This window comes from Neurospora tetrasperma, assembly GCF_000213175.1.
Source record: "Neurospora tetrasperma FGSC 2508 unplaced genomic scaffold NEUTE1scaffold_81, whole genome shotgun sequence".
In the NCBI taxonomy this organism is placed as follows: domain Eukaryota; kingdom Fungi; phylum Ascomycota; class Sordariomycetes; order Sordariales; family Sordariaceae; genus Neurospora; species Neurospora tetrasperma.
In genome coordinates, this window is record NW_009799179.1 from 3,888,981 (window position 1) to 4,023,556 (window position 134,576).

Consider the following 134,576-nt stretch of genomic DNA (forward strand, 5'->3'; position numbering starts at 1 on the left):
ATCGGTGAACAGGTCGACGTTGGATAGGTATGGAGATTGCCTGATCTGATTATCGATGTAGGGATTGATACTAATACTCGGACTTTAGGTTCCCGTAAATTTGTGGCGGGTTGACTCGATGACGTTGAGTAGTAAGCGCCGTGCCGTGCTCACCGGACTTTGGGGAGGAAACGGTTGTTGGTCGAGGAAAGTGTCGTTTGCTCTGCTACCTGGTGGCGTCCATTGAGGTATATAGACCGTTAGATGTTGGCGTCTAAATTTCTATATAGATATAAGACAGCTTTGGTCGATATACTTGAAGGACAAAGTAAATAAGGTGCTTCAATCAAAGAAGAAACTTAGTATGTAGAGATGCCGAGGATGAAGAAGTACGGTAAGAGGTGCGTGTGGTGTTGCACAACATGGCAGAGAGACAGTCGAAGTTGCCCTATCGTTCAACGGTCTGTCTGGTGCAATCGGAGACCGGAGCTCCGCCACTCACAAAATGAGCTGAATCTGGAACGGACCAGTACAGGGGACGGCAATGGATGTTTCGGGCTTCTCGGCTTCCTTTTTAGCGTCTCGCAACACTGCTGTGACAGTGAGTTAAGCTGGAAATAATGGAGCTTGGGGGGCGGCTTGGATGGTAATTGGCAAAGCTCGCTCGTTTACGTACCCCATAAGACCCTTCATCCCTTCATCTTCTGCTTATGAAGCTCGACTGTTTTAAGATTTCAGTGATTCCAGAGTTTTGATAAGAATCCGCAATCCATGTTTGGCCGCGGTGAGCCGCCTGCATTTCCAGTCTACGATGTGTTTTTGCTGCACGCAGGGAGATGGGAATACATCAACGTCATGTCCGGTACTACGAGGTAGGGACAATTGACAGAGCAGAGACAGGGGCATGGCAACTGAGGAACAGAGAGGGGTAGCGGGCGGGCATGATGTCTGGGCTGGCTACAGGGATAGTGTAGACAGATAGCATGGAGAACGGGGCCAGGCGGGAAACGTCCATCTAGTTCCAGGCCATCCCCAAGAATACCATCCTGACCATCAATAACCCCCCTGGCAGCCCTGACCTCGAGATCTCTGGAGATCTGCACCCAAGCGTCGCCCATCCCATCTTTAAATTTCCGGATCTTCGCACGTGGGGAAATCGGGGGAAACACTTCCTCGGGCTTGGAAAGAGTGTACTGTAGCTATGATGTTCGCAAGGACTCCCATTTGGGACGTTGCAGGAACCGTCACCACATATGTGTAAGGTCGATGCTACATAGCTGCACGTCGCTGTAATAGCCCAATGATTATTGATAGTCGATACTTCTCTCTTCCCTTTCCCGTCACTAATGATCTACCGCTATCAACCAGCCAGGCTTGTTACTTCCGTCTTCGCGATATCATCACTGCAGGCTACCTTTCAGGTCCGACTAATTGGACTCATTGCACTCCAAAGTCTCATCCTGCTCTTATTCTACCCACAGTCACCGTCCCCTATGGCTAGCAGGGCCCTTGGGCGGCTCCTTGGCAGCCATCGGGTCCCTAACAAGCAACTTCACCTTGCCCTCCCCAATCTCCACCCCTTGAGAGAGGATATCAACATCATCCTTGGGCTCGTCCTTCTTCACCAAGCTGACACCATCCTGCGACAACGATTTATCCCAACTTCTCGCATCTATACCCAAAATCCCGCCCATGCTATTTCTGTCGCCCGGCACCGAAAATTCACGGTAGGCATAGCGCCACTCGTTAAGGAAAGTGCGCAACGCCTTGCCCACCTTGTCCTTGCCGTTCTTGCTGTGATGGCCGGTACCAGTAATGGCATAGATAGGTCTGCTTTCGCTCGTGTTCTCCGTCAGAATACCTGCAAGGTATTCAACTGCCTCTTCGGGGTGAAGGCCGTGCAAGTCGACGTAGATCTCGGGGCAGCTGCCATTGTTTTTGTTGCGCTCCTCATAGAGCAGTGACGCGGCTTCGCGGTGAGCTTTCCTCATCAGATCATTTTCGCTTTGCCCGCGCAAGCTCAGCGCCTTGGCCGCACGGGCATCGTTGCGGTTCCACGCCTGGGCAGCACTAGAAACCATGGTCAGTATTTGTCACCTCTGCGGCTTTGTGGGAACGTACCTCTGCAGGAATTTGTTGCGCAAGCCGCCGTGCTTAATGGCCTCCTGGCGTGCCTTGAGATACGCCTTGTTTGCCTTCTCTCCAGTCTCAAGCCAAGGAATGTGCTTGGGCGGTGGAATAGCTTGGGCAGCAGCGCTGTTCTCGCCATTCCGAATGCTAGTAGAGCTGCCATTGCGATTCAACTTACCATTGGGCCTCAAGTTGATATTGACAGGAGAGGGAGACATCTTGACAATGTCGGCGAGTGTGCTCGGGCCTGGACTAGCGATTTCCTTGCTGCTGCTGCTGCCACTACCAGTGTGGCCATGTCCGCCCCTCTTACCATGGTGCTTCTTGCTTTGCTTGGCTATGGCGGCGCCTAGCGTAGGAAATGCATCTGCATCGTCAGGAGACGGAACCGTTTGCGGAACTTCCTTTTGCTGGTGTCGACTACCAGGCCGCGATCGTGGACGATCGGGATAGCCGTAGTTGTGGTGGCCCTTAAAGCCCGGTGGCGGAGTGATCCCTACTGCGGGAGTGTTTGCTGATGCCGGGAAAACGTGCAACTGCTCAGGAGTTCCCGGCTGCAAGGACGGGAAACTATTAAAGTCCTGAACGTTTACCGTCGAATAGTGCGTCGGTGGTGTGCCCGAGCCGTCAATATGCAGCTTGTTCACCAGATGCGCCGGATCATGAGAAAATACGCAGGTATCACGAGCCAAACAGTTACCAGCAACCCAATACCTACAGTCGTCAGTCTCAGGTTCCGTGTTTTCAAGACAAGACATGACTTACTTGCAGATATGATTGCTTAAATCGTGACTAAACCGGCAATCAGAGCGCAGGCATTGCCCTGTGGACAAGTAGAACTTGCAAATCACACCCGATCTCTGCTGGTCGGCTGGAGTCGCGGGGCGTTGATCAGGCGTCATTGACTTGCCAATCACAACCACCCTGGCCTCATCATTTTGGCCAGAAAGGGAGACATCATCTTGTGCCGGGTCGTCCATGATAGAGGCAACGGTGGCACTGAGGTCATAGCCATGCATAGCAAGAGCAGCGCCAATTTCGTCGTCCGTCTTACTCGTGCCCAAGATGGACCTAAGCATGTCAAACGGACTCATATCGGCCTGCTGAGTCGATACGAATTCGGGAGCAGCCACATTCAAGCCACTCGAGCCGCCGATAGAAGAGGTCACACTGAGACGGTCATCGTCACTGACGAGCCAGTCGACATTGTCCGACTGGTAATCTCCGAACACTTCCTGTGAGGGAGGTTCATCATTGGCGGCAAACTGATAGGCGTTCAGGTTAGGACTGTGGGGGACGGGTGTAGCAAACGCAAGTCGCGGGGATGGCCTAGGCGAACCAAAGGGAGATGCCGTCGAAGACATGGCCCGACCGAAGTTTGTCGGCACATATCCGGGAGGGGCAAGCGGACTGACGCTCAAGCGAGGCGAGCTAGAAAGAGGAGTACTAGAGCCTCTCCAGGGAGCCGGCGACGGGCGTCGGAGAATGCTCTGACGTATGGACGGTGGAGATGTCGCCGTCCCGCCGCCATCTCGAAACCTCCACATGGCATCTAACACTGCATTATCAAGTGCCTGCCCGCTCAAGGTTGTCCTTTCCCTGAGAAGGTCCTGCAGCTTGTCCGTCTTCTCCTCATCGTCAAGCTCTGGATCCTCGAGGACCGGAAGACAAATGTCGTATGTCTCGTCGGACACCATGTTGGGCGCAAAGGGTATTATTGTATGTGTTTTGTTGGGTGTTGGTGTCTCCTGTAGAAGCTCCGCCGTTGAGTGACGATGCGCTCGGGTAGTGCAAAGGCCACCAGGTGCTTTGGGACAGTCGGCGGCTGTTGTATTATATGATTCGACCAGATGAGACGGATGCCGGCAGCGTCAGCCTCGGACGCAAGGGCGGGCTGGGTATGTCGGGCACCGGCGAATCGAGTGTGAAAGAGTCGAGATCGAGAATCTCTGTCGAGTAACGATATAGGGATAATCGCAAATCGGGGGTTTCGAAGTCGGTTGCAAGAGGCCAATGGATGGTTCATCAAGGAACCAAGCAAACGGTAGTGATCGAGAATCGGGCGGTATCACGGCAGCGAGAGTGAGGGCCGATTACCTCTAGTAGCATGTTGTCACCGCCTCGTCCGGACAGCGGAGGGATCACAGGGGACCTTGCTTGTGGTTGAAGTTATATAGATATCGGAGTGCCGGCTCTTCGCGAAACGGTGAGTAGTGAACGGGAAAAGCTTAAGCGCGGTGGACGAGCGTGTGGTGTAAAGATAAAATGGAAGAAGCACGTGGAAGTTGGGCAGCGTATTGTGCGATGTTGTGAGAGGCCGGAATCGGTGTGACAGACGACACACGGGCTGGCTGAGTACGAGTATAGGTAGGATGCAGGGGCGGGAACCTTGACAGCCTAGGTATCTTGGCTCATAGGTCGGTCCTAGAGGGACAAAATGTCGGGGGTACAGCTTCCAGTATTCAGATGGGAAACAGTTGGTAGGATCCAATCCTTGAAGAGAGAACAAACTGGTGATGCAGTCGCGAATAATTAAGTGGTAGAGGTGGAGGAAAGAAGCGATGTGGTGAGCAAGAGAAGGGAGTGGTAGGTAGGTAGGTAAGGTACATATGCTCGAGTACCGTAGAGGTACGTGTTGGCTGACGGTGAGTAGGGTACCTACCTAGTACATGCAGTGATCGGACTGATCTGCCCGAGCGAGTGGGAGACTGCGATGGGAAGCAGGAACCTCAAGGGCGCAACAAACTGCGTGGATGAGAGAGAACCTGGACTGAAGTCGAGACTGCGTGTTGGAACGAGGAACCTAAACAACGAGACGCATCGAGCCCAGGCAGGTGTGGATGACGGGGAGTGGATGAGGATGGGATGCACAGGGGAAGCTGCGCCGGTTGGGCAGCACCTCTCTGGTGGTGTGCTCAGCTACATAGGTCAGCACTCAACACTAACAGCACTGGAACCAGCAGCGGGTTGGGTGTTTCCGTTGTGTGTGATGCCAGCCCCAGGACGACACGCCAAATCGGCGGGGAGTCGCCCCCGGGGGAGGCCCTGGAACGCAGCAAGAGCTGCCGATGGACGCGTGGGGTCGAGCTAGGCTGTCCGTGGCCGCCTGCCCGTCGGGGTGCGCACTGGGTTGAGTGGAGACTCCCCGTTGCCGAAACATTCCAACAGCGGGGCTGTTTCTTACCGGGTACCTCTACGTATCGTGCACAGACCTAATTCAACTCGCCTAGCTTGAGAGAGCCTCTGGACCTCCTCCTGTTGCCTTTTCCCCCTTGTGCTACTGAGCTACCGTATGAGTGTATGTGGATGCTCCCCAGTCTTAGCTCCTTTAGTGATACAATGATGCCAGCACTGACTGACGGCCCGCTCAATGCTGTGTTGGCGGAAACCCCAACATGAGAATATTCTCCCATTCTGCCTGAGACAAACAGGGGCGACCATCGCTTCACTCAAGACTTGATGAAAGGGGAAACAACAAGGGGGCGAGGAAGGAAGTGGAATCCTCCCGGTCGCAATGAGGTGGCCTCGAAGGCGGCCATAACCCATCCCAAGGCTACGGTTACGGCCAGTTTCCCGTCTAGTTACGGATGCTCATTGGCAGCTTGATCGCCATACAAAGCCACAGAGATCCTTTGAAAACGGACGCATTGTTTGGATTCCTTTTTGTCGACGAATCAATGCCCATGTATCTTCTCCAGGGGCAGGTTGTCTCATGGGAAGAATACGCTTGCCCTGATGCTTAACAACCTTCACACGTATTAATACATTCGCCCGATCCCAGTGTCCTTCAACATGCTTTGCAAGTGCATGAGGAACATGGCCATCATTGATCTTGCTCGTCCCCCTTTTATGTATACGCCGTGCAAGACCGTCGCGGATGATCGCTGCGATCGTAGGGCGGATATCGGTAGGCTGTAGGATTGCCACCAAGTTTCATCACTGTTTATCCGTCCGGGGGAAATCATCAATCCTAGCTTGCCCCTGAAGATCAAATCGACCAATCGCTGGACAATGCAGTACTATATGTTGTGATGTTTCGCTAAAGGGTCTACTCGTCTGGTCTTCAGAGCCACTAGTCAGACGGTCGATTTTGAAGACCTGACAAGTACGTTTAGATGCGTACGTATATATACGCATGGCAACGTGATGTCTTCTATCTAGTGGAAAAAGAGCCATCAGATTTCCGTTTCGATCCCCGTCTATCCTTTTTAGGGGATCTCATCCTCCTCCCCCTCAATATCATCGCCAAGGCCAAAACCAAAGGAAAAACCACCGCCCTTCTTGTGCTCTGGTCCACCAGCGGTGCTGTCATGGCCAACCACTTGATCCCATCTCCTTTTCTTGTTTCCCTGTTTTTCCTCCATCTGCTTCACAGCCTCCTCTAACAGCTCAGGATACTCGACCCGCAAGCGCTCAACAAAGAGCGTGTATGGGTCCTCGACCTCTTTCTTGAACCCCGAAATCTGATCAGCCTTGTATTTTAAGAAGGAAAGCACATCCGACAGGTGTGCCTTTGGCACAAAGTTCTGAGTGAGTGCGATGCCGGGCTCAATGTTCACGACTAAATGCCACCAGCCACTGGGAACGTGGAGGATTTCGCCTGCGTGGCAAATGCCCTCTCTGCATTCGGGCAGCCTTCGGGCCTCTGCGTGGAATTCGAGGAGCCACTCGGCAATACTGAGAGGACTGGTGACTTCGCTCTGGTCTTCGGAGACATAGACGCCGGGAACCTGGGCCGATGGCGGGAACATGATCCAATACTTGGCTCCCTGAATGACCGCATTCCAGGCGCTCGTCGCGTTCGGGTCCTTGTGAAAGGTAGAGCCGCTCCGCTCAGGCCCGATTATCATCCAGCGATGCGCCGGCCGCTCAGCACCGAGTAGCTCGAAGAGGTCCTTTCCGAAGCAGTCCGGATTCCAGTAAGCGGCATCCTTGGTCTTGCCAACCTCGATCTTCATCTTTTCGACGAACTTCTTGTCGAACAAGTAAAGGGGACTTTCTTCCTGGCTGTCCATCATGTACTGATGGTATGTGGCGAAGGACCAGTCTACCGCCTCGGCTCGGAAAACCACATCTGAATACATCTCATGTAGTTTATCCATATTCCAGGATTTGAGGACGGGCCACGACTTGATACACCTGGTCAGAATAAAGGGCTTCTTGCTCCATTTCTCTGCAAACTCATCGTACGTCAGGTCGTCAAGACTAGGAATTTTGTTGGCTGGCGGGATGTTTCTCGTGTACTTGGGCAACGAGATGTGACTGCAGACAAACGGACGATGCAAGACATCAGAGAAGACGTTGCTGCAGTCGATCTTGATACGCTTGTCGGGTGAGAGGCCGAGAACAGTTGCCCTCCAAGAGCCCTGCCATTGAAAAGACGTCTTGTTCTTGAGTTCAGACCTACACCTCGGTTAACATGGATCGAGTCGATATGTTTCGGTGAAGATTTCACACCATTCTTAAGCAGAAGATGTCAGGTGTTTTGAAGCAAGTCAACAACCTACACAACTAAATACACATAAAATATTGGGGAAGATGCCCACATTCCCTTTATTATTGAAAGGGGATATCTGACAAGAAATGCCGCTTGCACTACTGACAATACGTGTGTTGGGCCAATTCTAAGGTCAGGGGTCGGATGACTCCCAGGAAAGAAGGGGGTTAAGTGCGGTTGGATCACGAAAGCAATCTGCATCAGAAATATGATCTAACTTACTCTAAGAAGATGGTTTTCCAGAGGTCATCATAGCTACATTGAGCATAGAGAAATTTGCAGGCATAGCCTAGAAGCCTCAAGGTACGCTTGTCCAGATACTCAAGGAGCTGGGCAAGCATCTCATCGGGCAAGACTTGCAGATCGCCCAAATTGACACGGGCATCGGTGCCAGTGTGGAAGTACTTGTTGCCTAGAGGCTTGATCCCAAGAGGGTGTGTGGGAACAGATGACTCGACGGCTGTTGAAGTATCATCTTCATCAGTCACTCTGTGACCCCCATTACCATTTGCCTCAAAGATGAGGGCGTCAGGCTTTTGGTGCTGATCTGTTGAGAGAAACATCGTATGAAGATTGCTGGGAGTTGCCGGTTCTGTCTGACTGTCATATGATGTTGACCTGTAACAAGGTATCCTCCAACTGTTGCAGCCAACCGCCGGATCGGAATAGGGCTACACGAGGTTGCTGCGTGCGTGTTGAGTGGAAGAGGATGGAAGCGGGCCAGCGTCCAATGGAATAATACCAATCGTGACAATGGCTAGGTAGTCTGCGCAGAGGAAGGTGTGAGCGTGTACCAAGGACACACCACTTGGTGGCTGCAAGACCTAAAAGAAAATCCGGGTGTGGCCGAGGTGAACCCCGGCGTCGGGCAGTTTAATTGATAGTGTAAGGGAGTCAATCGATGGCGAGAACAGACAGAGAAGCGGAAAAAGGATACGTGTGAGGGAAAAAGTCCTCCAAAATGTCAACAACGCGCGCATGAGCTATGAATGTTTGACCCGGGGCCCCCTGTATAGCGTCACGGTATTCATGTGCTTCCAGTGTCGCTGTCGCAGTGGCAGTCCGGAAAGGAACAAAAAAAAAAAAAAAAAAAAAAAAAAGAGAGAGAGAAAGGCAGCGGCAGCGGCGCAAGTGCCAAGACGACCCCACCACAAAAGTGCGCAAGCTCTCTGATTGGCTCGTGGTTATTGGGTTTGAAGGGTGGACGTCAAAAAAAGTTGACTGACATCCGTCCAATGCAGGCGCCGGGCACCGATATTCACAAGTCAGGTTTTAGTGCCTGAGGCACACACAAATTTCGGTCCGCCAGCAAATTGAATTTTTTATCTGTCCGCCTACACCACAGGCTCTCCTCTTTTCTGCCCACCCACTTCCAAACCCACATACAAACAGCCCCATCCCTCGACCTTTTTTTCCAGATCCTTTTCTCTCAGTACAACTGGGAGATTTTGAATCTGTCGATTTTCCAATAACTTAATATCCTCTCCAACATATCTGCAACGTGACGTTTGCGGATATTTCTTTGCTTCCCTACCCCACCAACACTCAACAGTATTTCCAGATCTAAGCAGGGCTTGGATCCGGAAATCTTTGCGAATCTACAACCGCAATCATGGCTACCGATAAGGGACTCGAGGATATCCCCGAGGGTACGTTCAGATCATCATCAACACCACCAAAGGCCATCGCTACACTCGGTCGACGGCGTCGCGCAAGTGTTCGCCGTCGCCTCGGTGCTGTGCCTCGCCCCTCTTCCCCTCACCTGCCCCTCGTCGGCGCCCACATTTTCGGCGTCACCGCCCAACTCAGCAGTCACTGACAATCCTCTCTCCCTTACAGGACAGATCGAGTCTAACTACGATGAGACCGTTGACTCGTTCGACGAGATGAACCTGAAGCCCGAGTTGCTTCGCGGTAAGAACACCATCCCCGACCGAGCGGTGTATAGAAATTCATATGCTGATGGTCGATGTTAGGTATCTACGCTTATGGTTTCGAGCGCCCCTCTGCTATCCAGCAGCGCGCCATCATGCCCGTCATCAAGGGTAAGAAAATACCGCTTCTCGACAAGATGGGTGACTTCCGCTGACTCTTCAAAGGCCACGATGTCATTGCTCAGGCTCAGTCCGGTACTGGCAAGACTGCCACTTTCTCCATCTCCGTTCTCCAGAAGATCGACCCCAGCCTCAAGGCCTGCCAGGCTCTCATCCTCGCCCCCACCCGCGAGCTTGCCCAGCAGATCCAGAAGGTTGTTGTCGCCATCGGTGACTTTATGAACATCGAGTGCCACGCCTGCATTGGTGGTACCTCCGTTCGTGATGACATGAAGGCCCTCCAGGACGGCCCCCAGGTCGTTGTTGGTACCCCCGGCCGTGTCCACGACATGATCCAGCGTCGTTTCCTCAAGACCGACAGCATGAAGATGTTCGTCCTTGATGAGGCCGACGAAATGCTTTCGGTATGTATACTTTCCAGTGCTCACAACAGGTCGGATGCAGAATGCTAACCTTTCTCCTTTCTACAGCGCGGTTTCACGGAGCAGATCTACGACATCTTCCAGCTCCTCCCCCAGAGCACCCAGGTCGTCCTTCTCTCCGCCACCATGCCCCAGGACGTCCTTGAGGTTACCACCAAGTTCATGCGCGAGCCCGTCCGCATTCTCGTCAAGAAGGACGAGCTTACCCTCGAGGGTATCAAGCAGTTCTACATTGCCGTTGAGAAGGAGGAGTGGAAGCTTGACACTCTCTCGGATCTCTACGAGACCGTCACCATCACCCAGGCTGTCATCTTCTGCAACACCCGCAGAAAGGTCGACTGGCTCACCGACAAGCTGACTGCCCGTGATTTCACCGTCTCCGCCATGCACGGTGACATGGACCAGGCTCAGCGTGATTTGATTATGAAGGAGTTCCGTTCCGGTTCTTCTCGTGTCCTGATCGCCACCGATCTCCTTGCCCGTGGTATCGACGTTCAGCAGGTTTCCCTCGTCATCAACTACGATCTCCCCGCCAACCGCGAGAACTACATCCACCGTATCGGTCGTGGTGGTCGTTTCGGTCGTAAGGGTGTTGCGATCAACTTCGTCACCGCTGACGATGTCCGCATGATGCGCGAGATCGAGCAGTTCTACAGCACCCAGATTGAGGAGATGCCCATGAACGTCGCTGATCTCATCTAAACAAAAAAAAGCAAAAAGCCTCATTGATACACGATATCCTTTTCCTTATTCTCGGCATACCCCGCAACCTTTACACATCGGCATCCACCTAGGATTTAAGAGGCGGCCTCGTGTACATGGTATTTGATAGAGAAGGAGGTTAAGGACTCTTTTCTTTCTACCGGGAATTTCGCTGGTTCAGCATCTGGTGGCAATATTTTCTTACACCACAAAAAGCGCTGGTACGGATCTAGCACGTGCGCACGCTCATTTACTTTAGAGGTGCTCGGTGCTCAAAAAAGACGGACAAAGGGACGGGCTGCTTTGTACTGAGGTTCTCTGGTCAACCTGTAACTAGTTGTCAAGGGAAGTTCTCAAAATGCGATTTAGACTGAACTTGGGGTCCTGGTGTTGTGAAGTGGGCGATGGCCTGGTGGGCTTTGTGAAGGCCGCAGCGATGACATTTGATGATCATGACGGTTTTTGTTCCCGGCAAAGCTGGATAGGCAGGAGGACGCAGCCAGGTCAGCTGCTTCTGCTTGTTAGATTGTTAGGTTCAGTAACGGTGCTTTTGTAATTACTTCTTTTAACTTCACTGCTGTCTCCAAGATGGTGTCTATCCGGTTTTTGTTACCCTTTGTGAAGCAAATGGTATAATGAGTTGTTTGTAACGTCGAACGAGCCCATATTATGATAAGAAAAGTCGAGTATGCCGGTACGACTGTCTTCACTTGGTATACGGCGACAGCAACATCACTGCCGTCCGTTGCCTCCTAGTTCCATAGACTGACTGGTCATGACTGTGAATGGAAATTAGGCCGTACCTGTTTTCACAAACCCCAAGTGTTTGTTCCTCTGTCAAACTTGCAACTGGAGTTGGATCTTGGATTAGGAACGACTCTTCAATCCCAGGCTCAGCATAGCGGTCGGGGAAGAGTGAGGGAAACACCATGCTGGAAGGCCGTTCGAAGTCGATGCAGTGTCGTCTTCAACTTGAGGTTGAAATGAGCTCCACATGTACGTAGCGGCCCTCCCCACACTAAGTCACGACGGGCGCCAGCTAGCACAGCCAAGAAACAACGTTGACTCGCCGCGGCGCCGCCTCGCAGCCTCTTCCGCTCCAACCCCAACCTCGAACCTGCAATTCATTGCAACCGCGTCCCTGTCCTTTTGCCGTCCCATCGATTTATGCCAGTCACAGGTTGGTCACATTCACCGGCCCTTCGCCTAACGACCACTTTCAAACCTCCATCATACTTGTGACTCGTGGTGCGGCTCCTTCGCCTACCTATATTTATTCTCTTATCACCGAGCCCCTGTCCGCAAACCCGATTAGTACATTCTATTGTCGCGACATCACGCAAAATGGCCGACAACTCTCTCGACCGCAGCCTTGACGAGATCCTCGCCGAGCGCAAGCCAGTATGTCATAACCATTTCCTCTTCTCCATGTTTGGCAATTGACTTGAGCTATGGGTCCTTCATGAATGAATACTGATATGGAATGCTTTGCTGCAGAATGGCCGGGGCTCAGGCTCTCGTGGTAGAGGCAATCGGGACAATGGCGCCGCCAACCGCCAGCGACGCGACAGGAATGATTACCCGCGCGATGGCGTTAGAAAGGTACGCTGCTTACAAGGAGAATTGATCTCCAGTCGTACTTGAGCCTGGAGACCTCTTCTTTTTTCCTTTCAACTTTTGTTTCAAAGTATCTATTTCAACTATTCGTTTTTTTTTTGTTTTTTTTCTCTCTTTACACCGCGATTGGAAACCTTTGCTGACGATACCTCGACCGCTCCCCCACAGGTTGAATCCTCTCCTCTTCCCCTTTAGACTTTACGCTCCGCTCTTTCTCTGTCCGGTTATCTTCAGATGTCGAACGCAGCCACTCAACCCGACTTGTGCTCGATGCCTCGAATCGCGACCGAGGAGGAAGCTGGCGTAATATTGGTTGAAATTCCCAGCTAACAGCTCCCGACTTGTTGGGCGGGACAGTCCTTCAGAGATGATGCACCAAGAAACCTCGACTCGTACGTTTACAGGCGCATCGTTATTAGAGAGGAAGGTACTGACGTGGTTTGTCCAGCGAATGGGTTCACGACAAGTTTGAAGAGAATGGTACGGTCTAGCTGAGACATTCGAAAGGGGTCCTGAAAGGCCTAGCTGACTGGTCTCTCAGACCACCGCCGTGCCCCTAGAAGAAGAAACTCTCCAGAACCCTTCAGGTAGGGGACATAGCCATGACTGCTACGCACCACGTTTGTGTATTGACATTTGAGCAGCGATGCCAGGGGATCCAAGATCCGCGTTGACAACATTCACTACGAGTTGACCCAAGAGGACCTCGAAGTAAGCATCATTACAGCCTAGGAATGTTATACACAGGTCACCATACTCACCACATACATAGGGACTCTTCTCGCGAATTGGACCCCTCGTCAAGCTCGACATGAAGTACGATCGCGCTGGTCGCTCGGAAGGAACTGCGTTCGTAACCTACGAGTCTCCTCAGGATGCCAGTCGGGCTATTCGCGAGTATGACGGAGCCAACGCTGCCGGTACGTTCACAGTGAATCTCAAAGTTGTAGATGTCAGTATATTTAACAGCATTCCAGGCCAGCCTATCCGCCTCACTCTCATGCCCAGCGGTCCCCGCCGCAACCCATTTGAAACTGCTATTAACCCTCGTCCTCTTGCCGAGCGTATCACTGTCCCCGGTGGCCGTTCCCGCTCAATCTCACCCTCGCGCCGCGACCGTGACTTGGATGAGGAAGCGGCCCGCAAAGGAATTGATAGATACCGCCCTGGTGGTTCCAGTCGTGGTCGCTCGCGCAGCCCACTTCCTCGCCGTGAGGGTGGTCGTGAGAGTGGTCGTCGTCCAGGCGCCCGCAGGGAAGGTGGACGTGGTGGACGTGGTGGAAGAGGTGGGGAGAAGCCTCAGGGTGAGCGCACTCGTAACGGACGGCCCAAGAAGACCCAGGAAGAATTGGATGCGGAGATGGAGGACTATTTTGGCGGCGGTGGTGCGAATCAAGAGAACAACGCTGCCCCCGCGGCCGAAGCCTCCAATGGGGCTGTTGCGAGCGGTCCTGCCGAAGATGACATCGATATGGGTATTGAGTGAAAAGCAGAAGGGGTTGGCGGCTGAGGTATTGAGCAGCGCAAGAGGTGGTGATGCTTTCGAGATTGGGATATGGGTTTGCGGGAGTTTGATCCAGCCCTTGTTTAGACGGGTACGGGTCTTCTCTACTCTCTTTTCCTTTGGTGCGTATTCATAGCATACATCGATCTTTCTCTAGCGCACATAATTTGGACAGCCTAGAAATACTTGTTTCACTTTTTGATGTGATAGTTGCTCTGACGCTACCCATAAGAAGACCCGAGTTTTTTTCCTGGAGGAGGATCACTTACACGTCGTTCGCTAAACCAAGATCGTGAAGCCTTCCTTCCCTGACTAGTATGAACGTCTGGAATGGATTTATAGGTAGCATGCCGAACGTCTATCAACCCCACAATTATAAATCACCCCTCATCCGTGACATTTACTCTTTATTGACTCACGCATCTTACCCTGATATTAGTCCTCTGCTGCTCCGGATCAACAACACATACATTATTTACCTTGTGAGAGTAGTACCTTGGCAATGTCCGGAAATACAGAGGCACAGGGGCAAGAGCCCCGGGCCAAGATTGGCATCATCTCGATGGGCGACATGGGCAGCGCTCTTGCCAGCCTTCTCATCGCGAATGGCTACGCCGTTGCTACAAACTGCACGGGAAGAAGGTGAGATCTCAAGATGTCTGGACGCATCATAAAAACCATCACTAACGTCAATAACTAGCCAAGACACCATTGACCGTGCCATCACCGTCGGCGCTGAGCTGCTCTCCACAGATGAAGCCCTCATCACCCAATGCGACGTGATCCTCTCTATCGTTCCGCCCGCTCAAGCCGCTGCCACAGCTGAACGCATCATCACCGCTTTCAAGCGTGTTTCGTCCGGGCCCAACCCTCGGTGCACCCCGCTCTACTTCGCCGACATGAACGCCATCTCGCCTTCCACCGTCAAATCCATTGCCGCCCAGTTCACCACCGCCGGCCTCGACCCTGACCGCGACGTTCGCTTTGTAGACGGCTGTATCCTCGGCGTCACTCCCTCTCGGAAACAGCAGACCAGCAGCACCACCGCCCTAGGCCCTTCGTCAACCGGCCCGGCGGCTCCCATCCCCGCCGCATCAACCTCAACCAAACCCGTCGCCTCCTTCCCTCAAGAAGACATCCTCCATGACCCTACCACCGGCTGGTCCTACCCTCTCCTCCCCACTTCGGGTCCCTGGTCCTTCACTGACGAGACCACCTTTCCCTACCCCTACGGCAACCACTTTGCTTCGACTCTGCACATCGAACACATGCTCTCCGACCCTGACCCAAACTCTTCTTCCGGTGCCGAAAAGCAGCAGACTACCAGCAGCAGCAGCAGCAGCAGTGAAATCGGCCAAGCCTCGGCCCTCAAAAACGTCTACGCCTCCCTCGCCAAGGGGTTTGCCGCCCTCTCCCTCCTCTCCCTCTCTACCGCCCACTCCCTTCGCATCCTCCCCTCCTTTCTCTCCTCTCTGGAACGCCTGGCCCCTTCGCGGTTGAACACCATGACGCGGTACGTTACCACGTTGCCGCCCAAGGCATACCGGTGGGTGAGGGAGATGGAGGAGATTAGCAAGACTTTTACCGACGAGGAAGTGGGATGGGACGAGGACAAGGAGGATGTGTTTAAGCATGTGGCGGGGGTGTTTAGGTTTGTGGCGGACGAGACGGTTTTGGGGCAGGAGAAGGTGGGGAAGAGAAGGAGGGGGTTGGATTTGGAGGATTTGTGTCAGGCAATGGGGGAGGGGTTAGAGGGGAGGAGGAAGAGGAGGGCAGTAGAGAAGGAAGGGGAGGCGTGTGAGAAATGATGTGGTACGGACTGTGGATGAATATTGATGATGATGATGAGAGATGATACAGAGTAGGACTAATAAAGTGGAGGATCTCTTAAAAAAAAAAAAAAAAAAAAAAAACGCGTTTAGATTTAGACATGAGATATCAGTTTGAGTCTTGCTGTTCAACAGACTTGCATTCCGACATCTGTCATCACGCGGGACTGTAATGATATTCTAAGGGCCATCATTCTGGAGGCAATTGTGTGTAATGCTCTCGTCTTGCGACTATCTAAAGAAGCCCATGTCTACCCTAATTGGCATCTGATTTTAGCACCTCCAGTAGGAGTCCTGTTACTTATACCTCTTACTCGTGCCTAAATCGCCAGTCTTCGCCTCCCCGTCGGGATTTTTCTTATCTTTTCAAACAACTTTACTTCCTCCCTCGGTTGTTCTCGTCGCTGTTGCTCATCCTCACCAGGTTCTTTCACCTTCACCACGTACAGCGGGTTGTCAATGTCCGCTCGAAGATTGAATTCCGGAACCGTAATCTTTCTCTCCGAATCGGTCTCCAAATCTTTCCACAGATCCTTTTCTTCTTGTCCATCGTTATTGATATTATTCGTGCTGTTTTCCGTCGTGCTGTTTCCCGCTGTGCTGTTTTCCGTCGCTGTCGCTGTCTTCGTCGCCGTTAACTCGCTTGGCTTCTTCAAGTCGAGCCACAAGCTCCCGTTTGCAAGCGCACCAAACTGGTACGTAAAAATCTCCACGCCGTTTGGATCCCGCCAGAGGTACTTGTACCTGTTGCTGTCCTTGTTCTCCGTGAAGTCTGGATCCCATGTAGGGGTATACTCTTCGACCGCGTCCGTGAGGCCCAAAGTCAACTTTTCTGCCGGCCTGCGAGTATTGACGACACCCTTGGACGCATCCCAAGGCAGCCGCTCGAGGTGGGCGGGCGCGACGAAGAACTGGACCCAGGAACCGGGTGAGGCGATGTCGCCCACGTTTTGCTCCCCGCGGAGGGTGCGGAGAAAACGCTCGAGGCCTTCCATGTCGTCGTCGTCTTCTTCCTCAGCTTCGTTGTTCTCGCTGTCTTTGCTGCTGCTCGTGGGGGTTTTGCGGTAATGGTCTCGATCCTGAGGGTCAAGAGAGAGGAGACCTTGTTTGGCGCCCCAGCCTCCGCCCCCGCTTACTGTTTGTTTGGACGTTTAGTAAGTATTTGTATGTACATGTACATGAGAGAACAGAGTGTGTAAACTAGAAAATGTGGAGGCCGACTTACGGATTTCCCGGAGATGACATCCGGCTACCAACAGGCCCTGAAGAGCCTTACTACACCTTCCAGCTAATCTCTTTTCGTCCGCAGTACTGGCCTGTTCGAAATCGAAAGGAGGTGGCAACTGCATTGCGAGATCCACAGGAGGCTGAAACTTTGCATATTTCTTGTACACCTCATCCGGGATGACGAGAGCCCAGACCTTGACAGCGTGGCTATCTGACGTGTGCTTAAGTGGTCTGTGACTGCTGGCTCTCATGGAAAGCAGTTTCGGAATCACATCCTCGAGCTCCTTGCTAGCCGGGGCGCTCTCGCCGTCAATCTCAACCTGCTTGAGGATGTTTCCCAGACCGCTGACGATCTTGCGTGGAGATGTGATGGGCAGGAGTTGGAACCAAAGCTCACTTGGCCAGGGCTGCTTCAAGGATGTCGTTTGGATGGTGACATGAGTCCGCCTGTTTGCCTCGACGTGTATGGGACGCAGCTTCTGCTTCTCCGGTGACCGCGCCCAAGCCGAAACCTCTAATATGTGGGGTGTCGTGCCACGTTGTTGGGCTGCGGTTGAAGTTGCATAGCTGGTGTTGGCGAGCGGCAGAGCGACTTGTACAGGCCGATTGTCATCGCGCAGGGGATTGATGCGAAACTCGAGGACGGGAGGTGGTCCAGAAGAATAGGGCATCGGCTTCTCAGCATTGGCGTTTCCCTTGGGGGCAACTTTGAGACGGCGGTACATTCGCTCGAGGAAGAGAGGGTCTGTTTCGTTCCTCATGTTGCTCCATGAGAAGTCTGAGTTGTCCCACAGGCCAGGCAAAAGATGTTCGCTCTGTCCACAGATGATACTGAACCCTTCTGAAGCCAGGGTGGCGTTGGGAGCATAGCCGGGCACTTGCCATAACGGGATCTTGTCTACTACGGCAGTGACGACGTTCAACCTGTCTTTGAGTACCTCGGAGTCCTTCAAGGGCCCCACTTCTGTGCGCGGGAAGAGTTCATTTACCGTGTTGAACAGAAATGTATGGGCGCACTGTACTTCCTGGAAGTAACGCAAGGAAGCGAGAATGACTAGGCAGTCCGCTCGAACCTCTGGTCCATGGGAGAGGATGCTTTGGTAGAAATGGCGTATAGCGGGGCTGATGAAGACACGTGGGTTTCGTGGCTGTTTCCCGAGGAGCGTGAGTTGCTAATTCCGAGCAGAGAGACATGACGATGTACTCACATTCATTCGCTTCTTGTATATTTCTCCCGGGCTACCGGAAAGAAAGTCATCCCAGGCCTCGGGGTTTATGGCGACCGAAAGACATTTGACTGTCCTTGGGAGAGCCTTTTCGGGATCGGTGATGCCGTCTACATTTCTTCTGTTGTCTCGGAAAGTGCTGTATTGGACTTGAACTTGGTGTTTGAGGTTGGGTGTGTAAGTTGTCGTCGATCCCTTCAAAGCAAGGAATGCCCGTTGAGATGACGGTGGAGAGATTCCGGGGAACAACCCGACCCTGCCCCTGGGGACGAGCCTCAACAGCATTTCGGCGTTCGTTGGCTGAGAACGTGTGCAATGACTCGCTCACCTGGACGTCCGATATTGATATGCGAAACCAGGCGACAACAAACTGAGCTCGGTTGTCGGTATGCTATCGACCCATTAGATCTCGTGTAAGCCCAGCTTCATGAGGTAAGCGTCGGAATTCCGGTCAGCTGATGCGATGAACCTCACTTCATCTCATCTCCACGGTTCCCAAAGTCAGCCGTTCGGCCGGACCTACACCGAGGTGAGCAGGGACAGGGGTCCAAGGTGAGCTCCGTGATATGCTTGGCCCGTGCACTTAACATGAGCCCTATCGACCCTCCCCCCACTCTTATCGCGGTCTGGCCAGTGACATCATTAGCGCTACCTACAATAGTGTACCTTGACGGCCACCAGCAAACCACCATAATAAGCCTATATACCGTACACAATCAACCTCGAAACAATCGAGTACCCTTTTCTCCCCAATCACTTCCTGACATCAATCAAATTACAGAAACAAAAAGTCCAATCTCACCGAGTCTGCACTACCAGACCACACAAGAACTGACCACTCCCCATCTCGAGATCAAACACAGTCGTCCACCAAAACCACAAACCCATCTGTTCAAACACTCTCAACCCCTTCCCCCCTCAAACCGCTCGAAAGCCTCCCCCCTCCCCCCAAAAAAAGAATGGCAACAAACAGCGCAGCAGGCAACGGCGCAATCCAATCCCCTGCCTTCGCTCCAACCGCCAACCCGACTTTCGCCTCTCAAGGCCAAACCCCCTCCTCGTCTTCCATCACCACCAACACCAACCAAGGAGTTCCCCTCTCATCAGAAGCCAAAGCGCAAATCTTGGGCACATCAGATGCGTCAACCGCTGGAGGAAGTGATGCCAAAGAAGAAGGAGGAGGAGGAAAAGGAGCAAGCGAACACGCCCCCGGCTCCAGCGCGCAGGAACAGGGTGTTGCTGCTGAGGAGGAGGGCTGGAATGAGGAGGTGAAGGATTTGGAGAGGAGGATGGGTAATGGACAAGGAGGGAGCGGACTGGGACGTTGAGTGAGAGACTTGGGGGATCTAGGATGACGCGGGCGGTGATGAGAGACGGAGAGGCGAAGCACAGTGGCCGAATGGGTATTGCTAGCTATGGGAATACAGAACCAGCATTGCTTGTTATGATGGGCAACAATAATGTTTTGATAGACGATGACATTGTTACCGAAGGTTAGGAATTGCAAAGACATGTTAAATCGGTTATTCTAATCGATGGACAGTTTTGATATAGTCGACAAACTAAGTGATCATGAAATACCACTTAGCTTGTGCAATTACTTCTGTGTAGGTCAAACGCCCAAATCTATATCGAACATCATCTCTACTACCAAGCCCACTTCCACCCAATCCAATCATTCCAAATACACAAACGTCCATCACTTCGTGATCGCATCACATAACAACACACTTCTTATCCCCCTTCTCCCCCCCTTCCTCCTTCTCCTTCCCTTTACCCTTCCCCTTGCCCTTCTCTCTCTTATTCTCCCTCGCTCCCGCTCTCTCTGCCCTCTCCCTGGCTGCCTGTGCCGCCTGCTCACTACTCTCAAATTTCATACCACCTGGCAGAAAGCTATGTGACGTAACATCCGTCCACGTACTCCTCGCGTCGTCATCCAAATGATCTCCATGCTTCTGCTTTTTCCCTTTTACCTTTTTCTCCTTCTTCTCCTTGACGCTCTTGGTCCGACTTCGACCACCCATCCATCCCTTCTTCTTGGCATCAGCAATGTTCTTAGCCGCGCTCCTCTCTGCTCGGCTCTGTCGTCTGTTGAGGCTCGTCGCGCGGGTGGCGCCGTTCGTGGATGTCGAGAGGGATCTAGTTGCCGTAGGGATGTCGAGACCGGGGCCGCCAGCAGCGTTCGAGTTGGCACCGTTGCTCGCAACGCTGTAGATGGTTTCAAGCCGCTCAACGGTTGGACGGTTTCCGATGACGGCTGATTGCGTCTGCGGGCGCGGATGGCGTGGAACGGGAGCCAGAAGGGGAGGGTCGCCCCGACGACCGGACGCGTGTCGACCGGGCGGGTCGAAGGCACCTGAGACACCCTGTGGTGTACTGACTATTAGGGGCACGTCTTCGACTGCTGAAGGTCGGCGGGATGCAGGCTGGGAATAGGCAGAGCGGTTGTTGAAGTCGTCACCGAGAAAGTCGGGTGGAGGGTGGAAGCCCTCCGAAAGACGCCGGGGAGCTCCCGAGCGGCTGTTCAGACGCCTCAACTGATCCTGGCTAGGGGCTGGCAGATAGTATTCGCCCCTTTCTACAGGAAGCGCCGAGTGTGGGAAGTCAGTTGGTGCTGTCACTGGGGCTTTTGGCTGATTGGATACCAAGGGCCATGTCCCAGCGTTGGAAAGCCGCCTAACTACCGGACTGCTTGCACTCTCTGTTGGCATGATAGTACCGATATGTGGTGACGGGTTGTGGGGGTATAGAGCAAATGGCAACCCTGACTGCTGTGGAGGTGCAATGTCTGTCTGCAAGAGAGATAATGGTAGGTGTGACTGTTGCGAAGATGACGCCGAGGTTGAGGCCGCTAAGTTCACCTGAAGAGAGCTCACTATTCCACTATCGCTCACGCTACGCGCCTGAATTCCGCCAGTAGATAGGTTTACCCCTGACATCTTGGGTGAATCAGGCGGAGAGACGTCGTAAATGTTCTCATCTCCCACATATCGGGAGCCGCTGGAAGATGGCCTTTGTGGTTCTTGGTACGGGATCAGGTGTGGCAAATGCGTGAGACTGCCGCCACTATGATACTGTATCAAAGACGACGACAATTGCTGTGGTAGTGAAGGAACTGGTGGAATGGTAGAGAGGGACGGTACAGGCGGGATAGAGGATCCTGTCTGTGGGACTTGTATCGCTGTGTGACTTTGAGGTACCTCCAACATCGATTTTGGCCTGCGCATTTGATCCAGGTAATCGTCTGTTTGAGCCGAGGACATGGTGGCGGGGATAACAGGCGGAATAGCATGGCGTAGGAAAGCAGGCAAGTCGCCAGGATCCTCCTTTTGGTATGGAGGTGGGGGAGGAACCCAGTTGTCCGCGTCGCTTTCATGAGGATGTTCGGCTCGGCCATCAGCACGACGATACTGAACAGGGCCACTAGCAGCAGCTTGCGGGTGTAAGCGACGATTGGCAGCAGCAGCAGTGGCAGCACGCCTGAGAGTAGGAGCCGATCGGGGGCTGGCATGGGCGTATGGTGACTCCAAGGCCTCTTGCTCTTCGATTGACGCGAATTCCTCGGTATCCTCGGTTATCAAAGGTGCTTCAATTCGGGGAATAGGAAGTGCTCCAACACGACGAGGTACGAGAGGGTCATCATCCTCCTGCAATGACGCCGAAGGCTGGCTGGCAAGTGACGAAGCAGAAGGAAGGGCTGGGACAAGAGGAACAGCTCCTGCGCTGGTAGCAGCTCGCATCAAACCGCCACGATTCCCTCTATTTTGCATAACCGTTCTCCGTCGTACAATAGCGACTTCAGCTTCGATATCTCGGTGTTCCTCCTCTAGTACCTCAGGCTCTTTGGATCCCACATCGATAACAACCTCGACAGGAGAGCCGTTCTCTAGACTGTAATCGAAGTCGATCACTGTGATCCGACCACCGTCCACAAAGTCAAATCCATCATCCTCCGTGATGGGCTTGGTGGGTGTTATTCCTCGAGCACCGATAATCATACGTTCCTTCACCGACGAATCCTCAAAGTCTCCAACCCACTTCACCATATGCACCCCTTCTAGATGGCCGATTTTGCGTCCGGCGATAAGTTTGTTGCGCAACTTGTCGAACGCTTGCCATTGGGGGACTCTGGATGGATCATTCTCCTGCGTGCGTGAGCCATTTCGAGGTGGCGGTTGACTGTTGCGGCGGTTCAGAGCACTTGGGTTCGAGGTACCTTCATTGCCCGTGCTGGACGTTTCGGGTGTTGCATCCAGGTCCTCGGGAATGCCGTAGATCCAAACGTCCTTACCTTGAAAGCCAGCCGATACGAGCTCGCCATGGTAAGAGGCTGCGGGTAGAGTACATGGTACCAGTTTCGGTTGCGAGGTAGGGTTCGGTATTGGCCCGGTGAAGTATGTTGTGCCGTTTCGTAGATCATCGATGCGCACAGCCCTGAAGATCTCGTAACTGCGGTCGTACGTGAACGTCCATCCCGCCTCCTCGTGTTTTCCATTCTGGATCAATACAGCGTGGCTGCAATCGCGACTCGTGTTGGGGAAGAGGATTGAGGTAGTCCATAACACACTAATATCGTCCTCCACCGCACAACTAACCGGGTCGTAGTAGGGCGCGGTCAGAATTACGGTGTTGGGCTGTGGCGCATGAACCGTAGTACCCAGAATCTGTGTCCCGTCGAACGAAAAGGTCAATGAATCGACCGCCTCACATTTGACGGCTCTTCTTTCGGTTGATGTTGCGTTGGGATTCAGTGAAGAGACCTCAATGCCACCCTCGTAAGCCGCTGCCAGAACTCCGCCGCATGGTGAAAGGGCAATCGCACGAGGGCTGTTGTCCAAAATCAGTGACTGGGTTCGTCTTGGAGGTGTTGACTTGAGATCGTAGATGTCGATTTGCATCTCGGTCAACAGAACTGCTAGCACAGTTCCCTCATCGTTGATACATGTGGCGGCAGGACGGCGCAAAATCTTGAACTCTCTGGTAACGGCAATGTCTCGTTGCCTAACATCAATAACATGTATCCGGGAGGAGTTGAAGGCTAGCAGGTGGTGGCCCTTTGGCGACGGGCTGAACTGGATGCCATCTCCGCCTGGCGCGGATGAAGAGCTGATCGAGTTCGATATGAGCCTGATGATGGTCTTCCTTGGACGCAAGTACGCCTCGAACAAATTCCGTTTGACCTCCTTTGCGAACAGTTTTCGAAGTCTGGGGAGATCATCATCGCTAACGGTTGGAGGCGAGGCATTGTGATGGCTCAAGGCGTAGGATGGACAGTTGGATAAGTGGTAGGCGTATAGGTGGGCCTGCTGAGCGACGCTTCTCCATTTTGCGTTGAGCAGCACCAGCGAAGCGAAGCCATTGGCATCGACAGCTTGAAGGATCCTACGATACTATCTGTGGTTAGGAACGCAAATGCGATGCACGGGAAACAGAAAGAGAAATGGCTGCGCCTAACAGAGCTAGTGAATGAGGACGCACTGCTGAATGATTTCGTCTGGTAATCGTTCAAATGCTGTCGGGCCCGAAGAGTGAAGGTGACCGGGTGTCGTAAGAGTGGGTTTCTCGATAGAGGAGCGTCTGCCCTCGTCGACGGTGACGGTTGCCATCGTACGGACGGCACTCTATGTAGGACTGGAATATAATTACGGCAGCCGAGCCGAGAGGATGTTGGGATAACGGGGAGAAAAGAGTCACTGGAAAGAAAGGACGAAGGTGTTGGACATTGATTAACTTTTAGAGATGATAATGCTGGTTCATTTTTATTTTTTTTGAAGAGTATTGTGTATTGTTGTTGTAGTGAGGAGGTAAATTATGTACACGATAAGTAATAAAAGGATCACCGGGCTGGAGATACAGTATCGAACACGGCGAAGAGACGGGAGATTGTAAAGAGAAAAGAAGGAAAGAAAGGTGAGTAAAACCACGAAATGGGATAAACATGACGGCCCCGGAAACGACGAGTCAACCGATGGCTGATGGGATGGCTCTGGTCGCACGCTGGATGGTTGCACCTGCAGTTTGTGGTTGGGGGCTGGCCCGGCCGGCCTGAATGGCGCCAATGTTCGCTAGAAACGCCAGCGCCAGAAGGAGCTAGCGGCGGCAACGGCATGGTGGCAATCAGCCGGACGGCGGGCATGAGGATCCCGACTGAGCTGGCTGGCCTCAATTTCCACTTTATGCTGTGATCGGCTCAAACTTTTCAATGAAAAGTTGTGAGATTTTGGTACTTGGGTGACAGGGGGAGTGGCAGGGGGGGAGAAGTTGTACTTCAAACTCGCAAACTTTCTACAACTTTTCTGCCAGAAGTAGGGGGGGACCTACTTCTGAGATTCAGTAAGTTTTGAGTAAAAAAGTTGTGGAAGAACCAATTAAATTCGAGGATTCTAAAGCTTGGCCAAAGTGGCCCGAGCTCGCAAAAAAGGTACTTGAATAAAAAAGTTAGAAAAGCTGGAAAGAAGGCTAGCTAAGGCGCTATCGCTAAGAACGGTAAGCCCGGGGACGTGCCCGCTCAAAGAAGGAAAGCGCTTTTGGTAAAGGATTAGGCACAGCCCTGCTAGTGCAGAATATCCTTGAACACCCTCACAACTTTTCTATGAAAAGTTTGAGCCGATCACAGCATTAGCGATTGTCTGGAGGCCACTCAGTGCCGGCTCAGAGCGCCAGAGCCAAAAGATTGGCATTTGGGTGACACCCATGAGTGGGGTGAGAGGCTTCGAGTTGCTTTCTGAAACCCTTTGATCGCCGCCAGTCTTGAAGCTCCTCTATCCCGTCTCGTTTTAGGGCTGTAGATGGCGGGGGCCGTGGAACAACCCGGCGTCTCTGAATTAGGCAACTCTATACATAGGCAGACGGGAGGTAGCGTAGCTGGTAGTAGGTAATAGGTACTGTAGTGCTTGGAGACACAAAGAAATTGAGACTCGAGCCTGGAGGCTCTGATGTCTTGAAATGATCCGAGCACAGTCAACAGAATCGATCAGGAACAATACACTTGAAAATAGGATCTCTGGCCTTGCATGACCGGGTGGTATCTGCGGCTTTTTGGAGGCCCCGGGGCGGAGCGAGCCAGCCGCGAACAAGTGGACTATGGAGGTTAGCTTCGTAAGCCGCTAACAGATCGGCCTACCTACTAGTCTCAGTCGCTCAGCCACCTCCGATGGCCTATGCGTCTCTTCAAACCCACAGGGCTAGATGGTTGTAACATCCGGGCCCCACCACCCTCACCCACCCACCAATCCGGACATTACACCATTTGGCCCTGTGGGTCTAAAACGACTGCGCCACGGGGTGGCGGGGAAGTGGATAGGGGCTGACTAAGGTTGAACGTCTATTATAAGAGACTACTACCTACTGCGTATTGCGCGCTCCATTAACATCTATCACACTTTAGCAGCTATGGTAATATCCCTCCAGACCGTTAGTTAGTTAAACGATTTTATAGTTTAATGGAGTATTGCGTAGGTTGTATTCTTCAGCTGAGCAAAGAAGTTATGCGGGTGAAACTTGTACTCAGTAATAATAATAATAGTCTTATTCCCTATACTATATAACTATAGTGCCTTATTGGTATAGGGTCCTTCTCTAGTTCTCTAGAGGGGAAAACCGTGCGGCGTTAAACGCCGCTAAATAAAAACCCCCAGCTTTATTTTGGCCGTAAATTTCTATACTGTTCCTATTTTACTTATAGCTATAACGGTTCTTACTTACCGCTATAGCGAACTAATTTCGTCTTTCCCTCTGTTATATTATTCTAATATTAGAATAATAAGGATAATAGGAATAGGACTTAAAATACTACCTTTCTTCGCCGCTTCTCCGTTTCAACCTTTACTATTCTTTCTTCTACCTTCCTCCTACTTCCCTATTTTATTTTTCTATTACTTCCCTACTTTTCTACTTTTTTACCCTATTTATAGTTACTTCCGCCCTATCCTTTTACTTCCTACCTCTTAATTCTACTTCTATTTATAATAATATAAAGACTCTTTCCTCCGTTTATATAATCTTCCCTATAATACCCCTTCCTAATTTTCTTCTTCCTTTTTCCTTATTATATTACTGCCTAAAATAGTTTCCTCCGGTTGCTACTGCCTTAACCTAATCGATTTAACTTCCGACCCGGAAGTCTCTTCCTCCGATTTATCCTTAGGCCCTACGTCTTTTCTAAGTTTCGTAGCTCTAATTTACTTAGAGCCTATAGCGTTTTTTTACTCTTTTTATAATAATTCGGACCTTATAGCGCTTTAAAATTAATATAATTATTTCTTCTATTATTCTTAATTTATATATTAACCTATTTAGTATTGTTTATAAAATCCCTTACTTCTATTATACTTTAAATTTTATTATATTTCTAAAAATTAGTTAGAGGTTTGCTTCTTCCGATAATTTCCGTAAAATAGTCGCCGGTAAGACTTATTTTATTTTAGTTATTAATAGGCTTTTTATTCTTTTTTTTTTTATCCTTCAATATTAATTAACTTCCGCCCCTAATTACCTACTTTTAAAATACAATTTATATTTTTACTATTAATAAATATATATTAAATATTTCTACTAGTTTCTATAATACCCGTAATACTATTTAGTTAGTAATTATTATTATAATATTAAATAGCCCGGCCGAATATAATTAAAAATTAGATTCCTTTATTTATATTACTAATTATTTTATTAAGTATATATATAAGCATTTAATATAAGATAGTCTATTTAATTACTTTAATAATTTTCCCTACACTTTATATTATAATATTACTAACTTTTAATAAAAGGGCTATTATAAATTAATTATAAGGGACGTTTACTATAGTTATACCCCCTCCCTTCTTAGTAATAATACTATAAACCTAATTTAAATTACTTCTAATTTTAACGATAGTATAATTATTTTTATATATATTATATCTAGTAGTAGTAGTACTACTACTCTTATTCGTATAGTCTTTAATTTTAATAGTAATAATATTCCTTTAAATAATTTTATAACTTTCGATACCTTTAGCCGCCCTATTATAAATGAGAATTAGGTCTAATAGCATTATAAAATTATTATAAATTAAGCTTGTATAATAATATTATTTAAAGATTTTTTTAAATGCAATTAAGCGTTCGTTAAATAGTATTTCGGTTTTTACTATAATTATAGTTTAAATAGTATTCGTAGTTAGTATAATCGTTTCCTCCTTATCCTTTATTTTATTATTCTAGTATTGTTAATAATTTATTCCCTTTTTAAAAATACTTTATAATTTCCTTACGCTATTCCTCTTCTAATTTAATTATTAAATAATATTCCTTTAATTTATTTAATTTTAATACTTATAATAGAATTTTTTTAGCTTTAATTTTATTATTTAAATACTTTTAAAGTTCCTCCCTCGTTAGCGGCTAATTATTAGGGTCCGATTAAAAGAAAATTTCTATATTAAAGTAATTTAAAACAATATAGGTAAAGGTCTTTTTTTCGAATTTATAGGTATAAATAAGTATTTAAATATTTGGTACTTTCTTTTGAAAGAGGAAGGCGTAGAGTTTAATAACCTCTGTCTTAATTTAGATTAGAAGGGAATTCTTCGTTTTAGTTAGTAGGTATAGTTCGTCTTTATTTTTCTTTAATATTCAATATTTTCTTCTTTCTTACTTTATATTAATTATATAATATTAAATAGCTTTGCTATTGAATTTAGGGTTAAGGTTAATAATAGTAAATTTATATTATTAATTTAATTTAATTATTATTACTACTAGGTAATAATTATAGTATAATACCTATTTTTAATTTATTATATCCTTTAATTATTCTTTTTAATTAGTACTTATTAATTCTAGGACTTATAATAGCGGTAATAGGGTCTCTAATTCCGAAGGGGGATTAATTATAATTATTAGTAATTTTTTTATTAGTACTTATATTTTAGCCTATTAAACCTTAATTATATTATTCTCTAATTTATTGGCGGGTAGCTGACTTTTAGCCTTTTGTATTTAAATATAATTAGTAATTTAAATTATAATCTTCCGAACGAACTTTATTTAGTCCGTCCGGGTAAATTTCTCTTTAAAGGTTTAGACCCTTTTATTAAAATAGAAGTCGAACGGTAGATAAAAAGTTTCTATTTTTAGGTTTTGTACTAATATAATTTTATACGCCCTAGTAATAATTTTTAAATATTTAATTTAGTATTTCGCTAATTTAATTATAATCTTTTGTAGTTTCCTATAGATTTCGGTTAGTTAGTAGAATATTAAAGCTCTATATATAATAGCGTTATAAATATATTTAATATATATTTCCTTTATTTAAATAAAGGAGTAACCTTATATTTTCGCGGCTAACTTTATAAGTACGTTTGTTTAAATTTTTATTTTTAACTTTATTACTCTTATGTAAATTTAGTAATTGAATTTATAATTTAGTTAAACCTTTAGGAATTTTATAAATTCTATTAGTTAAAGTACTATGTTTTTGAATTAGAAAGTTTCTGTCCTTAGTACTTTTATTTATATAAAATATATTAATTCCGTCTTATTTATTTCGAATTCTATACTTTTCGCCCCTACCTATTCTAAATATATTTTCTATATTACTTATAAGGTCCGGCAGTTCTCTTTAATAGTATATATTACTATAATAAAATTAGTATTATTTATAAAACCGATAATAATTATATTTAGAATTATTACTAACTTCTAATATAATAGGATAATGAAAAGAATAAATAGAATAGGGAAGAGGAGGGAGCCTTAGGGTATATTTATAATAATAGTATAAAGGCGGGATATTTTATTATTAAAAAAAAAAGGAACTTCTTCGACCGGCAATAAAGTTTGCTATTTATTTAATAATCTACGTTAAGAATTATATTTTTTACAAAATATATAGAAGCTATTTATAATTAATTCTATTAAACGCTCCTTTTAAATTGAAGAGTATAAGGGACGTTTTAATCTTAAGTTTCTAAGTTATATATATTGTATTAGTAATTACCCGGATTGTAAATTCTATTAAACGGCCTACCCGGTTGCTTATCTAACCCTCTAGTAGAAAGTTGAATTCTTTAGTTGCCTATATAAGCCTTTTAATTACTAATACTTCAAAGATTTTCCTTACGTTATTAAATAATAATATAGGCCTTTATACGCCCGCTAGCTTTTATTAGGCAATATTCTTCTTAGGCTTCTTAAAGATAATTATTTTTATATCCTTAAATTACTATAGGAAATATTTAAGTTGGAGGTTAGTAGATATTAAATATACTATAACCTATCGAAATAATTATTTATACAATTTTAAAAATTTTATTTGAATATTAATCGACGCCCGGGGCTTTATTAAGTATTATTCGGGAGAGTATATTTTGGACGTCCTCTTTAGTAATTAATTCGTTAGTAATTATTAGGTTAATACCGTTTAATAATTTAATTTAATTTAGTAAATAATTTATTAGGATATTTACTTTCGGGAAAAAGCGGTCGGTAAGGATTTCAGCCTTACTATTATAATCTCTAATTTCTATTACCTCTTCGTAGGTTTGAAGGGTTAGTAGTTTAAATGGATCTATTAGTTAGTAATTTTAAATTTAGGTTTATTGTTCTAATAATTAAAATTAATTTAGGTTTTTTAAAGTTTTTATAATACTTTTATACTATATAGCTTATTATACTTTTAAAATTATCCTCTTCTTTTTTATTATTGCTTTAATAAAATCCCTTTAATTTAATATTATTTAGTATTTAAACTATATCTAATATATCCGCTGTACTTCCTTTATAATTATTTTATAACCTAATATTTACTAATTCGCTCTCCTCCTCCGACTATTCTTCCGGTATAGGATGAATTCTTTTGTAATATTTGTAAATTCTCTGTCGAATTTAGAAAAGGTTAATTCGAAGTCTTTTATTATATTAATCCTTTCCGGGACCGAAATCCGTTTCTCTACCGCCTCCTTTACTTTTATTATATTTATAAGATTCTAATTATATCCTCTTTCTTTTTCCGCTTTCCTATTCCTTCTTCCTATTTAGATTTAAATTTCCTAAAGGTAGTAGTCCGAATTAATTTATTTATACTATTATACTCCCTAATATTTAGTTTTAATTCCGGGTAATAATTATATATAATTAATTATCCTATTTCTCTTACTTTATATTATATTTCTAAATTTTATCAATTTTTTATGGGGGGTAAATAAATTAAATTTCTAATATTATACCTACGTAAGAAGGCGGGTAGCTTTTAAATTAGTCTTATTCTCTAAATTCTAATCGGGATAGTAGATGTTAAAATCTCCAATTATAATTTAATTTCCCGCCGAGGGTTCGACTTTAAAGAATTTGAGGAGTAGTAACCCCTATTAGTATTTTAACGTTTTTTATATTAAAATAGGGGAGTAAATAGAATAAACGGTCGTTAAATCCTTTAAATTTTTAAATATTATTATAATCTAATCTTTACCGGTTTAGAAATTAAAATCCTTTAAATTTTATTTTTTATTTATATATATTACTACTTTCCCTTTCTTTAAATAATCGATCTTAAAATACCTCCCGCCCCTAAGATAGTAAATATCCTTATTTAAATTCCTACCTAATTCTTAAATTATTATAATATTATAAATCTCCTCTTACTTAAATAAAAATTTCCCTTTCTTATATAATTTCCCTATATTCTAATAGAGTATTTTTAATTAAACTATTAATTACTCTAGAATAAGGTTCCTTCTAGTCCTATAATGGAGGATAAGGGTATTACTTCCTTAGGGGGGGTTATAACTATATAAGCGCTATTACAATTATATAGTCGACTCCCCTCCGCACTTTACGAATATAAATAATATATATCTATTAAACCTTATAGGGTTAGGGGTTTTAATTAGGAAATTTAATTAATAACCTTTTTTAACTATTCTCTTTTTACACCTCCTCTAATTTATTTCTTTAGAATAGTAATAGTACGGGAGTTAAAAGGAGTATTTAATAAAATACCCTTATTTATAATTTCTATTGTTAATTTTAATACCCTTCTAATTAGGTTCTTATAGAAGGCGAACGTTTATAGCCTTTTAGCGTATATAACGGACGCTTTCGTAATAGCCTTCCGGAGAATAAAGTACCCCTTACAATTATATATAAAGTAACCCTTCTTCCTATATAATTTATAATAAATAAATAACCTATTTTTATTAGAAGGATAGTTTATTTCGCTAAAATAATCTTTTTTATATTTAATTTCACTATAATAGGCGTGAATATCTTCCTAGTAATAGAATTTCGCTATATATTCAATTCCTTAATATTTATAGTATTATTAAATATTACTCGAAATTTAAAACGGTTCATATAAATATATACTGCTATTTTAAAAGAAGAAGTTATTTTAGAGGAAGTACGCCGCTAATAAAATAACGACTTCTATTAGGAGTAGGTTTCTATTCTCTCTATCTTTTCTCTTCTATAACCGAATTTTAATAATAGTTACCTCCTTATTTTTTTCCTTTACTATACTTAATAAGGTTTCTAATATAGTATAATTATTAATACTATTCTAAAGTATACCCCGGATCAGAACGTTTATAGTACTTATAATAATAAAAGTATCCGAATTAAAGATTTCTTTAATTTATATTTAATTTTACTAGTATTAATCACGTATAGATTTATTAAATATAATTATATAATCTCCTATTATTAGTGTTTTAATAATTATATAAATTATTAAGCTAGGTTTCTTTTTATTTAAATTCGCTACTAAGGCTGTTTTTATATTTTTATTTGAATAATTTATAAATTTGGCAGCAATTATCGCTCTTTTAATTATAAATTACTATTCGAAGTTAAAAGGAATAAACTTTTTAATAATAGTAATAGGTAATTATTAGAGGGTAATATTAATTTTACTTAGGATAATTTTTACTATAATATTAATTTATTACTTCAGCGCCTTCTAAATACTTTTTTTAATTTCTTTTAAAATATCCTTCTTTAAATTATCAAAATCCTTCTTAGTAATAAATTAGTTGGTTTTAGCCTTATTAGCCTCGGGTCGTACGGACCTACTTTTTTTAATATATACCTTCGTAAATTCAAAAAGCAATTCTTAAACCTAATATTAGTCTTTAGTCGAAATAATATTATAGTCCGTAAATTTATTCGCCCTAGCAATAAACTTCTTCAATATTTTATTATTTTCTTCCGTTTTATCTAAAGTCTTCGTAGTAAGTACAGTTTCGGGGTCGTTACATACTAAAATTTCTACGAGCGGGTTATAAACGCTATTTTCAAGTTTATAAGCATTATTATCGATAGCTATCGGCAACGACGATATAACGCCGTCGCTGCGTTCGTCGTAGGACATTGTAAGGGACGTAAACGACCCTCCTAAGTCGATTGCCGTTGTTAGTTTTCGTTTTGGAGCACTCCTCGACTAGAAATCGGCGTTTCCGGTTTCGGCGTCGTTTTTAGTTTAAATGAATTAATACTTGTACTCGGTAGTCCAAGTGCTAGAGATTGATTTGTATTCCAAAGTTTTCCAAGTCCAGTTTCAGTTCGATACGTTTGATGTCCCCAAACAGCGATACGCCAAATCAAGCTATGTTTCCTTTAACCCTCACCGCCAGCTGATTTCGACTTGAGGCGGCTATGCTGTGCTCGTTGGGGCTCTTTGATGCCAAGTAGTGTTGGTTACCATGGCGGCGTAAAAGGTCAGAACCAGATCTAAAGACTTTGGTCTCCTCTAGGCCGTGTATGAGATCCTCCAGTTACGTTCTCGGTTTGGTACCTTTTTTTACTTTATTTATCCATCGGCGGTCGCGCAAGGACCTTAACCCCTTGGCTTCTGTCCCAATCAAACTTGGGTCCTCATATCTTCTCAATACGCCTTTTATTGACAAGGTGGACAGTCTGTAGAGAGTTGTTAATCTCTGGGAGTGACTTGCATTACCCTTTGCCTCCAAACTCCGGGTCACAGCCCACCCGGCAGTAGGGTACAAGCGTCCAATAACGGCCACAGTCCGCTTAAATAGCATGCATTGTGTAACGGCGTGCAAGTGCACATGTGGGAGGCGTAGATCTGAGAAAATGCGGCCATTCAGATCTGTATCTCTGACTGGGACGAAACAATAAAGAAAAGAGAGGTTCATGTGTAAGTGTGGCATCTGCATGTCCAAGCCCTGTCGTTGGCGAGATACCGAGACATGTCAGCAATTGCTTTACCGCAAAAGGGGCAAAGGGACAAGAAACAGTGAATTTCGAAAAATCACCAGCCAGCAGGTAGGTAATGTCTGGGCACTTCCCGTCGGTGAGATTCCCTCAAGGAACTTCCGGGTGGTGCCAGGTCAAGGCAATAAGGAGCAGGTGGGTATCTGGAAGTTCAGAATGCTGCTGCCTGCTTCGTTTGTCCCAATTGGTGATGGAGTTGCTGACGGTATGTCTTAGTTCCGGGGTACGGGAAGAGCCAGCCTTTTGTTAGTTTTTCGACAATTTCTAAACAGCCCTCGAGATTTGTTTTGATCGGCACATCGACATCCCGAGTCAAAGGTTGATCGAGCCTGTTTGACGGTGACGGGAACCGTGCAAACTAAAGAAGGATGTCTCGGCGAAACTTCACCCCAAGTCTTGGCATATATCAAACGAGTAAACGACAAACTTATACACCGTTACAACACTGAATTACTGGCATCCTCTCCGCACTTACTACCTACAGGGGTCTTAATTAGTACCTCCATCAATGAAAGCAAACTTGCACGTGCAGTCGCGGGTTTGCGCGTCATAACCTTTACAATTACCATACGCGGCAAACACGTGCTCCACATCATTGTGACACCCACTTTACCTTACTCACCTCTTCCCTTCTTTTCTGTTCTGCTCTCGCATGAATCGCAGCTCCATCCGACTCTTCAGCCTTCTAATTACTTCTGGAATCTCGCGATCATACCGGCCAGTCTCAACAATGTGTCCCAGTCGCCCAACGCGCAGCGCAAAGTCGCGGGCGGCAACCAAAATATCTTCCGCCACCATTGAGGAATCCAGGATCGAGGAGACTGACGCTGACGTCAAGAAGGGTACCCGAGCCAAGGGTAGTGTTAAGAAGACGGAGGTTGTCGAGGAGAAGGTTGTTGTCAAAAAAGTCGCTGCGGGGAAGCGCAAAGGAAAAGCCCAGGAGGAAGAAAACGATGACGATGCTGAAGACATTGAGAACAAGGACTCTGTCCAGGAAGAAGCGAAAAAGCCGGCTCCCAAGAAGCGTAAGACCAAGGCTTCTGAAGAGGATGCCACTCCCTTGGCAACCAGGACACCAGTTGAGTCGATGAAGAGGAAGCTTTACATTGGAGCCCACGTTAGCAGTGCTGGAGGTATGTCATCTCACCACCCACCCATCGTTTTGTTTTGTTTACTTCCCCCCCTTTCTCTCCCAACCCTCCTTAATCACCCCACTTTACTGACCACCACTCCTACTCCCTCAACTACAGGCGTCCAAAACTCCATCACCAACGCCCTGCACATCGGCGCCAACGCCTTCGCCGTCTTCCTCAAATCCCAACGTAAATGGGTATCACCGCCCCTCGACCGCTCCGCCGCCGCCGATTTCTCCCGCCTTGCCTCTCTCCATGGCTACTCCCCCTCCTTACACGTCCTCCCCCACGGCTCCTACCTCGTCAACCTCGCCCAGGTCGACAAAGCCAAAGCTGACCAAGCCTACGGCAACTTTGTCGACGACCTGCAACGCTGCGCCACATTGGGAATCAAGCTGTACAACTTCCACCCCGGTTCGACGGGCGGGGAGCCCATCGAAGAAGCGTGCGCACGTATTGCAAGCCAGTTGAATCGGGCGCATAAGGAGAAAGGGACGGGGGAGGTGGTGACAGTTATTGAGAATATGTGCGGTTCCGGCAACGTGATCGGCTCCCGCTTTGAGGATCTGAAGATGATAATTGATGGAGTGGAGGATAAGAGCCGCGTGGGCGTGTGTATTGATACGTGCCATGCCTTTGCGGCGGGACACGACTTACGCACGCCAGAGGCTTTCGAAAAAACCATGAAGCGATTTGACGAGATTGTCGGTTTGAAATATCTCAAGGCGTTTCATTTGAACGATAGCAAAGCCCCGTTTGGCTCGTGTAGAGACCTACACGCCAATATCGGTACGGGATTCCTGGGGCTGAGAGCGTTCCATAACCTGATGAACTACGAGGCGGTGCAGGGGTTGCCGATGGTGCTGGAGACGCCGATAGAGGAGAAGGGGGCGGATGGGAAGATGGTAGAGAATAAGCAGATTTGGGCGGATGAGATCAAATTGTTGGAGAGCTTGGTGGGGATGGATGCGGAGAGCGAGGAGTTTAAAAAGATGGAGGAGGAGTTGCAAAGAAGGGGGGCGAGCGAGAGGGCCAAGATCCAAGAGCAGGTGGATAAGAAAGCTGAGAAGGATGCGAAGAAGGGGGCTGGGAAGGGAAAGAAGGGGGCAGCGGCTGCGGGAGGGTCGATATCGAGTTTCTTCAAGAAAAAGGTAAAAGAGGAGAGTGAGGGGGAGGATCACGAGTAAAACTCGATGGATGACCAAAGGTATTCAAGCATAGACGGAGTGTCCGGATTATTTTGTCATGATCTATCGTATATCGACAATGAACAGACACTATTTAGCTACGGAGTTGGGGGTATGGTGCTTTGAAGCTTGTATATATAGCATTGCATAGACAGATGCCACCATAAAAGGGGGAATGGAAAAGGAATTGTACGTCCATCCTAGTAACGAAACAAAAATCCCGCCATTATGTTCAGCAATGTCCTTTGCTCCTAATAGAACCTTGATGCCTTCCTTGCCTGTCAACTCCTCGTATGTCCTAACCAGTCAACCCGGCACAATGTATAGCAAAATAAAAAAATCCACCGTCTGCGAAAATCAAACCCACGATCACTTACCCTCCCTCCCAGCAACGCAACTCTTCACCTCCTCCCCCTAGACCAAGCCTCAACCTTTCCCATCCACCCCCTCAAACCCACGCCCCTCTCACAATTCGCCTCCAACCAGCTCTCCATCCTCTCCCGAACCGTCCTCAGCCCCTTTAGGACAGGCATATTCCCCCCTTCCTCCTCATCCACATAGCTCCCGGGGTTCAGCAACAAATCAAAACAATGGCCCCAAATATCCGTTTGCCAATAGCGCTTCAGGTTCTCCGTGATCTTATACCTCTTCTCATCATTCCCACCTAGGCCACCGAACGACCTGGAGTGAAAAGTCCCGCAAGGCACCGTATCAATGTATTTCCCAAACAACAACGCGTGCACAACCCCGGCAAGACCATGGTAATCAATCTGCCACGTCCACGGCCGCCCCTCCCTCATCTCCGCACAGTCCTGCGCGGTAGGCTTCCAGTCCGCCACGAACTGGACTTCTTCTCTGAACTGCCTAAAGTCAATCCCCCTCCCGAAATCAATGAGCGTCAATCCGCGCGCAGCCCACCCGCCCGATCCGTCGGCGTGGTACTGATTAGTCGGCAAGATATCGGTCGTCGTAGGGAGGCGAAGGAGACAATTGTCGACTTTGACGTCGCCGTGCATGATGCCCACCGAGTGCAAGGCCTCGATGGCCCGGAAGAGTTCGACGGTGAAGAACATGGCTAGCTGCTCGTCCATTACGCCGGAAGACTCTGAGCGGAAGAGGTTAATCACGTCGAGCAGAGTGCCGTGCTGGAAAAAGGGGAGGAAGAGGAAGCCTTCGTCTTGGTAGAGGTGTAGCTCGAGGGCCGGGCTGAGGGAAGCGAGGGCGCGGTGGTGTAAGGAAGTGTTGGCGGCGAGGAGGCGGGTATGCGCGAGGCGCATCATGTAGAATTCCCAAGCCGTCGGGGGTTGTTCCATCTTGAGGGCTTCGCGGGGGTGACGAATTAGGTGGGCTGGAAGGTTGTTGTTCTCGTTCTTTTGTTGCCCATAACCATAACCAGTTTGAGAGGCAGTCTTGGTAGGCTTGGAATTCTCGACCAGGTAGACAGGAGCATAGGCACCGGCGCCGAGTTCCTTCTTGATGGTGTACTTGGTGCTGGGATTGCCGGGGAGCTGCAACATAATAGGATGCGGCTCGTTTAGGGAATCGCGCTTGTCGGCAGAGGTGCTCTTCCTTCCGCGCTTACTAGCCGCGGACTGGGCTTGAGCAAACTTGCGGATTTCGGCGCCCTTGCGAAACTTCTCGTGGCGGTGGTCGTGGAAGCCCTCGTACGAGGTGAGGGGAGGATAAATGTTGGCGAGGATCTTCTTGCGGATGAGCTCGTCGACGGGGTTGCACTGAAGTTCTTTGATGATAGGCCCTGGAAGCCTGGGCGCGAGAGGAGAAACTGCTCTGTGTGCCAAAGGTGATGTGGTAACTGACTTCACGGCGAGAGGGGATCTGGCCGCAGGCTGATTCTGGCCCAACTGGCTATGAAAGACTGGAATCGGCGAGAACTTCTCTTGCTGCTCCTCTTCTTCCTCGTCTTCCTCAGGGATCTCACGCAGCGGACTGCTCTCCGGCTCGAGCATATCTTCATCTTCATTTTCAGAATATTGGCCGTCCTCCTCCTCACCATCCACGGACATGTCATCCCTCATGTCGTGATGCAGGCCCGGTGCCTTAGACGGTGTCTTGGTGAGAATAGGGTGATGCATGTTTGGGTGGTGATACGTGACGTCGAGCGACGAGAACTCCGTTCTTTCCGTGATAGGCGTCATGAAAGGCAGGCGGTTATTAGCCACTTCTACCGGATCTCGATACGGCCTTCTTGTCGGGACGTAGTCTGCGGGAGGGACTGGTACGAAGATATTCCTTGTGGTAGGAGGAACTTCTTCGGGTGCGGGTGGGGGGTTTTGAGTCAAGGGACGTCCACCCTGCGTTGGGTTTTCGTCTGGAACCTCGTTGTGATTAAACTGTGAATGGGAGGTTTCAGGTTGGCCGTTTTCTTCGTCCAAAACATCCGTCATTTCATGGTCTTCGTCCCCATCACCTTGGTAATCAGGAATGTGTTTTCGCGCTGTGAAGTCGGACCACTCGCTCTTGACGTCGTCATCCTCATCTGCAACATCCGTTTCCTCGATTGCCTCTACAACTGTGGTCTCATCTCCTGCCTCACTGGTGGCAAGGTTTTTGGAGGTGTCGTCCACACCGCAAGTATAGTCATCCGAATCATAGCGATTCTCGTCGTCGCTTAAACTGGGGTTTGCTGTAGGTTTAAGCGGAGCGTTGAAGATATCGTAGATATCATCTGTTGCTGCTTTCGTGTGCAGTGTCATGGTTGGTTCTGATGACGAGCCTCTCTTCTTCATCTTTGGCCCAGAAGGAGAGTCCAGCTTGGCTTTGACTATGTTGTCCGTTAGCAAGTTTTACGTCTCGTCGGCGTGGGACGTAAGTGCATACTGATCTGTGTTTCGTTCACCTCAATCACCTTTTTCTTCTTGGCGCTCCTGCCAGCCTTGTGTTCAGGGTAGATGGGCTTCCCGTTTTCGTCCAGTTTCAAAACATCATGGTAAGCCACAATTTTCGTCGACGCCATTTCCAACGTCAGGTCTTCCATATTTTCGTCCCTCTTTGGAGTCAACATCGCATCTAGTGGTCGTTTCTTGCTCTCGTCCTCCCATACCACATCCAGCCAACCTCTTCGAGCAGCCCATATCTCTTCGAAACTCAACTCGGTACCGGGCTCGTCAGGCGTAGGGTAGATCACTCTGAGGTCCACAAATACCCTCTCCCGCTTACCCGTTACCGGGTTCACCGTCACCTGGGACTGAGAATGGTGTATTGGAATATGTGATTGAGAAAGTTGTTGCTTGTTCATCATCATAGGATTCGTAGTCTTCTTGGTCTGTACAATAACATACAAAAACGAGTGCGCCAGAACGCCGAGCGCACCACCCATCGTAAACAATTAGTCCTATTCTTGATCAACATCGGTTTAAAGGAGAGGAAAGGAGTGAGGGTGGGTTTTAAACTTACCGTATCCCTGAATACCTGCATCTTCTGTACAGGTTTCTTTCCGCCAGCTTTGAGTACCTCGCCGGCCCACGGCTTCGGTTCCATGGTATTCTCCTTCTTCCGATCGGCCAAGCTCCCAATACTATCCCATCCTTTCGAACCAGCATTTAGAGAGCCCAGGGCCGGTTGCTGGGCTGCCGCATCTGCATCCGAAAAGATTGCCAGCTTACTCTTCGGCTTCGACGGTCCCGCAGCTGCTCCTCCAACGCCCATATTCGGTCTCGGCGCTTGCGGATCCCGAGGCAACCTCTCCACGCCTGCCGCCAAGAACGGATCTGACTTAACGCCTAGCGCCTTTCTGACCACCGGCAGGACAGGGACGCTATTACTCTGATCCTCAGCACCCTCGGGAAGCGCCGCCCGTCGTTGTTCGAACTCGCCAAACTTCCTCACCAGCCTCGATACCGGCCTAGCCTCCTTCTCAATGCCCATCTTGTAAACCTCCTCGGCCTGCGCCCAGCGCCCTTCACCCTCCAGGTATGCCGCAAACTCCTCGTAGTACAGCGCCAGCTGTTCGCCGATCTGGTGTCTCGAGAGGAAGACGAACGCCTCGCGGGGTGAATCGCTGAACATGCGAATGTAGTGTAGCCACATCTTCAAGTAGCGCGCATCGTTACGGTACTGGGCGCTGCCGACGAAGGCGCGGGTGGCGCGCTCGAGCAGCAGATGCAGCTGCGACTGCGGTGTGGCTGAGGCGGACGGGTAGGCGTCGAGAGTCCAGCGGACGTAGCGGTCGTAGATGTCGAGGGGATCATCTTGCTCTTCGGGATTGAAGGCGGCTAGCTCGGCTTCATATTCAGCGCGGATGGCGTCGTTGACGGACTTAACTTCGGTAGGGTTCGGGGTCGGTGTTAGTTGAGGTGCGAGCGCTTGCCTCGAACTGCTGGCGCCATGTGAAGGAGAGAAGAGTTCTGCGAGTTTGCGGGCGGAGCGACCGCTGGGGAGGGCTTGGATGTTCTCCTTGTGAGATTCAATAATATCAAAGTTGACGGAGTCATCTTGGGGTGTCATCTTGTCTGACGTCTCTGCTGTTACGTGTAAGAAGGCGAAAGTCGCCCGCGCTCGTAAATGTTTCGATCGCTCAATGTCTGGGATGCGATAAAGTCAAAAGGTGCGGGGCCAGCAATTTGTTGTTGTTGTTTTCTTGCGTTGATAAGGTCCCGCGATCTGGAAAGTGTGTCGCTTGTTCGTTGTCGCTAACGTTGACTTTCTTTCACCAATTCATTTGGGAGACGCGATGGGGAGGGTCGTCTTTGAGTCTGTACACTACAGTATGAAGAAATGACGACCTTGGCGATCTAGACCATGCTGAATTGGGTTGAAGGGAGAGGGGCGTGTGGATTTTCTGCGCTTGTTGATTCACCCTTGGCCAAACAATCATGCAAAGTCACCATAGCAACCGCGTGGGCAGCTGGCAAGCGTTTTTGGCAGCGGCTTCTGTCTGGCGCAATGTGTGCCGGCAGGCAGGAACTTCCGACCTGCAGGGACTGAGACGGCGGGGTTCAGAAAGCCACTGCATATCGCATGCCAATGGGGCTGATGAAATGTTCAGCCACATCTCTTCTCACTGCCCCGATTTAACGGTCGCCGCAACATGGGACGGATCATCAAGATGGATCGATGATCAAGCGCACGCCATTATAGGAAACCCTTGTCCAGGATTCGGCTACTCCATCAACGTGCCCGGGAAACACGGGCGAGCGGGCCTTATTTACGGTGTTGTTGTCGTTGTTGATTTTAACTTGTTGGACAGGCGGAGCTCTTCACACAATAACCGAAAGTCGGCTAGACATATCACTAGACTACGAAAAGTCGCAACATTTAACATGCTCCTCTGCGTGCCTAATCCAGCCTATCAGGATGCAAATGACTCGGAGAGATCCTGACCTCCTTCGGAAAACAGCGTGACAGTCTCTTGCGGACCTGACAATAAGGCACTACTGTAACAGGGGTGCCGTGTTGGTACCGGGTAGCCCGGAGCGGGCCGGGAATGGGAACGGGGAATCGCGGGGAAAGGGGAGAAACAGATGGCCAGCGCTACCGATCCATGTCACAAACTTGCACGTGGTTCCTGCCAACGCATATGGGGTAAAAGAAACTTGGTATTGATCATTAAAACTCTATGTCATTCCGCCATTTTCATTAGCCATACCCGTGTCCTTTGGTCATCCGAGGTAACACATGTCGGTCAACCGGTCACCCCTAGAAACCTTCCCAGGTCCCGATTCCATCCGAACGGGTCTCCATCAGCATGAAACCACTTAGAGCTCAACAGCCTTGCGGAACTTCTCGCCGGCAAAGATGGCGTTGTCGGCAAGCTCCTCCTCGATGCGGAGGATCTGGTTGAGCTTGGCAAGACGCTCGGAACGGGCAGGAGCACCAGTCTTGATCTGGCCAGAGCGGATACCAACGACAATGTCGGCAATGGTGACATCCTCGGTCTCACCAGAGCGGTGAGAGACCATGACACCCCAGCCATCGGCGTAGGAGTCCTTGGCAGCTTGGATGGACTCGGTAAGGGTACCGATCTGGTTGACCTTGAGGAGGAGGGCGTTGGCGGCCTTGAGCTCAATGGCCTTCTTGATGCGGAGGGGGTTGGTGACGGTCAAGTCATCAGCAACGATCTGGATGTCCTGGGTCTTGTAGAAGTAGCTCCAGGCCTCCCAGTCATCCTCAGCGAAGGGGTCCTCGATGGAGACGATGGGGTACTTCTTGCAAAGCTCGGAGTAGAGGTTGGCGAGCTCCTCGTAGGTGAGCCACTTGGAGGGGTCGGACTCGGGGTTCTTGAAGTCGAGGTCGTACTTCTTGACGTCCTCCTTGTAGAACTCGCTGGAAGCGACATCCATGGCGATCTTAACCTGGCCAGTGTAGCCGGCCTTCTCAATGGCCTCGGTGATAAGGTCGAGGGCCTCCTCGGGGTTCTGGATATCGGGAGCGACACCACCCTCGTCACCGACGTTACCAGCGGACTGGCCGTACTTCTTCTTGGCGAGGCTCTTGAGGATCTGGTACACCTCAGCACCCTGACGGAGGGCCTCGGAGAAGGTAGGAGCGGCGGAGGGGACGATCATGAACTCCTGGAAGGCGAGACGGCCACCAGCGTGGGAACTGCCACATCGTTAGTTGACTGCTTTGCAGACAAAGGATAGGGCATTCAGACATACCCGCCGTTGAGGACGTTCATGAAGGGAACGGGGAGGACATAGGGCTTCTTGGTGCCAGCAAGGTCGGAGATGTGAGCGTAAAGGGGAACGCCCTTCTCAGCAGCACCGGCCTTGGCAACGGCGAGCGAGACACCGAGGATGGCGTTGGCGCCGAGCTTGGTCTTGTTGGGGGTGCCATCGAGGTCGATGAGGAACTTGTCAACCTTGGACTGGTCCTTGACGTCAATGTTCTCCTTGATGAGAGCGGGGCCGATGACCTCGTTCACGTTCTGGACGGCCTTGAGAACACCCTTGCCACCCCACTTGGTCTTGTCACCATCGCGGAGCTCGCAAGCCTCGTGCTGGCCTGTGGAAGGTTATTGTTAGCATAATGTACATTTCTATCGAAAAGTGTATGAGAGAGCGTCGGTCTGACGTACCGGTGGAGGCACCAGAGGGGACAATGGCGCGGTGAAGGCCGAGCTCAGTAACAACGTCAACCTCGACGGTCGGGTTGCCACGAGAGTCGTAGACGTAGCGAGCGTGGATCTTGGAGATGGGCATTTTGGATCTTTTGAGGCTTGATGTTAGCTTTGTGCACTCGTTGATGTGACCGTTGAGAACGCAACATTGCTTTGAAATAAGAGGCACACCAGGTGAGCTTGGTAGGTAAGTACAGACTGTTTGTTGTTGCGACAGGGTGAAGGTGATGAGGACGTTGTAAGAAAGGTTCAAGATGAAGGAAGATGATGATGATTAGAAGGCTTTATTAGATGATTCTGCTCAACTATGAGCTGGGATGAGAAGAGCCAAAGCTGGATATATCCCGCAGAACAAAAATATTTGGATGAGTCGAATCAAGCCTCGTCGAGGAGTAATAGGATGGCGGGGCTGTATCAGACTCGAGCGGTGTCGGCGGACATCGCCATCATAAGGCGACCAACTGCTGAAGCGCAAGTGAAGCAATGCGGGATAGGCACTTACAGGTTGGTATGTCTGGTGTGGACAAAAAAAGGCGATGATAGTTTCGGGAAGGAGAAGAGAGGAAAGAAGTGGGAGAGAGCAGGATATTAAATCTGACGAGGCCTGGCAACGGCAAGAGCTTTCAGGTCCTTGACAAGTTGGAAGATGAGGAGAGGACGCAATTGAGGCGGGGAGGTGGGGTGATCCTCGTAAGTAGAGGGAACGCCCCTCCTGTTAATCACTGCCAAGCCGTTGCTGCACCCCTGCTGGTGTCTGCAGCCAGGGAGCTCATCCCCGTAACAGAAGCTTGCGCAGGGTACGTACCGGGTACCTGGCCACCTAATCCTGACGCAGTGCTGGTCGCGACTGTGAGAAACTCTCGCAACGAGAAGCTGCAGCGTGCAGAGCGAGGTGGGCACTTTGTTTTCAGGGCGAGGGACGCACAGTCAGCGGCGAGCGACACATCTGTACCGCACTGCTCGAGACAAGTTGAAATGTTGCATTCATCCACGACGATGAGGTGAAGAAGAAGAACCCTGCAACCCTTGAGACCATTGACGCTCCCACCTGGCTGAAGACGTTCAGTGCCATTGGCCGACCACCCGCGCGGGAGCCACCCCTCCTCCGTCTACCCTCTCCGTCTGGACTCCTACGCGAATCCGTCGTCGGCCCTTTCCTGACCCAAGACCCTGGCTTTTTGCAATTCACCATGTCAACCGGATGACAAACGGACAAACTCGAAACACCAAAGGCAGAGGTCTCGAGACGGATGGGGCGAAACTGTCTCTTTCGTTTCACCCGATGGCAGGCTATTGTGGTGAGTCGATGGAAGTCGGTACCACGGCTCTGAGGCTCTATTTCTGGCGTGGTCACAACAAAAAGGCCGACATGCCAGGCGGACAGAAGATGGCTGGTCTGCCTGACCTCTTCATTTTGAGCGTTTGAACGATGCAAAATTCTTGCAGTCTTTTATTAGGGCAACCTTCTGAATTTGATATATTTTTGGTGCCGGCACCCATCTCTGAACGTCATATGAGTCTAAGGTCTGGCGCCGTGAGCTAAAAGCCAATGGACTCCTCCGAACCCTCCACATCCCGGTGCTTTTATCGGCCAAAAATGAAGCTACCCCGCCGTGTCCGCAGAAGATTCGGGAAGGTTTGCGGTCCGGAAACTCTGAATACCGCCATCACTCACCGCTCCGTCGACCGATCTGAACGGAGCAGCTGCCCGATAAAATATAAATGCCGTCCCCGGCCACGTTCGGTGCAATTCAAGCTATCACGGATCGATCGGCCCAGCTCAATGCGTGCTCCAGTCTGTGCTCTGGCGATTTGCCGTTTGGATCGTTAGTCAATGGAGCCAAACTCCGTCATTAGGCTCTTCCGTGGGGTGTTTTGTTTATCAATGGCAATTTCACCCCACGCTGACGACTTTTGGGTTGCTGTGCATCATCTTTGCCTCTTTGTTGGTAGCTCACTCTCATCATCTAGTTTAGCCTTTACTAGCCTTACAACAAAAGCTGACAAGTCTGAAAGTTCATAAGCTGGGGCGAATGGAGATCCAATGACTCCCATCTACCCCGAACAGGTACCCAGCTAGGACTTTTGGAGGTAAAGCAAGCATACCTATACTCTGCACAAGTCTGCTTCTTTTCATCTGTTAGTTTTATGTCTGCAAGTTTATTCTTGTTGTACATGTCATTGTGGTTCGAAGATCGGGTCGCTCACGAGCGTCTTTCAAAGAGCCGTGATCATTGCTAGGTTTGATTAAGGTTGAATGCGGTTGATTGCTGTCAAAACTAATCAAAGCTGACCGGAGGCAATGCACTGCAACGTCTTTTGTCCATTGCTTCCGTAGATTTCGCCCGATCGAGCCCTAGAGGTATCAGGACCCTGCATCTTTTGACATTTGACGTTGACATTGACCTACTTACACAATGGCATTGCAATGCAGAGGTAACCTACACTTTGCTGTCGGGACTGACAAGTCCGTGCAGCTCAGCGCCTGCCCCGCACACCCCTCTGTCTACAGTAAATATACGTATACTGTTAGACCTGCACATAACGATCAAGTGCGTTACAGAGGTTTTGATCGTAATACCCAGGTTATCGTTACTCTCAAGTAGCCTAGTTGGGCTTTTGCACCAATTAGAAGGCCGCTGACAGCTAACAGAACCCACTTTTGGCTGTTACGAGCCGTAACGGCCTGTCACTGGACGTCTCAGAACTGAACCAAACCCCCTAGGTATAACGATTTTGGTGTGGCTCGCCTTCAAAATCTGATCGAAATCGTAATGCGAAGGTTGATCGTTACTCCCATATAAATCTGCACCGTTACCGTGGTCTTGAACGTTATGGTCAGAATATCGTTATATGGCTGATCGTTATGTGCAGGTCTAACAGTATGAAGAGGATGCCGTTGATGTGACAGACCACTACGTAGCGGAGGCTATGGGATAGTACAAACGAATACAGGAAGGAAGGAAGCTATTCACAAGTGGAAGGAAGCTAGAGGTAGGCATATTATGAGGAAAGGCAGTACCTGGCAAGGCCTGACAGGAAGTAAACTTGTCCACGAGATACCCGTACCTATGCAATTGTTCTCTTCTCCCCATTCTCCAACACATTCTCAATCAATTTCCACAACTCTTTTCGCCTGACATTTGCTTCAACTCGGATGCTGTCGCAACTTGCTCATTCACACTACATGCTCCCGCCGTAACCACAAAACGCACGTTTGAGAGGGCGTTGCATGAAACCATCACTGTATGACCGAGTTTAGGTCTATGAAACACGATCAATCCTCACTTCATGTCAACGGAGTAGAAACACCAGTATTGTTGGGGGCAGTTGCTGGCTACAGTCGGCTGAGCTTCCAGACCGCCTGCCAAATCGAGTATAATGCCGTCCATTCATGGAACTCACTCAGCGACATCTCCAGTGTCGCACTGTTCAGGCGACGTCAAGCGCCCCAAGCACCCCAACCCGTAGTGGGCAGGTGGCATGGAGGGGTTTCGAGGGGTTCCCTCCAATCACTTAAAGGCAGGGATTGCCGGTGCCTCACAAAAGAAAAAATGTTAACGCGACCGCTTGCTGTGCGTCCTCACTCACTGCCTGCAAACGTCAGTCTCATTCTGTACGGTCATCTCCTTCTGCGGCTGTTGTGTGCTGCACTATACGTAACCGGGCTGCTTAACAGGACAATACGCAGCCGGTTCCACTGTACTTATAAGGACATTCTTACTTCTTCGTTTGTTTACATTGTCGGTCAATCATGTTTCGCAACTGTCTTTCTCTTCGGCCTGCTTGTCAAGGAGCAAGAAGTGTTCTGCCTCGATCCAAGATCTCACTTTTGGGAACTCACCAAGCCACGACCAGACTCGCCGCCTCTCTGTAAGCCCAAGTAGCCCGGTAACCCAAGAAAGACCACCTGCCTGTTTAGCGACGGAAATGGAAGCTGTCCTGTCCGGGGGGAGATCTGGCGGAAACTGGGACCCACGCACGCACCGTCATAAGCGGAGGGATCAAAGTGGACGATGTTCCAGCGAACATCTGGACACACTGACAGCCGCGGATAGTCAAGGGGCTAGGGGGACCTCCAATAAAGGCAGTCCAATGGAATTCAAGCGCTGATATGATCATTCCCCCGCAGTTATAGCTCGACTTCCTCCCCAGGACCATCACGCTTCTACTCTGTTGCCTCTACTCCTGCTTCGCCATTGACCCCTCGCCAACGTCTTTCAGCAACCCGATCAGTCCGCCCTCGTCGCAACCAAACTCCTGTCCGCTACTGTTCGTATCGCAACCACAAGATGTGCAGAACACAAGCCCAAGCCGATGTGGCAAGTGGGATCAACATCCAGGGCCGCGAGCTTCTCCCCACCAATGTCATTCCCAAACACTATCACATCACCCTCGAGCCCGACTTCCAGAAGCTCACCTTTGATGGTACCGTCGTCATCGACCTCGATGTCGAGGAGGACTCCAAGTCCATCTCCCTCCACACTCTAGAGATTGACATTCACAATGCCAAGATCACCTCTGGTGGTCAGACTGTTAGGTCAGCGAGCTCACCTCCCCCCCCCCCCCCGGTAGTATTGTTTATCTGTTGTACTTACTTTGCCCCCGCATTGATTCTATGGCTACGACCAAGCTAACTTTCTGCAAACAGCTCGTCGCCCAAGGTCTCTTACAACGAGACCACCCAGGTGTCTACCTTCGACTTTGACAATGCCGTCAGCAAGGGCGCCAAGGCGCAGCTCGAGATCCAGTTCACTGGCCAGCTCAACGACAAGATGGCCGGTTTCTACAGGTCGACCTACATCAACCCTGATGGCACACAAGGTCTCTTGGCCGTCAGTCAAATGGAGCCTACCGATGCTCGCCGCGCATTCCCCTGCTTCGACGAGCCTTCCTTGAAAGCCGAGTTCACCGTCACCCTCATTGCCGATAAGAAGTTGACCTGCCTTAGCAACATGGATGTTGCTTCCGAGTCTGAGGCTAAGGATGGCAAGAAGGCCGTGACCTTCAACAAGTCGCCCCTCATGTCTACCTACCTCGTCGCCTTTGTCGTCGGTGAGCTCAACTACATTGAGACTAACGATTTCCGTGTCCCCGTTCGCGTCTACGCTCCTCCCGGACAGAATATCGAGCACGGTCGCTTCTCGCTCGACCTTGCTGCCAAGACCCTCGCTTTCTACGAGAAGGTCTTCGGCATCGAGTTCCCTCTCCCCAAGATGGACCAGATTGCCATTCCCGACTTCGCTCAGGGTGCCATGGAGAACTGGGGTCTTGTCACATACAGAGTTGTCGATCTCCTCTTGGACGAGAAGGTCAGCGGTGCTGCTACCAAGGAGCGCGTCGCCGAGGTTGTCCAGCACGAGCTTGCTCATCAGTGGTTCGGTAACCTGGTTACAATGGACTGGTGGGATGGTCTCTGGCTCAACGAGGGCTTCGCTACCTGGGCTTCTTGGTACTCTTGCAACATCTTTTACCCTGAGTGGAAGGTCTGGGAAACTTATGTTACGGACAACCTCCAGCGGGCTCTCGCTCTTGACTCCCTCAGGAGCTCTCACCCCATCGAGGTTCCTGTCAAACGTGCCGACGAGATCAACCAGATCTTCGATGCCATCTCCTACTCCAAGGGCTCTTGTGTTCTGCGCATGATCTCTACCTACCTCGGCGAGGATGTCTTCTTGGAGGGTGTTAGACGTTACCTCAAGAAGCATGCCTACGGCAACACTCAGACTGGTGATCTCTGGGCTGCTCTTGGCGATGCTAGCGGAAAGAGCGTCGAGGAGGTTATGGATGTGTGGACCAAGCACGTGGGGTACCCAGTCGTTACCGTTACCGAGAAGGACGAGAAGACCATCCACGTCAAGCAGAACCGTTTCCTCCGTACTGGTGACGTCAAGCCTGAGGAGGACAAGGTTATCTTCCCTGTTTTCCTCGGCCTCCGCTCCAAGGATGGCATTGATGAGAGCCTTACCCTTGACAAGCGTGAGGATAGTTTCGAGGTTCCCAGCACTGAGTTCTTCAAGCTCAACGCGAACCACACCGGTCTCTACCGTACCTCTTACACTCCTGAGCGCCTTGAGAAGCTCGGTGAGGCGGCCAGGGAGGGTCTCCTCAGTGTCGAGGACAGAGCTGGTATGATTGCCGATGCCGGTGCCCTTGCTTCTTCGGGCTACCAGAAGACCTCTGGTGTTCTGACCCTTCTCAAGCGATTCGACTCTGAGAAGGAGTTCATTGTCTGGAGCGAGATCATCTCTCGCGTTGCTGCTGTTCAGGCTGCTTGGATCTTTGAGGACAAGGCTATCCGCGATGGCCTCGAGGCTTTCCAGCGTGAGCTTGTAAGCCCTAGGGCTCACGAGATGGGCTGGGAGTTCTCTGAGAGCGATGGTCACATTGAGCAGCAATTCAAGGCCATGCTCTTTGGCAATGCCGGCCTCTGCGGTGACGAGAAGATCATCGCTGCTGCCAAGGAGATGTTTAAGAAGTTCATTGCTGGCGACAAGTCGGCCATCCACCCCAATATTCGTGGCAGCGTCTTCAGCATAGCCTTGAAGTACGGTGGCAAGGAGGAGGTAAGTTTGGTATATCCAGTGAACACGTAAAAACCCGGTGCTAATCAGTCTCTAATTTTCCCCCTTTAGTATGATGCTGTTCTCAACTTCTACCGTACCTCCACCAACAGCGATGAGCGCAACACCGCTCTCCGCTGCCTCGGTCGCGCCAGGAGCCCCGAGCTGATCAAACGGACCCTCGACCTTCTTTTCAGCGGTGAGATCAAGGACCAGGATGTGTACATGCCTACTGCTGGCCTCCGTAGCCACCCTGAGGGTATCGAGGCTCTCTTCAACTGGATGACCGAGAACTGGGATGAGCTCGTCAAGAGGTTCCCTCCTCAGTTGTCGATGCTCGGAACCCTTGTTACCATCTTCACTTCCAGCTTCACCAAGAGAGAGCAGTTGGCCAAGGTTGAGAAGTTCTTCGAGGGCAAGAACACCAACGGCTTCGAAATGTCCTTGGCCCAGAGCTTGGATGCTATCCGCTCCAAGGTTGCGTGGGTTGAGCGTGACGGCGAGGATGTTGCCAAGTGGGTGAAGGACAACAAGTACAGTGCGTAAAGACGGCAAAACCACTGAAAGGGTTGATGAAGGCCAAAGGTGTGTCTGACTTTTGATGGCCAGGTTCCTCGGAAAATGGAACGCCATCAGCGACGAGGTATGTGCATAAGCTTTGAATAGGCAAAGAGTCATGAAACAGCATAACAAGGGCCATGTGTTTGGGAGGGTGTTAAAGATACCATGACTGTGCAATGCATACAATAGAAGCGACATATTGCAAATGGAGGTCGTTGATGCGGCATCAAGCCAAATTTAACCGTTGGATATCCTCTGATTGATCGTCGACTCCGTAGTAGTACAAAGGTTTGTTCTAGCGAGTTTGAGTAACCATCGCGGTGTAAGTAAATAATGAACTTGGTCTATGTCAGCAGACCAGATTGTTGCAGACAATAACTAGGTATACTTGAAGCTGTTGTTGGCTTCTCTAACCTTGATGAGCACAGATATTGTTAGTTGATACAAGTGGGTCCCGACGTCTCGCCTACATTCACAAAAACGTTTCTCCACTTTTCGCCACAGTCTCATGAGGCCAAAATTGAGAGCTCACTTTCTTCGACAGCGCAAACACCGCAACAGCTCAACACCTTAGTGGGGAGTTTGTCAAGATGGCGAAGGATAAAAAGGGGAAAAGCGAGTCCAAAAAGGCCAAGCTGGCCGAAAAAAAGCAGAAGCAAGAGAAGAAGGCCGAAAAGAAGGCCAAGGTGAAATCCGCAAGGATCGAGGGCAGCGACGCCGAGGATGTCGATCTCGACGCAGTCCTCGAGGAGTACAAGAAGCAGCAGGAGCAGTTTCTCAAGGTCACGGAAAATGTTGTCGACGAACCTCCGCGCGCCCGCGCCGCTTCTACTTTGATGGCCAGCCCCTCCAACAGCAACCAGCTCCTCCTCTTCGGCGGCGAGTACTTCAACGGCGCCCTGGCTACCTTCTTCAACGACCTGATGGTCTACTACATTGACCGTGACGAATGGCGCTGCGTCACTTCGCCCAATGCTCCGCTCCCGCGGTCCGGCCACGCCTGGACCCGCGGTGGAAACGACAGCACCGGCGTCTACCTCTTCGGCGGCGAGTTCTCGTCCCCCAAGCAGGGGACGTTCTACCACTACAACGACTTTTGGCGCCTCGACCCGTCCACCCGTGAGTGGGCGCGCATCGAAACCAAGGGAAAGACGCCGCCGGCTCGGTCGGGTCACAGAATGACTTACTACAAGAACTACATTATTTTGTTTGGTGGCTTCCAGGACACGGCACATCAGACAAAGTACCTCCAGGACCTGTGGCTGTACGACACGCAAAACTTTGTCTGGCACTCCATCACCCCGCCGCCGGCGCAGCTGAAGCCCGACGCCCGGTCGAGCTTCACGTTCCTGCCGCATGACCAGGGCGCCGTGCTCTACGGTGGGTACTCGCGTGTGAAGGCGACGGTGGCGGCCGGTAAGCAGACGAAGCAAGGAGGAGGTGCTGGCGGCTCCAAGAACATTTTGAAGCCCATGATCCACCAGGACTGCTTTTTCTTGAGAATCACGCAGCCGCCCGCTGATGCGCCGCCCAACACGGCCCCCACGGTCAGGTGGGAAAAGCGCAAGAAGCCGGCCAACACGCCGAACCCCACACGGGCGGGCGCCACCATGGCGTACCACAAGGGCCGCGGTATCATGTTTGGTGGCGTGCATGATGTGGAGGAGAGCGAGGAGGGCATGGAGAGCGAGTTTTTCAACCAGCTGTTTGCGTGGAACATTGAGCGCAACCGATTCTTCCCTATGGCATTGAAGAAGGCTAGGGCGCCGGGGAAAAAGAATGGTGCTGGAAATGGTGAGGGGAGAGAGAGGGTGGGAAGGAGGGACAGAGCGAGGCAGAACGAGGAAGAGTTGCTTAGACAGCTTGCGGCGCTGCAGGCGGGCGCGAAGGGCGTGGATGGTGCGGATGAGATGGAAATCGATGCCCTCTTGAAGAAGCAGAGGGGCGAAGAAGAGGAGGAGGAGAAGGATGAGAAGAGGAAGGTCAGGGATATGCCGGTGTCGATGGAGATGCCGCATCCGAGATTCAATGCGCAGCTGGCGGTGCAGGATGATGTGCTGTATATTTACGGCGGCACGTTTGAAAAGGGCGATCGCGAGTTCACGCTGGATGATATGTATGCGATCGATCTGGGCAAGATGGATGGCTGCAAGGAGATCTTCAAGAGGGAGGGCGATGATTGGATTGTGAGTCGATCTTCACTTGGCTTCACCGAGGCTGGTTTACTGACAAAGCGGTGTAGGAATCCGAGGACGAAGATGACGATGAGGAAGACGACGAGGATGAGGACTCGGATGAAGAGGCGGATGATGAGGAGGATGCTATGGAGGTCGATGATAAGAAGGCCAAGTACACTCCCAGCGACAGGAAGAAGAAGAAGGCCAAGGCAGGCGAAGAGGCCCCCGTCGCTGAGACTGCCCCTATCGCTGCGGCTCCTGAAGAAGAGGAGGAGAGCGAGGAGACTAGGGTTGATGACGGCCTGCCACATCCTAGAGTACGTTACACATTCTTGTCCCTTGCTTTTTTTTTTTTTTTTTTTCTCCCTTTTTTATCTTTTTTTTACGAATTACCGCTAACACAGATACCACAGCCTTTCGAATCCCGCCGCGATTTCTTCCAGCGTACCTCGGCCGAGTGGCAGGAGATTCTCATGACCAACCTCCGCTGGAAGGGTATCCAGCCCGAGTCGCTTGCCGTTAAAGAGATTAAGACCAAGGCGTTCGAGCTTAGTGAGGAGAAGTGGTGGGATTGCAGAGAGGAGATCACCGCGCTCGAGGACGAGCAGGAAGCTGCGGGCATTGGTGAGGTTGTTTCCCTTGCGGACAAGGCGGGCGCTGGTGGCGGTGGTGGTAGCGGTGGTGCTGGGCGTAGGAGGTAAAATTACCTAACGTTGAAGAAGAAGAAGACGGAAAAGGGGGTTGGGTTTGCAGTGGAGATATATGCGATATACCCTGCCTTTACGACTGCTGTTTATCTACCATGTAGTAACAGTTTAGACACAAAGGAAAGCAAGACAAAATCAAAACTGGCGTTGGGCGATGGATCTCATACTTATCCCATCATCATGTTGTTTTGGTCACTGTGGTGTTTATTGTGGGATAAAGGGAGCCGCCTGGCAGTGTACAAAAGGGGTAACATTTGGGCGCTGTAAGTCGCTGTTGAGCGAGCATGTGACTGGGCGTTTGCCCCTCAGCGCGACCCCTGCTGTTTCTCGTCAACCAGACGCGGTGGCGTACGACGGACGGAAGGGGAAGCTCTCTTCACAAGGTTTTCAACTGCAATTTTCCGCACCAGGGGCGAATGGTCGATTGAAACCTTTCGTGACTGTCAAGCCGTCAAACTGTCACTAAGATTGCGTCTTCAGAAGGACAATACATTCTACCACCACGAACTTGATCTCTCCACGCGCATTCCCCTTGCGGTACAGTTATTGAGAACCTTGACGACTGCACAACCACCCCAAGCGAATCTATCACAAAACCAGCCCTTGAGCTCCCCGCGAGAACTCCCACCATGCCCCTCGGCATTCAGCGTCTCAACGCCAAAAAGTCGCATCCCAATGACCGAATTATATTCATCAAGCCCCTCAAAGGGCCGGACGAAGCCATAGCGCAAGACTTCCTGGAGAGGATAGCAGCGCAATGCCGTGCGTCTCTCCTTGCCTTCTCTTTCCCGAAGCTTCTGATTTCCTGCCAATGGCCCTCTAACATACTAATACCCCCCTCGTCAGTCCCCATAATGAAAGCCAACCATCTCTCCATCACCTCCCTTGAAGAGTATGAACCCAACCGCGAGTTCGTCGGCCGCAACTTCAACGCCGGCGAAGTTATCCAGCTCGTCCTTAAATCCCTTTCGGGCCACTGGCTGCCCTTCAACTACGTGCAAATGGTCATGATGCACGAGCTCGCTCACTGCAAGCAGATGAATCATTCGCGCGCCTTCTGGGCCGTGCGCAACAACTACGCCGACGAGATGCGCCTGCTTTGGGGTAGGGGCTACACGGGTGAAGGACTGTGGGGCAGGGGAGCGCTGCTTTCCACGGGCGAGTGGGAGAGGAATACGGTGCAACCTGGTGAAGGCCTACCGGAGCACTTGTGTGGTGGAACGTATAGGAGTCGGGGGAGGAAGAGGAAGGCCAAGGCTCCTAAACCGAAGTTGAGTTACAAGGAGCAGAAGGAACGGAGGATACTGAAGAAGTTTGGCGCGAATGGGGTCAAATTGGGGGAGGATGAGAAGGTCAAGAAGGAGTTGGAGGGTGGGAAGAAAGTGGTGGCAAAGCCGAGGGTGGCGGGCAGTGCGAGGGGCAGGGAGTTGAGGGCTGCGGCAGCATTGGCGAGGTTTGAGGGGCTCAAGAAGGAGAAGGAGGAAGAGGAGAAGGTGAAGCAGGAGGAGATTGATGAGGATGAGACGGGCAGTGGAACGGAGAGTGATGAGTATGAAGATGAAGATGATCAGGATGGTGTGGTTGCTGTGGATATTAACGGGAAGAAGTTGCTAGATGGCAAGGGTAGGGGAATGATCAAGGTCTGTGAGGATGAGAATCCCGAGGATCAGGATGCGCAGCAGGAGTTGAGGGAGTTGATGGATTTCAATGACGGCGCAAGGAATTCAACACCTAAGCTGTCTGCTGTTAAGGTCGAACCATCATCGACGCATACCGGGATACCAGAGAATGTCATCCAAGCTCCGGTTTCATCCCACAAGAACAGAAAAGAGAATTTGGGGGAAGATGCAAGCCAGAAGGTCTCACAGATCCGATCCACCGTTCAAAGTATGAACAAGAACCACCATGCCTCCACGACAACAGAGAAACCCCCAGGGGTAAAAACCGACCCAACTCGCCCACCACAAAAGAAGGAAAACATATCCCCCTCATCAATCCCAAAGTCTACCTCCGAAGCCGAACCATCTTCGAGAACCTGTCCGATATGCTCATTCGCCAACGAGCCCACTTGCATTACCTGCACAATATGCGCCAACGTCCTTGACCCAAAGAACGTGGTTGGGTCCTGGGTATGTACCAGTCAGACATGTCAGGGGAGCCAGTATCGAAATGCTGGGGACTGTGGTATTTGTGGTGTGTGTGGCGAGCGGAAGCAAAGAGGAACAGGATGAAGGACCAGTTCCAAGTTGAAGTGAATTTCATGGCCACTATATCACAACTCTCCCTGCCGAGGTTTATCACTTACTAGATTTTGCACTGCTGAAACGGGCATTATCTTTCATCCCAGCGTATGTGGTATAAACTTTGTATTTCGCAAGGTGTGTATCAACTTCTCTTCCCAATCAACAGAACCTAAGTCATGTACATAATAATGCCTTTAATCATCAAGCCAATCCAGCTCCTAACCTTGTCTACCAACAACAACAACATAAGAATCAGTTCTTTGCAGGTGGAAACCTAAGCAGCAGCAGCAGCAATACTCGTCAGCGCCTCATGATACTTTCCGTGGATTCTACTCCCCCTTCCCGCCTTACTCTTCTTTTCTTTTGTTTCCTTCTCTCTCCTCTTGTTATTCTCATCATCCATCCCCGTATGTTCCGTGGCCGTATTCATCTCCCTTTTTTCCACCTCCCGACGTTTCTCAATCCTACTACTCACCCGCCTGTTCATAAAACTCCCAGTAGGCGGCGCCTCATTCCCAATATTCTCACTCCCCCCACTTTCATTCTCCCCCTCCCATTCACGAGATCTTCTTCTTCTCTCCCATGATGGAGCTTCTCGTGGCCGTGGAGAAGCACCACCTATGTTCATGGCAGCAAGATACGACCCTGCCCCTGGCCGCCCTGGAGCAGGGGGGCCGAGTCGCTGTATGCTCGTGCTGTTGATGGTGAGAGTTGGTTCGATAGTGATGGTTTTGAGGAGATTAACACCACTACTGCCGCCGCCGAGCCCAGTGCTGCTGAAAAGGTCAAAGTTGTTGAGGTTGAGGTCATCATCGGCTGTTTCACTGAGTGTGCGTTTGATTCGCGGGACGTTGTTGTTGGGATCAAAGTCAAAGTCAAAGTCGGAGTAGTCGACGACGCCCCGACCGCCGCTGGAGGAAGAGTGGCGGTACGAGTGGGCAAAGAGGTGTTTTAAAGGTCGAGGGTAGCGGCCTGGTCTGCTGGTGCTCCTGGGTTGTGGTTTTGGTGGTGGTCCCGCACTGGAACTCCCTCTTTTGGGCTGGCTCAGCTTCCCCCCGGGGGTGGTAGCATCCCATAACGCATTCCCGCTCTTCCGGAGATGACTTGGCAGAGGGGCAGGAAGGGACAGGAGAAGGGGGGAGGGAAAGTCCTTGTTGCTGTTAGGGTTACTATGTCGTGTAGCCATGCGGCCGTTGTCAATCCTTTCGTAGTGGATTTGTGGGAGGGTCAGGGGTATGACGGGTTTGGGGAAAAGTTTGTCGTGCGACAGAGGGGCGGCGAGTCGAAGAGGAACTTGTAGGGAGAAGAGGAACGTGAAGACGAGAGCTGTGGGGATATTGGGTGGGAGTTTCATGTTGGCTGGTCCTTGTTGTTGAAGACAGGCACTGTTATGAGTCTGGCTGATGACAGTATGATGCTGGAAGAGGTGGAATGAAGGAGAGATGATGGGACATGATGGTTGATATACCGGATATTTGTGTAGATCATTCAAGTTTCAAGCTCTTTGATTAGGTCGGTGCAGTCGGATAAGAAAAACATTGATATCGACATTGACAACCTGGACGGGAAGGAAATCATCTTGAACCAAATAGGGATACTGTTCGACTGTCGTGCCGCTACGTTGCAGAAGTGTTGAATCTGAGTTACACAAAGTCTTTGCGTACGATGCGAATCGACATGGCGTTTCCCCTGTCGCGTATGATGTTCAATGCACATATGCGGCTCAGTACTTAGTTTAGAGTTTAGAGTCTCGATTGAGTTGATGTATATTGAGCTGACCTCTCCCAACCTACCAAAGTGCAATCATCATCTCACATCCCTTTCAACAGCCACACTTCACTCGGAAATAATTACATACCTTTGGCTTGACCCCAGCCCAATACACTGTTCAAGCATAGGGAATCCCCATTACGGCTGTGATGTGTCTAACTTGGTTCTGCAACAATGAAAGACCGGGATGCGGATGATGACTGTGGGGATTAAATATCATCTTAGCAGTCACAATCCAAAGCAGAGCTGGCCATCTGCCCGAAGGCCACTGAATTGGATTCATGGATATATCTAACCATATTCTAATCATGCAATCGCTCTCTACAATAACTCCAGTTTCCCAGCTGTTAACATGAAGATGGATCGGATAAGATATTGTAGAACATGTAACCAGGGAGATATGCCATGCGATTGTCAAGCCAGCTGCATGCTCTCTCTCCCGAAATAAGCTTGAAAGGTTTGACAGGTATAAACCGCGTGTTCTACCAACCCGCCAAAGCCAATACACCCATCAGGGGTTCGTTGAACCGGTGCAGGCCACTAAGAAAGCCTGCCTGGCCGTCCTCATCCATTTACACATGCATTTTCTGAACCCTCTGGACTGTGGCCTGGTACTGTCACTTGACTCTCCTTCAGTTACTGGCAAGGCGGTACTCGTCGAAGTATTTTTCTGTCTGATGTAACTAGGTGTGATTGGTGAAGCCGGGAAGATGTGATCACAAGCTTCTACATTGCGGTTTCTTGACGTGAGTGGCTCCATCGATCGTGATCTGGGTTGAACAAGCCGTTCGCGGATACGAGATAAGGTTTTCTTGGGTGGACGCGGATGACGGTCGCTGACAGAAAATGAACTCCGTAATCCGCAAGGTGATGGTAGACGAATAGCCTTGACCGACCGGGATTCTGCCACATGATTCCTTGCGGCTTGTTGCGCATGCAATCTTGACGACGTTGTTACAGGAGTTGAAGCTGCAGTTGCGACGATAAAGGCTTTCTCTTCTGTACACGTCCCACAGCCTACTCCGTGTCTGTCAGAAACACTGACGGTATTCAAGATAGTTGAGCCGCATCCCTTTTGGAAAGAGAAAGCCGAAAGTTTTGGTGGGGATGTCAGCTCCAGTGTTGCGGTCTCTAGGGAGATAGGTTTCTGAAGTTTCTTCAACTTCTCTTGTGCTCTAATCATGGCAGCTCTGGAAGCTTTCAGCTTCAGGCTGTTGCTAATTGAGTCTCGTAAGAAATCGTCTTCGTCGAGAACTATCACATCTTTAGGATCGGCTAAGCTCGTCATTGTCGCCTTGACGTCAAAATTAGATGTCTGTGTATCCTCTTGAGGTCTGTCGAAGGTCATGTCTGGGCGGGCAGATGGCGAGGAACGTATTGGGACTTCCCGTGTGCAAGATGACGTGCTGTAACAGCAAGGCTCACTTTTAGCTGGACTGGACGGCAGATCTGGCAATGCTTTCATGAGCTTTGGGACACTGTTCTGTAGCCGGAGCCTCTTGGCCGGCGAGACTGGTACAGGCTGCAGTATAACGGGCTCTGACCGACTGGTGGCGCAAGTAGTGTCTGTGGAGGATGGTGTCGAGAATTCACTAGTCCTGATCCTGGGCAGAGCAACTGTTCTTCTATGTTCAAAGGGTTTAGGACTCTTGGTCCTCAGGCACCCCTCAAAACCAAGAGCTTGGTCTTGTCCGTCCTGGTTCTCCGTAGAGTCTGGTTTCAACTGAATTGCCGATATCCGATTTCCAGCCTCTACAGGCGACTTCAGGAAGTCCATTGTTACGTTCGATTTTGGCAGATGATTATCTTCAGAAGCCGAATTTGCAGCAACGTCGAGATAATCTACAAGAGATGCAAGATCAGATAGGCCCGGCTCTATCGAGAAGAACTTGCTCCGTCGCAGATAACCGTTGAATGTTGACGGAACTCGCTCTCCTGCGTTCAAGCGAAACGATTGACGCTTGTCAAGGGGTTCCGAATTCGACCTGTATAGGGAGGTTCTCGCTGACAAAGGATCTTCTAGTTGAGGCACATGGATCGCATTGTTGCCAAAGCTCGACCTCGAGTTGTCGTCGTCGCCTTCTTCGGGGCCGTCGCTCTCATCATGCACTGTTATCCGCCTGGCATCAGAGTTCGATTGTTCATCTGGATTCTCCGCTGTCGCAACTGCCAGATCGTCCGATTTTTCTGGAATACTAGCGTCACTGTGGTGGCAGCTCTTTCTCTTTTCGGTACTGGGCATAGTTGCAGCCTGCAGTGACGGTACATTGGTGGCTCCGTTGACATCTTTCCTTCCTACCATGGAACCACGAGGTGGTTCGTCATCAGGGTAGTCGAATGATCCTTCTTCGCCTTCATGTTCCTCAATCGAGTCATGGGCGATGTTTGACTCGTGGGTCTTTATGGTATTTGTTGCGCCAGAGTAAGTTTGCGGACCCTCGCAGACGTCATCCCGGGAAGGATAGCGGTTCATGTTCAGGAAGGGACCAGCACTGCCATCGTTTAGTATCCTCGCTCTATACATGTCGGGTACTCGAGTTGGGACAGGCGCCAAAGGTCCAGTCCATGCGGGATTGCCATCAGGGAAAGTATCAAAGTCCTCCGAGTAATCGTAGTAGAATGTTCTGTTGGGCAGTCGATGAGATCCGTATTTCAAGTCGGATGAAATTCCTGACGACGAGCGGTACATGTCGACGATGGAAGTCAAACTTGGAGTCCTCGTACCATGATCTGATGACTCCATTTCAAGCTGTCTGCGAAGGCCCGGACTCCAAGCAGAGGAGCCACTTGAGTTCGTTCTCGCATAGGGTCTCGAACCCGGCCTCGAATTGTGGCTTGAGAGGGATGAAACGGATCCATATGGATGGAGTCGGGACATCGCGGGTCCTGATCTGCGGCCATATTGAGCGTACGTGGGCACATACGATCCATGGATGGTTCGCTGAAGATATTAGTAGAGGTACATTTGATATAGGAGGAAGGTAGCATACCTGGGAAGCACGGTCGATCTCGACCATTCTACTATAGTCCACAGCGCCACTCTCTGTCACGGCGGGAGAGGAAGGTCGAACTCCCGGGCGCTTAAGTCTGGTTGGGTAGGGGAAGGGGGAGCGAGGTCTCTGTAGAGCCGGACCGCTGGCTTGGCTGTGCATGGTCCCAGTAGACGATTTGTTGGGTAGCGCTCGAGAACTGCAGCTCGTCATGGAAAACGACCGCTGGTCATCGCGATATTTGGGCGAGAATGGGCTATGTGTAGATCGTTGACTGTCAGAGGCATACATTGAGATGATCTCTGAAGCAGTATCTCGGTACGATGGAAGACATCTTCGATCGTCTCTAAGGCTGCTGTGGGTATCAAAGCTGTCGCCGGTCGAAGGTCTGGTTGGACCAATGTTGCTCACGGGCGTACTGGCTCGCATTGGCACTGTCAAGCGAGGCATGGAAGCAGACTTTGCCTGTCCATGGCGGCGGGGGGTAGGCGGAGATGGGATATTGAGAGCGGATATTGACCTGACTGGCCTGATAGAGAACAAGCCAATATCTCCAGTCTCCGTTGTTGTCCTCAACATACTCTCAAGCGGTCCTGGTGATGGCAAGATACGCGCGTGTCCGTTAGGACTTCGTAGAGGCCGCGAGAAGGCGTGAGATAAAGGGATGCCAGGATTTCTGCCAGCGTCCGCGGCATACTGGCGGCCGAGAGTGCCATGGCTGGCAGCACGTCTCGCCATCCGCACCTGGTCCATGAAAACGAGTGAATTAGCGACCCCGAGCAGATGATTTAGGTATCCAATTGGAAGACGAGTGCTAGTTTTTATTGAACTGTTGCACCAACACTCCAAAAAGGGATAAAGCTGTTGCCTCCTCGATGTTGCTGGAAGCCCCAAAAACCACTCGATCAAGCAACGACACTACTTGATGTCACTAGAGACGACCGGAAAGCCTCGAGATTCGGGTGGGTGTTGTTGTCGTCGCCATCTCCAGGTCCATCGGGGGACGGGAGACTTGATCGCTGCGTAGTCGGAAGATGGTAAAGTCGGCGGTAGTCGGCGGAAGATAGCTGTGATTCCTTGGCCATGAAAGGAAGAGATTTCGTCCGTCTGAAGCTCGAACCTGTGTTTGGTGTCGGGTTGCTCAGAAAAGGAAAGCACATATGTCACCCGGGTACCTAGGTGTTGTTGCATTTTCATTCGCTGCCGTGGTCGATATTGAATGTCCCCGCGCCTGCCGTATGAATGAAGGGGATGCCATTGAAGACGCCAGATTTCTGGCAAGGGAGGAAGGGACGACACGATGTTTGGAGTCCATTCCAATCATGCTCCCCAGGGACCGATTTCCAATCCCAGTGCTCCCGGTCCCGGCCACCATCATTCAAGGTCATTGCCCGAGCTAGCGGCCTGTCCATCTCTGAGAATCCCAATCATCCCTTCCTCTTGTTTCCCAGCCGTTCGATCATTGTTGCCATGCAAAGAGTCCCGACCCGCTGGAGTCGATGACAGAATGGGTCCATGATATGACCTTCTTCTTTTCTTTTGTGGTTCGATACGGCCTGCCTGCCCGCGAAGTCTCCCCTCGCACAAGCGGAACAGACACTCGTCTGTTAGCATCGATGTGATATTATCGATCACAGCTGCAAGCGCTTTCTGACAAGCATGCATTCTCCTGACGATACTCATTCATCACCATCGCCCGTGTTGCATCTTCGCAGAGACATAGAAGTAGTTGACGCATCGCAACTCAATCGAACCCCCACAGGCTGTTCATAAATCGAAGGAATGATAGAGCTAGCACATCTACTGGTGCCATCGGTCTTTCAAATGCAGATCCTGATCTCAAGCATCGAACTTCATGCTGGTATATGCGTTTTGTCAGCGCGTTGTAAACATACAAGTTCTTGGATAAGGCCGGGCCTCACCCATTCGGATATAACAGAACGACATGATCAGCTCACTATCCTAAACGGTACCAGCATCAGCCCTCACAACGGCTCTCCGACATGTGCAGTGTCATAGTAACGATGATATATCCGAACGTGGCCGTATCTCTTCCCCACGTATCGTGCAATTGCGCTCGAATACTGAACCCAGCCACAATGAGTGCTGGCTTGGGAACGACAGCAAAGTTCCGCCGAATAGGTCCGAAGCTGACAACTGAAAATAGCGAGGTGAGATCTTGCTGGATCTATACACAAAACCAAGATCCTGGCGGTTCAGCTCATCAAGCTCGTCAGCTTATTAAAGGATACCACTCGCAGCGCACACCTCGCATGAAATGGCTGCCATCGACATGGACTCGTGGCAAGATGTTGTTCAAATTCCCTTGCCCGATGGGGAAGACGGAAGCACTGCACTACGGCCCCGTTCTGCCCATTCACACAGTGGAGTTTCGGTCCCTGAGACCATGAAGGAACGGCGTTACGGTACGCGGCACAGCAGCCCAGGGCGGCACAGAAATGGCGTTTCTTGGCTTGCGGGGAAAGCTGTCCGGATTCAAAGCTGCCCATTCTCTTCTGATGGGACTACCCCACGCACTGATGCAAGGTGGCCGTTACTACGGGGCGGAAATAAAGGGGTTCTGGTGCAGGAACGGATGGGATTATTATTGAGAGAAAAGGTGTGGCCAGCTCTTTGAGAAGGTCCAGCCAACATGTTGCTGTTTAGTTTGAGAAATCTCGTTGTATGATGTTCACTTTCCACTATTCCGACCCATTTGCGACGAAAATGGGCAAACATGGAACGGTACTAGTAAATCTGTAATGCAACATGGAACTGATGATCCGATGTGTAATCAACAAACAGCAAAATGCCACCTGTATCCAGGCTTGAATAATGAATGACAAAAGTCGCCGCCCCTGGCATCCGAACGATCCCTTTCATCCTCCCGTGGTTGACAACAGTCCAGTCTCGGGGTTGTTCTCCGCCTCGCGGCCGACAGCCGCAGGCCCCGCGAGCGAGCTCTTTGACCCTGGCGCCCTGCAGCACCAACTGCAGGTGCCGCCACTGACCACTCAGCAGGCTCCAAGGCTGATTGCCCACTGGCGTGTACCATTTTCGTAGCGGCGGAGAAGACACCTGTTCACTCGACCGACAGAAAGCAACCTGGCTTATAAACACGGGCTGGAGATAACACATTAAAAAGCAGATCCCCCTTCTCGCCTTCACCACCCGCTTGCCTCTGTTTCCGGGACAATTTCCATCTTATTCAACCTCTCTCAGTCACCCGTCCTAGTTCTTCCCATATCCCAGGCCCCTTTTCTGCCTTTAAATAGCCCAGAGTAAGTGGTGCCCACTACCCACGTTTGCCTGTGTACTGCGGCCCCGCCAGAGCTACGACCTTCCCGTTGAACAACCTAATCCATTCACGACCTCCGTGCTCCGTCCTTCCTGTTCCACCATACAAACCCCCACGACGGCTTTGAGAAGCAACTCAAAAGAACAATATCCAAGCATCATTTTTATATACCTCTACCAACTTACACATCTAACTCCGCTTTCCCAGACAGCCGGGAAACGTAAACATGCACGCACCTACCAAGTTTGCCCTCGGGCTTCTCGCGGCGGCCGCCGTGGCCACTGCCTCCGATGTTATCCAGTTGAAGAAGGACACCTTCGATGACTTCGTCAAAACCAACGACATTGTTCTTGCTGAATGTAAGCTACACTTGAGATTCAGCTTCTTATGTAGGTAGTTCTTGCTAACAGTCTTGCTCTTCAGTCTTCGCACCTTGGTGCGGCCACTGCAAGGCCCTTGCCCCCGAGTACGAGGAGGCTGCTACCACCCTCAAAGAGAAGAACATCAAGCTCGCTAAGATCGATTGCACTGAGGAGTCCGAGTTGTGCCAGCAGCACGGCGTCGAGGGCTACCCTACCCTTAAGGTCTTCCGTGGCCTCGAAGTCGTCTCCCCCTACAAGGGCCAGCGCAAGGCTGCTGCCATCACTTCCTACATGATCAAGCAGTCCCTTCCCTCCGTCTCCGAACTCAACAAGGACAACATTGAGGAGTTCAAGAAGGCCGACAAGGTCGTCATTGTCGCCTACCTCGATGCTGCTGACAAGGCCTCCAACGAGACCTTCTCCAAGGTCGCCGATAAGCTCCGCGACGAGTACCCCTTCGGTGCCAGCAGTGATGCTGCTCTCGCCGAGGCTGAGGGTGTCACCGCCCCTGCCATCGTCCTCTACAAGGACTTCGATGAGGGCAAGGCCGTCTTCACTGAGAAGTTCGACCCCGAGGCCATTGAGAAGTTTGCCAAGACTGCCTCCACCCCCCTCATCGGTGAGGTTGGCCCCGACACCTATGCCGGCTACATGTCCGCTGGCATTCCCCTCGCCTACATCTTCGCCGAGACCCCCGAAGAGCGCAAGGAGCTTAGCGAGGCCCTCAAGTCCATCGCTGAGGCCCAGCGTGGTGTCATCAACTTCGCTACCATTGATGCCAAGGCTTTCGGTGCTCATGCCGGCAACCTGAACCTCAAGGCCGACAAGTTCCCCGCCTTCGCTATCCAGGACACCACCAAGAACCTGAAGTTCCCCTTCGACCAGGAGAAGGAGATTACCGCCGACTCCATCAAGAAGTTCGTTGATGACTTCGTTGCTGGCAAGGTCGAGCCCACGATCAAGTCTGAGCCCATCCCCGAGACCCAGGAGGGCCCCGTTACTGTCGTCGTCGCCAAGAGCTACGACGACATTGTCCTTGACGACACCAAGGATGTTCTTATCGAGTTCTACGCTCCCTGGTGCGGTCACTGCAAGGCTCTCGCTCCCAAGTACGACGAGCTTGCTACCCTCTATGCCAACTCCGATTTCAAGGACAAGGTTGTCATTGCCAAGGTTGATGCTACCCAGAACGACGTTCCCGATGAGATCCAGGGCTTCCCCACCATCAAGCTCTACGCTGCCGGTGCCAAGGACAAGCCCGTTGAGTACTCTGGCCCCCGCACCGTTGAGGATTTGATCAAGTTCATCTCCGAGAACGGCAAGTACAAGGCTTCTCCCCCGGCTGAGGCTGAGGAATCCGTTGCCGCTTCCGCCGAGTCTGGTTCCTCCACCGAGACTGGCACCGTCGAGGAGCCCGCCAAGGAGACCAGCCACGACGAGCTCTAAAGGGTCAGTCGAGACGAGACATTAAGTATTTAATAGCATCATCATTTATGGGTTTTACTGGGAACAAGGGTCTTTCGTTGGGCAACAGCAATATTCGGGAAAGAAGCGGCCTAGTACGGATCTGGGAGTAAGATACCAAAAGGCATGTTTGTGAGGGAATTCAATATAGTCTATCAGTTGTTAGCGGAATCTACAAAAACACGCACAAGATACAAATCAGTCATGAGTTCCTTTGTTCGTGATGAGTTGTCAATTATCGAGTGGTTTCCTTTGTTCCATTCCTTTCTCTTTGTCTTTTCAAGCTGGCACCTTGAGGGCCTTATCGCGATCCTTATCAGTTTACAACCGGTTGACGGCAACGACCTAACCTCGAGGACACGTCCACCGTAACAAGCCGATTGATATTCTGCCTCCACACTCCGCCCGTTTGTTTCCCTCTCACTGATTGGCTCAATTGCACCCAGCACCCAAGACCCCTGTCATGCCGTCACGACCTTTACTTAGCCGTTCCCGCGGGGTGCCTGCTCCGTCTGGCGATACTGACCTGACGTCGTTTCAGTTTCCGGTTCGGTTGGTTTGGGTTCAGTCCCAGCTTCCATCATTCGTAACCGTCGCTTCAAACATCGCTATTTCCCCTTTCCCCAAACGAACGAGCAAATAGATCGATACCCTCCTCCTCGCGCAACTTTGATATCCCCGATCGCATTATAGCGAGTACTACGACGAACATTTCAACGACCGAACGAATTTGACCCAGTAGCGATCGCAATCGCAATCATAAACGCAGCTCCAATTGGACCGAACGAAAAACATTTAGTTACACCACACAAAGCACAAAATGGCCTCCAGAGTCCTATCCACCGCCTTCCGTCGCGGCTTCCAGACATCAGCAAGGAGGTTCGAGTCTGTCGCTACGACCTCCAGCGCTGGAGTTCCCGGCGCGGGCGCGGTGCCACCGTTGCCTGCTAGGAAACCTGTTGGTGCTTTTCGTGGGGGGTGAGTTTATCTATCTTGGGGGTTCATTCTTGGATTTGGAATTCGCTTAGGTTGGGTCGGGAAGTTGTGGACTTGGGGATGCTACTGGATCGGGTGGGCGGTGCGTGGGAAAATGGGCGAAGGCAGCAAAAGATGATCCCCAAACGACCAAACAAGGGTGTAAGAAGGTTTGGATAAGGGGAATTCATGGGAATGACTGGTCATTGGGATGAGACGGGATGGGGATGCGACGGAGGATTGTACGTTTGGGAATGGAAGGAGACAAGCAGCTTGGGGAAAAGCTGGTGACAACGACGAGAAGGGGACAGGATTTTCGCAAGGCTGCATGGACACGATGAATGCTAACCCGCCGATCATGACACAGGCTCTTCGGCTTCTTCTTTGGTAGCACTCTCGCCGGCAGTGCTGTCTACTACTATGCGCTCCAAGAGTACAAGGCCTCGAACGATCTCTTGACGGAAGATATCTACGTAGGTGGACATACAACAACATGATTAGATTAAGAGAAAGACACAGTGCTGACATTCGAAAACACAGGCTCTCCAGAATGCTGTCGACAGGCTGAGCAAATACCTTGTTACCTTGGAGGAGAAGATGGAGGCGTTGGAGAGGAAGAGGAAGTAATCGACATCTTGCGGATGAGGAAAGAATACATAAGAAGTTTGGGGACACGGGCACATAATCGACCGTTATGTGAAAACCAAAAGAATAAGAACTAAGGATGCGGGATGGGGTTCTATTGACATCAAAAGCTGAAGTGCGAAAGTGGTGTCCATTTTCATGGTTTGAAATTCCAGTTGGAGGAGAGCGTGCTCTGGTGGTAATCGGACGGGAGCTTTCGCTGTACATACATCGAAATTGGGTTGCTTGAAGCCAGAAGTTGGAATCGACAAGGAAGAGGTTTTCTTATCACTGGTACCTGGACACTCAAATACCGGGCAATTCTGTGGATCTACATTCAATAGGTAAGCCTGATCACGACTCTTATCACCCTGTCGAAGGTACCAGACGGGAGCTCTGAAACCGATATTCAAAGCTCAACCCACAATGACGGGAGCTCTCCCATTGGCTTTCCTCGTAGACTCGTAGACTAGGTGACCCTGGGCTTGAGTGGACGTTCAGGGGTAGCTCTGGCAGATCCAGTGATCTCGCGCCGTTTTATAGCAACCCCGGACCCCGGCCTAGCGCTGTAAACGCGCCACGCGGTTCGGCCCATCTAAAACTTCCCTCTTACATCACCATTTGAACTTTTGTCATCGCGCCTTAGGTACCGATCTTGCGATAACACACACTGCTGCATCTCTCCAACACCCCAAACAGACACAAAAACCATGAACAATTTTGGAGTCATCGAAGTCGCCAGTCAAAAGACGAAAAACGCCCCAGGATGGGCGTACGTCCCAGATACCGGCCTTACGCCCGCCGCGGCCGCCGCGCTACAACCTCTCAACCGCAAACGTGCTGCGCGCGACAAGGCCAATGTCGGCGCCCCCGATCTTACTGCCAGACAGGATGCAAAGATTCGGAAGGATCTTGAGGCACTAGACAAAGATTCACATCGGGATGCGCAAATCCCCATACCACCCAAGGCGGGTGGGACCAGAGGTGCGCAATCGTCCGAACCTTTTATCCTAAAGAGATCACGGAATTGACATGGCATGGTGTTGCAACAGCCCAAAACAAACACACACCGAACGTGCGCAAGATTCTACAATCACAAAAGACCTTTGCGAACCACTTAGACGACTATCAAGCCTTCCTGGCACTGGCCGAGAGCAATCCTCAACTCGCAGCTCAAGTAAACAAACCAACACCGACAACAACAACAACAACAACGGCAACAACAACAGCGAGGAACTCGCCCGCTCCATCGACTATCACCACCGCAAGTTCAAATAAACGCTCCTCGGCCGCGCCTAAAAGGGCAGCAGCGACGGCAGCAGCAGCAGCAGCAGGGGCAAAAGAAGAAAAGGGCGGGTCCAATAAAAAGCTCAAGACCCAACCACAACCGAAACCCGTCGCCGGCAACGACGATGTAGAGATGACCGATGGCCCTGAAGCCACAGAAGAAATCATAACCCCAGACTCCTCAGAACCATTTCCCCCACGTCCCGACACACCAACATCCCTTGAGCCCTCAACAACAGCAACACCAACAACAACAGAACAACCAAAACTCCAATCCTACCCACCAGACGGCACCATCCTACCAGCCTACAACCGACCACCACCCACTCCCCACCCAGGCGACGACGACCCTCTGCTCGTCTCGCACGTCCCTCCCTTCCCAACGGACGAGGAGCTCCGGGCGTTGATAACGGCTCCACCGCTGAGCTACCTCGAGGCGCGGGCGCAGTGGACCGAGGAGGAGGAGGGTAGATACCCGGCTCGCAGGTTTTGCGAAGTGTGTGGGTATTGGGGACGGGTGAAGTGCATCAAGTGCGGGGCAAGGGTTTGTGCTTTGGAGTGTCTGGAGGCGCATCGGGAGGAGTGTTTGGTTAGGTATGGGTTGTAGGTTTACTTAGGGTTTTTAGGCGGGAAGATAAGAGGTAAGGTAGGTAGGAGATGTGGAAGCAGACGGAAGGATGTGTCACTCACCTCGGCCAGTAGTACTCATTGATGAGTTACCATTGAGGTCCGTCTCTACTGAAAGTCTTCATCTGAAAGGCTATTTATTGATCCGCGATCGGTATCATGCATAACATGGCAACAGAAGTTGAAGAACCGAAATGCAGGCTCAGCCTTCTCTTCTGGAGTGGAATTTCCTTTGGCCGAGACGAGGAAAGGGTAACTTGACTGTTTCGGCGAGGATTAGAGCAAAGGAGGACCGCTCTACGGTACAGTTCACATATTTCGATGATAGAAGCATTGCACTGGAACACCATGCACCTGCACCCGTTGTTGAGACTCCCACTTTGAGCAACAGCACTGGGAAGCAATGCCGCATCATCGAGCATCAATATAAAGCCCATATCTTGGGTTCAAAAGGGATAAAGGTTGTCAGGGGACTCTATCAAGTTATTGCTGGAAGCGGCTAGAAAGATGCTACTTCCCACACCCCGATTAAGCTCGAGTCACAGGGCTGGATGGTATGGTAAACAGGTGGTGAAAAGTTCGGATTTTCATTTCTCGCCTTTGCACGATGGGGTCGAGTCATGTGTTCGGAACACTTTTGCGCAGTTCTCCTATACGTTATATTTACCTTCGAGTTGAGAGAAGTCAATACCTTAACCGAGAGACCAACGAATGGCTTTAGCTGGATACTCTTCACTACATCTGCTTTTCAAGGATGGATGGAGCCTTTCCAATACCACCATGTCGGACAAAGATGTATCTCATGAAGGACACTATGGGGGGATAAGCATTGGGTTATAGCAAACCAGGGAGTTAGATATACATCTGGATTTAGGGACGAGATAACATTGCCCACCTGTCCAGGAGACAGAAATAGTGCGACTTGGGAGGTATTAATACTGAATCCAGGCTTGGGGAAACAGATGAGCAATGAGCTATGAGTATTATACAATCGAGTATAATACCGAAAAACATTGTGGCAAACTGAAGAGTAATGAATATACTGAACAACCTATATGAAAGAACAACCGATATATATATGTGTGGTATCTCCCTAAATGACCAGAATCAACAACCCAGGAAAGCAAACCGAAACATGCCGTACACACCAGAAAACCATTATGATACCCAATGCTTGCTAATTCGTTAACATCAACATCAAAACACACCACCCCCAATGATAAATAACCGCTCCTCCTCTCTCTTCGCCCATTGCACCACCTTGTTTGCGCACTGTGTCATGATTCCACTCGACATATTCGGTCCCGCCACGCAGTAGAACTCAAACACGGGCGTAATCCAAGCCAGGCTCGCCGCGTCCTCGCTCACCAGATGCAAGACTTTCAGGTGCGAGTGCTTGGCGTGAATCGAAGCGTGTAAGTGGTGATAGAGCGTCATTAGGCGGCGGCGGGAGACTAGTTTTTCTGTCGTCTTTTGGGGAGAACCGTTTTCGGAAGGTGAGGAGGATGGTAAAGGGGGGGACGAGGTTTCGAAAGCAGGAGAGAGACTGGATTGGCAGCACTGAACATTTGCGCGGGATTTGTAGAGAAAGTGACTTAGTTGCCCTTGTCCCTGGCCTTGTCCTGCTTCTTTGGGGAGGGGTTTGGTATTCAAGATGGTCTCGATACGCGGCCGGCCTTGACGGGCTGCGGATTGGATGAGTGCCAGAGAACCGTTCTTGGCCAGTTGGAGGGCGAGTTTGTCACGCATGGATTTAAGTTCGAAAAAAGATTCTTTATCGGCGGAGATGAGGACTATGGCAATTTCTTCGTCTGGTGAAGTCACTGGTTTTGGTGGTGGTGGTTGTGGTGGTTGTTCTGGGTTGTTGGTGTTGTTGTCTTCCGCCGTCTCTACCGAGTCAAAAAAGCTCACATACATGTAAAGATAACCGCGGTTGTTGAAGGCTGGTAGGCACAGCGGTACCCAGTTCTCGCCGCCGCCGGCGCGGATGCCGCCAGATTCGAAAAGCATGTTGAAGATTAGCTGGAGGTCGCTTGGGTGGAGCGAGTGTTTGCGCGGCCGGATCACGCTCACTAGCTTGCCCCCCGCTACGATTAGGCCGTAGAGCAGCTTGTCGCTGCGGCACTTGAGAAAGGCATTGTTGATGGTGGCCCGGTGGGATTTGCGCAATCTTAGGCATTCCAGGGCGCCGAGGAGTGCAGAAGGAGAGCCCTTGGTGAAGGAATCGGCGAGGGAGGAGAGGAGGGATTCGGTTCCCTCCAACGGCTTTCGGAGGTCGGTTGAGGGACGATGCACAAAGATGTTCTTGAGTGTCGGAAGTGTGAGGGTGGACAGGATCTGCATATATAAAGCGTCTAGTTGACTTCGAAGCTGGGCATCGCTCTCGCCTAGTCTGCTAATGGCCACAAAGTAAAGGGGGCCTTGAGTGCTGATGACGAAGCGAGCGTTTCCGGCGGTGAAACCTAGTAGGGGGTCCTTTGCGCCTTCGTAGAAGGAGATGATGGTCTGTACGACTCCCATGTAAGAGTTGATCAGACTTGTATCGCCGTGTCGACTCCAAATGGGCTTTCCGGCGGAGGATAGGATCATGTAGTGTTTCATCTTGGATTTCCAGAGTGACAGCCGCTGCTCGTCGGTGATGCCCTTCTCGCCTAGTTCGGGGATATTATCGAACTCCTTCTCGAACCCGGCCAAGCTGTCGCACGCGCCGGTCCTGCTGGCCTCGAAGGGCTGCACAGAGGATGACTGAGTCCTCAGCAAGGACCATGCCCGGCTTCGCCTGTTAAACTCGCCAGTGACAAGATCTGCCAGGTCGCCAGGTGGGCGGAGGGTTGCGGGATAGCTCGCGACGCTCACAGTCTCGGCCAGGTCAGTGCGCGGGGAGGTATAACCGCTGGCGCTCGACTGGGGCGAGGCAACGGATCTCGTCGCGCTCGTCGCGCTCGTCGAGAAAGTGCCGCGCGATCCATCGGGAAAGGACAGAGTAGAGATATCGATGGTCGACACTTGGGTGGTGGGCTTGGAAGCGGCCGCTACGTGTAGGGCTCCAGATGCGCCATCGTCCGATAACTTGGGACTGGGACGGCGCGGTACGGGAGGGACATGATCGACCGCTTCGGTGTTGCTTTCGGGGGTGTGAGGGGGTATAATTGTGTCGTTGTTGTCGTTGGTGCCATCGTTGCTTCCGGCTTCAGTGTCCCGGTCCATTGTTGTGAGTAAGACAGTGGCAGGTCGGCGTCGACAGGTTCACCGATGTCGAGCTGGTCGAACTGGGCATTGTCGGACGCTTTCGTTCACTCTTTGGTTATTTCCGCTGGCTTATTCGCAAGTCCGCTCCATGGGGGATGGAGATGTCGGGGATCTGTGGTCCGAAAATGACGGAGCTCGGATGAGAGATGGTGGAAGTGGAAGAAAGGGGACAGACGGACCCGAAAGAATGACGACAGTGAGAGCGGTCACACATGCCATCCCCCTGTACGCCAGAAGGAAGGGGGGGTTTCAATCGCAACTCGCAACCGCCAGACCTTCCAGAATCCAAAAATGTTAGCGATAAGATAGCGGGCCGCTCCTGCAGCTGGGTGGGTGTTAGTGGGGAATATCAGTGATTGGATGGAACCCCGTTAGCGGGTGCAGGCCACGGCAGGGGGGGAATGGTGCGCTGACGAACAGCATCAACAGCGCTGCTCCACAGTGTCTTACAGATGCCCACCCTAACAACCTAACGAACAGCCTCACAGTGACACCGTCGACAGCTCCCGCCTGCTGCACCTCAACGTCCAGTCGTCGTCAACGACACGGGAACCTGGAACTGTCTGTTTGGAGTGGAAGCTACCGTGACATCTTTCAGTGGAGTTCTCTTTGGGTACCTTTGCGACTCAACACCAAAGACACCATCCATCCCGTCCCCCGTTTCCCGTCGCCCCCTCCGAGACGGCAATGACCTATAGCAGTCTGCCTAGATCAGGGGACGTCCTGTTCTCGAATCCCTAGACTCTCAAGGTCTCCTCCTCCCACCATCGCCATCACCCGCCGCCAACCATGTCTCTTGATCCTACCCGGCCGAGGTCCATCTCTCCCGAGAGCTCTGGCCGCGAATCTCCGGTACCCAAGCAATGGAGGAACCAGCTTGGGAATGGTATGTCATGTTCCTCTCCCTCCCTGGAAATATACCAACTAGAATACACCTAGCAGCTAGCTAACCAGGTGATGGACAGACGAAGTTGCGCCGAAGGACAAGAACTACCGCAAGTACGCTTCCGGCGTCGAACGAGCTCTCTCCCTGTTCGATACAGCCCTCCAAGAATGGGCCGACTACATCTCCTTTCTCAACCGCCTCCTCAAGGCACTCCAAGCTCGACCGTCCACCATCAACACCATCCCCGCCAAGGCTATCGTCGCAAAGCGTCTGTCACAATGCTTGAACCCGTCTCTTCCGTCCGGGGTTCATCAAAAGACGCTCGAGGTCTACAATTTCATATTCACAGTCATTGGCAAGGATGGTCTGTCGCGAGACCTGCCACTCTATCTCCCCGGCCTTGCGTCGGTTCTGTCGTTCGCCTCCCTTTCCGTCCGGACCCCTTTCCTCGACCTGCTCGAACGCCACTTCTTGGGTGTAAACCCGCGATCCCTACGGCCTGCCTTGAAATCGATCATACTTGCTCTTTTGCCAGGCCTAGAGGAGGAAACCAGCGAGGACTTTGAGCGCACATTGAAGCTTATGGAACGCGTCAAGGCCGCTCTCCGCCCACCAGAAAGCGAGACAATAACGCCAACTCACTCCTCTGGCGACGACTTCTTCTGGCAGTGTTTCTTTCTGGCTTCCATAACCGGGCATAGCAGGAGGACGGGGGCCTTGGCATACCTTATGCGCGCCTTGCCTGAACTGGGACATCAGTTACATTCCGATGGCTACAAGGCTGAGACTCGCAATGGCTTGGATCCCGAGGTTTCTGCCAAGTTGGTACAGCTGGTAACGTCTCCCGAGCCAGGATTGCTGATCCGCTGCTTTGCTGCCGGTTTGGCCGATGACCAGATCCTTATTCAACGTGGCTTTCTTGATTTGCTCGTTACCCATCTTCCGTTGCACTCCAAGGTATTGCAAGCCAGGGCCAAGACCGACGACCTAGAACTCCTCCTGAAGACCGCAGTTGGGGTAACGACCCGGAGAGATATGAGTCTAAACAGGCGGCTGTGGACCTGGCTCCTTGGCCCCGAGCCGACAGTCGCACACGAGGGCGAAGGCGGCCCCGACTCTCCCACAACTACTGCAAGCACCCCTGCCTACTTTATGTCGAGGACCAGCTACTTTGAAGAATTTGGGTTGCGACCCCTGACCCGGGCCCTACTCGGCATGATCAAGGCTAGTAGAGTTGGGAACAATCCGGCAGACCGGGCGAAGCCATATCGTATCTGTCTTTCCTTGATGGACAGGTGGGAAATTGGCGGCTTGGTTGTGCCTGAGGTATTTCTTCCCATTGTTGACAGTGTCCGAGACTTCAAAGCAAAAGCAGACAGCAAATCAGACTTCACCGAGGTGCTCCGGAGTGCAAGTGTTTTCTTTGACGGAGTCGAGAGCGGGTTGATATACAGCGAAATTCTCAACCTCGTGGCGCAGGCTATCAGTCCGGGCAAACTCTCAGTGACTGATCGTAGCGACAAGCTTGACCTTGTCAAGTTCATTCTCGGCCATTTCAACGTCAGCGAAGAAGAGATGATAACCATCCATGCTCCGCTTACGGTGCTCTCCATCTTATGCATGATCGAGGAGTTGAAGGAGAGTGATGCTTATGCGACCACTCTGCTACCAGACGGTACGACTTTGTTGGTCCAGGCTTTAACAATAGCTGCAAGCTTGTTGGAGCTCGTACCAGAACGAGCGTTCCCGACTAGCGCGAAAGCTAAGGCTATCGAGTCCAAGGTTTTGGCCGGAATCCCGAATGTTGAACTGCTGAAGAAGATCAAAAACTTCTACCACGCCGAACAGGGAAACTTGGAGGCCACCTCTCCCCCATTTGTACCGCAGAATGTGGCGGAACTCTTGTTGCAAAAAGCTTGCGACATGAACTGTGAGAGTTTCAGTCAACGCGAGTCCGGCCCGACTGTCGCTGCAAAGAGCAAAGTTCTCTTGCTTCTTCTCACCAAGACACCTCACAGATCGTTCCTCGATACGAAGAAACTTCTTGCTTCCATTCACGAATGTCTGTCATCAGATGCTTTTATTACCTTTACCACCTATTATTCCCTATTAACCCTTTCTACCCACCTTTATTCTGCCGACCGGGTTTCCCATGTGGACCTGTCTGAGTTGGTTAGTCCTTTGGTACGCCACGCATGGAGCTTTTTATCATCGTCAGAGCCGAAGTATCACGTTGAGACGGTCCGAAGTCTTTGGTTACTCCAGACGGCTCTGACACCAACCAATCGAGACATCGAGGCAGCCATATGTTCTCTAATGCTGGAGAAAGATGTTTCAGGCACATTTATCCAGCGTCCTGCTGACCCCGGAAGGAGCTTCAGTGTGCTCTGGTCGCATAGTCTTCAAGATAACCCCTCTGGAAGCGATCGCCGAGGACCCAAGACCCCCATCTTTGACGCAAAGGCGCCGCCACGTCTTGGTGGTATAGATAATTACGAAGTCATGCTTACCCGCCCGTTATTCCTAATGTTAGATGCGCTCACCGATGAGCGGACGCAGCTGTTCATGACAGTCAAGAGTTGGCTGAGCAGCCTAGTCGGAATAGACAAGTATGACCCCAGGCCTTCTGGGTCACAAGTCACAGCTTGCTAACGCCTGTGCTCCCAGAATTTTCAACATCTTCGTGTCCAGGTTCGCCGAGCTATCATGTCTGAGGCGCCAAACAACCTCGGCTGAAGCCAAAGCTGTTCACAAATTCTCTGAAGAGGATGATGTGGAGCTGGCTGTGTATTATCTTCGCTCCTTATCCAATGTCTTTCGCTTCACCCCTGATAGCATTTGGGCGTTCCTTGCGAAAAAGACTATCCGCCCAGATTCTTACTTCCCATCATTATCTGAGATTAGTACGTTTATATCCCATTCGGGCGTCTTGCACATGAAAGCTAACCAGATCAGCCGGATCCGAGGATGATCTGACCTTCCAGGAGTTTTTCCTCAAGGTTGCCATGCAATGCATGGCAGACGTCAACACTTTGAACGACGAAAGCTCCCAAACAAGGGTGACACAGCTTTATCGTTCAGCATTGGGCGTCATGCACCCTATCCTGGTGAACCCCTATGCTGAACCACTAGCACAGTTGCACCTTGAGAACCCTCTCATCGATATGCTCACCCAGTCACTTTCAGGTCCGGAGCCTTACGTCCAGACCTTGCTTCTGGACGTTGTCTTTGCGGCCCTCAAGCTACGTGAGTTAGCACCAGTTGAACTTCCAGAATCACCAACCGCAGAGAAACGTGCCGCGAGTGTTACGGCAGACTCGGCTAAAGCCTTCCGAGCTGTGGCTGGAGGGAAACCACCATCCGCTCTTCAGCCGCCTCCACCCACGCTGCTAAAGTGCATCCTTTCCGGACTCAGTGCACCCAGCAGCCGACACGTCTTGGATAGCTGGATTAGCTTTCTCGCTGAGTGCCTACCGCTTTACTCAGACTCAATCTTTCAAGTCCTGATTCCCTTGGTCGAGACACTCTGCAGTCAGATTTCCACCACCTTCAGCCGTTTACAGCAGCTCTTCCGAGCCTCCGACGAGCCTCAAACGCACAGTCAGATTGGTCCCGAGACTACCTTAATCTCCCTACTGAATGGCCTCGAGCAGGTACTGGCAAGGGGACACGACAGGCTACTGGCTGAAGAGGCCAGAGCCCAGGTTGTCAAGAACCCAGACCAGCCTCAAGGCTTTTTCGGCAACATGGTTTCCGGTGTCTTCTCATCCGACACACCGCAGACCCGGAGCGCCACAGCTAACGACCGACTTACCGTCCTTCTGGCCTTCCAAGATGCGGTGCGTATCTGCTTCAAGATCTGGTCCTGGGTTCAAGGGAGCGATGCCTCCCTGCAAGACAACTCTTCGGGTGCTTCGTTCAACTACACCTCTTTACGAATGAGAAACCGAGCGCGGAGGCTCCTTGAGCATCTTTTTGCTGCTGAGACGCTAGAGTGCTTGGAAACGGTGATTGGGATATGGAGGGGTGCACTGGATAGTTCTGATACGTCCAAGGCTGCCGAGGTGTTCAATCTCTTGCCTGCCCTTGATGGATCTCGGCCGCAGCATACAATCCCGGCACTTTTCAACGCTATATATAGCAGGACTAACCCGGGCGCGCTGGATCCCTCAAGGAGGTCGACACTTACTATCGAGCTGCAGGATACAGACGTGGTGATTTTCTTGGTTGACTACGCACGCACTCTGGAGGATGATGCGATGGATGAAATATGGCAGGACTGCATGATCTTCCTGAAGGACCTCCTAGGCAACCCGTTGCCTCATCGCCAGGCGTTGCCGAGTTTGTTGGAATTTGCTGCGATCCTGGGTGAGAAGGTGGACAACACCAACTTTGGAGAACAGAGGAAGATGCGTCGTGAACTGGCAGATCTCTTCCTTCGTCTCCTAGCGGCTATCTTCACTACACGGCCAACCAGCTTCGTGGAAAACTCTTCGACAAGCTACTCTTCATCCACTACCAACCTTCTTCTCTCGGAAAAGAAGCCAAATGAGGCCCCTCGGACGCTTTCCGTAGCAGCCATCCGGACTCCATTCGAACGCGCAGACGATGTCGTTGGGATCCTCTCCAACATCGTTCCCAACCTGCCCAAGATCCTCGTTGAGAATGACCGTATCCTCACGGCTGCCACCTCCATCTCGGCCAACGTGATCGGCCCAACGCTGCGGTCCAAGTTCTTCCCCGACACCGTGTCAAAGAACACCCTGGTGTTGCTCCACCAACTATCCCGCCTTCCCAACAACCAAAAGTCCTGGAAGAAGGACGTTGCCGATGCCTTCAACGATTCGCGCTTCTTCAGCTCCAACCTAAGCCTCGTGCAAACCGACTGGCTGCCCCTCCTCAAGCAATGGACCGTCGCAGACAAGGAACGCATGCCCGAAATCCTCGGCCGCATCACCCCACCCTCAACTGCGGGCATTGTCTTTGGCGTCGGCGCCACCTCCGCCCGCCTCGAAGCCGACCGCAAGACGCAACTCAACCTGCGGCGCATCGCCACCGTCATCCTCGCCGCCACCGACGACACCTTCGTAACTGAGCTGCCGTCCATTCTCGACAAGCTCGTCGAGCTCCTCGGCGCCACCGCCACCTCCTCCCCTTCCTCCACCACCCGCGCCGAAGTCTACATGGTCATGCGCGCCCTCGTCCTCCGCACCAGTGCCATCCACCTCGCCCCGCTCTGGCCCGTCGTCAACGCCGAGCTGCACGCCGCCATCTCCTCAGTCGTTGCGCCCGACCACTCCGCGCCCAGCGACACGTACGGCAACCCGGCCGTCATGCAAGCCTGCAAGCTTTTGGATTTGCTTGTCTGCGTCGCGCCCGATGACTTCCAGTTGCATGAGTGGTTGTTCGTCACCGACACTATCGACGCCGTCTACCGGCCCAGCGCAGCCGGTTATCAGCCCGTGGCACTAGTGGATGAAGTCTCTGAGGAACTCAACGGTGCCCTTGTCACTCCCCACGCCCACCACTCCCACTCCCGCTCCCTATCCGAAGCAGGAGCCGCAGCTCTAGGCCTAGACCCGTCCTCGCTCCATTCCCCCACGGATGGAATCGACGGTCAAGGTCAACCCCTTCGCCGTCCCCTGCTGGGAAATCTCCCAGGTCAAATCTCCGACGAAGTAGGCATGGAGCGCAAAGACGAACTAGTGGCCAAGGTGCTCCGGCCGTTTTTCGGACAGCTGAGTATCTTTGCGTTTGAGACAACGTACAAGATGACGGAAGTGGACTGGGAGGGGTGCGTGAATGGATTATTGAGGGATCTGTTTGATGAAAGGAGTGTGGTGAAGGCTCTTTAGGACCGGGCCGGCTTTGCGTATGGTGGTGGTGGAGCGGCGGGGTTGAGGGATGTGAGAGAGTTGAGAGGGAGGGAGAGGGAGGGGAGGAGTAGGTCGAGTTCGAGGTCGGGAACGGTAAGGTCTAGGGCGGAAAGTAGGTGGTGGTGGGATGGCAGTAGTAGGTAATTGGGATGGAGGATGCTTTGAGCGTTTCAAAAAAAGGGAGAAGTAGGTTTGAGTAAAGTCTGACACTGTTTGGTTTACGTACTAGAGGTAGCGTATTTTGTTCCTTGATGGTTGTTTTATGCCTTGTACAATATCGATAGAGGGGGTGTTTGTTTCCCGTCTCGTTGATCTCCTGACAATGACTCCTGACGGTGGTGGTAATAAAGAAGGCCATCAAAATGGGAAAGAAAATCTCTTACAATATATGCATGCTCGTGTCACATCCGTCCAACGTCCATTGTCCATATCATGTCCTGTTCCTTAAAATTCTGTCCCAATCCCGAGGCTTCATCAGCCACCTGGTTCCCGAGCCTAACCATAGTACTCCGGGAGATCCTACTTGTTTTCCTTCCCATGGCCGCAGTGATTGCTAGTTGTTGTGCGATGAGCGTCTCCTTCGTTTTCGCTTCCTTTTTTCGGCGTTGTCCACTTTGGAGGTGTCGACTTCGATGTCCTGGGCGTAGGAGGTGTCGTAAGCGTCATGGGCCTCCGACGCCTCCTTTGGCGCCTCGGGGAGTAGCTCTGGTATTGTTTGCTCCTGGTCGTCATCCTGTTTCCTCTTCTTTTGCCCCCTATTTTCCTCGTACTGCTTCTTTTCCTCCTTGTCGGCGTCAATATTCCCCGGCAAATAAGCCACCAGCGCCTTGCTTGCTCCCTTTTGACAATACTGAATCACGTCAATCTTTGGAGCACCCTCCGGTACCAGAGCGGCAATCTGGTTCAAATCGCTTTGTCTTGGCAAGAACAGCGCCTGCGGCAGAATGCGCTTTTGCTTCTGCGTCGATGGGTGCTCCTCCTTTTCTTCTTCCGGCATCGTACATGCCTTGTACAGCTGCTCCAGGTTATACGGCTCCATCTTGCTAAGATCGAAAACCTCCTGATCGCGGTACGAGACGCCACCCCAGGGCGGCGAGGCGAAGACGAGACACTCTTCTAGCTTGAATCCCGCTAGGAGGCCATCCAGTTCCTCGTTGTCATCCTCTTGTTCCTGCCCCTTTGCCGCCTCTCCACCCTCCCTTCCCCTCCCCTTGGTGCCCCTCGTCTCCCAAAACCTTTTCATAACCTCAAAGCAGTCACCATGCACCCACGTAATCTTATCGAGCACATCATACACTTCCGCATTATGCTGGGCGCAGGCCAGCGTCGACCTGTCCTTTTCGATAGCAATGATGCGATCCCATCTCCCAGAGGAAAGAGCAAAGGCAATCACGTTGCCTCCGGCGCCGCCGAAGAGGTCGATTAACACGCGTTTTCCGTCAGCGATGGGGTGAGTGGAGAGGTCCCGTGCGATGCGCGTGGCTACCGGTTCGGGCGTGACGCCGAACCAGGCAGAGTCGGTTAGGTGGATGTCGTAGTCGTAGAATTCGAAGATTGAGAAACGTTGGTGCCAGTATCTGAAGTGGGGTGAGAGGGGTGTTAGTGAGATTTGGATTGGGGGATGAGGGACGGTGACGAGAGGGGGGGAGTTTACTTACTTTTGGATGTCCCAGGGTACTTCACCGAGTTTGGTGTAGTGGTGACAATTTTCGTCAAGAGGGAACTTCTCCCCTTTCTTGAGAAGTTTGGGACCCATGCTCCTGATGACTGTGACAGGCTTGGAGGTATTGAGTTTTGTATTGTTCGGATTGGTGTTGGTCTTGGATTGTGAATCCTGATTTGCTGTGGTAGACTGGCTGAGATTGGGGATCGGGACGTTTAGCGACAAATCAGTTGACCTTCTTTCTTCTTGCCTGTATCTCCAGGAATGATGTGGTTGAGAAATTACGGACAGATCCGATGGAAAGACCAAATGGTTGTGAATTGAGTCAAGAAGTGAACCTGAGATGGATGTAAAGAAGTACTCGATACCCGGAAGGCGCCGCGGTCTGGATGTACTGTGTAAGTCACAGGGACTAGACTAGTCCAGTCTTTTTCCCCAATTCAGGAAACCCACCTAGATTTGCGCAAACCCCACAGCGTGCCTGGAATTGGGAGCTTTGACCATCAAGGTCCACGCCAGGAGGAGCACTGGGCTGAAGTGGGGCTCGCTCTTGCTGCTGTCGTTCATCAACGTCCACCGTGACACGGAAGCTCCGAGTGCTGTAAATGCCAGGGTCGCTTCCTTCATGCCGTGGACTTGCATTTCGACTCTCTGACGATCAACATCCAAATCGCGGATGACCACCAATCTTTGAACTAACCCAACATTCGTTCGGACTTCACAGCATAGCATAGCATACAACAATGACAACCATGTTTAATGCCCTCAACCGCTTCATATCCCGGCTCGACGGCGATGCGGCCACGTCCAAGGAGAACCAGCCTGGCGGATTTGGCTTCCAAGTGCTGCGAAACACCAACCCAGACCTGGCCATTGAGCCATGGTTTGACTTTGTCGTTGGAATCAATGGGCGCATGATTGTATGTTCGAAACCGGTTCATTCCAGAGAGCCACGAGTCTAACAAAGCTCTGCTCTAGGACGACTCTGACCCGAGGCTCTTTGCCCAAGAGGTTCGAAACTGTGCTGGCGGGGTTGTACAGCTGGGACTTTGGAGCGCAAAGGTATTTCACCATCATGAGCATGCCAGGTTTTTGACACGCAATGCTGACACCTTTTTTCCTCCTTCACAGGGCCAAAGAACTCGAGCACTCCACATCCCCGTTCCCGCCGACACTGCCTCCCTCGGCCTTACCCTCCAATGGACTGCCCTCTCCGTCGTTACCAACATCTGGCACGTCCTTGACGTCCCCGCCAACTCTCCCGCCGACGTCGCCGGTCTTCTCCCGTATAGCGATTACATCCTGGGTACCCCCGAGGGTGTCCTTCACGGCGAGAGCGGGCTCAGCGAGCTAGTGGAGGACCATATTGACCGGCCCCTGCGTCTTTACATCTACAACAACGAGTACAATGTCACCCGCGAGGTGACCATCCAGCCCAGCCGGGACTGGGGTGGTGAGGGTGCCCTCGGCTGCGTCTTGGGCTACGGCGCTCTGCATCGGCTGCCAGCGCCCCTGAGCGAGCCTGTGCACGCCCCCGGCGAGACCATGTTTGACGGCGACTCGGAGCAGCACGGACACGTCGGACAGCAGCAACAGTATCAACAACAACCCCAGTACGGATACAACCCGAGCGCACCACCAGCAGCTAGCCAATACGCCCCCGCCACTGCGACTTTCTCTCCGCCACCACCCGTCGGCGGTGGTGAGTTCCTCATACCAGCGCAAATGGTCGGCACACCACCACCCCCAGCAACACAGTTTGGCGGCGCGGTCGCTTCTGCTCCGCCTAGGGGGAAGAAGAAGGAGAGACCGGCGAATAGGGGAGGGTTGGGCTCGATGGATGATTACTTCAAGGAGCAGGAGAAGAAGAGTAGGGAATTGGATAATGCTCCTAGCAGGAAGAACACACCAGTACCGCCGCCGCCAATGGGAGGTCCTCCCAAGGGTGGACCGCCCAAGACAGTGTCGTCACCGCCGCCTGGCAGTGCGCAAGGCGAAGATACGGCTGACCGAGGCGAGAGCTAGTGGCTTAATGTGGAGTATTGGGAGAAGTTTTAGTCTAGGAGTTCGTGGACGACACCTGGGATATGATGATTACAGATACCCAGGGCTGGGACTTGGTGACTGTCTTTGACAATGGCGGTGGACCTTCCGTCCAGTACTTGGCTTTGGGGAACTTGCGGGCATTGAATTTAGTTGAAGAATTCCGTCACCTGGCGTCATGACAGGCCTGAAGTTGGTGTGGCTATAATAGGACCCCTCACGGTAGTATACTTTACACTAGTGTGATCATGTTCAGCGAGGGGGAGAAGGAAGTAGAATAATCCAGCTTGAAGCATCATTTGTACATTCTGTAGATCGAAACGAAGAAAGGTATAATAAATGCCAACCTATTTCAAGTTACCCTCCCGCCTTTGTTTTGTCTTCTGCTGGCTCCTTTAAGATCTTGGACGGTTCTGTTATTGTTTGCTTGCTTGATCGCTTGCTTGCTTGCTTGCTTCCTTCCTTCATGTTCCCGTCTTTCGACCATTTCCCACTCATTTACCTGCATCTGTTTATCAACCCCTGAATCGCAGGACAATCCTCCCCATCCCCGCTGGTGCACTTTTGGACCCCCTCGCTCATTCGCTCGCTCATCCTTGATTGATTTCTGTTCTAGTTGATAAAGTTGACGCAGAAGAAATGCAGAATCAAACTACAGACCAGGTAATCGGCAAAGGCTCTATAACCGAGACCAAGTCAGTCAAAGTTAGCACAGCTATCCCACCAACACTATATAACCCAGACATTCCTCCTGCATAAGAACCCCGTATTTTACGTACCGTTCAGGCGACACCGAAGGGAAATCACTCTTGTTTGCCTCGGTCGTCTGGATCCGTAGCGAGGCCGTCAGGACGAATTGGCCGACTGTTGCTGAGAAGCCGGAGAGGAAGGCGTTGAAGGGCTGTTTTGTGAGACGACGACCATTAGTCAGCCAACGCTTGCTTCTCTTCTGCTGATGTTTCTTGTGTGTCTGTCTTTTGGCTTTCTTTCGATCCACCATTGAAACTGTTCGGGGAAGGGGGGGAAAGGATCGCGAGATACACCGGGTTGGGAAGGGGGGGTCTGTTGTGTTGGGACTGATGGTGGGAACCCTCGGAGGAGGCGAAAGAACGACGACGTACATAATTGCCAGCCAAAACACAATACAAAAACTGTAACCCGCCCACTACCACCAAGAATGCCATGAAGGCATCAAGCAGCTTGGTCCGCTGCGGCGTTGTGTCCTGGTAGTGTCTCAAAAGGTTGCTGAAGACTTTGTTCCATGCTTGTCCCCCCGCCGCCGCCGCCGTCTTGTCAATGTTGCTGCTGCTGCTCTTGCTAGTAGTCCCACTGGCTTTTGTGGTAGAGGTGCTAGTAGTGGGCTCAATCTGAGTGCTGGTAGCAAAGGCATTGGTTGTCGTGGCAATGGGAGGAGCGGAATCTTTGGGTTGGACTTTGGTTGTGACTGTTGCTGATGGTGTCGTCGAGGTTGCTGAAGGGGTGGGGGAGACGCCGCGGGCGGCCGCGTTCTTGCGCTTTCCACCCATTGTGTCGGATTGTTATGATTGTTTGGGGATTATGGAACGTTTCGATTAATTCGTGTGTCTCTGCGCTGTTGCTGGCAGGTGGTGTTGGTACGGGATGGTTGATTTGAAAATTCGTTGTCGCGATGTTGTTGAAGCTGTTATGGTGTTGGTTTGTGTAGGTACCTTGACGGGAGCTTCCGATTCCACACACTGCTCGCTGTGTCCAGTCGCTAAAACGGCCACGAAGCTTCATCTGGCTGTCATCATCGGGGACAGGGGTACAATACAGTACTTACGAAGGTCGCACACGCCCGCAATGCTTGTGTTTGTTGAACACTGTGGGGAGATATCAATTGGAACTGGCGCACGGGCCAGGCGGCATGGGTGGGGAGAGAAGGGATTGGATGGAACTGATTGGGGACCTGTTTCCAAGTCGATAGAGCGCTCCCATGCCATGCATAGGTCGTGGAGAATTGGTGTCGAGAGTGGAGCAGGGCCTTGCTTGTTCAACTTCACTTCAGTTCTCTGCAGAACAACATCCTATGACTGATCACTGCGAAAATGAGTTTGAGTTTTTGATGTGATTTGGTGTGATCTGGCTCAACATCAATCACGGGTATTGAGTTATAGTCTTCCTCTCTTCAGCTCACCCGGTTTTTGAATCTCGCGCACTTCTGCCGTCCGAATTCTCAACCTTCCGATTGGGGACCCTTTGTTGACTTACACCCCCCCGGCGACGACATCCACTCACAACTAACCACTATCCCTTACACCACAACTATCAACATACAATTATGGCCTCCATACTTGAGGTGTGTCACTTCCTCACCAAATCTCAATACCACAGTCTCAGGAATAGCTAACGGAAATACAACAATACCCAGGCCCTCCAGCCCCACCCAGAAGACCATCTCCACCTCCGTCTTCACCGAGCCCGCTCCGTCATTCTCACCAGTCAAGAGTACATACTATTTTCCCTCCCTCCCCTTCTCCCCGCCCTCTCTTCCCGTTTCTACCCACCAGCTCTTTCCAGTCGGCCAGTCAGTCCACCAGATTTATTAACAGTTAGGTCCCCAGACTAGTAGAAATCCGCGCCGCCCAACGGACCTTTGAAGGCGCCTACATGCGCACCGCCCTCTCACAATTTTCCTTTGCGCTCATCATCCTCAAGATCTTCACATCGGAATTCTACCCCATCGGCGCTTTGTTCGCTGTGTACGGAGCTGCAGTCATGTTGGTGGCAATCTATCGGCGATATGAAGGAAATCGACAATTTTTTGATCAGGAGGTGGAGGAGGACTTGGATGACGACGAACGGCATGGGACCGGGCCAGCGACAGCGACAGGGTTTGATGGACAGATGCGACAGGGTGATGCCGGGCTGGTAGTTGATGGAATGGGAGGAGGAGGACAACGGCTGGAAAGGAGAAAGACGGTCATGGTAGTCAAGAAAAAGTTTAGGACCAGCACGAATAGTGTGGCGTTGTTGACGGGGTTGAGTTTTGCGGCGTATGTTACGTTGATGGTGTTGTTGTGGGAATTGAGTCGATAAGATTAAGCTACGCCGCTTGGAAAAGCTTTCCTTGGATCACTTTGTTTCCCGTGTGTCTCGCGAATGATTTCATGCAAGTATATATAGCATTTACATGGCATTTCCTGTTTGGACTAAGCGCTCATATACATTATTTCGTGCGCATCTCTGCGGCAAGTCTGAAATGCGAAGCAAGTATGGTATCAGATTCCAGTGAAATAATCATGGGGATAATTCTTCCAGAGCAATGAAATAATTGCCATGAAAATGCCCGTTGATTACGTCGAGCCAAAACATAAATAAGTACAAAGCAAGAAGAAAAAAGGCAAGAAAAAAGTTGTAAAGCCAAACAAAAAGATATATAAGCCAACAATGAATCCAGCTATAATCCGTGTACCGCTGCAAATTTTGTTACCCGTCCCAGTCGCTGATCATGGTATGAAAAAACGGAAGTTTATCGCCTTGTTAGTTTTACCAGAATATTAAGAAAGAGAAACAAAAAAAAAAATGACAAAAACAAATTCTGAACAAAAGGAGAAAGTATTATCAAGTAACGGACGAACAAGACGCCAATGGCAATATCACCACGTGAGCAGCGCTTCACCAAATTGCTGCTCTTCTCTTCTCCCCAAGCCGTCAGGTCGTTCACGCCGTTCCGTGTGTCTATCCCGTCCCGCTTCCGTTAGAATTTCTCCGAGAAATATGGTCAAGTGTGAAGCAGTGGTAGAGGTCCATCCAGAAACTGTACCCGAGTCCTTGAACCAATGTCTGAAGTCTCCTCTTGCTCCGTCATTCCCTCTTTTTCGATTTGAGGACCTTAGATAAACGGTAACCCTTGTACGCACATTGAGTCGCATGACCAGCCAAGCCCACTTCAATTTGACGATGGTGGTTTCATGGCGGTTGTACTGGTCAAAAACTCGATCTCATCGTAACAAGATTGGGTAACCTTGTAAGATATCATCACGTCTCGGCCTGTCTCATGTGATGTATCTCGTGCCGCAATAACCCCATTCGATGTCACTGGGCACTCGGTTTCCCGATTCTCTCTCATGCATCTGAGAGTTCGGGGGGGCAAGCCTTTTGATTAGTGGGGGTTGACTGGGAACCTTTGTCGAGTACCACAGGGGAACGTCTTCAGCCGAGCCGCATTCTTTCCGCAAGACTGCCATTTTGCACCCAGAAAGGTAAAACGCGGATATCATGAATTGGTGGCCGTGAAACAGAGGTCTTGACTTTCCAGAACCCGATAGCCATCAGAAGATGTCTAGCAACCAAATTCAACCAAGCTTGAACTCAAAGTTGATTCTAACTCTGTAACGCACCAACTTGCCTGCCATTGTACTTCAACATGTCGTGGCCCGAATAGTGAGCCTTTGTTAGTGGGAATTCAACCCCTACATCCCATGGCCCTGCTGGTCTCCTCCTTCCCCATACCACGCAGAATAGCCTTCAGCAGGCTTGGAATACTGGTAAGGTTGCTGCCACGATGCATAACCGGTCGGGGGAACAGCTCCAGCTGAGACGGCCGGATGGGGATCCTGACTTGTTCCTGAGACGGTATCAATTCCAGGCATGATATTGGCAATTGGGGAAGGGTAGATATCACTGGAAATGGCAGACGACTTGCGATCGTAAGGGCGACCGCCACCGCCCGTTTGTGAGGCTGGGGGATATTGCTGGCTGGCTATGCCCTCACCGCCGCCGCCAAAAGACATGGAGCGAGAGGAAGGGACAGGGTAACCGGATGATGACCATGTTAACTCATCCCGCGAGGATTCGGAGCCCATGGATGTTGCTGACCAAGTGGCTGATTGGGGAGCGTGCGGCGTGTAGGGGGGGAAGGCGGGGGTGATGGGGGATTCACTCGTGTAGGATCTCCAATTCGGGTTTATATCGTTCGGTTTCGAAGTATTCGGACCGGCGTCATGGGAAATCCAGTTGGCCATGCCGTGATGGCCAAATTCGTAGGATCTAGTGCTTGTGGCACTTGGGGGAACTGTAAACTTGTCAGTAAGATCCACACCATGTCTGTTTGGTTTTTGACCTACTCTTGGGATCTGGGGTGTACTCTTCCCTACCCGAAGGCTTCATGGGGGGTGGCATGTTCGTGATTGATGCTAGTGACAAATGCGGATAACTTGAATGACTGTGAACTTCTGAGAGGGCCCCGCTCTGTATCGCCGGTGATGACGATGTGGACGTGATCTTAGGCCCAGTAGAAGACCGTTGTGCCGACTTTTGTCGGGTTTCTTGCGAGGGTTGTTGGTCCACTGGGTAGAAGGTGCATTCTTTCTTCAGGCGAATGCAGTTGACACATCGAGCCTGTACGTCGTTCTGGGATGGAATACACCTAATCTTCCTGCGACGACAATGTCCTGCATTTACGGTCAGTGCACACGCAAGAGTTACTTTGGTCTTGACTAGAACTTACCGCATGCAACAGATGTCCGATGATATCCTAGTTTGTTCCTCCTTTTCTCTCCTGAAAGCAGACCTTGGTCGGGCGTCGTTGGATCTCGCGGGGTGGGCGGCGGTTGACTTGTTTGCGATGCAGACATTGAACGCTTCGACTTCGTCGCAAACGGATAAGAGTCCGATCGATCTCTGCCCATATCCGGGCTGTGTCTAAGATCCATCCCTGAGGACCCTGGAGGCGGAACGGAATAAGGCATGTACCCGGAATGTTGGATATCCATATCTGTGCCGTTCTGTGACGGTGGCGGAGGATACTGAAATGACATCGTGTCTGTCATGGGTACTGACAACACAGCAGGATATATAGCGGAGTTGCCAGATAGCCAGCCTTCAACTATGGGTTTAACAAGGGGCAAATGGGCGGTTTCCATCAAACAATCCTGCTCTGAGTCGTTCTACTAGCTGAACGGCGGACTTCAGGGTTGCCGCACGTTTCAGCATCAAATAAACGAGAGATGGCGGGAGGCGGGTAATGACCGGAATTGCGGATGTAGTGATCTATCGTGACTGAATACCGTGGCTCTTCAATGATCGGTGCTGATTCTCCGCGTCTGGGGTAAGGGTATCTATGTGCAAACGCCTTGAGGAGAGGAATATGGTTAGCGGGTGGCCTGAGATGCCAAAACTTGGGCCATGGGTCAAAGCCAGTGGAAAGAGATAAGCATAAACTAATGTGGGTATTGGATATATGAAAGGGGAGTGCAAGAAGTACCTCTTTGAATAATCAGAGTAGATGAGCCGAAGAACATGTAGCGAGTAGGCGGGCCAATGAAGATGGCAAATTATTTGGTACTTCCGGAATAAGAGGACCAGAGAAATATGAGCGGCGTTGGACACACCCTTTTTCTGATCTTAGTTGGGCTGAAGGGCAGTAGCAGCGGCAACTCTCTGAGCGATGTTGATGCAAGGTGTTGACGCAGCAACAAGGAGTCGGGCTATATTCGATGTTGGATATTGCTACACCTAGATATGAGCTTGTGCCAACGGGAGGTGGAAGCATATCAGTGATCCGATGCGTCTACCTACCTTTAGGTATACTAGGGAAATGCGGGTGGTTCCTCGAGAAGCCGACGCCTGCTGACTGCAGTTGAGGTTCAGGGAGTTTTTCTACCGTGCTGAAATGCACAAGCGAGGAGATGCTTGGTCTGAAACCGGAGCCCTAAGATATCCCGTTGGTCGGGTTAAAGGCTTCACACCCCTGATGTGATAGTCTGTGTATATCGATGAAATATATTTATGTCCTAGCCAAAATATGGTCAGTAGTCAAGGTAACAGATTCCGTCGCCGCCGTTTGTGGACATTTCCCACCAGCTGGCGCTGGATGTTGTTTTAGAAGTTGTAATTCCGCGCTTCCAGGTTTTAGCAGAGGCGAAGAAAGAACTATTAGCCGCACGTATGATGGACGAGCGTATAGTGCTTGTGCGTTAAGATACTGCAATCGATGATGCCCAGCTGCAACTTGCAAGGGGAAACGGTCGAATCTGGCTGTGTGAGGGAGGGTTCCGGCAGGCTATGAGGCGTCGGCCACTTGCATATGTCAAAGGAGCCGCGCCAAGTTGAGCAATACTGGGATCTAGGCAGCTTCGTCGGCTAATCTGGTGTCGACTGCACAAGTGATTTCGCAGTGGTGGTCAGGAAGTACTCAAAAGCTGGGGCGCACTCAGCTTCAGCTAGATATCTGCTGGTACCATACCACGAGAGGTGCAACTCGCTGATCCTGGGAAAACGCACGAGCGATGAGCCGTGAGAAGGTCTTGATCATTCAGCTTGGCCGATTTCAAGCCGCTTTTCGTCGACTGAGGGGAATGTCAACCCTGCTTGATCAAAGCAACCAACTGAGGACGATGCGGGAGTGATATAACAGCTTCTACGCCACACAACACTGCTGGTTGCAGATTTGATGGTAGGCCGGGGTAAGCGACAGCTGGTATAAAGGTGGAATTGCTGATATGAAAAAGTATCGACGATCGACGAGCCCTGGCAGGCGCTTTCAAAAGTTGGATACGATTGGGAGATTAAAGGTGGTGTTGTGGTCTTTACGCTCTGCACTTTCCTTTCTTTTTCTGGACTGCTTCGTGGTTTTTGCCCGACTGTAGCGGCTGTTGAGATTTTGATTTGTAGGACTTTTGCAGCGAATGAGCTCTCGTAGCCAGATGCTGATCAGGAAAAGGCGTCTAAGGCTGAACGCTTATGGTTGATTGCTGATCAAGCGGTGGTTGAGGCTGGTGCTCGTATAATAACTCAATCGTTTGAGGTCGTCATAGGTCCGAGTGAATGTGTGAGGTTTGAAGGTAGGCTAGTTTTTTTGGGGAAAAAAAAAAGACGGACTTGACTTAAGATGATATGAAACGACCACGCGTTGACCAAGTAAGTAATGCAGCTTCATGCATCGAGATTGGTTGGAGAATGAGGGAGTGTTGGGATGTAAAGAACAAGGCAACGTAGGCCGAAACCTCAAAGTAAAATATGATGCAAGAAGGAGTGGCGAGACTGGGCAAAGAGACGACGCACAAGGGCAACGGGACAGAAAGGTCACATCAATTAATGGCCATGGAACATATTAAAAGCTCTTGTTCTTCTCTCAAATCTCTTTGTCCCCCTGGACCCCTCCGATCTTCGCACAGTCATTCTGCCACTGGCAACGTAAAAGAAAATGGGCAAGGAAAAGTGCACTGCACTGCAAGTGTGAATGCTGTTGGGGCTGGAGCATGCCAGACAATGAAGCACCCGGACATGGAAGGAACCCAAAAATGTCTTCAGGCAATCATAATTCAAGGGCAGAAATTGAGGAAGTAACCCGAAGTTTGTATCCTCAAACGGTTTCAAGGGCATGTTCCAGCCAAAAGTTCGGGTGCTCGGTCAACTCGACATGCCTGTGACTTTAATATCAGTTACTGCTAGCTTTCAGTGCCATGAAGCAAAAGTAAATTGAAGGCAATCGTCCGTTTAGACCTACGGGTCTTCCCACCCCAGGTCCTCGCATGACGCGGATGGTATGCTCTTTCAAAAGCGGTCTAAACCACAATACTTACCTTGGAGCGGCGGAGGCTGCCTTCGTCTTTGCCCACTTCCCTTTGAACAGTGCTAAAGGCTGAAGCACCACACTCAACCCCCCCGGGTCAGCCATCGGGCCTTTCGGAAGGAAGAACACTATTTCCTTCCATTGCTTCCACCACTAACTTGATTAACAGACCTGGACTTCCCAGACTCCGGTTGTTGTTTCGAGGAATGCAGCACCTCTACCGAGCACCACGGTAGGCCGCACTCAACATCGATGCCATATTGGTGGACTCATTGATGTTTGGCAAGAAGTTTGTACATGCATGAGGTACCCTTCCTATGGTTGACAGCCATCCTCTAATGCCAGTCTCGTATCCTTGCGCGCGCATGTAAGTACCTGTACGCAGCTGCCCGGGACTGCAAGGTACCTGAGAACGCAGACTTGGTACTTGGTGTCTCAGGCACAGTAGGAGATGCTTGGTCGGTTGTACTTGGCTAGACCCCTTTCCTGCGTATATCACTGGAATGATTTGACCAAAGTGTTGTTGCCTTCTGCCCCTCTCTCCACTTATCGAAGCTTCTTTGTTGCCACTAGGCCCGGCCCAAAGAAGACGCTGAGATGACATGCATACCTAGGATGCTTTAGTGCAGCTTTGTACCCTTGTTGACCGCGGTCAGGATCATGCGCGAAAGAGTGGCATCTAGCGGGAAGGGTAGGGTCCCTCGTGAACAGGATCGGATCTTGGAGTCTGAGATTCCGACATTGGAAGATGATCATATGGGGAAAGCTTGTGATGCTGTGTTGATGCTGTCGGGTCTCTCATGATGAGACCCAAATAAGGACCAGCAAAGAACCGAGAGCCTGTGAATAGTGGCCACGAACGTTTCGTATTGGATGCCTACGCGAGGCCTGCGTGTCGGAGCCTGACCTCGGTTCTTTGTTGGACAGTCGGATGAGTTACAAGGACATTGTCCAAGAAGGTTTATCGTGGACTTTGTGTCGAAAAATGCGCCGCTGCCAGGCTCAAAAAGCCCGCTTTATCCCTGGCAGGTCCGTGCAAATAAATGTCAAGGATCACATACCTGTGACTGCCATGATAGGTTGAGGACTGTCTGAGCCCTGGGATCAGTCCCGTTTGGAGTCAAGCGTCTGGTAAAAGCCACACCACTTGTAAGGATGCCAAGAATGCGTAACCCCCCTCGTCCGCCATCCTCGGCCTCGTTGTTGCAGTTGGAGGTGTCCTTCGTTTGGGAAAAGATTATTCAATTCTTTCACTAGTCAGCCAAAGCGTCATGCTTGTGGCTTCGTTAATCGTCGACTTGCACCCATCTCGTATTATGCCGAGGTTGATTTGCGCCGGGACGGATATCAGTCTGGCTACCTATTCTCTGTCTGGAGGGAACACGATCCGTCGGGGAAATGCCATGCTGGGCCGGAGTTCTTATCAGGGCTTGTTGATCCTTAGCAACGTGGCAGAAGAAAATTTACCATGGTACCTGATGCGCTTTTTCGATTAGTACTTTCATACATGTCTCTTTTTTAGCCCGGGCCAGACTGGTAACGAGTGTCAGAAAGGTCGACCGTACCTTGCATCAGCTAGTTGAAAGGGTGAAGACATATTTGGTGTCTGCCGTAGCAACAGTATGGGGCCTGGTATCCGGAAGAGACGATGATATTAGCCAATGTCGCAGCTTTTCCGGATTGCTCTCTTCCTCTCCTCTTTCATGAACCGGTTGCTCCAGCTGCAGTGCGACACAGGACTGTAGCTGCGATATTGGCTATCTGGCACTTGCGCAGTGATATGGCAGATGCTGCTATCGCTGAATAAGACTCAAGCTGGTATAATGCTGGCTAATATATAGCGCTACTGGGTCGCATTGGGAGCCATGGAAGCCTCCCTGCGATCATGTAACGCTATATGGGCCGCATCCCCGAAGGGTCGTCTTGATGGGCGCCTGGGGGACAATGTTGCGAGATTGAAGTTTTCCAGACCAGGTCTAGAAGCTGTTGCTGCTGGGCAAGCGGGTGTGGCCTATATCGTCAGAGGCTTGGACTAAGAGACCGGTGAGCGACATCACGCTATCTTTCAAGCAGAGTCCATGACTTGGGCAGTAATGCTTAACCACAACGCTCAGCATACCCGATATCAATCCCAGCCTCTCAGTCTGTGTAACAAGCTTTTGCATCCTGGAAAACCCGTCAACCAACGGTCCCAGCAAAGAGATATGTCGATGCTTGGTAGGCTACCAGACAGTGTCAGGACGGGGGAAATGGAAGCCCAAACACAACGATGACGTTTCATTACTGCGTACCTCTAGTCTAGGGACCTGGGGATGTCTCTGTTCTGACATGTGGGAATATGGATCAGCCCGGATCTCGCAATATGTACTAGCGCGCTTGTTGCAAGCAGTGTGTCGATGGGAGGTTGATCGTCGTCAGGGTCCGATTGACAGCCAATCATCCATGTGTCGGTCGGGGACAATGGCTGCTTGGATACGCTGGTTTAAATGACGTGCGAAAAGGGCCGGTCTGAGTGTCGTTCCGTAGTGTACACAGTACAGCGCAACCGGACAGCCGCCCATGTTCTATTGCCAGGATTCGTAATAGTTGGTGGGTGACTCGGAATAATGCTGCCGAAGAATGTACAGTTGAAGCGATCGATGACTTCACTATTCATACAGGATTGAAGAGAGAGAGATCCTCTCAGAGAAGTGAAGTCGGCAACTGCCTGGTCACGGTGTTCCCGCTGGCTCAGTGCAGTCTGCCTGCCGCCGGCAAAGCACGTACCCAGCTGCGGGAAAAGAAACGAAGCAAAGGCCAACGAACAAGTAAGAGGTACATGTGCACTCATTTAAAGGCGTAGAGGTACCTTAAGGTGGAGATTGCTTGGGCATCCTGCTTCCACTTGGTTGCTTTGCACCTGCCCTGTGCGATATCTCGACTCCGGCCCGAATCGGACATGGAGAATGTACGAACTACAGTACTCTTTCTCTCCCTGATTTCTCGACAACTTCCCTTCATCTCACTTTTCAAAATTTCACAGCAATGGCTCAAAAGGTAGGTAGCGAGGTGCTCCTGCCTCAGGGAGTCAAGACCGCCACCCCGACAGGCGAATGAATTGGATGCCGGTGTGACGCAATGTCCATCGTTGGTGAAGTCCAGAATTCGATGTGGGGTGACACCCAACGAGGACACTCAACCCTCAAGCCTCGACATAAGTTCTACTGGCTAAATCAACTGTCGCTACAGTATCTTCCGTTGGAAACGAACATCTCTGCATTGCTGCTATCCATCAACTCTGTCGAAAGGAAACATGCGTCACCAAGACTTTCGGGTCACTAGCAACGTCTTTCCACTCTGATAATAACTGGGTCCGGACCTCATCACGGATTGACCAGAGGTAGTTATTCCCTCGTATGTAGGGCGAGCCCGACATAGCCGGCAAGACAGTGAGACAACCAAAACACTTGATTATACTAGACACATCTAGATATGTACATCCACATCCACATCAGCACAACAGCAGGCGACGGGTAATCCACCGAATCCTCCCGCAAAACGCGACCCTGTAACGGCTATCGTGACGCTACACAGCCTGTCCCGCTCAGCCCTAGCTGTGTCGATGAGGGCGGCACGCTTAGCTTTGTCCACTTGCCGCTGCGGCTGGTTGCCAGCTCCGGTACTTGCGAACATTATGTCTAGACGCTCTTGCGCGCTTGTGGCCGTTAGAAAAAAAAAAAAATGTAACGAGTCTCGCTAATAGTGACGAAAGCTCTAGGACCTGATGTTGGTGATATTTCTAAACGAAAGCACCATCGACCGCCTCTGGCTATGGTCAGATCTCGTAAGTCCACTCACTTTGGTCCTTGGGCATTTGAGCGGTTTCCTGCACGGCCATACAAACGCTTCCATATCGTCGGATTTTCGGTTCACCTTCCTCCAGCGTGTGGCAGACGAGTCTTGGCAATGACAAGGGTTCGCTCACGACTTTAACACGTATGTTTTCCTCTCCCATTGCTCCCTCGCACATTATCCAGTAACCGGCAACCAAGCATTGCATTTCCGATCAAGCGAACCTTCTCAGTCCAAGATCCCAGCAATACACTTTCCGTTATACATCTCGGAACCATGCAGCTACATGTGTCTAGCCACGGCCATGGATGTCTAGCGGCGTCCTGGTTTAATTACACCACCTTGTCGCTGGAACAACAATACTAATACATTTTCCCTTTAGCCAAAATTCCCTTATACATGCTCACAGCCATACATTTCCAAGGTGATTAGGCCACAAACTGCCTCTGAAAAGCTGGTGGATGGTCCGTCTAACAGCGCGGGCATTGACTTTGCGCAGGTCAATATCGTATCTAATCTACCTCTGCGCTGACGATGGTCGCCGTTCCGGAAGCAAATGCCAAAGATTGGAATCTTGCGTCATGAGGAGCATACTTGGCACATTTCGAAAACATTACCAATGTACAAACTGTTGATACTCTCCGAGGCTTTGCAGCAACAAAGCACGAGAGTGGTCGAGCTACTTATCCGTCGACTTCCATTCCACAGCCCCTACATCCTGAGTCTGGGGTTCTAGAATCCTTCCCTTTTTATGCCGGAAATTCTTCCTGCGATTGCAGCAGAGCTAACAGGAATTGCGGCGAAAACAGCGAACTAACAATCCGCTTCCACTTGCCTCAAACTTGTTACATCGCATGTTGCCTTCGCGTCTCCTGGGCCATTAGATGAAACGCTACCTGACCTACGATGCAATCCTTTGTCGATAGACACAACCAAAGCCGAGGCACCAAGATGACAGTCTAACACAGTATCTTACGAGCCCACTACAACTCACAACCACTGCACTGTATATATGTCCTATAATCGCGCTATCATGGGATACTTTGCACAACCGGCATAGATTTTGGCTGATGATGACTGAATGGGTGAGAGTCATAAGAAGGAGGTCCACACAATCTACGACTCCGAGTAGTCTTGACGATAGAGCTAACATGCTCGAGACAGGAGCCACATTTGAACGCCTCATCATTCAACAGCTACGGAAACTGTAATTAGGCAGCCAGGCGCCAACCTTTCTCGGTCCCGAACTTCATTTTGGCTGCTTTGCAGTCGTCAACCAACAATAGATGCGTAACACCGGGGCAAACACATTCCGTAGAACCCTCAAAGAACCTGCGAACTTGCGAATGGGATCATAAATTATCTCCATTTGTAGCATTTCATGCGAACCACAATTCGCCCTGGGACATGGCAACAACAATATTGCGTCAATAGGGAGTGGTGGGCTGGTCCGGGGTTACCTATGAGTATTCGAAGGGAGACGTAGGTATGATTAGACGTAGAAGTTGATTGTCAAACGCCGCCGACAGTGTCAACTTTGTCCAGGAGATCCAATTTCCTCCGCACCAGTAACTCCCCGACAGTGGTAAGTCTTGTTCCCTTCCCACCTAGCCTCTCCTCGAGTTCTCCTAAAGACACTGAGTTCTCGCCTACCATCCCTGGATCTACTACGGCGCCTCATATGCTGCCACCATCGGTTTCTGGATTGAGCGATTGTACCCAGGTGTCTTCCAAGCCTTCCACCTCACCAGCGCCATTGTGTAAGCTGATACAGACAAATGGTACTACTACGATACCATCCGGCAGGGGATCGATGCACTTCCCCACGGCCGAGAACGGCGACGATTACGGTAGTACCAAGGGTAAAACGACGAAGATTTTGACTAAGAAAATGGGGGGGTGGGGAAGGGTGAGGGAGAGAGGAGGGTTATTCAACTAATGGGCGAGTTTTCTAAGCCTCCCCTACCCAACACAATGCCCACGTCGTTGTCGGGTCAGAAACAAGTATTGATTGATAACACATGGTAATGTACCTCTTAGGTTACTTGGATGTATTGTTCCGCATGATGAGGCTTGATGAAACTGAAAGTGCAAAGCAACAAGTAATTATAAGTAAGCTACCAAGATATTATGTAAATGTCTCCTCAAGGGTGCCAGATCTGCCACTTTTCGACGGCAGTCCTCTCCCAAAGTCAGAGTGTATGACCACGAACCCTCTGATAAGTGTCCCAACGAATGCGAAAAGAAAAAAGAGTGACAAATAAAAGAAACAAAACAAAAGGGAAATATGTCGCTTTTGGGGACCACCGTGTATGTTACTTGTAAGTACAACAAGTACATCCTCCAGATACAATTCCCAAATCCAGAGCCTACCAAAGCTCGTCGTCACCTGGTCTGCTGATCAGTCACTTCCTGCCCGAGCGGGCAGCGTCCGCAGCGCACCAGCGGCATCGCCAACGATGGGACCGGAAACCACAGGGGCAGCAGTTTTTAACGCTCGGCATCAACAACCTCCTCAATCATCCCTGACCGCACTCTCCACACCCTCGCCAAGAAGCCCAGTCAGATCAACCACAACGCCCAAGTCCAAAACGGGCAACTTCTCACCCCTAGGACCGACAAACCACAAGCAGTTGTCTACGGTAGTCGTGCGATCGACAGTAACGCCCAAGCAATCCCTGATGTTCAACAGCTCGAGACTAGCGCGGATAGCATCCTGTTCGCAGCGCTGGATGCACTCCTCGATTGCGGAGCTACCACCAGAGTTGTTGTCGCCGTTGCCGTTGCCGTTGCCGTTGCCACCATCAGGCCCGTCAGTGTTGTTGTTGATAGGGATGGTCGTGGTGTTACCACCGGGAAGCGAACCAAGCGAGGTACCGCAGGGCAAAGTGCGGAAGCGAGAGACTTGCGTGGTGGGCAGGTTGGAAGGAGAAGCAGGACGATTGTCGGCTCCTAGCAGGTTGCTGACGGAATCCAACAGAGAGGAGACGCCGGAGGTGAGGGAGGAGAGGTCGAGGTAGAGCTTGAGGTCGAGGTCAAGCAAGTCGGCGAGGGTGGTGGAGATGGAGAGGAAGGGGGGGAGAGGGCACGAGGTGGTGGTGGGTGTGGGGAGAGAAGTTCGGATGGCGGTGGTAAGGGTAGAGAGGGTGGTGAGGGTGGTGGTGGAGGAGGGGCTGGGGTTGTTATTGCCGGAGCCGGGACCGTTGTTGCCACTGCCCGGTCCATTGTTACCGGAGCCGGGACCGTTGTTGCCATTGCCCGGTCCATTGTTACCGGAGCCGGGACCACCGTTTCCGGGACCACCACTGCCGGGACCACCACTGCCAGGACCACCACTGCCAGGACCGCCACTGCCAGGACCACCACTGCCAGGACCACCAGGTCCAGAAGGAGATCCAGTAGGGATAGGCATAGCCGTCACGAGTCCTTCCTCATCGCAAGTGGTAGTGACAGGCCAAACAGAACCGCCTGCTCCAGGACCATGAGTATGGTCGCTATGAGGAGGAACAGTGACAGTAGGACCAGAGACGGTTACATAAATGGTGGAAGGCTGAACGTCAACCGAGTGCGGCTGGTTGGGGGGGACGCCGATCTCGATGGAGGCGCAGTCGGGGAAGAGGACGGTGAGGTCGATGCGGCAGACATTGTCGGCTGCCGCGAGGACGGAGAGGGAGGGAAGACGGGGAATGAGGTTCAAAGCCATTTTGAATTGAAATCAAAGGAGTGTTTTGTTGTTGTTGGTGGTGTATCTTTGAAAGAGTGAAGGTAGTGAAGGAAGAGAAGAGGTTGAGAGTGATGAGGAGTAAAAGTCAGGTCGATGATGGGCTGCTCATCGAGTGTTATATAGACTTTTGAAGGGTCGCCAGGCGATGAAAGTTTTCGCCCGGTGCGATGTTGTTGAGGCTATCACGCCTTGCTTCTTCTCCATGATCCAGATCTCGCCCTTCGCTTAGGGTGGTCAAAGCAGTCTCCCCTTTCTTTCTTTCTTTCTTTTTTTCGGAGGGTTCGCAGCCGAGCAACTGGCGGTATGTCTTGAAAGCTCACGGTTTGTCTGGTCAACCATGGTGTATACTAATCTCTGAATGCAGGACGTACATTAGTGCCAGGCGTCGAAATGTGAGGGTGGTTGACTTCGGAGATTTTCTCGCCTAGACAGTGTTGGGAGGAAACAATGGCTTTGCTTTTTGACTTCGCCTCACGGACGTTCAGTGTTCAGTCTCTCAAGAACAATTAGATGCACACATTTGTCCCTTGTCACAGGCCAAAATCCCTAGCAAGCCAACAGGGCGAATGTCAAGTCTAAGTGTCTCATCGTCTTCTCGAATCCGTGCTTGGAAAAGGCAAGTTTCCTAGATTTTGCTATCCAAACGGCATCGTGAGCAAGGCAACGATAAAGGGAGTATGGTACGGTCTGGGCAACAAACCACGATAATTTGGTGACCCAAAAAGTCGGTTGGAGAGAGTCAAAACATGCAGTGAGTTGTCTCATCTCACGAATCACAACGGCTTGGTGACCCGAAAAGTCGGTTGGTGAGAGACAAAACATGCAGCTGTCTCATCCCTACCCGTTGGGGAAGGGGGCCAGGGGTAAGTCGAGGTAGGGCTATATACAAGCATCAACTAGCGCAGCCACGCTCCACGTTGTGGTGTTCAGCAGTGCAAGCACTCAGGCTGAGACAGCGTTTTCAAAACAAGGAAAAAAAAAGACAAAAAAAAAAAAAAAAAAAGAAAAGGAATTAAAGAGGAGAAAAAAAAGGAGAGAAAGAAAGAAAGAGGGCGTGTATTTTCTCCCACACAATACACTTTCAGAAATCCAACTCCTCATAGGGGTAACTGTGAGAAGCTATCTACGGAACGACAAGCCTACACTGACTTCAGACGTTACTATGGACTTCGCTTTTTCAGAGCAAGTCAATCCGTCCCGCCTTGACTGCTTGAATTGGGCGCGATCAAGACAGGAGCTCGTTATACATACACTAGTTCTCAAGTTCGGCTCAAACTTGGTCTAGTTAATGTTCTGATTAGTGTAAGAATGATTATCAGACCGACCTGGAATACCTATTTTCGTGTGCCAAGTGCCCAAGTGGAAGTCAGACATCCCACAATAGCTTGGCGGACCGGCCGCTACTAGAAGAGAACCCCAAGAGTTCGTCCATCGAAGCTACAAGATTCAAGGATTTTCAATCTCGGTCAAATTTTTGGTGATGGCTTGCTTCTTCTTCCTCTGGTCTCTTATAAGCAAAGTCAAAGGTTCTACCCCCTCCGTATCAGCATTAGCGAGAACTCAATCACCAAATTTCTTTAGCGACCTCAGCAACTCGGAAAACGTAATTGTAAAGGAAGTTGGACTTCTTTCTGCTTTCAAGATAGTTGACCATGGCAATGACGAGTTGGCACTTTCAGATCCCTCGACTATAGAAACGATAGAGAAAGAAGATCGTGGCTCATTCTCGTGCATTTCTATCATCTTGGTGCCTGCCAGGGTCGAGAAACCGGCCTTGCGGGGCCATTCAATTCGCGGGGCAGGGAGCCCAGCTACAGCCGCAGTTCGAAAACTCTGGCGATCTCATTTTTCTTTTTCCTGGCGACCTCTCCCTTGCGCGCTCTCTATGCAACGGCACCACGATCCCCTGAATAGCATCAGCTGCATCTCTCGACACTAACGCACAGTTCGAAGCTGGTGGTAAAACATGCATGGGCTCAGTGAAGCATCCTAATCTTAAAAATAAACAAAACCTATCAATTGGCCTCCAACACCGTAATGTAGCGCTATGAGATGGGATGACCAAAAATTCCCCATATCGACGGCCAAACCTGTTAGTCTCATGAACAACAAGAAAAACGACATGATGGTACGCTTCCAAAACGTTGAAAAATGCTAAACGGGGGGTTGAGAAGAATGGAAATGTTGAGAAATGCCCAACGCTATTGCTGGCTCTCCGTCGGCCAACACCCTCCTCCTGAAAAAATGCACAACAGAACTGAATATCCTTTCGACGTTCCCTTGCTCCTACGTATCGTTGAACTGCAGCTTAGACCTCGCCTCACTCGCAAGCAAATCATCGTCACATGTCTTTTGGACATGCTTCTCGTCAGGCTTTGTCGCCTCTGGGTTGTCACCCTATGCAACTCGAGCAGCAGACGGTTTAACTCCTCGCCGTCCGAGCAGAGTGGCGCCATCCAGATTGAGCTCGAATGCACCCTTTTGTCGGTTGCGTTCGCGAACCTGTTGTCTGGCGGCAGCCGTGACAGCTGCGGAGTGTTGACCATAGCCCCTTTGTTCAGCGGCCGCTGGGGGTGGGTGAGCCTTCCTCTCGCGGTCCCTACCGCGTTGCTCCTGTTGTTGATCCCTGATTTGGGCATTGCGCATGCTTTGCTCAAGAGATGTATGGTATTGCTTGCCATTTACGACATCATGCATAGCAACATCCTCTCCCTCGTCGGAGTTCTCGTCGAGGCCTACCAGACGAGACACGCCCGCCTTGGCTCCGAGGTTATGACGTCTCTTGCCTTCTTCCTCTTGGCGATGGACGGCATAGCCAACGTCAAACACTTCGCGCAGATTGACAGCACCTGGAGAACGGAAGTCATAACGTCTGTCTCCATCCACAATCTTGGATGCATCGAAGGCCCGCAGCACACCGTCTGGGTTCTTCCGCTCGTCTCTTGGCGTAGGACCCGAGCCGGCAATCCAAGGATGCGCGAGGAACTCTGTGATCGTGTAGCGCTTCTCGGGATCGACGCACAGAAGATGCGAGATAAGATCCTGGGCGGATTTGCTGATATCGTCCCACCATGGCGAAAGGAAGGTATACTGGCCCTTGGCAACCTTCTCCGTCAAGACCTCAATGCTCTCATCGTAGAAAGGTGGGAAGCCGCAAAGAAGAGTGTAGAGAACGCAACCCAGCGCCCACATATCGACGGCCTTGGAGTACCGCTCATCCTTGACGATCTCGGGTGCTGTATACCCGACAGTGCCGCAGGGAGTCATGGTTTGTTTGTCCCAGACGATCTTGGATAAGCCGAAATCGGCTATCTTGATCTGACCAATCCCACCAGAACCTACGCCTTTGATGAACTCGCCCTCGTCAACTTTGTCCTCATCACCTGGCTGCTTGGGTTTCGGGTGCTTCGAGGGGATAAATGGAATGGGGCTGAAGAGGATGTTTTCAGGCTTGATGTCACTGTTCAAGGAGTGAGCAGAGATTCACTAACGATTGGCACGATGATGTGGGTCAACTTACCGATGGACTACACCCTTCTCCTCGTGCAGATACTCCAGAGCCTTTGCTACCTGTGTGATAACGTGCCTGGAGAGATCCTCACTAAAGTACGTCAGACGCACAATCTGGTGGAACAGCTCGCCGCCAGGTGCCAGTTCAAGAATGATGTAGTAGTATTGGCGAGACTCGGCGAAGTCGACAAGCTTGATGATGTTGGGATGGTCAAGCTGGCGCATGATTTGCACCTCTTTCAAGATATTGGCTCGCTGTTCACAGTCATTGTTAACTCATCAGAACATGAGCAGGCGGGCACGTCCCTACCCCATTGCTTGATCGGGGTAAGGACAGGTCGTCAATAACAAAGCAGTCGAGACATATGAGGAGAGGAGAGTACATTGAAGACCAACAATGGAAATAGACAAAAGAGAAATTTCTCGCACCTCTGCAGCCTTTGGTGCCTTTGGCTTGAAGTCCGGATGGAGATGTTTGTTGCTCTATAGTGAGCCCTGGAGGTTGGTATTGAAACCTTATAAAACGGCAAAGACAAAAGGAAACGAGGATGGCGAAGATGAAGAAGAGGGCATCCCCGGTGTGCTGTCACGTACCTGCATGTTATTCATTTCAAACTTGCGAACAACTTTGATGGCTACTTCGCCCGCGTTACCCTCCAAATCCCGTGCGCGGTAAACGTTGCTGAAGGCACCGTCGCCCATCTTCTCGACGAGCTCCCATCGCTCAAGGCCGGGGTACCTGGGAAATTTGCTCTTGCTTGCGTTTTCTTCCGCAACAAGCCTGACAATATTCTCGTCGGGAACCTTGGTCTTTGACTTGGACTTGTGTGCTAGGTTTTGGTCGGCCTCGGCATAATGGGCAGCGGCATGGCCAGCCTGCGCGACACGGTTGTGGCCGTCAACTTGCGTGTTCGAGTAGGCATCTTGAACGGGCGCTTGGTGGTTGCGTGGCGGAGAGCCTCCCAGGTTGGGTTCTGAGACAGGGGCCGCCATCTTTGTGGGCTGGTGATGTTGTGTGGCAGAGTGGTCGGCCTGTTTTGTCCGCGCCGGCTCTTCAGGGTTTGCAGTGCGGGCTTGCTTTCCTGTTTGATTGAGGCCGATATTAGCTTGTGACTCTTTGCCGTCGGGAAGGGAGGAGTGGGCGTGAGGAGACGGTAGGTGAGAGGCACTGAGCGCGGGCAGGTGCAAGCAAGCATCTCAAGCAGACATACCGTGTCGGATGAAGTTCTTCAACTGTTGTATTGTCGACATTTTGTCTGATATTATTTGGGCTTCTTGATCAGATGGCGATTTGGTTGAGGTTTGTGAGAGTTGGCTGGTGAACAGCGGTGGCAGGATGCACCTGGATCCTCGCCTTGGTGCTGAGCTGGTGTTGAGCAGAGCTAGTGAAATTAGGTGGACTGTTATTCGCAATTGGGACTATGCGTCGTCACAATATCAATAGGTTGCCGAGAATGCGCAGTGAAGGACTGTTGAGTGTCTCGAGTGGTGCCCTGCGGATTTCCGTGCAGGCGGTCGTCTGCGGGGTCGGGCAGTGTTGGGCGGGATCAATGTGCCGATTTGCAAAGGGCGATGTGGAGAGATGAGCACGGAGGTGCTATGGTAGGGTGAGCGCGGCTTGTAGGTGGAGGACAGGACGTTGCTGTCTCTGGGCTGTAAATGGTTTCCGGGTCGGAATGGAAAGAGTTGAAAATGACGATCGCAGACACGCGCGCTGGTGTCGAGAAGATATTAACCGTCTGTCGGAAGTCAATGACGATGGAGGAGGAATGGGCGGTAGAAGGGTACCTCAGCAGTCAACAGGAAGGCTTGACTCGGGGCAAGCGGGCGCTACTATTGGCTGGAATTGAGGTCACAGTGGCTGCACGACCGAACCAAGGAATAATTTGCAAAAGGAAGTGACGCAGTTGTCAAGTCCGCACGTGAACAGAAGGATGATCCTGGAGCCTGGACGGGGTTTCGTTATAATGCAGTGAAAAGGGCGGACGATGCCGACAAAGGACAGTTCTCAGTCAGATGCTGGTCGCGCGGAAGGCAGATTGACTGTGTGCAGTGGTGCTTGGTAAGGTGGGGGAAAACAGGATGGAAAGGGCGACGGGGCATGGAGGGGTTTTGTTCTTATTTTATTACCGGGACTGGGAGTGACCGGGACCTACAGTCAAGTCTGCAATTAACGATATTTGGTTACCCCCTGGATCTGATCGTTATTCCCAGATTATCGTTACATCAAGATTTTGGTGTAAAATTGTGATTTTGAGCCAGAATTATTGTTTTTACATTATTTTAAGTCAGAAACTACTGAAAATGGTGTATTTGATCTAGTAAACGTTGCCTATACAGATTTATATAGTTTACTATTTCTTAAAGTATAAATTTAGTATAGTTTGAGGTGCGTTGAATTTTTCAAATAACGACTAGTCAACTAGTCTCTTCTATGCCCGTTAAAATAAAGCTATATCTACTAAATTAACTATTATTAACTACTCCTCATACTAGATAACTATTGCGATAGCTTCAAGCGCGGCTACCAGCAATACAGCAAGTAATTCTTACTATTCTAATTAGTCATCGTTATCCTCTCCTATCACCAGTGAAAAGGTTTCAGCTACGTAGGCAATAAAATCATTTAGGTTATCAATAATAGCCTTATTTAGAGGGTTATTAAAGTTATTAATATTTATTATAGCTTTAATAGTCCTAATACGCACCAGACTCTCTCCCAACCTCATTATTTCATTAAAATTTATATCGGTAGAGGAAGTTTCTAGAATTTATTATACTAGCGTAATAATAGTAATCTTAATACTATAGTAATCCTCGTTAATAGTCACTAGGTTAACCCGTTCAATTAGCTTCTTATTAGGACCTTGAACGGCGCTAAATAGAATAGACTTCCTCTAACAATTATCAATTGTAATAGTAGTAACCTTATTCTACTAAATATCAATAACCTAATAAACTACTTATAAAATAGTAGTATTCTTAAAGGGATTACGGCCTACTAATATTAAGTTAACCATATATCAAAGCCAAAGCTTCCTATAATAGACTTTTATATTATTAATAATCCCTTAATCTATAGGTTAATACAAGGAGGTAGTATTAGCGGGTAGAATAACGATAATAATATTACATAAAATATAATCTCCGTTACTCTCTTAAAGCTGCTTGAGTATAGAAGTATAAGCGTTGAATCTATCTATTAGAAGGAACACTTTTCTACCCTCTATTTAGCGATCGAACTAAAATAAATATTCAATAAAAATAACTACTATTATCCATACCTTCTCTTTAAACCACTATATAAAAAGGAGTCCAGCAATATATCTACTATCTTTACCGAAAGTATAAAGGTTTTTAAAGTAATTAATAATCTAAAAATCAAACTTATAACTACTTAATATAATAATAATTAGTATAACCGTAATATAGTTCTTCTTCTTCTTACTACCTAACTATACTTAGGTAGCGAAAATAAAATTAAGAGTAAATAACTAAAAGAGGCTAATTTCATCTACATTATAAATATTATTAGAAGGATACTACTTAATAATCTATTTAATATATTCGACTTTATCGATGGAGCTGCTAACGTTGGCAAATCTTAATTCCTTAAATTACTTATATTATTTAATATTGTAATGGCGTTTAAATCCAGCTAATTAACCAATAAAGAACTTCGGTTCGTTAAAGGAATTAAAATTGGGTATTAAATTCTATAGCGCTTTAGTAATAGCTTAGATTATATCTCCCGTAATTAACAACTAAGAACCCTCTATACGAAGCACCTATTCGTAAAGCGCCTTTTTAAAGATAGAAAAATCGGCCTTATAAATTTTAGTAATACCAACGTAACCTCGAACGAATATTTTTATATTAAGATAATCCTATTTAAATTTAAGGGACTCGCTAATAGTAGACTAGCTAATCTTATAGCCGAATTTGCGAATTACCTAGGTAGCTATATTATATTAAGTAGTAGTAATGTGCTTTGTATATTGGCGGATAGTTTATTGCTAGAACTTACTAAGGGTATAGTAATAAGGGCCGACGTTTTTCGAAAGCTTAAATATAGTAGAGTATTGAATATAATAATTAAGGGATATATTAGTAGAGTTATAGAGTGATCTGTAAGTTAAGGAAGCTTATTAATAATTGAAATAGGTAATTTTTGAGCAATCTATTAATATATTAGCAAAAGAGGGGAAAGGGAGGGTGGAGAAGGTTATACCTAATTAAACTGGCCTAATCTATATACTGGGCAGTTGCATTAAGACTGGGCAAAAATAACGATCAAACACTAGATTATGTGTATTACTAAGCAGAATTTTGATCGTAATCTCAATACAGAATATATCGTTATGCTACTAAAATCTCCATATAAATGGAACGGTGGCGGTGAAATTGAACGTTATAGCCAGATTATCGTTATACCTCGTATCGTTAATTGCAGACTTGACTGTAGTCGGGTGGAGGGTGTGTGGTGTGTTCCTTTTTTCTCGCTCGTCCCTCTCGGTTTCATCATTTCTTTCATCATCGGGCGCATACCACGCATTACTACACTACATCAGACTATTATCCATGCTGCCATGCCATATGCCATTCTACCTACCATTCAAGAGACCAGACAGACTCCTGTCTAGACCGCAGCTGTTGAGCCTAACCGGACCCACGAGGGGCGGGCACGATACTTGAGTCGATGTTCAGTCCCGCCAGTCAGTCGAGATGGCACAAACCGCTCATAGCCACAGACGCTACCTGGAGTTGAATACGGGCCTCAAATAACTACTTTTTTTTTTCTTAGCTCCTTTGACCAGAATACCATGTCTACACTAGAAGGAGCCACCCTCGTCCGAGACAAAATAGTTGAGACCAACCAACAGGTTAGGAGGTTAGGTAAAACAGTCTGCTACCGCTCGCCGAGATGGAAAGACTGTGATAGGGATTACAACAATTCAAAAAAAAAAAGACATCTCATCGGCTAGAGTCCCATTTGGATATTTCTATCCAGGAATTGTCTAGAACTCAAGATCAGAGGTGCAACAAAGACGCTGGATGCGTAGTAGGAGTATACCCAAGGTATAATGTCCAAGGTCTCAACTATTTTGGCCAGGACGAGCCGCCCTTGTTTGTCGGCGGTGACCGCGCGTGATGGGGATTGGGACGGGTTTGAACGATGGGATTGGGCACAAAGCGCAAGATGCTGCCTCTCACTCTCGAGCGCTGTTCCATGCTTTGGCATCCACTTTCCGCTTCACTAACAATCCAGTGTCTCCACAAGTCGGCAAGATCAGATCCAAGATTTCCACTTGTATGACGTAGCTGAGCGTCATCCTGGCATTCCACTACCGCTTGCCGAAAGAAGCTAGCGCGAAAAAAAGGAAACCACCACGCAGTTATGAAACCACACTGCCTGCGACGACGACGACGACGAGATGATTGCTCGCAATTTTCCAACATCGTATTTCGTCCTGAAAATTCATTCATTGACCCATGCTATTGAACCCCATCAGATTCCGTCCCGAGTCTAACAAACATCAAGGTGATCATTTTGCATCCTGGTCTAGGTCTAGGCATCCAGACCAAGGTCAGATGTCAAACCAAGTTCAGCTCCAAGGCCCACCCTCTTCTGGCGTCCGGGTTAACGCATACCTCGTTACCAGACTATTGGAAGGCGCGTTCGGAGAGCTTGCATTCCGATAGGTGTAAGAAGTCTTCAGTTCAAATTCAAATCGATGCTTCATTCAAACCTCTTGGTATTGCATGAGTCGCGTGGTTCAAGACTGAATCGCCCAACTGCCCTTGCCAGCCGAGCCTCCCTGCCTGGTCAGCCTTGGAGCGGCATTCAGTTCCCTCTCCGATTTCATATTTGTCATCCGGACGTAGCCCCTATCGGCCACGCTGGGCTCTTGAAGCATACATAGACTAGTACATACCGCAAAGATTCGGGGCGTTGATTTTTAGGTTCCAAGGTCTAACTGGCAGAATCTATGTGTTACATGCCTTAGGGTTTGGGTTTTGGTAGAGAATTCGAGCATATGCAATACTAGAGGTGCCTCAAGTGTACAGATTATGCCTGATTTCCTGGGAACCTAAAAATCAACGCCCCGAATCTTTGCGGTACCTACACATCCAGTATCGTGGGGATAATCTCCACGTTCCCTACAACTAATCGACACTGCGCATGGATCGACATGCATCATGTCAGATCCTCAAACATGCACGGTATTGACAGACTGATAGCGGCATCAACGAGAGGTAGCCGGTGCTCTTTTGGATTTGAATCACATCTACGGCACGCACAATACCCCAATGTTCGTCATTCATGCCGATGATCTTGAAGGAAATCCTTCTGATCCTACCTGAGACGGCTTGTTTTATAGGGGCGCATTTGTCACACGGGTTACCTACAATACCGCAGATCGTGTTCCGTTCTTGTCTTCAACGGTCGGTTGGCATGCGGCTCTAGACGTGGTAGGTATAAGGTACTCTTGCCCCCCGCGGCGCGCGCGCGCGTCATTCCATCGGTTCCATTGAAAGGACTTCGACCACGCACGCCGAGCTCTTGGGAACCACCTCGACAACTGCTTCAATTGGTCAAGGGTTTTGGCTGGCTTCTCGTTACGCAGAACGCCCCTGACGTCATAAGGGGGCTTTTTGTACGAGGTGAGTTGGTGTTGTGGTATCCTGACGAGTATTGGCGAGTATGGAACGAACCAAATCATGTGCCCCTATGTCCGTCTTTCAAAGGTCTACAATAGGGCGACCGAGGCTGTGAGACTATGTCGTTGCAGTCTGTTCCAGAGAGTGCACCTATGCTCCTGCTACGCGGACCTGCGAACACAACCACCTCTGACTAAGTCATATAGGTTGTTCATCGGGTTGACACGTGACATGCTGGCTTGAGGGTCGGCTCGGATGAAGAATCATCCCACTGTTACCAAAGCATATCCGTATACAAAAGTACTCTTCCCGGTGTTCTGATGTCCAAGTTTAGTCCTGTCCAAACTCAGCTTCAAACCTTGGGGATTTCCTAACGTCTGGGCTATGTCCGCACTAGACTTACTCGAATAAGGCCTGGCATATAAATGGACGGTGATATCCTGGAGCAGAACGTCTTGCTGACGGCATGAGCATCTTAGAGCACAAATGTAACGGATTTCGACCCAATGCATTATTCATGAACAAATGATTATGGAATTCGGTTGTTCGTTTCTTGCATTGTCGTGCTCACCTTGAGCTAGCCATGTCGAGATAGAAAATGCTAATAGATGTCGATAGAGTGGCTTCTGTGGTTTGTTCGCGTTAGTGTTCCACCAAATCAACAACAATCCGATTGTCAAACAGAGAGGCTGGTTGTGAAGCCTTCTTGTGCAGGATGAGACAATACATCATGTCCTTCCATCGCTATTGCATGAAGGAAACATCACCACTTTACAGTTTGATAGATCCAAACGCTTGAAAACCAAAAGTCGACGAACAAACTGGGGCAAGAATACCAAAACAAACAGAGGGCCAGCCAGGAAAACTTGCCTTTTCGTCTTCTTCCTATGCCCAATGTCAGCCTTTTATCACCTCGTGTTTGCTTTCCCCGGCTGATGAGACAAATCGTTAGATAACTGAAAACCTCGGCCGGCATTCGTTCCTTCCATTTCGAATGCAAACGGTGTGTTCATTACCGTTAAGTATGTGAAAATTACTATCCTCTACCCAACCCACTCCTTCCTTCCACGGCCGCAGTGTCAATGAAATTTAAGTACCTTTCCCACTTTTATAGCTTCTCTATTTCAGGCTGCCGTCGTCGGCGTTGACACTTTTACCCTGTTGAAGTTCATGGCCGCTTGTCGGATATTAGTACATCCGTTACTTGCCCGACAATCTTGAGTTGAAGCATTTCTGCTTCCTCGTTCCCCTCCACTCCTCTTTCCTCCAATCTTACATTTGGCGTCCATCTTGTTTTAAGTCCACTGGTATTTGGGCATTGTCTGCCACGATTACTTAATCATCTTCAACATTGGACGGGTGTCTCGTCTCGATCTCCATTTCCTCATCCTCTCAGCGGCGCCCGCTTTGGTCTGGCCTGATGCGATCACTTACGCATCACGCACTCAACATGGCCAACCGCGACGAGTGGATTCAACTGAGCGCTACGGTACTAAACTCACATCCTTTCATTGTCAACCGTATTGCTGACACAGGTCTCCACAGAGAGACGAGATCGTCCGTAGCAATATTTTCGTCAAGCTTGAAGATGGAGACGGATGGAAGTCGAAACCCGAAATTCCCACGGCCAAGGAAATCCTCCTGCTCCAGAAAGAGGCCGAAGGTCTGCCTGAAAATGATGTAAGGCAGCCCTGGAAATCCAAAGAGGACTACTTGAAGGCTCAGTACGAGATCCTTCGTCGCGAGGGCACTGAAGGTTTGCGATTCGCAGTCAATAACTACATCTACAACAACAACCACGGACTGCGCCAGGATGACGATCAGCACATGTTCGTTTATACCCAGGTTCGCATCAAGTCGTACATTATGACAACACTAGGACCTCTTGCGCGTGTTGAGTTCATGCCGCAGCGAGCCATCAAATGGCTGAAGTCCGGTCGCCTAAAACCCGGCAGTCTTCTTGCCCTCACCACCAAAGCCGACAAGTTCAAGACCATCTGCAAGGTCGCCGTGGTTGCCCAAAGGCCGTACTTACTTGGACTTGATCAAACCCCTCCACTCGTCGATCTCATGTGGGGCAACCCAGAAGATGCCGTCTTCGATTGTGATCTTGAACTTGTTATGATTGAGGCCCAACACGGCTATTTTGAATCCTCGCGTCATTCATTGGTCGGCCTGCAACTGGCTGCGCAGGCAGAGTATGTATCGCAATCGAAATCAAAGCTTGAATGTATCATGTAGGCTAATCATGTTTAACTTAGTACTCCTATCGACAAGTACATCACCGGCAGTCACAGGAAAAATGAGACACCACGCTTCATATACCAAAGCCCTATTATGGACTTCTCTTCTGTTGTGCGCCAACCCCTTGCGGACCTTGAGAAGCTCAAATCCCTGCGCGAGTTCAATGTACTCTCTGGACTCCTCCTAAAAGATGTGGAAAGTATCAGCTTTCTCGACGCCTCGCAACTATCCGCTCTTCATCGAATGGTCTCCAAGGAGCTTGCCATTATCCAAGGCCCTCCAGGAACGGGGAAAACTTTTACCTCGGTGGAGGCAATCAAAGTCATGCTTGCGAGTCGCCGGAAGCGTCCAGGACACAACCCGCCCCTCATTGTCGCTGCGCAGACAAATCATGCCTTGGATCAGCTGCTTGGCCATTGTCTTGAGGCGAACGCAAAGATTCTGCGTCTTGGCTCAAGAAGTGAGAGAGAAGACATGAGGCCTTACAGCTTGTATGAGATGCGCCGCAAATGCTCCCGTGGTGGGGGTGGAAAGCGGTTCAGGGAACTGGAGGATGACCGTCATACCAACATCGACAGAGTAGAGGCGCTGGTTAACAGTGTTTTTGGGGACAGTCTCATCGACCCACGCCAGCTTCATGCACATGGCATCATTACCGAAGCGCAGCTGGAGTCTTTGTACGATGATGAAATGGAGACAAGCCCGGAGTTGGAGAAGCTTGGTCCCTTTTCCTTATGGTTGGGAGACTCACGAATTCCGGCTCGGATCGTTCGCGACAGGCAACCTCTCATATCCGAAACATTGGAAGCTGACGAGGACTTCGATTATGAGCGCGACGTAGAGAACATCGCGTACGATGAAGAAGACGCAGACAGGATAAACGGCAAGGAAATCAAATTGATGCATATATGGACCGGAAAGTAAGTTTAACGATTACCCGATGTTTTTATGGTCCAGTCGTATCTACGTTGAAGAAAACTGACCGTGTATCGTGGATCAGAGAGCCTGGACACTTCAAAAGCTGGAATCATCGTGCACAACGCTTGCTCAGAGAGAATGATAACCTCTTTGATATACCCCAAGACTGGAGGGGTGCAGTTTACCAGCATCTCCAGTCCAAACTGGTGCAAGCAACCACTCCGACGCTGGCTGGGCTGCTGGCCAAATACGTTGAGATATGCAAGCAGCGCAGAGCACTCAAAGCCCGGCAAGATATTGACATGGCCTTCTCACAAGATATTGCGGTCATCGGCTGCACAACAACCGGCCTTACGAAATACCGCGCGTTTCTGGCGGGGCTACAGCCCAATACCCTGCTTATCGAAGAAGCTGCCGAAACAAGGGAAGGAAACATTACCTCGGCCCTGTACCCTTCCCTTCAGCAGCTCATTCTGGTTGGTGACCATGCACAGATGTCGCCTAGATGCGACATTCGATGGCTCGGTCAACATCCGTACAACTTGAACGTCTCTCTGTTTGAAAGGCTCATTAACCTTAAAATGAATCACATCATGCTCAATCAACAGCGCCGCATGAGGCCGGAGCTGAGACGCATAGTCTCTCCATTCTATAATAACCTACTCGACCACCCCAGTGTCCAATCTCCGCAAGCACGTCCGGATGTCCCTGGGATGGGTGGGCGCAATTGCTGGTTTTTCGATCACGAATGGATTGAGCGAACGAATTCTGACAACAGCAAACTCAACGACCAAGAGGCTGAGATGATCACCCTTTTCTTTGTGTATCTTGTGTCTAATGGTGTGTCTAGTGAAAAGATAACCATTTTGACATACTATAGGGGCCAACGAAGTCTACTCTTGAGAAGACTAAAAGGGCATCCATCGCTCACTGGCTGTTACTTCAACGTCTTTACAGTGGACTCGTACCAGGGTGAAGAAAATGATGTTGTTCTCTTGTCCCTGGTGCGTAGCCCTGACCCAGTCTATGGGCGCAACATTGGCTTTCTTGACAACCCACACCGAGCTGTGGTTGCTATCAGTCGCGCTCGGCAAGGGTTCTACATATTCGGCAACGTCAATAACTTACTCGAGGCTAAAACCGAATCATCGTTTCTATGGGGTCTCATTTTCAATAGATTCGCCGATCAGGGCATGGTCAACCGAGAGCTTGGGCTTCCTCTGGTCTGTCAGAATCATGGAAATGAAATCTGGATCAAGGAGCTAGAGGACTGGGCTGACAATACTGGTGGCTGTCACGAAAGGTGTCGAGAGACTAGGCCTTGCGGCCATCCTTGCACTCTGAGATGTCATGCTACCGCGCATGAAAATCTTCCCTGCAGCAGCCCATGTTTCCAGATCGTTCCTGAATGTGGGCATCCTTGCCACGGCCTTTGCGGTGAAAGATGTTTCCACGACTGTGAGCGCTTCAGGCAAGCAAAAGCGTCGGTCAAGCAAGCGCAGAGGCAAGGTACAGACTCACCAAAGGGCAAGACCATCGAATCTCTTTTACTCCAGCATGGCGCTCACGACTTTGGGCATGAGGAGCCAGTCAAGCGCAAAAGTATTGTATCGACGGGAAGTCCTGGTCGTGGGCTTTATAGTCATTTCGGGGAGCTGCCATTGCGTCCTATTGGTGACAATTGGAAGAATGCCGAAGCCGTGATCCAGCAACAGGACAGAAAGCTTGACGAAGAACTTGCAGAGAGGAACGAGAAGTGGCTCAGCCAGACTCATCATGTGCAAGATCAATGGATGCCAACAGGCGTCACGGCTTCCGGGACTCGTATTCGTGCTGGTCCAATAATCACTCAAACCCTCCAGCTTCTAAGCGACTTGCCGGCCATGACCACCACAGCCGCTGTGACGGCTGGTTCTGGGAGCCATTTGCGTACTGGCTCTGGTGCTGGTCCAATCTTTGCGCCCACACTGAATCAGTTCCCCAACATCGCCCCTATCGCTCAGCCTGAGCTTCTAATTCAACTAGAGCAAGACGACTATGCCGTCTCTGCGACTAATATGAAACAGACAATAGGAGATTTGGAGAATGATGGAGAAGAGGACTGGTTGATTGACTTTGAGGAACCCGAATAGGGAGTCGCTACTCCTGAGGCTCAAGGGGAATGCGTGTGTTTAAGCGATATTGGCCTCTCCCCGGCTTCTGACCACACCATCGCAATGTTCAGAGAACATTATGACGATAACCTAGACCGTCAATCTTACAAAGGCAAGGGCATCCGTTTTAAGGTGGTTGGGATCTCTTTTATGTCTGGATCACCGACGATGTCTCTGTCAGCTGGAGGTGAGCAGGGAAAGAGGACAAGAGAAAAGGAAGTGGACATTCAATGGCGGCAAAGGAGATGCACGGCAACGCAACTGCACGCGGAGACGACGGCGGGGGGCCCAGGCAGAGTTCTCTTTTCTTCTTAACGGTCTATCACCCTGAAAACAGTCTGTCTGGAGATAGGTTTCAATGGCCGGAAGAGCCCGACACTTCTGTTGTGTCCGGTGCGCTCTCGACGTCCCTGGAAAATCCGCGGGAGGAAACCAATTATTTAGATTCTAGGTAAAGGAGCCAGCAGCTGCTCATTTTCTTGCTTGGTGGTGACTGGACCCGTATACAATATCAGATGGACCCAAGGTCCAAAAGCGAAGCCCCCGCCGTTAAGCAACCTCCCAATCACTCGCTTTACTTAACATGGGTCAAGCGCCTAATTATCTTCGCCGCTTCCATCTCAGCCCTTCTTCTCACCCCTCACAGCCCAGATCGATATACCTCCCAGCCCTGTCTACCCTGGCCGACGAATTTCAACGTCACCACAACTAAGGCAAGCCTAACGGTGACAGCATATATGATCTTTCAAGGCATTGTTCCCCTGTTGCTTGATGAGATGATGTGGCTCTCATGGCCATAGTCGAGGAGGTAGAATGAGGAGGTAGAGCGAGGACAAATATCAAAAAGGGTCTATGTAGTTCAGGAGTGATGTAATATGATAGTATCATAGTTTATTGCTTCGTTGCTTGATTTTCATATAAACTTCACTTAGTATTAACCGTCTATATCGCACCCCAACGGCAATGAATGGACTTAAGCTAATGTGAAGCCTACGATAGGCACATACGATTATAAATAGTAGAAAACTCGGAATCTCGTCCGCTCTCCTATAGATAAATTACCTCCCACCGGCCCTGGTTCCTGTACGTCGACGCCAGGTTGGCCATGCTGCTCAGCGTGTCGGGATGATCGGCCCCGAGCTTCGCCTTGCGAGTCTCCATCACTTGTACAAACAGCTTCTCGGCCACATTCCATAGTCCTCTGTCTCGTCCGCGGTGATGAGACAGTAGTCCCTTAGCATCGCCACATCATCTTCGAAGCTTACATCGCCGTCCTGGGCGATTTTCGCATGGTTTAGTACTGGAGATCTGATAAGCGATAAGCGATAAGAGGTGACCATGAGATAAGCGGCATGCTTCTTTTCTTTCCTATAATTACTAGCCCCGTTTGTTTCTACCTCGCCTTCTTTTGGAAGAGGATACATGATTTAGATACGGAGGTTGTCCCGAGTATATTGCGTCTAGAGCGCGATAAATTACCTACGACAGCTGACTACGCAGGTCCTATTTGTATAGACGCGGGAACGGCCAGGGTGGTGATATAGCGGTGGACTTTCAGTCTGGATGGATACGTTCACCCTCTTGATGAATTGCTCATGGTTCAGATTCGTCATCTGGCTAACAGGTCTGCTCCCTAAAAGACAACAACTCTCAAGGGCCGGCAAGCTCTGGCGGGTAATCAGGGGGGCCAGTCAGATACTCCTTCAGTGCCTTGATGGATGGCGTGAAGAAGTATTCACCACCTCGTGGGATCACCCAGCGGTCGAGTCCAATACGCGCCTCAGTAGGATGCTTACCATCAGGCAGACCGATAGAGCGCTCCGGGTGGTGTGCAAGTCTCTGGCCCACAATGGCATCGATACCGGGACCGTGCTCGCCAACAAAGTTCGCCTTGCGGTCCGGGAAGTGGTGGTTGCTAGCCCAGCGGGTGGTCAAGAAGTTGAATCCGTTGCGGATGTCACTTTGGTAGCACACGAACATCAAGCCGCGCTCTTTCGCGTCATCAGACTTCTGTGCGGTCTTTTCTTCAGGCGTCACTTCGTCTCCGTAGGAGATGCCACGACGGATGATAACCGCGTGATCGTGGTTCAGGTCGCCGCGGGGCCGCATCTTGCGGATGTGAGCTGCAAAGGGGCATCTTTCGTGCTTGTCGACAGGGTGGAAGTCAAAGTTGTTGGATCGGAAAAGGTTTGGGTCTTTGTCGTGGTGAGGGTTCTCGTCGACGGGGGTTCCTATTGTGAATGTTCATGAGCAAAATGAGCTTGGGACTTGATAGATGGACACGTACCGTTCCTCCATCTGCCCATCAGATACGCTGCAAGCTTTTCCTTCGGATCATCGGAGTCCGCGGCGAACGGCGCATTGTGTTTGTTGTCTTCGAGCCACCTGAAGTTGTGTTTAATCAGTACTGACTGACTCTACTCCCGACGCGTAGAAAACTTACTTCTCAAACTCAGGGACGAGCTGTTGAAGGTCACGGATCACGAGGAAACTGCCGTCCTCGGCCCATTCCGGCTGGTTCATATCGTCGCCTTCGTGTCTGGCGAAGATCAATCTGCAATCCGAATACCCTTTGTCAGTTCCGATATTCAATACCGAAAAGCTCCGGAACACCTTACCCTGGCTTGACAGCCTTTGGCTCTTTGCCCTTGGGCGCCACTTCATCCAATCCCTCAATCAAGGGCTGGCTAATGCCGTCCTCGAAGCCGAAGCTGAAAAACTCGGTCAGTCCGTGCTCATCATCATAGGTAATTGTACAAAGCAGACTCACTGTTCCTTGCCCTTTTCAGGGCGAGTTTTACCATGGTTGGTGAACGGGAAGTCAAGGCAGGGGTCATTGCTCAACCGAACAGTATCAGGATCATCACTGCCCGGCTCCTTTTGGAAGTGTTCCTTGACGCGAAGGACTTTGTATCTCAGGTCTTCCGCACGACTCGCCGTAACCATCAGCACGCCATCAATCAGCCGCTTTCCCGCAGACGGCTTGAACTGTGATCGAAGCTCTTTCGGCTCGTCCCAGCCCTCACCCACCAGGTCGTCATACATGCCCTTCCCGAACAAGCCACCACGGAGCTGGTTCTTCTTGAAGATCTTGGATAGATTTCTGTCCTTCTTGACGGCGGCCTCGTTGAAGGTGAATTTTCCCAGCTAATGTGATCAGTTAGCGAGTCTCTCTAGCACGGCGCCTTGGCTAGGTATGACTTACAGCTGCTAGACCAGTCGAGGCAAAGGCAATGTTAACGCCTGGCAAGGGCAGAATCTTGGCCGGGACACCATGCTTCTGAGCTTGTGTCTTTGCCTCCAAGATCTGGTTCTTCATGTCACAAGCCTCCTGGGCGGTGGTGATATGTTCATCCACGAAAGATCGGAGTCGCGTCTTGAATTCATCTGGCTTCCTGATCTTGAAGAATAGGAAGGTCTGGAACCTTTTTGGCAGGCCGGGCCTAATGGGAAGAAGAATCAGCAAACCATGACATCTCAAAAGAATGTGCAGTCTAGCGAGACTTACCAGACATCACCCTGAATATTGGCTTTCCTCGCAACCCAACTCATGGTGACTGTGAACAATGATGATTGAGGTCAACAAACCGAGCTCGAACTGCCCGGGAGGCGCACAATATTAATAAGTGTTTAGAGTACGCTACACAACAGTCCAAGAAACAAGCTCCTCGTATCGGCTTCTGGGGTCGCCAACCCCGAATTCCACAAAGTCTATCACCTCGCGCACCGAACAAGGACCGACTATTCGACATGAGCTCCCCTCAACCCGCAGCACATACTTCATACTCGGTAATTCAGTTGAGATAATTCGTCGATCGGACCTCCAAAGTCCGCAAGAGTTGATCGGTTCTACCTGCCGCCCCGCAAGTCGCTACGCATAGGCAGATCTTCGTCGTACCTCGTCATCTCGGATATCAACTAACCATTGATCCAAAGCATCGGCTACCTCTACGTATGGATCTTCTGGCCAGAGCTGAAAGTGAAACTCACTACTAATTCAAAGAACATCATCCCTTTAACGGTGAAAATTGACCATTTTGTGCCAAGACTTTGGCGACTTGCAGTACTTAGCGACTTTGTTGATGCGGCCAAGCAGCGCTAGCCAGCAAGTTCTGGAAGAATATTGGTTGATTTGACCCCTGATCTCTCCACTTTAGGTCGCATTTTTCCTGCAGTGACAAAAGTGCTGCAAATGTTGGGAAAATCGAGGTAGCTGCATGGGTACAGCTGTAGCTGTGGATAAAATACGGCCAACCGATTGGCCACTTTTGGTCTTGGCACAAAATGGTCAATTTTCACCGTTAAAGGGATAGGGCGGTTCAGTTCCGGACCTTGCAGAAGTCGATCTTGACTGGGCATAGGTGCTTCTGCAGTAAGCAAACCTTTCAAGGCACCAACCAGCTCTCTGTCGATCGTGTCAAGATGGATCCTCTTGTACCCACGAGAGGTTCATCGGGATTACCATCTTCGTCAAGGTATGCATATCTGGTGGATTTCTTATGCAACCCCCCCGCGTTGTCTGGGGAACGACAAGAGGATTTTCGATAACTTCGAGATCCACCTTTTTTTGCACAGAAATGGATCTGGGATCTACACCCGGCATCCACTGTCACTGGCCGGATAACGATAGACGTCGACGATCCCCCTACCCAAAAAGAAAGCACTGGGGCTCGTGAACTATAGACCCAGGTACATAATCGATAGCTCACATCTAGAGGTAACTAGCCATGTGCAGTCGAACACATCTTGGAGCACAATACAAAAGAGGCCCACCTCAAGTAAGGACGTGGACGTCTTTGCACCCAGCAACATGAACTCAGCTCAACTCCTTGCGCATATCAGAGACGCCGATCGCGCGATTTCAAGGAACCTTCACCTTCACCCGCATATGCACCTCCACGTCAAGACAAGCGCGCCGTGATGGTAGCCCACGGTTCAGCTGAACTGAGGGGTCCAGGGGTCCAAAGGTGGACTTTATGTTGATCGCGGGTTATTTTTCTTGTCGATCGTGGACCGGCTGAAAACCCGAGTTTGGAAGACTCCACGGATTTGCGAGAGCTGAAGAGTCCCGCACGGCGAATGTGACTTGGAAGTTGCTACCACGCTGTTGCTTTAATGTTTACTAGCGAAGAAAACGCTGCATCTCAAGCCCCGGCACTGCGTCAGGTCTGTCCATGATTCCAAGGATGCCGTCGATATATCGCATGCCGAAGTGAGTCTACGTATGTATCCAACCTCCACATCGACTGAGTGGAGAGTTTCCTCATCCCGGGCTCCAGTCGTGCTCAACCTCACCTCAATGAGATGACGATTTTGCTTTGCCACTTGGAATATCCTGTTATGCTAGCCTATTGGGCCACTCTTCGTCACTGGCATGCTGATAATCTCTAGATCATAGGTTGACGGACGAGCGGGGGTGCGGTCTGCTGGGCGGATACTCCGTACTGCTGTTTTCTGTTCTTATATTCGCGCTCTTCCATCCGTTAGGGACATTTCCTAGACCAGCGGGACTTCCACATCACACTTTCTTCCTCCTCTTCTCATTCCCCATTCACTTCAACCGGACCGCCGTAATGAAGTTGCAATGGGCTGGGCTCCTCCTCTGAGCCTCCCTCGAAGGCGTGAATGCTATGGGCACTTACTTGCTCGAAGCAATGAACCAAGAACGCGTTTCTGGCTATGGCCCTGTCGACGAGCCGTCTTGGGTACCAACTTTCCTCGATGAATCGCCTCCTCACAAAGGTCATCGCATTTCCCGGGAAGACTGGACCTTGACATGCAGCAGCGAGGACAGCGACTATCCGTGTCAGAATGCCATCGACGGCTCCAACACCACTTCCTGGCGAAGCGGCCCTATCAGCCATCTCAAGAGCCACATCAGCATCACAGTTGACCTCAAGAACCACTACTCAGTCAGCGCCCTGGTCATCCTGCCGCCGATTGACACTGGGAAGGATGGGTTGATCACTCACCACGAGATCTGGGTCAGTATGGACAACAAGAACTGGGAGGGTCCCATCGCCTATGGCATGTGGCCCAACTCCAACAGACAGCGCCTGTCTGCTTTCGAGCCCACATCTGCCCGATACGTGAAGCTCACTGCCAACGCTGAAGCCACCGAGTCCTCATGGATTGGCATCTCCGAACTGAACCTCTACGCCACTCTGTATACCATCCCTCGGGACCCCAAGAATGGTCTCTGGGGACCGACCATTGACTTCCCTGTCGTGCCTGTTGCTGGGGCTCAGGAGAAGTCTGGTAACATCGTCCTTTGGTCATCCTGGGCCTCGGATCAGTTCCACTCCACACCGGGTGGTCAAACTGCAATGGCCCGTTGGAACCCCATCACCAAAGAGGTTTCCAAGCGTATTGTCACCAACACCCAGCACGACATGTTCTGCCCCGGAATTTCCATCGATGGTACCGGCATGATGGTTGTGACTGGCGGCAATGACGCCTCCCCGACCAGTCTCTACGATGGTGAACTGGATAAGTGGATCAAGGGTCCTGATATGCACCTCCGTCGTGGGTATCAGGCTTCCACTACCCTCGCCGATGGACGGGTTTTCGTCATTGGTGGCTCTTGGGCTGGAGGCTCCAACATCGCCAAAGATGGAGAGATCTATGACCCTGCCACCAGGAACTGGACCATGTTGCCCGGTGCCAAAGTCAAGCCGATGCTGACGGATGACATGGAGGGGCCATGGAGAGCCGACAACCACGGCTGGCTCTTCGGGTGGAAGAAGAACAGCGTCTTCCAGGCCGGTCCTAGCAAAGCTATGAACTGGTACTACGTGGAAGGAGACGGCAACTTCACGGGAGCCGGAGAGCGTGGCGAGGACGATGATTCCATGTCTGGCAACGCTGTCATGTTCGATGCTGTGAATGGTAAGATCCTCACCATCGGAGGTTCGCCTGACTACGACAAGTCCTGGGCTACCAGCAACGCACATGTCATCACTCTGGGCGAACCAGGCCAAAACCCAGACGTGCGGGCTGCCGGCCAGGGGGGAAAGATGCACTCCGAGCGCGTCTTCCACACCTCCGTCGTCCTCCCAGATGGCAAGGTCTTCATTGCCGGAGGCCAGACTTTCGGTATCGCTTTCAACGAGGAGAACGTGCAGTTCGTGCCCGAGTTGTACGATCCAGAGACAAACACTTTCACCGAGCTCTCCCAGAACAACGTCGTCCGCGTCTACCATACCCTCTCAATCCTGCTGCCCGACGGCCGAATCTTGAACGGCGGCGGCGGTCTCTGCGGCAACTGCTCCGCCAACCACTACGACGCCCAGATCTTCACGCCGCCCTATCTCCTGACAGAGAACGGTGAAGAACGATCTCGTCCCGAGATCACCACCGAACTGCCCGATACCATCGAAGTCGGAGGGAAACTGAAATTCCACACCAACCGCCGCATCGCATCTGCCTCCTTGGTCCGCCTCGGCAGCGCTACCCACACCGTCAACACCGACCAGCGTCGTGTTCCTCTCCATTTCAGGAGGCGTATGCCGGTGTTCGGTCGCTACCATGTGCACATCCCCAATGACCTCGGCATCGTCATCCCTGGGTACTGGATGCTGTTTGTCATGGACGAGGCGGGCACACCCAGCATTGCGAAGACAATCATGATCACTTCCAACGTGAAGACAATTGGAGGAGCGAGCGATGAGCAGACGCAATGTGAGCATGGATTCCTTCCTGAGTGTGAATATTTGCCTAGTTGGAAGCTAACACTGAGTGCGCAGATCCCTCGTCGCGGATGAGGTTTCAAATTGAGTTGGCGAAATGATTGTTCTGTGGTGTGAGATGACGAGATATGAAGAAGTTTACAGAGGCCTGTGCATGATTCTCGACATGCGAGTGACTGTGCGATGCGCTGGCTGTAGAGGCCTCAACACTTTGGCCAGGAACGGATTGGAAGTCAACCTCCATCTCCTGGTCGTATCCAGCGTGCTGGTTGCTGGTGACTTGTTGGGTCGCTTGGGCGTCCTCGATGGGACTTGATTGTTGAGCGGTGGTGCTCCGCCGCGGTCTTTTATGATGAATGAGATATGTAACGGATAAAATGTTAGTTGTAGGGACTATAGAAGGATATGCGTTTGTGTTGTTGTTCATTTTGGTCAATGATGTGTGTGATGTTTTTTAAAGGAAGAATGTGGGGGCCCGTGTCAGCATCCCCGCCCTCTGGTACAGTAGATACCCTAGTAAATGCAACTAATCCAGGCTCTTTGGAGAGGATCGGGAAAAGTTGCATTTACTAGACATTTTGCATTTAATAGGGTCCCAATCACATACAAATAGGTGAATCCAGGCCGCCAGGCCAGTTGCATTTACTATGTACCTTGGTATGGACTTGCATTTTCTGGGGGTTGCATCTACTAGGGCATCTTCTGTACGTGTATAGGGCTTGGCTCGAAGCGAGGCTGGAAGCCTTGATATCAAAATAAACGATACCGAAGTGAACCGTCTGGTTGCCTTTTTGGCATGTCCTCCATTTCAGCATCAAAGCTGCATTTGATCCTTGAAAGACGAAATGTTGGTGTGGCATGCTAACATCAGGCCTGATGTAAAGGACGTCGCCAACCCAACTAAGAGAAGATAGGTAATGTGTTGCGCCTTTCTGGGGCAGTGAAATAAGCTTTTGATAGCCGCCATTGTCTGGCTTTGGCGAGCATTGGCAGTGAAAATAAGCCTGACTGGTAGTTGGGTAGGTGACGACCAGCGAATCCCAAGTATTGTATATCTCTTCTTTATTTTTATTTTTTATTTTATTTTTTAAGGTGTGGTGCAATCTTGCTTTGTAGTTTCTGTCTCTCTTTCATCTGCTAATCCTGACCGTCTTTTGCTTCTTGGTCCCTGTTGTTGAACCAGGAGTGGTGGAGTGGATGATGTGGGTGATGAGATCTGGGTTTCTGGTATGCTTTTATCAAAAGATACAGGTACCGCTGCATACTTGGCTATGGGACCGGTATAAACAACCGCTACCGAAATAAACATAGAACGCCGGCCCAGACAGGATGAGTATGACTAGACAAAAAGAATTTCAACCTGACAGAAAAGCACAAAGGTGACGTAATGAATATAGGTCTTTTGGCCCATCGATCCATCTAGCTTGCTGTGGACTGACTGACTGACTTTTCGAAGAAAACTTGAACCCTCCACAGCGAAGTCAGGAAGCAAATCGTAGTAGAAAGAAAGGATGTCCGGCAAATTAGGAAGAAGGCGATAATAATGAAAGGACCGAAGAAAAGAAGACAACCCAATACCACAGCGTTTTCCAACTTCCTTTGTGATCTTTCCTGCCAAGTTTCCTTCTCGCGACACTCGTCGTTGTCCTCTTACTTCACCGGTGAAATCTCGTACCCAATTAACACCTCCGTCGACGTACCATCCCACCCCCTGGTCCCTGCCGCCGAGATCATGATCCTGCTCGTGGGATCGATATACAGACTTGAAATGACGCCCGCCTTAGGGGGACCGGGGACAACCACAAAAGGTACTTTGGAATGCTTCGTCGCTTGCGTCTCGCCCTGCAAGTCCCACAACCGCAAAATGTCGTGCGACGCGCAGATAATATGTCGCCCGTTGGCCATGGGCCGCACGCAACTGACGGCTCCGCTGCCGTTGGGAAATTTCAGGGTGCGCTCGGGCTGCCATCCGCCGCGCGCCTTGTGGATACTGAATTCTTCGACCGTGCCGTTGCGTCGGCCGGCATAGATCCAGTTGCCATCGACGGACCAGCAGGCGCCCATGCACCAGGGCGGGACGCCGCGCCGGTTGCCGATACGGGCGACGGGGTCGGGGACCCGTCGGTCCCAGATGCGGATGGTGCCGTCAATGGAGGCGGCCATGAAGATGTTGGGGGCCGTTTGGGTGTCGTCGTTTTGCGGGGCGGGAGGAGGGGCTGTGTTGACAACCATGCTGGGGGAGGCTGGGGCGATGGGTTCAAAGGGGATGGGTTCGTGGTCAGTTGGGGGGATGGGGTTCTGGTCTTGTGGTGGTTGTTGTTCTTGTTGTTGCTGGGTTTGTTGCTCGGGGTTTGCGGCTGGTTGGTGTCCGAAGTCTGACATAGTGTGACTAGAGTCGCCGTTAAATATGTCCATGTTGATGGTCCCGTTCTCGGCTGGCTCGATGGCATCGGGCCCGGGTCCTTGAGCAGCGTTCGTGTCCATTATTGTGTCGGTGTGCCCTTGGTTTTTCTGCTCCTCCTCGAGTTCCATGCCCATAGCTCTGGAAAACTCATTGTCGTCGTCATCATCCCCAAAGGCATTCCCACCGCCTATTGTCTCGTTGTCCCCGAAGAGTGACCCTGCGGGACTACCGAACAGTGACTCATGTTCTGGTGACGGGACATCATTCACGGCACCGTCGTTCGCATTGGATTGCCCCGTCGTATCCATATCGCCATGCGCGCCATTAGAGAAAAAGCTGTTCAAAACTGGCTTCGAGTTGTTACTCTCGAAAGTGTCCGTGATAATCTCGGGATCGCTCGCTTCGGCTGGGATCGGGGCACCCGAGGTCGGTCGTAACTCAATGGCCGATATCTGTCCACCGCTGCCCTCGAACCGCCGTATAACCGAGCCATCGTTGAGGTCCCAGTCCAGCACCGTCTTGTCCCAACTTCCACTCAGCACACTCTTCTCATCAGGCGCCAGTTGTAACACGCTAACAGCATTAGTGTGCCCGTTCGTCCGCAGGCAGTGTATCCTCTTTCCCTCGTCGTGCCTCACGCTCTGTAGGTTGATGCCACCGCTTTCTAGACCACTCAGAGCCCACAAGGCCTGACGGTGCACCGCTAGACTGTATACCGGAGACAGAATCCTATCGTCATCTCTAGTGTTCTGTCCTGTCCACTCCTGGTTGTCCCAATAGCTCATGAGCACTCCCGACTTGACAACACTGTCAACAAACGGGTGCTTCTGGGCGACGGTGAGTTGTTGCTTGCCATTGATTGTGGCTATGCCGTCAAACTTTCGAATGTAGCCGTCGGATCCGCCCGTCAACCAGTAGCGCATGTCGGGGGTGACGGCTATGGCATTGATGCTGGTGGCTTGTGGGGCAGCCATGGTAGGAACGATGTCGTAGGTGGAAGCCGTAATGTACTCTGGTCTTATCGTTGGTCGCCATTTTGCCCCTGATCCTGAGCCTGAAGGTGTCGCGGAGACGCGTCTAGCTGTCTGGGACGTGGTTTGGTCGGCGGCGTTTGGGTCGTGGGCGTTTTGTGCTTGGGATTCGTCGAAGGGTTCTGCTTCCGGTTCGGGTTCTGGGTCTCGCTCGGGCTCGTATTGGTCTTCTTGTTCTTCCTCTTCGTCTTCATTAAAGTCTTCGCCGTAGGTGTCGTTCTCGGCATCATCAGCGTCCTCCATGAGCTCGTCCTGCTCGTTGTCGGAGCTTCCGTATTCTCGATCGTCTTCGTCCATTGTCCGTGTTGGTAGTGGTTTTGTAGAGGAGTTCGACTATACACGTAGTTATGCCAGGCATATAAGGGGATGGTATTCGATATCGTGTGACTGCTGTACCCAAGAGAAGAAAGTGGGAAAGTTGTGGGGGAAAGCAAAGAGATGACAACGGGAGGAAGACGTTTCCAGTCCTGAAGGTTCCCGAATCGAAGCTACACTGCATGCAACTGCGGCAGGCATTGATAAGGTCCAACCTCGATGTTAAGCTTTAGCGGATCAGCAAGCCGGAACGCTAACACCCCGCATCCCCCACCGTTTGCCACAACGGGGGCAGGTCCTTGAGCTGTTGGCGGTTCATTGTACCTGGTTTTTGGCGGGCATGCAGGGACCATTGTCCAATTACATGCAGGGTCATCAAGGTGCTTTCCATGTCAACCTCCTGGAATCAGTTCAAGGTATCTTGCTGGCTAACATAATGCAAATAGGTAGAACGACGACAAATACGGAAATGAAGACGAGGCGGCAAGAGAAATGACAAAGAAATCCAACATGGATCGCGATACACCCAAAAGCAATCGAACCCCGAGCAAACAATGCAAACGTAGCGAACCCGAATCCTAGAAACAAATGAGGGCCTTATCCAACTCTGCCCCGGGTATGTATACTTCTCTTCTCTTCTCTTTTCTCTTCTCTTCTCTTCCGAGTATGACTGGGCCTAGCCGTTGCCTGGCCTCCGTTATCCAGACTCAATCAGTCAGTTCTAGCCCCGTCTCACCTTCGTTCAGCACGACTACCACATACCGCCTCGACCCCTCCGGTAACTCTTGCTCGGCCGTTTCGTCTGTCGTCTCCTCCGAGATGTGCATTGCAAGATCATGTAACTTCGGATCAGCCTTTGACAACACCTCAGGCGAACCATCGCGATTGATGGCTACGATGTAATGCGGTCGGCTTTGGAGCAGCTCAGGCGGGGCCGCGCCCTCTTCGAATACCACCACGTGCTTCTTGCTTTTAGAGCCCACAGATTCTTCGTCGCCGTTCTTGTTTGACTGTTTCGAGGATTGATCAACCGCGTAGCGGTTTCCAGTAACCAGGAGCGGATCTGTCTCCGGCAGGTGAGGAACCATCTTCATAAGGAGGCGATGCTCGGGGTTCTGGAGACGTGCCGGGATCGGTAAGTCGGTCTCGAAGGATGCTTGAAAGCGGAGTTGGGAGGCTGTTGAGCCGTCTGGCTGGAAACCTTCGCCCGGTGGTAGCGTGGACTGCGTGGTGGTTGCGAGGGAAAAGTTGCCTACGCTAAATTGTCGGCGACGAGCCTTGGTCGTGGAGGAGCTGCTCGATCCCGATGTCAAGTTGCTCTGCTCCGTTTTGGGTGCATGGAGAATTTCGTCATGAAGCTTGTCAAGACCTCCACTATGGCTTGTATGTGGATCTTGGTAGTAAGGCGACCTGTCCGGCGGATTGCCCTTGTCCAACAAAGGTGCCGCCTCCTCGTCAGACGAATCTGCTGACGATGTTCCGGCGCTCTCAAAATTTGCTTCGGTGAGCAGCCCGCCCAAGAAGAATAATGCGGTTAATCCTGCGCACCCGCACACCCATGAAAGCGTTGTAGTCAGCCCTCCCCAGCCCGAAACTCCCATAACGGCTACAACAAGAAGCGGGCCAACGAAACTGCCCCAGGCATTGGCGAGACTGGGTAGACTTTCAGCCTTTGCTGCGCCAGTTGACAGGCCACCCGTTCCAATTACATCCTCTCCACCGGCGACTGCATCGAGAATCTCCTTCACTAACGGCTCACCGCAGAGACCGAAGGCTACAGAGATCCAGCCAAGAGTAGCCAGTAGTGCCGTCTGAACGGTCATCTTGTTCTGGGTCAACCCGCCTAGACAAGTAAAAGCCGGAGCAGCCGCAATGAAACCAAATGATGTTAGCAATCGAGAAGCCTGCGCGTACCGTGCCGTAAGCGGGGTCGTTAAGAGGCCGACCAAAGCTGCCGGAGCCGAAAGGGGGACGAAGACGAAGCCGCTGGCAGCCATGGGCCATTCGAATGTTCGCTGTACGAAAATCGGTAGCACACTTTGTAGCGCTGATCCGATCAGGCTAAGTGCGATGTATCCTCCCATGGGCACAATAAGTCGCAATACGGATGGCGTCAGCACTCCCTCTTGAGTACCAGTAACTTCGGAGGCCGCTAGGCTGGGCCGTCTGATCGATCGGCTGGAGACATGGCAGGGAGACACTTCTCTCGAGGAATACCCCCCGCCGGAGGAGAGAGTTCCATAGTTTCGCGAATCTTCTCGAGAGGCAAGGAGACCCGCTGCCTCGTGTCGATCGCCTCTTGCCCTGGGATATCTTCCCGGCGGCAGTAACACCGCTACGAAACTTCCAAACACAACCGTCAAAGCAATAACGGCATAAGCCAGTGTAAAGACAGCCGCCTGCCCACCAAAGAAACCATGCAGCAATCCTGCAGACACCGGGCCGACCGAGATGGCGAAATTCTGGATAAACGCCGGCGTCATCCATGTCAGCACATCGACAGCAGCAGTTTCGTCGTCGCCTCCATCCTCTTCACCATCGTCTTCGCTGGCAGTCAAGACCACGCCGGCAACCAAGCTGGAGCTAGCTCTCGCGATGGCCACACCTGCGATACCGTGTAGGGCGCGTGAGAGGACGAGGAAGAATAGATTGCGGTAGAATTGAAGCAGAACAAAGGAGCCCGCCGCTAGAGCAAGCCCACCGAACAGGAGGACCCAAAGAAGAGGGCCTTGGCGGGTAAGGTAGGGGACGGATGCTGAACAGCAGTCAAAAGTGTCAGTAACAACATGGACGAAGCTTGCGTGTGTGTCGCCGGATGGAGGTTTGGTGACTTACAAGATACCGCTGCGAATGTGCCACCATATGTTGAGATAAGGATCGATGTCCAAAACTGCACTGGAAAGCAAAAAGATGTTAGTTCAACACTGTTGTCTATGAAAAGGCGCAGTAGCTTGAACATGACATACCATGCTTGTGGTGTACTCCCGCTCTGGTTTCCAGGATGGTGGGAATAAGAGGGACCAACAGCGCCGTCAAAAAAGCATCGGTGAACTGGGCAGCCTTGGCGACTACTATGAGAAGCGACATGGTAGTGTTGATGTCTGGCTGAGTAAGACCGAAAGTGGTGTCATGAAAACACGAAGGTAGGCGACGGTGGCTGTAATGGCCGCGACCGTCGAATCTGGTTGGAAGTGGATGATGATAGTAATTCACGTTGCCGTCGTGGGTGTTGCTGGGATCGCCGGTATGGATAGCGAGAGGCGGCGGTGGTGATGTTGCGCTTGGTGTTATTCGGTGCGGAGATACGGAACCGGAGGAGGATGGCGGCCGTCGTGGTCTACTGCCGGACCTGCCGCGCGTCGTCGTCAGTTGTGACTGCCACTGTGATTGCGACCAGAGAATGGCCTTGGAAAACAGGCTCGACTCGGCGGCGGTCTCTGTTGCTGTCTCTTCATGACGAGGGTTGTCCTGTTGTTTTGAAGTTGGGATGATGGCAGCGTCCGGTGGGTCAGGGTTTGTATCTGCACGGGCGGGGCCTGTTGTTGGAACATCCATCCCGTCTGTTTCGTCCCAGCTTTCCGGCCTTGATTTGGATATGTCGACCTTGTTCTTTCTTGTCTTTGGCTTGCCCTGATGTTTACAGGCCGTGTTGGAGGTCGAGATAAGACGTCGCGCGTTTTGTGTAACCCCGTCGTGAACCTAAAGAGGTGTGCTTCCGTTCGAGTCGATGCCCGAGACACCACAAGTGCTTGAAACTCCAATTCTTCCGGCGTCACACAACACTACCGATTTCTTCGGTTTTCGTTCTTTGTTCTCTCGGCCTGATAGCTCTGTTTAGAGCTCTCTCCACAGCAGCTTTCTGCGATGCATCATGTGGGCAGAAGAAAGAAGAGAAAATGATAGAGATACGGGGGAACGGAAGATACTCGTCTTTTCAACGGTCTCGTGAACTTGTTGGCTGCTTGCCTCTTTCTTTATCTCTGAAGTACCACCACACATTCACAATCACAAGCGGGAACCGAACCCTTGGAGCAGCACACCATGTCTTGATCTACTGCAGTGTGAAACCCAGGCGCCAACCAACCACAGCCGTAGCGAGCTGTTCCCCCACTCCAATGGCACTCCGCTGGTGCGGGATTCCTGCTTGTCGTGTTGCCCATTTCTTCTCGATTTGCTGATGGCGATGATGCACTGGCCGCCCATCCACACACACATCATGCCGGCGATGTACTTTGGGGTCTGTGTTCAACGAGCTCGATGACGGACGGAAGAACCTCAAACTCGACACCGCACCTTTCAAAGATGATATTACTCGTATGGTGTGACCATTGCACGGAGAAACAAATTTCAAAGAATGGAAGACCTGGGCGCTTCCCGAGTACGGGTTTACAAAAATGCAAGACAAGAAAGAGTGGTGTCCAAACAGCATCACCTGAAAGCTGCCCCTCATCATGATGTTACTCGCCAAGGAGCGACCAAGAGGTCCCTTATCCACGCTAATCTGCATTGCAGTGCCATCCATGTCTGCAGCCGCGTAGCGCGCCGACATGAAGCAGGGCGTCGGGGTACTCGTCCAATGTCGAATGCGGTTAGGACTGTGACTGGGTAAGGGTTCAAGATCTTGCGCTGTTGGAAAAAAAAAAAAAAAAAAAAAAAAAAATCCGTGAAGAAAAAAAGAGTAAATTATAAGAGTGGAAAAAAGGGTTAGTAAAGAGATGTCGAGGAGAAGAAGCTGCTCGTGTAGAAGCCAAAATAGATAAAAAGAATTGTCATGTAGCTGCAACTCGTTTCGATCGAGTGACCTCCGGGTTATGAGCCCGGCGCGCTTCCGCTGCGCCATGCAGCTGTTAACGATAGTTGATGGCTGAACACGCAACGTTTTTCTATACGGTCCACGTCAATTTGGTGGATACCACAGCAGTATGTATGTATGCAGTAGATAGGCTGACCCTTGCGCAGACCACCAGCTTTCTTTCTTTCCGACCAAAAAGTCCTTTCTTACTCCTCGTCCTTCACAAGCACCCCTCCTTGATTGTTATTTCGAAAAGGGCGGAGCACATCATCAATTAAACCACAGCCCCCGTATATCTTTGCCCCACTCGCTCTTCCAAATCACCGTTTCAAACTCAACGAACACTCGCTGATTCTTCACACTCCCGTCCTTCCCCCTCTCCTCCTCCTCGTCGTCACCATCCTCTCTCTCCCTTGTCGGAACCCTCACCACCTCTTTTTCCCTCCTTTCCCTTCCGCATCAATGATGAGCATCTTGGCTTCAGGAAATTCATGGCTGAGGCGCGTTGCTAGAGCATTTTCCACAGTTCCTCGGCCGATGATTGACGTGCGCGGGAGCTTTCAGTACCAACGAATCACATGTTCATGTCCGAGTCCTGTTAGTGGCGATTGCATAGCCGTATAGTTTACTGTCATCAGGTCTGGGTGCTCCCGAGGCTAAGGAGCCCACCGACAACCCAACCCAAAGAACGAGCGTGGACAAACCCACGACTGATAACAGAAGCTAGGTGCTTCAGACCTTGATCAAAGTCGTGAGTGAGAACCGACAGGGTTTGGGACACGCTTTGTGTACCTACTTATTCTTCCTCGACGCTTTACCGAGTGACTGACCAAGGGTGAGCCAACTTACGCGCATCACTCAAACAGAGTCTTTACCATATGTCTGGTCAAACCACATATACTTGAGATATTTCCTGATCACTTCCTATTCCATTCCGCATTCCATTTTCCAGCTCGGATTTTGTGCAAACGCTCGAGCTTCTGGGTGCCAAGTCACATTGTCAATCCGTCCGAAGCCATTTTTGGGTTCAATCATGTTGAGACCCTGAAACTACCCAGTTTTTGGTAGTGAAGTAGTAGTAGCGAACCTGCGGATACCTCTATGTACACGATCTTTGTGCGCTCTGTCTTTGGTACCACAACAGCACGGTGAATTACGATCATTGTGAGAGGAGAACGAACGCCATTGGTAGTTAACTACCTGAAAGTTCGAATTGTAGACGCGGGCTGCGTAGGCTGTAAATGGTGTTAGATCGGGATTCGGAGTACAGGGAAAAAAGAAGAAAGCAGGCTCTGTCGCTCGCTGTATTGCAAAAAGAGTGGAAATATGGGCGGGAATCTCAAAGCATGAGCCATCCAACCATTATGACCGCTGCAACAACCTCACTACCGCTCAGAAGTAGCCGAAATGGACGTCTCTTCTTCTTCAAAGCAAATCTCCCTTTTCGACTCCTTTGCTAAAGCTTTCAAAGAAACGCTGCCATGCTCAGGACGCCCAGCATTGAATGCATTCAAAGTGGTTCGACAGACGATACCTAAGATGGCCGTTTGAATCCATCAGAGATCCTCCACTAGCAACATGAACGGAGATCCGCCTCGTCACAACCTCTCGCTGTGATTGACGACGAAGAATAAGACCCCGTATTAGATGATGAGGAGGGTAACAATGGTGACGCCTCAGCCGCAGGGAGTTGACTCGCTTCCCAATATCGACACTGTTAAAGTTGAAAGCGGTAATTGCTCCTCCAGATCTAGGTTCAGTGTCAGATCATCCAGCTCTACTACCTCTAGTGATAACTCCTCAATCCATGCCCCTGACTGTGGTAAATTTCTTCCTGGAACACGGAGATCAGTCCAAGGCTGCTCTCGGATATCTTCCTTCAGCCAACACTCGATGGGGGTCGTTGTCGGCTTGCAACTCCTGTTTCCAACAAGATAGTCCTGTAGCTGTTGCTGTTGCTCTTGTAGTGGCTTGGGTTGGGTTTGCGGATGCTGGTGCTGGTGCTTCTCTCGGCTGGCATCAGAGTAGGTGGTGATGCTTGGGGCGGTTTCGCTTCGATGATTGGCGCTCCGTTGACCTGGGAGCTTTTTGCTACCCATGGAGTGGATGGCGTGTGTTGGAGACATTATGGCGAGGCCAACGAAGAGACTGCTTGTATATCAGAGATGCGGAGAGCTGAAGGCCTTGCTTGGATAATATCAGTGGACAGCAGTTCATGTATGGCTATTGGGGACAGACAGATTGTTGAGTTTCCTACTTGGATTCTGTTTCTCTTCAAATAATTTGTGATGATTGTTTCACTTGGAAGGTTTTGAAAAAACGACTGCCAGGACGAGGCTCCAGTCAGCTACCTCTGGTAACTTCAGGTTGTGATCCTGAGAAAGACGTGAGACCTTTTTATATCAGCTCAGATGTCAAGAACTCCTTTTTGTTTCGCCCTACTTCCCATCGCAAGAGCAACCGCAACCCAGAGTTTCGTTACCAGCCTCTTAAGACCAGGCTAAGATCAACACCTGAAGCCATCCCCTCACGAGGATACGGTACCAACCCTCCCATCCCGGGACCGAAGCCACGCCAGCGAAGCAGTCCCAAGACTCCCAATTCCCACCCCCACCTGGTCAAGGTCAGCCTGAGATATTAGTCACTGCATCGATGACGGCTGCCTTCTGTTGTTACAAGCGTCGAGGAGTAGGTAGGTGAACAACCGATAGTTCGATCGATCGCCCCCCACGCCCAGGATTTATGGCAAGATATGGATTGGGCCCGACGAACTCCATATCGGCCACATGAGCGAAACGTGGACGGGAGGAGGCAGAAAGCGGAAAGGCAGCGGCGACTACTAACGTAGAGTTGCACCACGTGAAACGAAGGTGAAGTTTCGTCTGGGCTCCAACAGAACCGGCACCGCTCACATCGGGACGATACCTTGACACGTGCCGGTTTCTATGATTCCATCCAGGAGCGGGACCACTTGCTTGTTGGTGGAGTAGTAGCCGTAGAGGTACTTACCGGAGAGGAGGAAGGTTCAGCCAGCAGTTACCTAAGGCACCCAATCCTCGAACTTCCAAGACGTTCGCACTTGCCTTGATAATCACTCGAACGTATGATGGACGTTCCCTTGAGATCTCTCAACGCCCATACTCCAATTTCGAACTGTTGGCACACACCCGTCTCTTGTCCGAGGACTGGAGGTACCCATCAGACTGAGGGGGTGAGTATCGATTTCCATTATCGGACTTTTAGTTTGGTTCCATCGAGTCACCTGAAAAGGGGCTGACGCGGCTTCGTTTCAGTCTCAGGTTGGTGATCACCCGTTCACCCACCCGCATCTATGGAATTCTCCATGCGGTGAGAGATTGCGTGTCTAGTACAGGGTTGAGGAAATGGAAGGCACGAATGGAACGAGACAGGACATTTGTGATAATTGACACTTCCCAGACTCAATGGAAATTCAGTACTACGAACGCAGACAATTTACGACATTCATCATCAAGCTAGAAGTAGTTCGGTTTTCTTCATAAATCTTCAAAGAGTGGTATTATCCAATATAGTATCCCGAACTGACTTCTCTTGGCTTTCGTAGCTTTCTCCAGACTGCTTCTCATCTCATCACAACACATCATACGGGAAACTTTCTCCTTTTCTCTGCCACTTTTCCCCAATTTTGCCCCATGACCTGACTGTTTAAGATCTCGTCGTCATTCCGCACCACTTTTGTTTCCATCATCCACGCTCACCATCCCTCAGCATCTCCACTCCCCGACCCTGTCAACACCCTCGGCACCGGAAACCCATATGCCCGATCATTCACTATCACCACCATACTAGTAATACTGCTCCAACTCTAAATCTTAACATCCATGTTATCAAAGAAACCATCCTTGGAAAGATTAAGAGGAGGTATCGTAAATCGATTTTGTTGTTGTTGTTGTTGCTGCTGCTGCTGCTGCTGCTGTTGTTGTTGATCTTGAAGATCTAGTTGGTGTTGCCTATTAGACGTAGCCGTCATAGTCGCGGTGGCGGCCAGTGTGTTCTTGAAAAAGTCGACTGTCGTTGTTGTCGACGCTGCGTCGGGGGTTTCGTAGATGGTTCCCACAGGTAGGGAGAATTTAAGGCTGTGGGAATGGAGGTGGGAGTATTTGTTTGTTGGTGGGTTGGGGAATTGGGCTAAGCTGGTGATGGTGGTGGTGGTGGTGGTGGTGGTAAAGGGGAGAGAGAATGATCGTTGTTTTTGGTATGTGGGTTCCTGTTGTGGTTGTACTTGGTGTTGCTGCTGTTGTTGGTGGTGTCGGGGTTGAGGGAATCCGGTGTTGCCGCTAGTGGCGCTGTTGCGTCTATCGAACTGCTGCTGCTGCTGCTGCTGCTGCAATATCGACTTGTGCCTGAGTGATTCCGTTGATACCGTTGATCGCTTAGGAACAGGTACCCGGATCGCCGTAATAGCCACTCCCTGACGTGACCGAATGATAGCCTGATCATGACTTAACCTCGCAAGCCGTCTCGCCTCCTCTCGTCCACCCTTGAAGAATTCCAGCAAATCCTGCAACTTCCCCGGAGCCTGCCCCTCCAAGAACCCCCGAGCGTGTCCCGTCGTTTGC

The 134,576-nt window shown here is 50.5% G+C and overlaps 40 protein-coding genes across 40 annotated transcripts in view; 17 read left to right on the top strand and 23 right to left on the bottom strand.

The window, feature by feature from the left end:
- Positions 1–1,261: 1,261 nt before the first annotated feature.
- Positions 1,262–3,806, bottom strand: NEUTE1DRAFT_125826 (uncharacterized protein; the record flags this gene model as incomplete). The annotated part of the gene is made up of 3 exons (XM_009857657.1): positions 1,262–2,049; positions 2,101–2,823; positions 2,875–3,806. 3 exons carry the CDS (start codon positions 3,804–3,806, stop codon positions 1,461–1,463), a joined length of 2,244 nt encoding a protein of 747 aa, XP_009855959.1.
- A 2,318-nt stretch (positions 3,807–6,124) lies between these two features.
- Positions 6,125–8,169, bottom strand: NEUTE1DRAFT_90476 (uncharacterized protein; the record flags this gene model as incomplete). The annotated part of the gene is made up of 2 exons (XM_009857658.1): positions 6,125–7,512; positions 7,829–8,169. 2 exons carry the CDS (start codon positions 8,167–8,169, stop codon positions 6,318–6,320), a joined length of 1,536 nt encoding a protein of 511 aa, XP_009855960.1.
- A 200-nt stretch (positions 8,170–8,369) lies between these two features.
- NEUTE1DRAFT_118729 (uncharacterized protein) lies at positions 8,370–8,655 on the bottom strand (the record flags this gene model as incomplete). The annotated part of the gene is made up of 1 exon (XM_009857659.1): positions 8,370–8,655. One exon carries the CDS (start codon positions 8,584–8,586, stop codon positions 8,431–8,433), a length of 156 nt encoding a protein of 51 aa, XP_009855961.1.
- A 320-nt stretch (positions 8,656–8,975) lies between these two features.
- NEUTE1DRAFT_118730 (ATP-dependent RNA helicase eIF4A) lies at positions 8,976–11,525 on the top strand (the record flags this gene model as incomplete). The annotated part of the gene is made up of 5 exons (XM_009857660.1): positions 8,976–9,255; positions 9,446–9,520; positions 9,583–9,651; positions 9,706–10,064; positions 10,131–11,525. 5 exons carry the CDS (start codon positions 9,219–9,221, stop codon positions 10,782–10,784), a joined length of 1,194 nt encoding a protein of 397 aa, XP_009855962.1.
- Positions 11,526–11,904: 379 nt separating this feature from the next.
- On the top strand, positions 11,905–14,095 carry NEUTE1DRAFT_90482 (uncharacterized protein; the record flags this gene model as incomplete). Its single annotated transcript, XM_009857662.1, has 8 exons — positions 11,905–12,185; positions 12,282–12,386; positions 12,759–12,793; positions 12,850–12,881; positions 12,943–12,988; positions 13,046–13,112; positions 13,174–13,321; positions 13,379–14,095. 8 exons carry the CDS (start codon positions 12,129–12,131, stop codon positions 13,885–13,887), a joined length of 999 nt encoding a protein of 332 aa, XP_009855964.1.
- A 312-nt stretch (positions 14,096–14,407) lies between these two features.
- Positions 14,408–15,713, top strand: NEUTE1DRAFT_125832 (uncharacterized protein; the record flags this gene model as incomplete). The annotated part of the gene is made up of 2 exons (XM_009857663.1): positions 14,408–14,547; positions 14,606–15,713. 2 exons carry the CDS (start codon positions 14,408–14,410, stop codon positions 15,711–15,713), a joined length of 1,248 nt encoding a protein of 415 aa, XP_009855965.1.
- Positions 15,714–15,941: 228 nt separating this feature from the next.
- NEUTE1DRAFT_125833 (uncharacterized protein) lies at positions 15,942–18,472 on the bottom strand (the record flags this gene model as incomplete). The annotated part of the gene is made up of 3 exons (XM_009857664.1): positions 15,942–16,869; positions 16,960–18,133; positions 18,443–18,472. The coding sequence occupies 3 exons, from the start codon at positions 18,470–18,472 to the stop codon at positions 16,055–16,057; spliced, it is 2,019 nt and encodes a 672-aa protein (XP_009855966.1).
- A 674-nt stretch (positions 18,473–19,146) lies between these two features.
- Positions 19,147–19,515, top strand: NEUTE1DRAFT_105316 (uncharacterized protein; the record flags this gene model as incomplete). The annotated part of the gene is made up of 1 exon (XM_009857665.1): positions 19,147–19,515. The coding sequence occupies one exon, from the start codon at positions 19,147–19,149 to the stop codon at positions 19,513–19,515; it is 369 nt and encodes a 122-aa protein (XP_009855967.1).
- A 182-nt stretch (positions 19,516–19,697) lies between these two features.
- Positions 19,698–23,793, bottom strand: NEUTE1DRAFT_149884 (uncharacterized protein; the record flags this gene model as incomplete). Its single annotated transcript, XM_009857666.1, has 2 exons — positions 19,698–23,569; positions 23,666–23,793. 2 exons carry the CDS (start codon positions 23,791–23,793, stop codon positions 19,903–19,905), a joined length of 3,795 nt encoding a protein of 1,264 aa, XP_009855968.1.
- A 10,343-nt stretch (positions 23,794–34,136) lies between these two features.
- Positions 34,137–35,815, top strand: NEUTE1DRAFT_149885 (uncharacterized protein; the record flags this gene model as incomplete). The annotated part of the gene is made up of 2 exons (XM_009857667.1): positions 34,137–34,539; positions 34,657–35,815. The coding sequence occupies 2 exons, from the start codon at positions 34,137–34,139 to the stop codon at positions 35,724–35,726; spliced, it is 1,473 nt and encodes a 490-aa protein (XP_009855969.1).
- A 312-nt stretch (positions 35,816–36,127) lies between these two features.
- On the bottom strand, positions 36,128–40,218 carry NEUTE1DRAFT_90495 (uncharacterized protein; the record flags this gene model as incomplete). Its single annotated transcript, XM_009857668.1, has 4 exons — positions 36,128–38,508; positions 38,565–39,009; positions 39,141–39,322; positions 39,524–40,218. 4 exons carry the CDS (start codon positions 40,188–40,190, stop codon positions 36,128–36,130), a joined length of 3,675 nt encoding a protein of 1,224 aa, XP_009855970.1.
- A 342-nt stretch (positions 40,219–40,560) lies between these two features.
- NEUTE1DRAFT_118733 (uncharacterized protein) lies at positions 40,561–40,811 on the bottom strand (the record flags this gene model as incomplete). The annotated part of the gene is made up of 1 exon (XM_009857669.1): positions 40,561–40,811. One exon carries the CDS (start codon positions 40,735–40,737, stop codon positions 40,567–40,569), a length of 171 nt encoding a protein of 56 aa, XP_009855971.1.
- Positions 40,812–41,262: 451 nt separating this feature from the next.
- Positions 41,263–43,198, bottom strand: NEUTE1DRAFT_118734 (enolase; the record flags this gene model as incomplete). The annotated part of the gene is made up of 4 exons (XM_009857670.1): positions 41,263–42,287; positions 42,344–42,689; positions 42,763–42,893; positions 43,004–43,198. The coding sequence occupies 3 exons, from the start codon at positions 42,884–42,886 to the stop codon at positions 41,441–41,443; spliced, it is 1,317 nt and encodes a 438-aa protein (XP_009855972.1).
- A 513-nt stretch (positions 43,199–43,711) lies between these two features.
- NEUTE1DRAFT_105322 (uncharacterized protein) lies at positions 43,712–44,217 on the bottom strand (the record flags this gene model as incomplete). Its single annotated transcript, XM_009857671.1, has 2 exons — positions 43,712–43,974; positions 44,178–44,217. 2 exons carry the CDS (start codon positions 44,215–44,217, stop codon positions 43,712–43,714), a joined length of 303 nt encoding a protein of 100 aa, XP_009855973.1.
- A 2,793-nt stretch (positions 44,218–47,010) lies between these two features.
- On the top strand, positions 47,011–50,186 carry NEUTE1DRAFT_71807 (aminopeptidase 2; the record flags this gene model as incomplete). The annotated part of the gene is made up of 3 exons (XM_009857672.1): positions 47,011–47,344; positions 47,456–49,370; positions 49,440–50,186. 3 exons carry the CDS (start codon positions 47,097–47,099, stop codon positions 49,911–49,913), a joined length of 2,637 nt encoding a protein of 878 aa, XP_009855974.1.
- A 332-nt stretch (positions 50,187–50,518) lies between these two features.
- NEUTE1DRAFT_90504 (uncharacterized protein) lies at positions 50,519–52,975 on the top strand (the record flags this gene model as incomplete). Its single annotated transcript, XM_009857673.1, has 3 exons — positions 50,519–52,114; positions 52,171–52,422; positions 52,519–52,975. 3 exons carry the CDS (start codon positions 50,519–50,521, stop codon positions 52,804–52,806), a joined length of 2,136 nt encoding a protein of 711 aa, XP_009855975.1.
- A 466-nt stretch (positions 52,976–53,441) lies between these two features.
- On the top strand, positions 53,442–55,043 carry NEUTE1DRAFT_90505 (uncharacterized protein; the record flags this gene model as incomplete). The annotated part of the gene is made up of 2 exons (XM_009857674.1): positions 53,442–53,574; positions 53,704–55,043. The coding sequence occupies 2 exons, from the start codon at positions 53,442–53,444 to the stop codon at positions 55,041–55,043; spliced, it is 1,473 nt and encodes a 490-aa protein (XP_009855976.1).
- A 126-nt stretch (positions 55,044–55,169) lies between these two features.
- On the bottom strand, positions 55,170–56,409 carry NEUTE1DRAFT_90506 (uncharacterized protein; the record flags this gene model as incomplete). Its single annotated transcript, XM_009857675.1, has 1 exon — positions 55,170–56,409. The coding sequence occupies one exon, from the start codon at positions 56,407–56,409 to the stop codon at positions 55,330–55,332; it is 1,080 nt and encodes a 359-aa protein (XP_009855977.1).
- A 1,843-nt stretch (positions 56,410–58,252) lies between these two features.
- On the bottom strand, positions 58,253–60,531 carry NEUTE1DRAFT_105327 (uncharacterized protein; the record flags this gene model as incomplete). Its single annotated transcript, XM_009857676.1, has 4 exons — positions 58,253–58,391; positions 58,811–59,766; positions 59,816–60,280; positions 60,397–60,531. The coding sequence occupies 4 exons, from the start codon at positions 60,529–60,531 to the stop codon at positions 58,253–58,255; spliced, it is 1,695 nt and encodes a 564-aa protein (XP_009855978.1).
- Positions 60,532–63,003: 2,472 nt separating this feature from the next.
- NEUTE1DRAFT_118735 (protein disulfide-isomerase precursor) lies at positions 63,004–65,141 on the top strand (the record flags this gene model as incomplete). The annotated part of the gene is made up of 3 exons (XM_009857677.1): positions 63,004–63,096; positions 63,321–63,472; positions 63,537–65,141. 2 exons carry the CDS (start codon positions 63,340–63,342, stop codon positions 64,919–64,921), a joined length of 1,518 nt encoding a protein of 505 aa, XP_009855979.1.
- Positions 65,142–65,494: 353 nt separating this feature from the next.
- On the top strand, positions 65,495–66,828 carry NEUTE1DRAFT_90510 (uncharacterized protein; the record flags this gene model as incomplete). The annotated part of the gene is made up of 3 exons (XM_009857678.1): positions 65,495–65,917; positions 66,282–66,387; positions 66,455–66,828. The coding sequence occupies 3 exons, from the start codon at positions 65,760–65,762 to the stop codon at positions 66,539–66,541; spliced, it is 351 nt and encodes a 116-aa protein (XP_009855980.1).
- Positions 66,829–67,248: 420 nt separating this feature from the next.
- NEUTE1DRAFT_90512 (uncharacterized protein) lies at positions 67,249–68,585 on the top strand (the record flags this gene model as incomplete). The annotated part of the gene is made up of 3 exons (XM_009857679.1): positions 67,249–67,522; positions 67,591–67,806; positions 67,978–68,585. 3 exons carry the CDS (start codon positions 67,249–67,251, stop codon positions 68,430–68,432), a joined length of 945 nt encoding a protein of 314 aa, XP_009855981.1.
- An 884-nt stretch (positions 68,586–69,469) lies between these two features.
- NEUTE1DRAFT_90515 (uncharacterized protein) lies at positions 69,470–71,823 on the bottom strand (the record flags this gene model as incomplete). Its single annotated transcript, XM_009857680.1, has 1 exon — positions 69,470–71,823. One exon carries the CDS (start codon positions 71,657–71,659, stop codon positions 69,650–69,652), a length of 2,010 nt encoding a protein of 669 aa, XP_009855982.1.
- Positions 71,824–72,490: 667 nt separating this feature from the next.
- On the top strand, positions 72,491–78,844 carry NEUTE1DRAFT_90518 (uncharacterized protein; the record flags this gene model as incomplete). Its single annotated transcript, XM_009857681.1, has 4 exons — positions 72,491–72,587; positions 72,667–75,196; positions 75,255–75,490; positions 75,609–78,844. The coding sequence occupies 4 exons, from the start codon at positions 72,491–72,493 to the stop codon at positions 78,440–78,442; spliced, it is 5,697 nt and encodes a 1,898-aa protein (XP_009855983.1).
- Positions 78,845–79,016: 172 nt separating this feature from the next.
- Positions 79,017–80,219, bottom strand: NEUTE1DRAFT_125849 (uncharacterized protein; the record flags this gene model as incomplete). Its single annotated transcript, XM_009857682.1, has 2 exons — positions 79,017–80,040; positions 80,122–80,219. The coding sequence occupies 2 exons, from the start codon at positions 80,217–80,219 to the stop codon at positions 79,017–79,019; spliced, it is 1,122 nt and encodes a 373-aa protein (XP_009855984.1).
- Positions 80,220–80,878: 659 nt separating this feature from the next.
- On the top strand, positions 80,879–82,151 carry NEUTE1DRAFT_90522 (uncharacterized protein; the record flags this gene model as incomplete). Its single annotated transcript, XM_009857683.1, has 3 exons — positions 80,879–81,046; positions 81,105–81,188; positions 81,258–82,151. 3 exons carry the CDS (start codon positions 80,879–80,881, stop codon positions 82,149–82,151), a joined length of 1,146 nt encoding a protein of 381 aa, XP_009855985.1.
- A 391-nt stretch (positions 82,152–82,542) lies between these two features.
- On the bottom strand, positions 82,543–83,791 carry NEUTE1DRAFT_125851 (uncharacterized protein; the record flags this gene model as incomplete). Its single annotated transcript, XM_009857684.1, has 3 exons — positions 82,543–82,764; positions 82,949–83,070; positions 83,291–83,791. 3 exons carry the CDS (start codon positions 83,693–83,695, stop codon positions 82,668–82,670), a joined length of 624 nt encoding a protein of 207 aa, XP_009855986.1.
- A 677-nt stretch (positions 83,792–84,468) lies between these two features.
- On the top strand, positions 84,469–85,251 carry NEUTE1DRAFT_125852 (uncharacterized protein; the record flags this gene model as incomplete). The annotated part of the gene is made up of 3 exons (XM_009857685.1): positions 84,469–84,486; positions 84,559–84,635; positions 84,752–85,251. The coding sequence occupies 3 exons, from the start codon at positions 84,469–84,471 to the stop codon at positions 85,224–85,226; spliced, it is 570 nt and encodes a 189-aa protein (XP_009855987.1).
- A 1,143-nt stretch (positions 85,252–86,394) lies between these two features.
- Positions 86,395–88,036, bottom strand: NEUTE1DRAFT_71839 (uncharacterized protein; the record flags this gene model as incomplete). Its single annotated transcript, XM_009857686.1, has 3 exons — positions 86,395–87,204; positions 87,257–87,583; positions 87,640–88,036. 3 exons carry the CDS (start codon positions 87,959–87,961, stop codon positions 86,603–86,605), a joined length of 1,251 nt encoding a protein of 416 aa, XP_009855988.1.
- A 3,899-nt stretch (positions 88,037–91,935) lies between these two features.
- Positions 91,936–92,321, top strand: NEUTE1DRAFT_96660 (uncharacterized protein; the record flags this gene model as incomplete). The annotated part of the gene is made up of 2 exons (XM_009857687.1): positions 91,936–92,180; positions 92,271–92,321. 2 exons carry the CDS (start codon positions 91,977–91,979, stop codon positions 92,286–92,288), a joined length of 222 nt encoding a protein of 73 aa, XP_009855989.1.
- Positions 92,322–94,115: 1,794 nt separating this feature from the next.
- NEUTE1DRAFT_118741 (uncharacterized protein) lies at positions 94,116–94,397 on the bottom strand (the record flags this gene model as incomplete). Its single annotated transcript, XM_009857688.1, has 1 exon — positions 94,116–94,397. The coding sequence occupies one exon, from the start codon at positions 94,375–94,377 to the stop codon at positions 94,171–94,173; it is 207 nt and encodes a 68-aa protein (XP_009855990.1).
- Positions 94,398–96,830: 2,433 nt separating this feature from the next.
- On the bottom strand, positions 96,831–98,239 carry NEUTE1DRAFT_133026 (uncharacterized protein; the record flags this gene model as incomplete). The annotated part of the gene is made up of 1 exon (XM_009857689.1): positions 96,831–98,239. The coding sequence occupies one exon, from the start codon at positions 98,237–98,239 to the stop codon at positions 97,052–97,054; it is 1,188 nt and encodes a 395-aa protein (XP_009855991.1).
- Positions 98,240–100,238: 1,999 nt separating this feature from the next.
- On the bottom strand, positions 100,239–103,089 carry NEUTE1DRAFT_90533 (uncharacterized protein; the record flags this gene model as incomplete). The annotated part of the gene is made up of 5 exons (XM_009857690.1): positions 100,239–101,720; positions 101,781–102,025; positions 102,200–102,253; positions 102,365–102,852; positions 102,982–103,089. 5 exons carry the CDS (start codon positions 103,019–103,021, stop codon positions 100,658–100,660), a joined length of 1,890 nt encoding a protein of 629 aa, XP_009855992.1.
- Positions 103,090–109,883: 6,794 nt separating this feature from the next.
- On the top strand, positions 109,884–113,727 carry NEUTE1DRAFT_114324 (uncharacterized protein; the record flags this gene model as incomplete). The annotated part of the gene is made up of 5 exons (XM_009857691.1): positions 109,884–109,922; positions 109,979–110,631; positions 110,695–111,597; positions 111,678–112,435; positions 112,553–113,727. The coding sequence occupies 5 exons, from the start codon at positions 109,884–109,886 to the stop codon at positions 113,725–113,727; spliced, it is 3,528 nt and encodes a 1,175-aa protein (XP_009855993.1).
- Positions 113,728–115,085: 1,358 nt separating this feature from the next.
- On the bottom strand, positions 115,086–117,308 carry NEUTE1DRAFT_125857 (uncharacterized protein; the record flags this gene model as incomplete). Its single annotated transcript, XM_009857692.1, has 7 exons — positions 115,086–115,979; positions 116,036–116,133; positions 116,192–116,302; positions 116,367–116,459; positions 116,519–116,895; positions 116,954–117,191; positions 117,257–117,308. 7 exons carry the CDS (start codon positions 117,298–117,300, stop codon positions 115,399–115,401), a joined length of 1,542 nt encoding a protein of 513 aa, XP_009855994.1.
- Positions 117,309–119,390: 2,082 nt separating this feature from the next.
- On the top strand, positions 119,391–121,848 carry NEUTE1DRAFT_71845 (galactose oxidase precursor; the record flags this gene model as incomplete). Its single annotated transcript, XM_009857693.1, has 2 exons — positions 119,391–121,428; positions 121,494–121,848. 2 exons carry the CDS (start codon positions 119,403–119,405, stop codon positions 121,535–121,537), a joined length of 2,070 nt encoding a protein of 689 aa, XP_009855995.1.
- Positions 121,849–122,922: 1,074 nt separating this feature from the next.
- NEUTE1DRAFT_90540 (uncharacterized protein) lies at positions 122,923–125,168 on the bottom strand (the record flags this gene model as incomplete). Its single annotated transcript, XM_009857694.1, has 1 exon — positions 122,923–125,168. One exon carries the CDS (start codon positions 125,166–125,168, stop codon positions 123,087–123,089), a length of 2,082 nt encoding a protein of 693 aa, XP_009855996.1.
- A 640-nt stretch (positions 125,169–125,808) lies between these two features.
- NEUTE1DRAFT_125861 (uncharacterized protein) lies at positions 125,809–128,273 on the bottom strand (the record flags this gene model as incomplete). The annotated part of the gene is made up of 3 exons (XM_009857695.1): positions 125,809–127,941; positions 128,022–128,081; positions 128,153–128,273. 3 exons carry the CDS (start codon positions 128,271–128,273, stop codon positions 125,894–125,896), a joined length of 2,229 nt encoding a protein of 742 aa, XP_009855997.1.
- Positions 128,274–131,654: 3,381 nt separating this feature from the next.
- Positions 131,655–132,104, bottom strand: NEUTE1DRAFT_114328 (uncharacterized protein; the record flags this gene model as incomplete). Its single annotated transcript, XM_009857696.1, has 1 exon — positions 131,655–132,104. One exon carries the CDS (start codon positions 132,102–132,104, stop codon positions 131,655–131,657), a length of 450 nt encoding a protein of 149 aa, XP_009855998.1.
- Positions 132,105–133,822: 1,718 nt separating this feature from the next.
- Positions 133,823–134,576, bottom strand: part of NEUTE1DRAFT_149906 (uncharacterized protein) — a gene marked incomplete at both ends in the record, with an annotated part of 1,398 nt that continues 644 nt past the window's right edge. Inside the window, one exon of the mRNA XM_009857697.1 lies at positions 133,823–134,576. This exon is cut by the window's right edge and continues 644 nt beyond it. Within this exon, the coding sequence (XP_009855999.1) occupies positions 133,823–134,576 (754 nt within the window).